This window comes from Anopheles ziemanni, chromosome 2, assembly GCF_943734765.1.
Source record: "Anopheles ziemanni chromosome 2, idAnoZiCoDA_A2_x.2, whole genome shotgun sequence".
NCBI classification, from domain to species: domain Eukaryota; kingdom Metazoa; phylum Arthropoda; class Insecta; order Diptera; family Culicidae; genus Anopheles; species Anopheles ziemanni.
This window is the reverse complement of record NC_080705.1, coordinates 44790234-44934412: the sequence shown is the minus strand read 5'-3', so window position 1 is coordinate 44934412 and position 144179 is coordinate 44790234. Positions and strand designations below refer to the sequence as shown.

At 41.7% G+C, this 144179-nt stretch overlaps 8 protein-coding genes across 11 annotated transcripts; 4 read left to right on the top strand and 4 right to left on the bottom strand.

Moving 5' to 3' along the window:
- Window positions 1–9527: 9527 nt before the first annotated feature.
- LOC131292842 (segmentation protein even-skipped) lies at window positions 9528–12175 on the bottom strand. Its single transcript, XM_058320939.1, has 4 exons — window positions 12043–12175; window positions 11341–11552; window positions 9871–10334; window positions 9528–9804 (listed from the first exon to the last, which is right to left on the bottom strand). The coding sequence occupies exons 1-4, from the start codon at window positions 12173–12175 to the stop codon at window positions 9528–9530; spliced, it is 1086 nt and encodes a 361-aa protein (XP_058176922.1).
- A 15584-nt stretch (window positions 12176–27759) lies between these two features.
- LOC131281690 (protein yellow) lies at window positions 27760–31364 on the bottom strand. Its single transcript, XM_058311038.1, has 4 exons — window positions 31026–31364; window positions 29140–29246; window positions 28821–29074; window positions 27760–28726 (listed from the first exon to the last, which is right to left on the bottom strand). Exons 1-4 carry the CDS (start codon window positions 31253–31255, stop codon window positions 28049–28051), a joined length of 1269 nt encoding a protein of 422 aa, XP_058167021.1. The 5' UTR covers window positions 31256–31364; the 3' UTR covers window positions 27760–28048.
- A 4807-nt stretch (window positions 31365–36171) lies between these two features.
- LOC131293650 (gamma-aminobutyric acid type B receptor subunit 1) lies at window positions 36172–40342 on the bottom strand. The gene is made up of 15 exons (XM_058321725.1): window positions 40286–40342; window positions 39965–40204; window positions 39751–39885; window positions 39502–39672; window positions 39210–39426; window positions 38933–39098; window positions 38607–38856; window positions 38382–38531; window positions 38175–38317; window positions 37985–38108; window positions 37786–37902; window positions 37510–37717; window positions 36771–37027; window positions 36552–36689; window positions 36172–36469 (listed from the first exon to the last, which is right to left on the bottom strand). Exons 1-15 carry the CDS (start codon window positions 40340–40342, stop codon window positions 36323–36325), a joined length of 2520 nt encoding a protein of 839 aa, XP_058177708.1. The 3' UTR covers window positions 36172–36322.
- Window positions 40343–43957: 3615 nt separating this feature from the next.
- LOC131293766 (DNA mismatch repair protein spellchecker 1) lies at window positions 43958–47134 on the top strand. The gene is made up of 6 exons (XM_058321830.1): window positions 43958–44069; window positions 44131–44180; window positions 44252–44782; window positions 44858–45129; window positions 45219–46857; window positions 46927–47134. Exons 1-6 carry the CDS (start codon window positions 44033–44035, stop codon window positions 47107–47109), a joined length of 2712 nt encoding a protein of 903 aa, XP_058177813.1. The 5' UTR covers window positions 43958–44032; the 3' UTR covers window positions 47110–47134.
- A 14653-nt stretch (window positions 47135–61787) lies between these two features.
- Window positions 61788–64964, top strand: LOC131281954 (protein Wnt-2). Its single transcript, XM_058311331.1, has 7 exons — window positions 61788–61840; window positions 62853–63007; window positions 63082–63144; window positions 63874–64013; window positions 64147–64281; window positions 64379–64566; window positions 64646–64964. The coding sequence occupies exons 1-7, from the start codon at window positions 61788–61790 to the stop codon at window positions 64962–64964; spliced, it is 1053 nt and encodes a 350-aa protein (XP_058167314.1).
- An 11131-nt stretch (window positions 64965–76095) lies between these two features.
- On the top strand, window positions 76096–97774 carry LOC131282050 (trichohyalin). Of its 3 annotated transcripts, none has more exons than XM_058311438.1 (21): window positions 76096–76240; window positions 77613–77723; window positions 77815–77967; window positions 78006–78286; window positions 78360–78509; window positions 79357–79453; window positions 79598–79653; window positions 85872–85961; window positions 86027–86104; window positions 86867–87034; window positions 87109–87597; window positions 89120–89236; window positions 91672–91854; window positions 93486–93653; window positions 93744–93902; window positions 94086–95807; window positions 96478–96705; window positions 96794–97156; window positions 97229–97299; window positions 97423–97557; window positions 97644–97774. In XM_058311438.1, the coding sequence occupies exons 1-21, from the start codon at window positions 76096–76098 to the stop codon at window positions 97732–97734; spliced, it is 5055 nt and encodes a 1684-aa protein (XP_058167421.1). In that variant the 3' UTR covers window positions 97735–97774. The 3 variants fall into 3 exon arrangements, with proteins under 3 accessions (XP_058167421.1, XP_058167418.1, XP_058167419.1); XM_058311435.1 differs by adding an exon at window positions 87783–87787 and having other exon boundaries at window positions 87109–87619; window positions 93744–95807; XM_058311436.1 differs by having other exon boundaries at window positions 93744–95807.
- Window positions 97775–119165: 21391 nt separating this feature from the next.
- LOC131288647 (YY1-associated factor 2) lies at window positions 119166–121156 on the top strand. 2 transcript variants are annotated; one of them, XM_058317802.1, is made up of 2 exons: window positions 119166–119627; window positions 119910–121156. In XM_058317802.1, the coding sequence occupies exons 1-2, from the start codon at window positions 119489–119491 to the stop codon at window positions 120239–120241; spliced, it is 471 nt and encodes a 156-aa protein (XP_058173785.1). In that variant the 5' UTR covers window positions 119166–119488; the 3' UTR covers window positions 120242–121156. The 2 variants fall into 2 exon arrangements, with proteins under 2 accessions (XP_058173785.1, XP_058173795.1); XM_058317812.1 differs by having other exon boundaries at window positions 119925–121152.
- Window positions 121157–137283: 16127 nt separating this feature from the next.
- LOC131293383 (F-box/LRR-repeat protein 14) lies at window positions 137284–140091 on the bottom strand. Its single transcript, XM_058321465.1, has one exon. It carries the CDS (start codon window positions 138806–138808, stop codon window positions 137324–137326), a length of 1485 nt encoding a protein of 494 aa, XP_058177448.1. The 5' UTR covers window positions 138809–140091; the 3' UTR covers window positions 137284–137323.
- Window positions 140092–144179: the final 4088 nt, after the last annotated feature.

Genomic DNA, 144179 nt, shown 5'->3' with positions numbered 1-144179 from the left:
ATCCACATATAAATGCATGTAACAGGATGTAATGGCATCTTTTTTGCTCACTTTATAGGAAATACCACACTTTTCTTTCTCGTGCAATTGTTAGATAATCTCGACTCTGGATTCCAGTCTCCGGCAATGTTTTGTCTCCTTTTGAACATATTGTTGAAGTTGCCAAGAGGTGTTAATGCTAGGACAAACGAAAAAAAACTCTCATCAATTGCATCCCTATTTCGTGTGAAGGAGATGATGAAAAAACGGCATAAAAAAGGTTATCGCACCCCATCAACACCATTTCAGGACACGTAATCAGTGCGTTTTCCCGCCGGCATAATCATAGGCCAGAAGTGGGGAAACGGGAACGAGTCAAGTGATCCTAAATTGTAAAATAATAAACAAATCCTATTATAAATGGTTGTTTTTATTTATTCCCAACCTGTTCTGCCCTCCCAGAAGCAACGGCGGACTATCGCTGGTGGACGTTTGTCGAGGGAATCCATCCATAACATAGTCCATCCTTCGCACAGTTGTCGGGATTTGTTGAGCATAGTTACGGATCGACACCGCAGAAGGGACGGAATTGGTGTGCGCACCCTCCTCTAATATGGTATGGGCAGTATGCTCAGAACCACCGAACCGTGCAGAGATCTATGCGAATGTGATGCTCCGTACAGAACGGGCGAATGCCTATTATTTGAGCACCGATTCCGGAAGGGATGATAGTTGTAGATGCCGGTGTGTACGGTGTGTAATTGATTCGTTTTGATGTAGCAGTCATTTATAACTAGTTAAGCCATGAAATTAATTATTTATAAACACGCGGGGTGGTCGCATCCAATTGCAACGACGGGTGCATCGCCGCTGCCTACGGAGTCATGCGTTTTTGGATAGGCATACCATACGCCTATTGGCAACCGCGAGGGTCGCCCGAGCGGAAGTGTAGTGTGAACATGTTGACTCGAAACACGAGCCCAGCAGGACCGCTTGGTAGGAAAATATGTTTTGATTTCGCCGATTACGAACATGATTTGCAGCATTTCCGTTGCGCCGGAGGGACGGAGGAGGCTCGACGCGGCCGGGACTAATGGATGGCGTGTGCGCGGATGCACGCATTTGCCAAGCTCATTGACAGCCATAAAAACATACCTTCGAACATTCGTGTAAACGGCCGATAATGCAGTGCATCCAATGAATGCGAACATACTAGTAGAGCTCCGACTGGTTTTATCGTCTTACATTATCAATGCGAATGAAGCTGCCTGGTGGTAGTCGCGTGGCTTTCTTGTATGATTGTGTATCTGTTGCGAATCGTGGAGGATGTTCCATCGCATCTCAGCTTTATTGCTATTGGAATGTTAAAAATCCGGAAAGATTACTGGCGTGAGCGTGTTTGAATAAACCCCAACCTATAGGAATACTGAGTATTCAAAGATAAAGCGTAACAATACTTACAATACTCAAAAATATAGAGAATCCGGATTACAATCAGGATAAATTTAGTGTCAAAATGAAGGTTATTAGAACTGAATCTAGTAGAAATGTAGTAAAATTTTATTATTATTTAAAAATATAATATAATTTGGGTAAAAAATTTATAGGTTCTACAAAAAGCACCTTCTGTATCAGGGAATTCTACAGAAAGATGCATTTTTTTTTTTGTATTTCAAACCCTAATTAAAGATTTAAAAATGGCTTGGTCTTAAAACAAATATATAACTAAAAAATGTACGTAGTGTTTTAATGTCGTTAACACAGACTAGTCCGTATAATGTAATTTCCTTCTACAGAATACATGACTCCTTCGTGGACCAGTAAGAAACTAATATTAGACAAATTCCAAGAAAACACAACAGGTTTTTTCAGATGTAAAAGAAAGCCTTCTTTAACATAGAATTTTCATAACATACACTAGTCATAAGCGATGAAAAGCACCAAGAATACGATGTTTGATATTGAATAGTTCACCAGATGTTTGCTAAGTTCTATTCGTTACAATTTGTTTATAATATCTTGCTTAATACTAGTGTAAAGATCAACACCATAATTTGACATCATTTTGGTCACTTGAATGTATAATTTTGGATGCCGAAACAACTAATTAAACTACAACTAAATAACTCACAACCCATTTATTTCAAGTTTCCAGGTTTAGCAAAATATTTACCAAAATATGTATTGCAAGCAGAAATTAAATGAGAGATGACCATTACCAATTGTCAGGGAAAATGTGATCGGGCTTGGCTTGGGAGAAGGCTTGGCTTTGAAGTAGACATTTAAGTTATACGAATAATTAGCCTAGTTAGATATAATAACAAAACATCCAATGTGAAAATAGAAAATCATTATGGACGAGGTTGTATAAGAAAAAATCCTGTATAAACTAAACAAAAATTTCTGTCCATTTGATCGACTGTTACTCCACAACTTTTGGGAAATATAACATTCATCAAAAGTATCATTAAAAGATAATACAGTAGAGTGCATGGAATGTTGAAACTTGATTCGTGAGATTTTTTGGAATTTTGGCGGTTTGTGGAAAATTTTGGGGAAATTATTAGTTCTGTTTTTCGTTTTCTTGAAGCGAATTTAGTGTCACCAATGCCACCGACACAACATGGTTCAAATTCGGTTTAGTTTGGCAAGAAAATACATACTCTGATCGTTATAGATTTCATTTGCATACCATTGCTATCGAACCGAGGAGAGATAGAGAAAAAATGGACTATCGGCATCATCCGGTGCTGCCTCAAGATGATCATTCTCATTTGAAAATCGTCCACGTCCGCATCGTGGTTAGGCCGAGCCGAACCATTTTGAATGGCACACGCATCAGCACATCATTACCGAACGGCATCATCTACATGATCAACATAGCAGTAAGATCATTTTCAAGCGACATGATATTTATAAATATGTATACAACGCAACCGAACGAAATGGTGGATTCTTGCACAACTCATGATGAGTTTATAATTCTGGCCGCCAAAACTAATTTCGTTTTATTCCTCTCTGCTTCCCTTTTATTCCTATATTATACTGAAAATGACGAGAATACGTGATTCTCGTAACCCTCCCGTTTTCTCCTGTTCATCTCTCGCTTTTTCGCTCCCATTTTCATTGCGCAATACTGTTGTGAGAGGCTCAAATTAATGTCGTGACGATAAATCTTTGGATACAAGACTTCAGATGCCTCGAAAATAATTATAAAATGCCAACCGATAAAACAAAAGCCTTATATACCCGAGCATGGCGTTCGGTTCGGTTGGGGGGAATGTGTTGAAGAATTGGATTTTCCTACCCGAGGAGAAAGCAGCGCTCAGTATTATCTGGCATGATTTGGTGGAATAAAAACGGCAGGAAGCGAGTGGGAAGTAGTAAATTTGTATTTAAGAGTCCGGAAGTGGGTAAAAGTGAGTGCAACCAATGTGCTAAGCGTCTTGCTATGAAAATGGACCACTTAGTACAACTTTTGCGTGTGGAGGCATGTGTGAACCAATCTATTGCGTTATACGTGTTTTATGGAAGCTGTATGGAAAGATTCTTGTACATTTTTTAAACTAGCCAGCCAATCCCAACATTTTCCAAATATTTTTATGGTTAAAAATAGTCATCGCATGGGCTTTGATATTTTATTCCACGTACAAAGGTAGTTTTTGATCGTGAACATGGTGGAACGCCATGTTCGTATTAACAAAAAAGGTACCAGGCATCACATAGAAAGGGCAACAGAAAAATAACTTCTGGTCCTAAGCCTCCCCCCCTCATCCTTCTCCTAATCCTCCTTCCTTCTCGGCGAGCGAACGAGTCCGCGGCGGGAACGATTTTTCGGCGGAAAAACAGCAACATGGAAAAAGTGTAATAAATTGTGTGTCTGTAATCGAGTCAATAAATTCATCACATGATGCCTGCTTAATATATTCGTTATTTCTAAGTCATGTCAGAAGCGGCAGAATTGCCAAGGATAGGTAAAGGACTGTGATGGTGGGAGTTGGAGGAACGGACGTGATTACCATCTGAGACCGGTGCCCTGATTCTAGCCCATCATAGAAGCCATTTGTGCGGGAGGTGGATGAAAAAGTGCTCACGTTAGAGAAAGAGAGAGAGAGAGAGAGAGAGAGAGATAGAGAGAGAGAGAGAGAGAGAGAGAGAGAGAGAATGCGTGAGTCTGAAAAGGATGGTATCGTCGGGGCGAGAAAGCAGGAGGAGAAAACGATTGAGCAGTGGGCAAGAGAGAGAGTGAGCAGACGGGAAAACACGATAGAGCTCGAGCCGAGGAGAATACTAACTGATATGAACGTTCCACCACATAAGCCCTAAGGGTAGAACGACTTTGTTTTCCGGGGTAAATAATGGCATCGCTGCCGGTTTCTTCTATCGCTTATATACTTAAACGATCGTCCCCACTCCAGCAATCCCCCCTTGGTGCCCCAGCCAATCCGTTTGGCACGGGTGTTTTCCACGGCGGTTGGCATTTTATTACGTTTCATGCTCGTCCCGGCTCGTTCCGGATCCTTCGTGTACTGCGGGGATGGTTTCGTTTTGATTTGACAGTGCCACCATTTTTTGTGGTATTTATTCGAGCGGAACCGGTGATGTTGAATCTGGTGAAACCGTACGTCATCAACATACCATGAGATAGAAACCGAAATGCTACGTTCTCTATATGGCCTGCTGTGTAACAGTGGAGTGATTGAAACGCAATAAAATACGCTGTTTATAATGTGTTGCTTTTGTAAATCATAAACAAGTTGGCAAATTAATTATCTAAGCTGCTTCACCACCATTGAATCTCTGCTTACTCAAAACAGGGAGTAGAATTGAATTAACGTTGAACCCGTTCAATGCAATAATGTTTTCATTTTTTATTCTCATTATTATTTATATTATTTTTAATAGTAAGTTGCCTTTTGATTGACAGCTTTAATATTATTACCTCTTTTACTTTTCACCATTTAATAAAAAAATATTAATATTGATAGGCAATTATAATCCACCTTATACGATAAGTGAACCTAAACTCAAACCCTAGTATAATAAGCAATCAAATTCTATTTAAACTAATGGAAATAACCATTAAGAGCCAATTTTCATTCAAAATTAATTTTATTAATTGTTAATATTAAAAAAAAAAAATTTCTTATTTAGGTAACTTCAAAGCTAACGCAATGGGCAGAATTATTGATATTTTGGGAAATCTGGGTGAACATGTTAAGTGCTGTGATTCAGCTTGGTGATCCCGAACATGCGCACTGTTCTGTAGGCTAGAAATTCATTCAAATATTTAATAAGTAAATAAATCTGTGGAACTTTAATTTTTAATTGAACGGAAAGAACCTTTTGGAATTCCAGTATAAACAAATCCGTCATGGAATTGATTATTTTTCATTGTAGGTAGGCGTGATTATTTTGTCATATCTTAAGTTTTAAAATTAATAATCCCCTGCAAACGGCACTTTTCAATCCACGGAGCATAAATTCAGCAAAGTAAAAGCCAACGCACAAACAAATAAACGAACTCATCGGCGTTCTGCAACATACAAAAAGAGCATCTTCCCCTAACAGGAAGCTAGGAGCCGACATGCTATTAGCTTAGAGTTAACTTAGAGAAAACGAGCCGTCCAACCGGAAGACGTTTAGAGTGCGCATGAGGGCTCTACGGTCTTCCAGCATTACGGCGGGGGGATATTTTTTATTATTTTTTGGTTTTTCTTTGTGCGTGACTTGAGGGACTTTTTTAGAACGGTGTTTAGTACGTATGAGCGAAAATAAGACACGGCTGGGATTTCGAGAGGAGAGGTTCGTGAGCACGGCGCTGAAGGTTTTCATCGTCGCCCTCTGCCGTCATGTCGTATCTTGAGAGTTGAAATACTGTCCAGTGCGGACTTAAGCAAGTATTTCGCTTTCGTTCTTCCGTTTGTGTGGTTCGTTGAAACGAACGCCAGAGATTGACTGGGAAAAATCTGCTCCGAATTAAAACTTTCGACACCCTCTTGAACAATTCTCAAAAAATATATAAAAATAAAAACAAAACAAAGCCAGTACTCACTAAATTTAGCCCACGATATCGTTGTGGGGGTGAAGGAGCGGAACCGAGACGGCCACTTTCCCGCTTGATGCGTGGGTAATTTGGCGGTTTTTAATGTAAAACTATTAACGCGAGTTTTCGAGTGGCGTTAAGTGGCAATCCAGAGCGGTGGCGTGGTCCTTTTCCCATGTCACACCCGCTGGAAACTGGTGTTACGGATGTCCGCGGCCTTTTCACGGAGCACGCCGACAGAGCTGCTGGTTGGGAATCCCGTGGGTGGAATGAAAACCAAATGATTCTTTACTGCGGACGAGATATATTGATATTGATAGATCAATTATGGTGTGAATACAGCAATAAGTCGAATGATGGCAATGTTTGATGGTTTCGTGAGAAGTATTAAAAAAGCGCTGTAATTTATTGGGGTGCTTTGCTATGTCTATCTGCTTTCTGGTATTGCCGAAGGAGTTTCGATTATGTATCGAGTTTAGGGAAAATAATACATAATTTAATGTTTGCTTTAGTGTAGTCCGCGACAGCCGAGCGGTAGCGCCGGTTAGAAAATCGGCCCATGAGCGCCGGGGCTCACCACCTCGACGGCGTGGGTTCGAATCCCAACCGAGACCGGACCCTCCCCTGTACGAGAGGACTGACTATCCACGTACACATAGGGTAAAAAGTCTCGTAAGCCCTTAACGGGCAGGCATGACCAACAAGGTCGTTACGCCAAGAAGAAGAAAGAAGAAGTGTTTGCTATGGTCAAATTTCCATTTTAAAATAAAGACTAAAGTTAATATCGAAAGTAGTGCTCTCTGAAAATTGATTCGTTACACAACACACATAACACAAAATAGTGTAGATTAATAAATAATTAAAACATGAGGCGATCATACACTTCGTGAAGTATCAAAGTATGTTACTTTTTAGAAAAACATTCAACTTAAAAGAGAGTACTACAGTCCTCCTTAATAACGGAGAAGTTCTTTTGAACACACGAAAAAAGTAAAAACTACATTGCCGTTGACACAATTTTAAAATTTTGTTGCAAAAGGGTTTTGGATATTGTAGCACTAAACAAATCCTTTAAGGACACACATGATCGAAAATGGTTGTTAAGTCAAGTAATAAGCGTGTTATATGTATTCGCTCTGCTTTTAAGTCTTTGCGAAAAAATGTGATTAAATTTTAATGCATCCTTTAAGAACATATGAAGCTAATTTAAAAAGGATGTTTTTTTCCCGTTTACCAAGACCGTATACCGTTTCCCCTGTTTAGACCAAGATTTATTTTTGCAATATATGTTTCGGACTAAGACTACATGCTGTAGATGTTAATTAAAACCGTTTTGGTTTTAGTTCTCGAAACTAGGTAGTTTTATAACCAAAGTTTATTTAAAAAATTCCTTTCTCATAACTTTCCGGTATGGCTCGCTAAGGCGAATCTAGATTGTGCTATGTGATACAACCGAAAAATTGTTGCCATAAACTACACAAAACATTCAGGAAAAAAGGATCTAAACCCAAAATGTAACAAAGTTGAATCCTCTTTATCAAAGAACAGTTATGTGCGAAAAACCTATTGAACACATTGGGATTTGTTTTGATGCTGTTTTAACATCGCATGCATGTGAGAGATAATTTCTCTTTTTCCACTCCCACATCCCCTTCCACCCCTTCCCTCGCATTACTACCTTTCTTATTGTGCATGATACAAAACGTGTTTTCAAGCATAAGCCACATTCAAATCCCGCTCTAAGCCAAGCATATGCTCATCCTTCGATAGTTACGACCAAAGCTAGGAAGCAGGGAGAAGGGTGTAAATTGTTCACTTGTTAACAACTGGCAATAAAATCTCCTGCTGGGAGAAACGCCAATGCACCCGGGAGCCCGCCGAATTAGCGGCCCCCTGGTCCAGTAACAGGTTGCCGTGCAGGTCTAAGCAGGAGGATTCCAGCCGGAAAATCGAACAAACGTACTCCGCAGAAGCTAAGTTTCGAGCGAGCCTCCGATTAGCGGATTATGTACCACTGCCGGAACATCATGATCATATTTACATGCGCAATCAACACCGTTATGCAGGGGAAGCCGTCCATGTAGGATCAGTACATATTATGCCCGGGTAAGATTAATCGGTCTGCCACATCCGCTGCATCCGACTCGGGGTACAGTATTATGATTGTTTTCAAATGTAATTCATGCAATCCATGTTATATCCAACCGGAATTATCAGATGATCACAGAGATTTTCGATTGTTTGCATATTTTATAGGTAGTAAGTGCTGGGAAAAGGAGTTAATTTTTATACTTTTTCAACAACATGTGTCCATGAGTTCACGATAGTGGCACATTTTCCATGCGGCATGATACTGTTTTTGTATGATTCTACTTTTCATCAGTGTCTGATAGCGATAACAATTTTCTACAATTATGGGAGGGAAATAAAGGGAGTGAAGTAAATGAAATTACATTTATATTGAAGTTTAAATAAGGACTCTGTAAAACAATACTAGCACAACTTTATGGCTAGTCTCTTGTTAAATTAACTATACCATATGCACTTGATGGGCGTTATTAAGAATAGAGGATTTAAAAAACGCGAAAACATGACTGCTATTGAATGGTGCATACCATTCCATTACGGAAGGAAGTCATGAGGAAAAAGGTGGTGAAATTGTGTCTTACTCGAAGTTTAAGCGCTGTTGTTGGTGATTCGACGATTAAAACCTCTTTTTTGACAATCCTTATAAACATGCAAGTGATAATTCGCTCAAAAAAAATGCACCGTTTCAACCCCTTCTACATAACTCTTCCAACGAACAGTGGACGGTCTCCGGTAAAGCGATTTGTTATGAGAGTTAATCTAATAATGAGCATCCGTCCGCCGGCCAGAACATACAATCTCTCGAGTGGCTCATCTGCCGTTGTCGTCGCAGGTTTTACGATATCGTAAACCCTCCCAGCATGAGTCTGCCGCTTCGTTGCCCTTTTTCCCGATTTTCTCTTTTGTGCTGTTGGTTTGGTTTTGTTTTTTCTTTCTGACCTCTTCCGAACACTTTCGTGGAACATTTTTCGGATACACAACAAACGGAACGGAAACGGTTTGTGCTTTGTTTTTGCCGTATAAAATGATTCGCGTTTATTAGATTTTCGCGTCCTCCTTTCTTTGTGTCTTGTTTGACATGCCTAGGGTTTTGATGGTGTGTGTGTTCGTGTGTGTGTATGTGTGTGTATGTGTTTTGGACTACAATTTAACACTACTTCTCTCCAACTATCCCTCCGCTTCCCCTGTCGAGCCTTATCTTCTAAGAGTATGTACAGTTGAACGTTGCGTTAGCACGCAGTACACGCACTGCTTTAGTGATGATAGAAATAAATAAGGTAATTAACTAAACAGGGCCCCGCCTTTTGCCCAGGATGGGGACGAGATTCGACTAAATCGACGCGAAGTCGAAGGCTTACGAACGCTGGCACGCGTTTGATACAAACGAGCCCGTGTCGTGTCTCCGCCGACGCGGTTATGCCTCCGATTTGTAGGGTTTGAACAGCTTAGGCTTCTCCGGCGTGACCGGCAGCACCGTCGTTTGCGGACTGTGCGGCTGGGAGGGGCTGGTGGAGTGGGTGGCGGCCGCAACTGCCGCCGCAGCCAGCAGCAGCCCCTTGGTGGACCCGTTCAGCGACTTGACCGGGCTGACGCTCGCGTTGCTCGAGTTGGACGTCGACGTGGAGGTGTCGAACTTGGACCGATCGGACACGGGGCTCAGTGAGAGGGCCGAGTGCGGCGAGGCGACGGGACTCCGAGTGGTGGCCTGCTGCTGCAGCTGCAGCTGGTGCTGGTGCTGGTGTTGGTGGTGTTGGTGCTGGTGGTGTTGGTGGTGCTGGTGGTGCTGCGGTTGGCCCTGCTGGTGGTGGTGGCCGGCGTCATGGGGCGGGGTGCTGGCCTTGGTCGGGAGGCCGAGCGGTGCGTAGGGCGGCAGGGAGCCGGCCGTACCCAGCATGGCGCTAGCGGCGGGATAGGAGGCAGGGTTCGGACCGGCTCCGGCGCTGGGCAGGGAGGTGGTCCGCTGCGGGATCGGGTAGGGTGCGTAGCGCGGGTAACCGTACGTTGTGAAGGCGTGGGCACCGGTGGGCACGGTCGGCGGTGGAACGAGCGGCATCTGGGTGAGCATCGGGGCCGGCGGGTAGCCGTACGGCATGCCGACCGAGTTGGCCGCGGCCTGGAGGATGGAGGCGGCGAACGCCGGGTCCGAGTAGACGGCGGCGTACGGCCAGGCGACGGCGATTCGCTGCCGTTTGTCCTTCATCCGTCGGTTCTGGAACCAAACCTAGCGCGCAAAATAGAAGAAGGAAAAATTAGAAACGTTAATACTTTTGACAACGTACTGAAGGAGGAATAATCTTCCTCCCTTAGAGATGATTTAGCGAATCCAAAGTGGCTACTAATTGACTCATTGCCCACCAATGCTGGCAGTGGCGTATGATGGCATGCATGCTAATGTGGCGTGACGCATCGAACGAAGTCAGCACACACATTTGACACACATGGTTACCCACGGTTCACTAGAAACCTCCCTCCGCCCGCTGGGAAAAGAAAATAGCTCCCGAAATGAATCACCGCACACTCGGAGGCTCGAGAAATAAACATAAAAGCCGAAAACAAAAAGGAAAGCATAAACCGCGGCGGTACCAAACAGACACTTAGCACCTCGTCGTCGTCGACGAAACTCAGCAGCTTCTTTGCTTCGGCTTCCGAATCCCGAATGCGGCCGGCGAGGCGGTTGCTTGCACAAAAGGCTCAATTATTTATCTTCGGTAGCCACACATCGGCGTTTGTAGCTGCCATAAACATCTCGCGATCGCTGCTCGACTTCGCCGGCCAACTCCAGGATCGGTAGCGAGCACAAAACAAGTATATTTTCTCGAGGTGCGATCGATCGACGGTAGTGTTTGTGTGTATCGTAAAATCACATCCACACCGAAGTCGCAGATGGGAAGGAATGTGGAATCCAGTGAAATGTGCCATCATGACCATTATGGTGATCGTCAGTGATCATCAAAGGGAACGTTCGCGCATCGATCGTGGCACCTTTTTATTGACCTTTATGTCAAATGGGCCGACAAAGGCAGGAGCGTCTTGGGGCCGTCTTGGGACCGTCGGCATCTCGCACGACCCGCGCACACAAAGGCAGGTGATAATTATATTAATTTTATAATAGTTACGATGCGATAATTGCTCGAAACAACAGATGTATCGCGACCGGCACCAACCCTGTAGGAAGTGGGGGGCGGTTCGGCACGGTGGTTGCGGGGAGTGAAATCGTGAGAACTCACCTTGATGGTCGACTCGGGCAGATTGAGCTGGGCGGCCAGCTCGCACCGGCGCGGCCGGGAGACGTAGTTTTCCTTGTAGAACTCCTTCTCGAGGCGCGCCAGCTGGTCGCGGGTGAAAGCGGTGCGGTAGCGACGGACGGACGGGTCCAGAGGTGGCTGCTGCTGGCCGCTCCCGTTGCCACCGTGATCGGAGGATGGTGGGCTGGTGCAGTCTGCAAGGAAATGAGGAGACGTCGTTTTAGCACTCGCTACTTATGGCGGCGTTGAGATGTCGAGACGAAAGGCAGAAGTTCCGCCCGGAAGACGGAAGGCAGATGGGCGAAAGGGAAGCGGAAAAGCGGATCGGACCCAGCCGCGGATGACCCCACTCGCGCCGGGTTCAAGTGGGTTTTCCTGGGCGCGTCTTGGTCGAGCGGGCGCATGGTTTCTAACACATGCTACGCAACATTACGAGCAGCACTGAGTGTTTCCTGCCAGCCGGCTTTGGCAACGGCCACTTTTACGTTCCGCTCCCGGCCCACTTAGGGCCACTTTAGTTCTGTCGCGGCAAGAACAACGACAACAGTACGGCTCAATTAGTTTACAAATCTAATGACCGTGTGACCGCGCGTTCAAAGGCAGGAAGGAAAGAAGGAAGGAAGGAAGGAAGGAAGGAAGGAAGTAAAGGACTTTCGGCCTTGTGTTATGCCTTCCGCTACCTACCGCTGAGTGGAGATAATGGAGGCGACGCCTTTGTGCTGTACTGATGCGCCGCCAGCAGATCCACCGAGAGGCCGCCGCTGGTGTCACGATGCTGCGCGAGCGCGTCCATGCTGTAGTTCCGGAATCCTTGCATCGTATTCTTCTGATAACTGTGGTTTTCACCAAAGACCTTTCCTGCCAGTACAAACTCCCAACTTAACGACGGGAGTTGGCTTCACTGACTGTAGTGAGTTTTGCACTTTTCGCTCCGTGTGTAAACTCCAACATGCACGAATCGGTATCACCATTTAACTGTAGCTAGTAGCTTCTTATACTGTCTGTTCACTTCTGCCGCTGTGCTCTACTTCGCTTACAAATCTTCAACCACCAAACAGTATCTTGTTGTCAAACGTTTTTCAACTTTCAATAAAGCACTCACGTCGATACTTCTCTCTTTCGCGTACACTACGAGTTCGGTCGGTGTGGAATTTCTTGTCGTCGGCACAAATTAACAAAACGGTGCTCTCACACGGACTCACGGCGGTGAACTGGCTGGTGTCGGAAAAAGGTCATCAGATTTTATATCTCCTGCAAATCCTGCACCGTGCAAAGCGACGAATCAGAGGCGTTTCCTCGAGCAACACCACGGAGGGCGTTGCCGAGCGGTGTGTATGAGCAAGCGAGACGACGGGATCACACAGCAGGGACGCAACAGCGTGAGCGCGAGAGAGCGAGGTCGAAAGGAAAGCAAGATGACGGCGGGTTCGCTCGTGGCCGAGAGGTAAACACGCAGGGAAAATAATTGGAAGAAACGGTGTGGCCTATCTTCACAACGTCGCTGGCTGGACGTGAAAGAAGGAGATCGCATGAGCTGGTGAACAACACTCCATGATGGCGAACGTCCTCGGCTTGGTGCGAGCAGTTTGGGTAGCGACCGGGGTTGCGAGGGGCGATTGGAGCGTTTTGTTTGCCGCAAGGATTATTATCCTTTTGCGATTATTAGTGCATGATATGATATAACGCTCGACATCGGGCTGCGTTGGAAGAAGGTGAAGCTTTACGAGGCGAGCTCGCTCTCGTTCGCCTACTTCTTCGCTCCACCCGGCTGTGTAATTCCACGGCATCCGGTGCCAATGGAAAAGATAAAACATTCTATACATACCGTTCGGGGGTCCACTGGATACTCAGCCCCGTTGCTGGAGCTGATGGTTGTAGTTTGTTGCTGTATATTGTTTGTAGTTTTTTAACCTTCCGTTTGCATTCGCAAGCACGACCGACAGCGGTTTGGTTGTGTTGGTTCGTTTTTATAGGGTATAATCGTTTGAATACTCAAATAATTTGATACGCTTGCAAAATTAATAACAAAGTCCTACCGTCCGAACACCCCCACGCCGGGTGCACCGGTTCGGAACGGCCATGATGGTTTGAGGTTATGTGCACCGTTCCGCTGTAGATAGAGGTTGGATACATAAATCTGCCGGCCGTACATAGAGAGACCGGGGAGGATGGCGAGAGAAGTTAAATACAGATAACGAACGGTGAAACGGTCGTATATAAGCATAATACCAACGACGACAACGACGACGACGACAACGAGGGCGACGACGACAGCATGGATTCTGCTGCGGCGCATGGCCCTCGTCGGGGCCGGGAGTTGGGTCGGATGGGAGGGGACACGGATAATTTCCTCACCAACGATTTTGCAGCTAAACGGAGCAAGTTGGGACCCGATTTCCTTCCAAAACGACCCAACGCCATTGTATAACCTTTGTCCTCAGCCCGGACCGTCTTTTAAGCCGTGGGATGGGAGATGGGAACTTTGGCGAACGTTAGCGTTGGGCTTTTAGGATATCTCTACACGGGTTCGGTGGTGATGGTGGCGTAGCTGCCGGACGCAGACGCTGCTAAAATGCGCTCAAAATTTATGATTTTGGGTAAGTTTTTGAGCGTGGTTGATTATGGCGTTTATGCGCTGTATAATCGAACATTATTACGGGAAGAAAATTGATATAAAAACGGCACCCGGTAGCTGCACACAGAGGAGGTCAAGTAACGGCCCAATTCGCTCGCAACTAGTTCACTGTAATGAGCCATTCGTGTGTTCGTTTGTGTTTGTATGCGCGATAATTCGTTACATCGTTTCATTCTTTCTCCCCGGGGGTAGTGGTCTGCGTTAATGGAACGCCGTAGACTAACGCACTGGGCATCGTGCATCGGCAATCCACTGAACAAATATCATAAAACGGGACTCCGGCAGCCGCGATCGGTTGGGTAAAGGAGCCGGGCAGAGAACATTTATCCGATTACACCCTATGCCGGGGTAAGTGCGAAAACTAAACTAGTTTCCAGCCATCCAAATATCGGAATGCCCAAACGATAAACCTCGGACTCGTAAAAAAAGAAATTAAGAAAAACAAATATGGGACGAACCCGGCCTTCCTCCAGACGAGCACATTTCGAGCACACGGTTGCTTTCGATAATCGGCCAACAATGGCTAAAACAAATATGTCATTTTATTGGTCACAGCCCACCATTATGGTTCGAGCGGATCCTTTAAGGGTGGGTCGGAGAATGTCGAATTTTGGGCCGGCGGGGTAGCAGCCCGGGTAGGCTTCCGGTAGGTAGCAGGGGCTCGGGCTCGAACACGATCGTCATTTGGAGAGTCGTTAGAAGCTTTCCTCGCTGGCCCCGGAGAGCGCTTCCTAGGTACGGCCGCGGAAAAACCGTGACCAATTTGATGGGTCCTAAGCCCGGCCGTGTTTGTAAACCGATCGGTGAGGGCCACGGCGGGGCTGGCAGACAGGTGAGACGTTAAAACTCTTCCACGGGATGAGCAAGAAACAGAGGGCATTTTATGGCATACTCTGCTTATCAACCTGCATTTTCAAATCATGATAGCAAGAATCATGATTTTGCAAATTACCAAACTCAACTCATCGATCGGATATACTCAACTCATCGACTACTCACATAAGCATGACTAGATATCAGAAACACTTTCATGATCAAAAGATTCCTCTTCTTCTTCTTCTTATCTGGCCCGCTCTTAGTTGCGCCTGTCCTGCTGCCAGCTCGTTGTCACAAATCGTTCGCTAGAAAATTCGGTCCATGGCTGTAGCTTTCCATCCCCGTTGTCTCGTAGGTTCTGCTCCACTTGGTCTATCCACCGAGCTATACAATAGATTATTACAATAGTTTTCTTTTATGGTCCAAATCTAGAATACAACTTTTTTTAAATCAGAGAGCTCGAGCCCACGACAGTCGAATAATATACCGGTAATCCTTCAACAAGCTACATGAGTAAACCAATCAGCATTCGATCCGCGATTATTTACCAGCTAATACTAATCAATTGTGTCATTTGAAATATATTCTTAATGTCAGCAATAATAAATTCATAACAATTTACATTTCATGCAAAACAACAAATCTCCACCTTGTTATACAGTTATATTTTTCAACCGAGAAAAGGGCACAAAGCCGAACATGTGTTTCTATATTTCAACCGGTGTAGTCAGTTTTTTAATGAGAAATTGCTATTGTAGCTTGTTTCCAATGAGGAAAAATGTCAAAAAGATTGTCAAATAAAATCAACCCATAAAAAAAGCCATAGACACATGAAATTTGTTCTTTTAAAAAATGCAAGGCGTTGCTTTCCTATATAGCACTTACCATATATTAACCCTGTATTTTAGAACGACTAGTTCGCTACGCCTTCTATAGTTAGAACTTATCATAGGAAATTTTCAAAACAGAAAAATAAAAATTTTTCTTTGTCGCAGTGATTAGAGTTGATAGCCGAACTTCAAACGAATCAATTCAATTTCTTCATTGAGTGCAGAGTAGCGCCTACGATAGCATAGCCAGGGTAAAACTTTACCGAACCATCAGCTCATTAAAGATCTTTTTAGCTCAAACCATCCGTTGCAGGATATTTGTCTGTCCGAGATTGAATTTGGTTTATAAATGGCACATAATAGTTTAAAATCTTACTATTAAAGGTTTGTTTGTGCATTCTGCACTTGGCCAAAAACAACATTGTATATCGATTTTATTTTGTTTTTCAGAAAATGAAAACTCTAATGAGGATTTCTCATGTAAACTGACATCTCCACGAAAGTTTATACTGTACACGTTTATCGACCACTAAGTCGTATTTCTTCGCGGACGTGTTTAACTTTCTTTAAATATTTTCAATTCCGCGTTCATCCTAGATGTCTGATGTTGATGTTAGTTCATTACAAGATAAATTCGAGCTACTCAAGCTCCAAGAGTTGTTTTATTTCGTAGTCTCTTATTTCCCGGTTCCGGTTTCGTCGAACACTTTAGTTTCAGTCAAATTAACGATTTAGTTGATACGTAAATTGACCAGAAGCTTCTGTCATAGAAATCAATGAAAAAAATATAGTTAGAGAGCACAAGAAACTCTTGAACAGTATTTTTAAATGTGATTCGACCAAATTATGTTACCTGCACCAAGTGAAATACATTTGAAAAAATTGAAATCGTTTCACACGCAAGGCTCTTTTATCAAAGTAAAATAGATACAGACAGGCGTTTAATTTGCAATATTAGGCAAGACTCTACATGAGTGCTCAGTAATTTTATGTTTATTTCTTATTTCCAATTTACCGAAACAATACTTGCGCACGATAAGAAACTCATCGAAGACTCCGTTTTTCATTGTTAGGGGCATGGAAAACAATTCAACGCAAAACATCGATGCATCGATGGGCCGATGGGTCTTTGCCGTGGCAGAACCCATTTACAACGGGGGCAAAGGTTTGGCAATTGAGGTATACGAAATCATTAGGCAGTTGTACGTTTCTTTGCGTCCTTCTTCCCTCTCCCCGAGGGCAATTTTCCTCGTGTTTCTCCGGGCTCCATTCAAACCGACCCTGTTTTGCATTCGCATGGAAAAGGGTACAGTAGTAAAAGTGTAATGTGCCCCTTTTACCGCGCCAAACAGAGCAAATTACTGGCAAATGCTTGATATAATTGTCCTTCCTTTTCTCGTAAGAAAGAGCCCCGTAATGAGAGTCAAGCCGGGACCGAGCGGAGACACGGTGGAAGGGTTCGTCCGGTGTAAGGACCAACCAGCAGCCAGGGAAAGCGATGGAAAGCGACCATAACCATCTCCGTGTACGGGCCTTCAATATTCTTTATTTCACCCAAGCCTCGAAAAGGCTCGGCGGAGCTGAAAGGAGCCTTCTTGGGCAACCGGATTTTGCGATGAAAAAAAATCCTAGCATAGGTCGAGCGGGGCAAGCGTTATGGTTATGTAGCAGCGCATAACCGACCCCATCGGTTCGTAAAAAGCGGGAGTGTAGTTAAATTTCAATCGACAACGACGACGACGACCTTGTCGAGTACGGTATTGGGATGATATTTTTATGTTTATACAGCTTAATTAGTTCCAACCACCGCCGTCACCTTCTGCCTCGCCTCTTTGTCCGGGTACCGGGCCCACCGGATTGTTTGCTTATTTTCTCCGGCCCGGGACATCCCCGTATCCTTCTTCGCTGCTTCTCTTTGCCGATCCTTTGAACGCCTTCACGTATCCTTCCAACCCACCCTAGGACAGCCGGGTCGGAGCGGGTGGTGAGCGGTGTTAATAAGATTTCGTTATGCTCAGTAGGTGTTTAGTCCCTTCGGAACCCGCATGAAAATTAAGTTATATGGCTACCGAAAGGTTAAGCAATACATGTCAACCGGAGGCGAAATTGCTCCACAATATGCGAGGCGCGGAGGAAGAAACGAACGGGGACTCGCTGGGAGAGCTATCCCAGGTAGGTGGAAAAGGTGAAGAAAAAAGACAAAAAGACACTGAGAACCGAAGCCCGGAGAGCGGCGCAGCAAGAGTGTATGGAAAAGCGCACAATAAACAACAACAGTGGTTGGTGTAAACACACAAAAACAACCAGCAGCAGCAACAGCATCAGTAGTAGGACGAAAACAGCGGTAGCGTGGTCCATGGAGTCCCGGGCCATGGCGAATCATTGCGCTCCTTGCGCATCCCATCCCTTGTACTGGAACTGGAAGGACTTTCGCGCCGAAGATCCAATATGGCTGTCAAAAGACACATTAGTGCGGTTTCGTGGCCGTGAAAGGCTACTCCGTTCGGTTCGCTTCGGGAAGCGTGAAAGACGTTTCCGTTTTTAGAAATCCCTTTCATCGGACCCGCTGAAGCTGGTGCTCGCCATCTTAAGAAACCGGTCGCTAGCAATGAAGCCGTTAAAATTTGCCTGATTCTCACCGTCACCTTGTTGGTGGTGGAAAAAATAATCTTCCGCGTAAAACACTCCCAGCTTATGATGTATGACAGCCATATTGTGGGTTCGGGTAGGCCATAATTTTCGAGGAAATCATTGGGCATAAAAATAGCACCCCTCCTCCGGAGTTTGTTGGTTGGACGCATATGAAGCACCCTAGAACGTACGTTTTCTTTTCGAGAATCGAGAGCGGTTAAACGCAAAATTAATATCGATGAAATCCGGGCACAGCCGTGCTCTTGGTGGTAGGATATTTCTTAGGAATAAATGACCACTTTTTTGCTGTAGGTAAAACGCATCACCATGATTCTGTAGCCATTTCGTGCAACAATCGAAATAGAATTGGTTCTGGACGACTCGGAATGGCTCGAGGAGCTGTGGAAAACATGGAGCATCATTTGCAATGATATGGTAGGCCTATAAGGAGGCAACTACAGAAAAACGAAGCGTGTCGTAAATATGTGGTTTCTTATCAAATCGGTGTCAGTTGGCACCAACACAACTGCTCCGCTTTGGTAGTGGATTACGACGCATGCGCATGTCTGCTGTTTTTTGGGAACTATGCTCTCAAGCTCTGATGTTCAGCTGTTGCTAGTACATGAGCGTCCCCTTCCTGGAAAGGATAGCAATGGAGCCACGTATAGCTGGAGTATGAAAGAATGTCCTTCATAGCTGATTTGGTGTCCTTTTGTCTTGAACTGTCGCTCACACGTCCACAGATATGACTTTATCTTTTCGTCTCCGAACAAGGGTTTCGTTCTTTCAATCCTACTGTAATGATTGCTTAATCAAGTTCTAATTCAGTTCTTTTTATTTTGCTATCAATTCTAAGAAAGGTGCATTTTTGTTTAACGTCATTTGAATTGTGGCGTATCTTATCAGAGGATATAAAGTATTCCGCAAAATTGAGCATACAACTAAAGGAGAATTGCTTTTTGTATTATAACTCAAGGACTCATTGACAAAATGCAGTCTTCTAAATTAAATATTGTTGCTTATTTATTGAACAAATGAAATGTACAAATTACAGTTTTACTACTAGTTCCTTTTTTCTCTAAAAAAAATATTTGTAAAAACAGGCAGGTTTTAGCAACGCAAAAATGAGCATACACCTTCGTCTTTACTAAGCATAACTTGACTTTGAATGTGTCAAATAACGTCCATCTAGGAGCCTGGACTGTCTATAAATTAATAACTCTGGCATGTTATTTTTGACCTAAATGGCTATCCCAATTTGTACCAAGGATATCGATATGTTTTGCAACACAAAGTTTTTACGGGGACTTGAACTAACGGTCGAATGGTCACGATCTACAATACTGACAGAGGTGAAAAAGTGAAAAATAAAGGAACACACATAAACCTTACCAACAGAAGATGAAATTGATTTTTATAGTCAGTCAACGAACGAGGAATAGCTCGAAGACTAAGAATGAATCCTTACAAAGAATTCCAAAACATGTCTAGAAATTACTTGACACTCTTAGAAGGTACGTCAGTTTCAACATTATCTGGGTAATTGCTCACAGGAACACTTTGCTAGGTTCAATTACTTAAAAAACCTGGCTTTCAAAAGGTGTACATGATGATGGAACTGTGATTTGGATATGAAGTATGTTGAGACGTCAAAATTGTTCAAATAAAACGTTTTCTTCGTCTATTATCCTTAAATCGATCTATTAGAGTCTTTAAATAGGTGGATGATGTGGTAGCAACATGATTCGATGCCAGAGATTCACCAGTTGTCCCTCACATCAAGCCCGCTGAAGACAGCATTGTGCTATAAAGTTCAATGGCAGCTGAAAGAACTATAACTATGTAGTTTAGCGAAGCAATCGAGGACAAAATGGGTTATTTGAACAATATGAAACAAGACCAATAATCTATCGTGAAAAAAATCATCTCACTTTGTGACTACTGTCTCCAGTAGGACATCGATACAAACCTCACTTGGTACGTCTTGGTGTACTGGCATTGTATAATGTGCTTAAGTCACTTAAACCACTTCATGGTACATTTAGGGTGCTGATGAAAACACCAGTCGAAAAACAACGATCGACCAATGCCAACTTTGCGTTGATGAAAAAGACCCTTTTTCCGCTTATTTCCAAACTGTACATATTGGATACAACTAAGGTGGTCGCATTGCAAATACAATGTATCGCCATATGAATGTCTTTCCGTGCTTCGTGCAAAATATCCTTTTGTGAAGACCATAGCTTTTCTTGGTCATAAGAGACTAGTAAATTGTTAATGTGGCAAGTGAAGGTGATGAGCTATATGAGCGATACCTGTGGACTCTTGCTGAACCAGACATCGGATAATGTTGGCCACTAAACGACTTATTATTCATTCGCCTTTGCCAAGCGGTCTCTATCCAAAGTAGTATAGCACAAAGTTTGCGGAACACAAAAGAGCCAATAATCAAGCCGACAATTGGCTGAAATGAAACACAATTTATATGCATCCTTCGTGAATTTATTGTACAGAATATACAATAAAGTTATTCCATTACGATAATGAGGGGAAGTTTGTTTAACCTTGGTCGCAGGATTTCTCTTCCAACTTCTTTGCATATATACCAACGCATACAATATCGATCAGTTGAAAGCACTACTGGTTTGCCTATTGTTCTAAAACACAGCAGAAAGAAGCGAGGTTTGGGAAAGAACCAAATAAATCACTTTGGGTTGCATACTTTATTGAAGAGCAGTAAACAAATAAAGTCTGTTAAAAACTAAATGTCGGGGATAACGATAAGGAAAGGTTGGGAACATTATGATACCGTATAAAAGGTAGAAATCCCTTTCGAGGGAAACATATGCGATGGAACTGTGGAACCGACAATATTGTTTGCTTCACGTTAGAGGATTCATCAACGGCATTAAAACATAGAGTTTTGTTTGTATGTTCATTAGTTAACTTTAATGTAGCGTTTTGCCTTATTACACTGGCCACCAATGGCGAGATGCCGTAGTTATTGTACTGTCGACATTTAGTTTTGGCACGCTGTTTGACATAATAGTGTGATAAGGCAGGTCAACTGGGAGTGGGAATTTATGTAATTCACTTTCAGTTCATGCAGTTTTCGGCAGTTCAGAACTAAAATACCGATTGTTAATAAAGTTAAAAAAGAAACATGAATCAATTACAAATTAAGTTAAACATGCCATAATCAGGAATGGCAATAATCAACAAAAAAAATTCAATAGATTATGCTTCAAAAACATGCCAAAAAATAAGTATTCTAATAGGTACAGACTTTAGTCAAACAAAGATTTTCAATATTATAGGTAGTCTTTGAAGAATTAAAGAAAAATTTATTCAATTAGGCACCTGTTTTTGTATTTTTATGTACTACATAATTACACAGGGATTGCACTTACGTAGAACATGTTTTAGTATAGTTTTCATCGCCTTCCAAACCAAGCAAATCTTTGTTAAAATATTTCAGATTTTTTTATAAAACAAAGTATAGATGCTGTGCTATTTTCCTTCTATCGCGATATGGATATATCTATGTGATGTTTTCTCTGTCATAATTAGTGTTGGGTCAATTAACACTTTTCGATGTGCCGTACTGTGGTACCACATCCAATTTACTGTGCTGTGTATTTGTGGTAGGACAGTAAACAGTCATACAACGTCTCTATTTATTCAGCAACACCTGTTTGATTCATAATGGTCAGTGTGGTCATAATGTTCGATTCAAAAAGTGTGTGCGCGAGAGCAGAGTAACTCTGCGCGTAAAAAAATCACAAAAGGATGCAAAAGTATATTAGAATTGAACAATACAAAATTAGTACACAGTTTCTACGGAACAACACGGATAAAGTGCATAATTTTGCTTGATATTATGCATGCTCGATAAGGGCTGTAGCTTAACCTTAATATATAATTCATAATCAATTAGAACCAGTGTTTAAAATGTGTTCCTTATAAAACATTATTAGTTGTTAAAAGCTGATCTATTCGAAAATCCTGCTTTTGGAATTTTAGATTCTTGTCGTTTTTATTTCAAGTATATTTGTGCTTATCGCGCTTCAATTGTAGCCTTTTTTCGTATGGTGGCAGTTTTTTATACAAATAATAATGTTTGGATTATGTAATAACGATGTTCAAAATTTCAAAGACTGGACAATTTATTTCCTATCCTATGGTAGTTATGGAATTGGTACACCAAGAAACCAAAGAACGGTTCATACAAATTATTGGTATAACGTTATGACTGTATTATTTGTTAAAATTTTACTGTGGTACAACAATTTTTTCTGTGTCGTGTGTGGTGCCACACTTTACTGTGCTGTGTGTGTTAGGTAGTACAGTAGCACACGACCCAACACTAGTCATAATGTCGTAATACCAAATCGAAATGCAATTTGAAATAAAAGAATTATATTAATTAACAATTGGATTGATAACGCATACGAGCAATACATACAAATGATAATGTTTGCAATAATGATGTTATTTCAAAGATTTCGTAGATTAGAGTTTTGTTGACATTGGGACTTCATATAGTCATAAACGATTTATAACAACGAATTATAATTACTGTTTCTAAAAATATTGGTATGAGGTGCACTGCCCATACTCGCATATCAGTCCCATTTGACTTTTCATCACTTTTGAGTTAGCCCCATGACTAATGTTCATTTTCAATATATTTTCCAAAAAACTCTCAAAGTGGCCATTTAGTGCATGCTAATGTGAAAAAAATACCCAATTGACTGCGTCCCATATTGAAAGTACCCGCATAACAGTCCCATATAATATTACTTTGCTTAAATTAAAGAAAAGTCCTAGTTATTGAAACTTCAACAATTTTGTAATATAAAGTAATTAAAATAATCAACAAATGGTTGTAATTCAATTGTTTTTAACGAATTATACACTGATAAAGTGCAAATATCCGTATGGAATGAAAACCCGAACATCGACGTTTTGACGAGCAAGGTAAACAAAGTATGCTATAAGATGGGACTGATATGCGAGTACTTTTGCTTTCGCTTTCGAAAGTACCCACATATCGTGTCCCATCTAGTTTATTTTCACCATTTTAATATTAAAAACGTGTATTTTATATAAAATGTCATTCTCAGCGAAATGTTTATGTTACAATACAATAGTTGTGATCAACCAATCATGTATTTTGTATCACTAATAACAGCATGTTTTGCTAATGTAAAAATGTTCAACCGTTATTTTCTCAAAATGGTGATTTAGCAAATGGGACTCATATGCGAGTACGGGCAGTGCAATTTAATAACGAAAATTGAATAATGTACTTGTAAGTATCAAATAGTCGAAAATGTGCATAATATGCTTTAGCACGTTAACTGCCATGTCACCCAAAAGTGGATGACGGCAGAAATCAGTTATAAAAAGTTTTTGGCCCATAAATAAATGAAAATGCAACATAAAAATTATAGTAATGTTAAATATCAATTCTTTGGGAAGCTAAGTTTTTGCTTAGCCTTCAAAATTTGTTGGTTTAACAAATGTTTTAAGCAAATTTTATAATAAAACATTGTGCTAAAATATTGTGCTAAAAACGCATGGCAGTCAACGTGTTATTTGAATTTTTTATTCGAACGAAGAACGTAACAATCATTTCAAAAACTTCAACTAGGTTAGTTCGACAGGTTCGCGTGTTTTTGCATTTAACCTCACAGTACATATATATTCCCAATTGTTAGATATAGGGTAATATATTTTAATGATAACCTTCTGTCGATCACAGAGCAGAAATGACCCCTGGAAATTCATAACGCGTATGAGCTGAAGCAATGATCTAAAAATAAACATTAAAAAAATATCCATTCCTTTAGGAGATCCCGCCAGTGCGATTGTAAAACTCACTTAGGAAAATGGACAGACTGAATTATGGTTCTAAAGGGACCGCGGGACCTGGGCTGCAAAATGTTGTACTCAATTTGGTATGTCATCACATTAGCATGTGCTGTCCCACGCACAAGAAATAACAATAACAACGATCCCAAATGAACGCCTTCCTGGCCCCGACGAAGCTTACGTAATCCGAATGCTGAGAATAAATCAACGTTCAGGTCCTGTCTGCATTTCGCAGGAAAGCTCTACCTGCTATTTCTCTATACTATTTCGATTCACGGAATACCAGTCAACGATCTGAGGTTATTTTTCGAAAAACCAATAAGATCCTCCTATTTAAACATTTATGTTTCATCTTTGACACAAAATTTGCAAAATGCTCGAAATTTGTCTTGATTTCATTTAAACATTTACAAATTTTAATTCCGCAAGCATTTTAGAACTGTTCAACGGACACATTAAACGGAGGCCTGTGATTGGTCGGCCCGAACCGGTCAAAACCGGTTCTCCGAAACGGTTATCCGAAACGGTTCTTCAAGGTCATAATAAGGTCATAAATCGTAAATCACCGGGGTCTGTTCCAGCGAACCGGTTATGCCGTAAATGCTGCTTCGTTCTAGTGGTGGGTACATCGAATCTCCAAATCCGAATCTCAATCCATCAAACAGTGGCTAAACGATGTAAACCAATCAATGCCGGTCTGGAAATCGTTTTTTTCTAATCTGAATCCCCTTCACATCTTGCCTTATCTGAAAAAAAAGCATGCCACACATTTCCGAAGTGAGCTTCAACGGTGTAATTAGTTCTGTTCATCTTGAAAACCAACTAACGTATGGAAACGTTGTGCTTCGCAAGTATTGAAAATAGCGCACAGTGATTTTTGTATGCAACACTGCCTAAAGAAGATTATCAATTTAGAATGATAGTTTTATACAAAATCCAGTAAAAATCTATATCAAGACCTGATATATCTGAATCATTATCACTCCGTATTCGTATCCGTTCTACTGTATTTCTTTGTTAAAATAGCTTCATGAATGTGTTTTGAACCTAACCCAACGAGAAATTTTGGCGTCATTTTGATGTAAAAGAATTCTCTTGAGACCTGATCGCTCTTCTTTTCAGAAGTGTTTTACACCTTCTTTTGCAGCAGATTTCCTATGCAATTTTGGATGTAAAACACTTCTGAAAAGAAGGGTAAAACAATTCTCTTGATACTTGCGGGACACCGCAAAAGAGAACTGTTTTGACAACGTGACTGTGCAACGTGTTTATAACACCTATTTCTGGCTATACGCGTAAAAAACGTATACCCATTCGTAGTAGATTATATGAGCTGGGTTCAGGATATCTTTTCTTTCCCAAAATAATTATTTTCATGGAGGAACATATTTTTGATTGTTTTATTATTTTGATACAACGATAATATAATATACATATCGTCCGGTTCGGAAGGCAATCAGGGGAAATGTTCAGAAATCGTCCGACGCCTCCTCTGGTTCGTGCTGGCAAACAGCGACCACGGATCGTAGCAGGCTCCTTCGATGTACGATGTGCAGCACCACTCCGTCATGCCCATTGAAAACACGTAGAATGCATTCATGTTTATTTCAAGCCGCTTCTTCCTCCTTGTCGAGACACTGAAATGTGTGAAAAGTGCGGACAAATCATCATCAGTAAGAACTCTCTGCTGTGGGTTCTTACACACGTACTTACTGTCTGGTGCGAGTTAACCACCCCGAGTCGGTCGATCCAAGCGCTGCTATCGGACACGGGCCACCGATGCTATGTTACACCCGGTAACAACCGATGATCGCCGTGATGTCCAACCGACACCGACCAACTATTAACACTGAGTTGCAGTTTCGGCGCCTGTCGCTAAGGGTCATCGTCTCATCCTGTTTCCTTTCCTGCCCTTTTCCTACCATGTTTCATGATGTTGTTTAACACATTGTTTAATAAACTTCACTCCGATTCCGACACCCAAACCCGCGAAAGCGTTATTCTTAACTCGCAGCTAGTTGGCCAGACTTGCACAGTAAACAGTAAACAAACAAAGGTTTGACAGCCAGTACCTCTTTCCACTGCGGTGCCTCCCAAAACAAATTATTGGTAGGTTATGAGGTGTCCATGCCTACCAAAAATACACTTGGCAAGGTTCTTTTAGGTAGGCATGGATACCTTTGGTAGGCAAGTGCAGCAGGGTTCTCCTTGGGAAGTTAAATCGTGCAAAAACCTTTATCAAAAACCTTTATCTAAAACCTTTACCTCGTGTCTGTGGCAGGTAGAATGAAGTGGGTATTGGTGTGGGTGAATATAATTGTGCGTGTGGGGACCCATCGTGGTAGGCGTACGGGAGACGCGAACGGATCGCGATGGAAGCTTACCAAGTTAGTGTGTACCATTGGAAGTAGAGGATATCATAGTATCTAGATCGAGTCACATCAAATTCTAATAGTTTTGGTTCAAGTCAGAACCGAATTATATCGAGTCTTAAGCTGGCCGTAAACGTTGCGAACTTGTTCGTGCGAACAATTTGACAACCAGGCATTGCCTATGTTAAGGAATGGAAAGGAAGATATAAGAGGATATCTTCCTTTCCATTCCTTAACATAGGCAATGCCTGGTTGTCAAATTGTTCGCGCGAACAAGTTCGCAACGTTTACGGCCAGCTTTACAGGGCTATTCCGAGATCCGTTTCGAAACGGTCTCGAATCGAGATTTTTTCGGTATTCTAACATTCGAATCGAGTCGACAAAGTCGACATAGCTGTTCGGCAGTTGTCAAAATCAAATGGTCAACACAGATTTTGGCGTTGAATGTGGAAAAATCGTTTGTTATTAGTAGGGTTTCGTGATAAAATCTATGTAAAATGATATTATCTTCTTTTTAATGGTACGCATGTATCAATCACCGCTCCAAAAATAATAATAACAATCAAATCAAATTATCGAACATCACCAAAGGTTTATTCAAACAATTGAGCGGTAACCCTTTATACACTTTTGCATACACCTTGATAAATCTCGAATTCGAATTTGGTAATGCCGAATATCGAATCTCGAACGTAAATCTCGAACGTTCGGATCTCGGAATAGCTCTTTTAATTTAATCAATTTTTTAGAATCCTGCATATGCAATTCGAATCTTTAGAATCCGTCAAATGGGATTCAAATCTTTTGAATCCGTCTAGGGATCGAATCTTCAAGTCTTCCAAATCCCGATTCTGCCAACACTTATTTCAATTGGTTGATGATGTACGCATAATAACGTGCAATTTCACAAATCAACATAAAATGCTAAATGCCCATAACCACAATAATGGTGGAATAATAAGTATTTTACGACGATATTCCCTAAAAATAATAAGCTTGACAAAAACGCTCAATTGAACTAGCCCTTACGAGCATTTTAGGAGTCAAGTCTACTCTTGATCAATTCGTATGAAACAATCAGTAAAATGTACAGACTCATACTTTTTGTTGAAATTAGTAAGTTTATTTTCATTCTTTCGACAATAATAACATGATGTGTGCCCACGGGACGATAATTTTATTTGTTATTGCCTGCTTCCAATTTAACTGAGTCAATAAATCCTCCTGTCTCTTGAAGTCCTGTGGCTTCGTAAATCCTCTTCACTAAAAAATTCTCCCGCTTTGAATCCTCACGCACTGGAAGACCTTGAGGAGGTATTGAAAAAAATCGATATTGTTTCTCTCATCTTGATGTTGATTCAAATCAATTTCGTTTTGTTGTATGATGTCAATGAAATTGAAGAACTGTTAATGATATACGTCAGTTTAATTAATATTAAGGAGAAAAGATGTTGGTCAAAATTAAATGGAACTGCAAACTGATAGCGATCCATCCATAATCCAAGGAATCTTTGGAATATGATAACAGTTTAACTATCACAAGGTGTTCCCTTGATCATTTCACGGGTCTCACCCACCAAAATTCGATAGTTGTATTGTCCTTCGTCGAGGCTGGTGAAGATGAACATTGGCAATCGATCGGACAGCACCCATAGCATACCCTCGGTGTCAACCTTCAAATCGTTGGGAAACACCAGTGCATCGCTATCGGAATCGACCAGTCCCTGAGTGTCGGTGTTCAACGTCATGCCGGTATTCCAGCATCCAACACCATCCTTGTTAACCTGGGTGTAGAAAATGACACCCGTTTCCGGATCGTAGAATTCAGCTGATGACTGTGAGTTGGGTCCACGATCCCCGAGCAGTTTATAGTCGTAGTACGCCTGAGGACTTTGGGCGTAAGATTCGTTCTTCAGCACTGCATTGGATACCATAAACTCCTTGGTGCTAGAGAAAGCATGGAAATAGACCGGCCTCGTACCATCGTTCAATCGCTTGCCAACTGCCATTCCGAACACTCCGTCCGTCCACTGGAAGTTTACTCCACCAATGTTGTAGTCACCGGCAAGTGGATCAAAATGAAAGAAATTATGCTTAATGCGCCATGATCGGTCTTCGGCAAACGAATAAACGATCACAGCATAGCTTCCAAGGTCCGGTATGTACGCGAAGGCATTGTCACAGTCTCCACGCTCGGTGTCCACTATCTAGAAATGGTGTTATGAAATGATACGAACATTCAAGACAAACAATATACAATATATGATAGAATACTTTTATAGCACCTCGAGACTTACTTACCACATTAGCAAAAAATGAGTCCTCTTTTAACAAAGTACTATTGAAATAATGCCGCCGTATGAGTTTGTCAGTATACAAATCGAACAGCACTAAAGATGGGGGAGCGTACTGGACGGCATCTCCCAAAATATCAGCTAGCCCTGTGTCCATCACCCATAGACGATCGCATTCGTCGGCCCGCACTCGGAACGTCGAAATGATGGAAGCATTATTCTTGAGGTACTTCGAGTCTTCATCTGACATCGTGTGGTGATCTGGAAAGTAGCGAATACAGAACATTAGGAAGTTTGAATCAGCTTCTTTAAACTATTCTTCTTACCAGTCGGAAGTTGATTTTCCTCCCAGCTTGGATATGGCCGTAAATCTGGACTAATTTCGTCGGATACGTTGACATATGTCAGAGAGGCCGCCACTCCTGATTTCCATCTGTAAAGATAAAGTTGTAGGTGGATGTTTAAAAATCAGCTCATGAACGCTGGAACTCACCGGCTTCACGACGAGCGTTCGAATCCCAACCGAAAAATATTCTCCCCTGTACGAAAGGACTGATTATCCAGGTATAGTAATAGAAAAAGTCTAGTAAATCCTTAAAGTTTAGGCATGACCAAGACATTCGTTACTCAAAGAAGAAGTGGATGTTATTAAAATTTCATGATCAATTATATAAATTTTTTTTTGTACAGGTAATTTAATTTAGCTTTTTTTAATTTAGTTGCGTAAAGCGCACTTTTTAAATCTACATGATCAAATCGTTTTTACCATTAAAGACAAAATATAATTTAAACACCATTCGATTCTAATGTCTTTTATTCCCGATAACATGTTGTTCTAGGTTTCTTTGTTGAATAATGTGTTTTAAAAATTGCTTCTTACTTATTTTTTATAATGTGTGAACTAAGCAATGTTATACATTCCATATGCAAAAATTCGTTTCCATTGCTTTTTTAAGACAACCTGATTTGTGTTATACAACCTTAGCCACCGAGCAAAAAAATCTTCTTCCTAGGATTCCCAACTTAAAAACAAAACTACAAAACTGATTTCAATATCTTGTAATCTAGTACGTAATATCTGACAATATTGACTGTTGCTTTAACCGAGTAAAAATGTCTGTTACCGCTATCTGAGCCTTCAAAGGTTAATAATGAAAGTAAACTGAAAAATGAATCTCAATAATAAGGTTCATCATGCTCTTGTGCATGTGCTTGCATGCCTTAACTAAAATACGCGGCAAACAAAAATTTTAAATTTTTTTTCCTATTTGACCTTACTTATACGAGTTCCCACCCAATTAAACAACTTCTTTAAAGTTTGAGGTCCTTTGCGCGTGGAGGTTGAAAGGAGATCGTGACCGTGAATTTATGCAAACCATGAACAGCGCTATGATCCACTTATGCATCATCTCTTGCCACCAACGTGTTGGTTATTGGATTTGTGTATCACTGTCTCGCGCAGGGCTGAATGCAAAATGGAAGACACGAGGGAAATGTTGTAGTACAGGTGAATGTACGCCGCAAGAAGAAGGGGCTCCCAACGTGCAGACATAATAGTTTCAGTTCGTTGCTATTTTTCATCACGCTAACTTCTCTGAGGTGTGTGAGTTGATTCAAGGACAGCTTCTTTCGCTCTTATGCAGGGGAGAGCTTCTAGATTCTTTAAAGCTATTCCTTAAACGAGTAGTTACTAACAGTGATTACTGATTTAACTTTCGTGAAGTAGTTACTTTCTCTTTCGTCACTCCACACTCACTCTTATATTGATAGATGTTAAATTAAGAAACATGGTAAATGTATGTGCTTATTATATTTTTCTGCAACTGGTTGGTTAAGAGTTTGCTTTGAGCTAAACGTGGACCAGCGATTCTCAACTATTGTGTATTGTATTGTGCATAAAAATTACTAGCAATACAGGCATTTTGATTTGACAATGACTTCTTAATTCTATATACTTCATCAGGCAAATATAATAAGTGTGTCATCACATTTTTTCTACTAGTTACCACTTTAAATAATGTAATCATAATTTTAAACTTCAAATAAATGCAGCAAATAGCAAAATAGAATACTTTCATTTTAATATGCTTTAGTTCTCACTACATCGTGAATTATACCTATATTGATAAAAACTTTCAAAAATGTACAGTAATAAGTGAAATTTTGAGCATCGCTGGGTAACGGCTACACACTTCTGTACGATGATGGTTACCTTGGTACAGTAATGAACAACTTGTCCCGCCAGCGTTCCAGTCCCAGCGGTAAATTGTTATGGACGATATAGTTTCCCGATCGTAAGGCCTCCTGTTTGGTTTCCTCCGATGGCCAAGCGTACGACACTTCACGCCATTTGAATTTTTCTTTCAACTTCACAGCTTCGACCACTGTTTGGAACGGCACCGCCAATAGAATGCAGATTAGGCTCTGGATAAAGTACTTCATGTCGAACCACTGCCGCACCTCGTTCTACACTACCCGAAACAACACTTTAGATGTTTAGCAAAACTGTCTCGACGGAACAATCACGACTTCAGCACGTCCGCTTGGTTACGCGCTCGCCTACCAACTGATACTGAAATGATCTGGACGGTCCACTGACCAAACGCACTCTGTACTCTAGGGGAAGGGCTAGCTCGTAACGGTTAAAAAAAAACCCAACAATCTAACACAGGGGTGTCAAACGAGCAACGTGCCTGCAACTACTTTGGGACAATACATGAAGAAAAATTATTCGCATGGTTTTGTTTTCCATTGGGATTGCAAAATTATGACTCTTTGCATGTCTATTCATTGCGCCGCTTCGTGGTGGATTTATCTGCTATATTTTATGCACATACTTCATAGCGATGTGTGCAAATAACAATTAATAAAAAACAACTGATGTCGTTCTGAGTGTTTAAAAACCAATCGAAAACATTAAAAAAATCGCTCGGATTTGTTGTTTCTGAATTTCTACTTATCGGAGGGTACATACACAAGCTAGAACACATAGTATAAGAAGAAGAAGAAGAAGAGAAGAAATCAGGAAACATTTACGGACGAATGCTCAATTTTTTTTTTATTTGTCGAAGAAAACGAAAAAGCATAACAGAGGCGTGCTGAATTCATTATTAAAGTTCGGCACCGCTACGAGATACATCATCAAGCAAATTATGTGAATATGATACGAGAATTACGACAAACGGAAGTGACAAAACTGAAAGGACAGTTAAGGAAGTAGCAGTAAGCATGCAATGATGCTGTTGTTAAAGCGAGCTCAGTTCAGTTAAGCATATCGACCGATGGTATTCCGGCAATGTCTTCCGGCATTCGAAATCTTTTACTTTTTTTTACGAAATATGGTTGATCTCATTCGGGGAAAAGGACTATAAATCACCGCCAGGTTAATAAGTTTTTTCGAGAAAATTATATTCCACATTAACTTCCGTATCAGCATATCATTTGAGTGTGTAGCGCTAAAAATGTATTACCAAATATAGATGCTTTGGTTCAAGAACAGCGCTATCAATATACAGGGTCAATTAAATAGTTGTAAACCCATTCTTCATTTTGGACCGCATACCTGTTTTTGGAAAAAAATGCGACCCGCGTCATCAAACGAGTTTGACATCGCTGACCTACCCGATCGTTAACACCGACGATCGTGAAACCGGCTACAAATGTGGTAGTTACACTAAACAGTTCGCGATCTTGTTCAATGCTATTCGAACCGGTTTTTTTTTTGCGTGATTTTTTCTCTCAAATTTCCGCCACTCTCTTTCGTTTCATCTCGTCATTTCTGTTTATTATTTGGCCACTCTGTCAGATTCAGAGGCCCGATCAGTGATTTTTTATCATGATATGAGATACCTAGAAAATGTTAAAAAAAAACGATAATCCATAAAGAGCTTGAGCGATAGCAATACTATCGTTTTAAGACATAGGAGTGAAAAAATAACCAATTACTAGGAAATAACTCAATCTGAAGATATTCGAATAAAGTGGTTTTTTGACATAGTTCCACTGTACAATTTTGATATGAAACTCAAACTGTTGTGAATGGAATTTAAACACAATAGTCTCTAGATAGATAAAATAGGATAGCGACGAATATGAAGTATGTTTTACTTATTATGTTTTATTAAACTCGTAGCGGATTACAATTGAGCATTAAGAAAAATACAGAGCCTATTATAGTATTTTAATACATTTTCCGTTCAGTTTGATTAAAGTGTTATAGGTAGCACCACAAATAACACGAAATTGAATAAAATGTGTAAAACGGTAATCTTAAAATAGTCAAGATGTACACAAGTAATATCCCACCGATGACGATCGATGAGCAACATTCTAATGAAGTTTTTGTACGAGTTACATAAGATACGCTATTGACTAGGCCACCGATCACGATCTTTTAAATTACAATTTTACATTCTTTCTCTTTCTGGCGTTCAGTTTCTTCTCATGCCTGTCCCGATTAACTTGCACGAAAGGAGAAGAAAAAGGGAAAATCAAACAGACAAGCTGTATTTCTGCTCACCCACTAACGATCACAGTACGCGATCGAACTTCGATCAAAAGATGAACACTTCAAGCCAGATCTTCGTCTACCGATCCTACTTTATGCTCAATTAACGAGGGCAGCATAGCGACTCCCGGCAAATGTAAGTGCTCAATGATCGTCGAATGATTTGCGCGGATTGTTAATCGGTCAGTGGCATCGGCAACAGAAGCAGTCGAAGATCTTTCGATGGAAGATGCAATCGTCCGAGCGAATGGGAGTGTGGAGAGTGTGGGGTAGTACGTAACAATGGGTACATGACCTTTTCTCAACGGTTTTGCTCCTCTTACAATTATGTAAATCCGAGTTCTGTAGGCTCGTTCAACAATCGGTTGAACTGACATTGCAAGTACCGGAATGGTCGGAAAAGAAGATGATCTAACCTCATGATTTCATAACGAAATCAAACCCACGATTTGGAATTAGGTGTTAGAATAAATAGAAGGCTGATTTTTGTTTGTTGACCATTCTATTCTAACGGTGACACAGCTCCGAGAGTTTCTGGTTATACGGTTCACATTTACGTTTGGATGCACACAAACAAACGGAAAAGGGGGTCAATGTGGAAACGCTCAGCTAGCCCAACTGATATTAAATACGTTAAAGAACAGACACAGCGAGCACAACCAGTTTTAAGCATCAACGCTTTCCGCTTGTGGGCACATTTATGGATTGTTCTTTTCAGATTTTCATCGTTACGTAATATAGATCGGACTTTAAATCGTGTGTTTTGGGATAGAGGAAGGGAAAGTATTTTTCAAAATAGAAAATAATGGACAGAGCATCCAACGAATCACGAATAGTGTACCTCCCGATTGTTAGAGATACTACTATATAACGCAAAAAAAGTCAACAATGAAGTTGAATAATACATTTTAAAAAATTGTAACGGACACAATATTTTATTTGTTTTGCTTGTTTCTGTTGGATTTTTAAAATATTAGATTTTGAGTTAAAAAGTGTACATTCTCAAAAACATACGCTAGACACAAACTGCATGACTATGATATCTAGATAATATCATTTTTATAGGCCAAAACTAGGATACGTGTATCCAAATCCCGTCCACAAACTTTTAAATTCTTCAATAATTTTTTGGTGTTTTTGAATTCTTTTATTTACAACCATTTTTTAAATTTTTCATTTGTAAAGGACAATCAGAATGCAAACGTAATTTGTGTTAGAGGTTCGGAAGTCAAGTATTCACTACGCATATGATCCCTTGTTGGATAGTAAATGAAAAATTGAACGGAAAATAAGGTGATATCATGATACAATATATTCTCATTGCCCATAAATGGAGCAGAGAGATTTATTAAACTGTATATATGGACAGTGAACCAGTTGTAGATAGAATTAAACTGTAGCATGTATAAGTTATCGACATTTTTAGCTGGGCATCTTAAAGTATCTATAAGGGTACACTTATCTACAATACGGAAGCGCAGGAACTTTTTAAAAAATCATTTAGGATAATCATGAAGATGTTACTACGCGTGGTTGTGAAGGTTGGCGAGATAATTGTTCTATGCATGCACAAACAAGCTTTCAATTACACGATGTGGTTTCCATCTGACTTCGTGCTTTGATATTGCTGAGGTCAAACAAGAAAGGGGAAAATAAGAAAAAGCATTCCCGGACGTCTTAGCTGACGAACGTTCACTTTTGTGTATCCTCTTGCACAATATCCTGCGATCGACCGTGCATTTAAATAAGCTGGGGACTCCCGTTTACCTTTCCGTGCCAACAACAATCCAACATCCAATAAATCGTAGTCTTTGAATTAGCAATTAAACAATTATATCATTCAATTTTGCAAAATAAACATTGTTTTATCAATCTTTTTTTAATGTTTGATGGGTGAAATTATTCTGATTTCGTTTAGTAAGGGTTTAGCAAGGTTTGGACACCTCTTCCTCAAAAGGTTCGCAAATCTTGATTCCAAACACGTTTCCATGAACACTCGTGTAGACGGATTGAAACTCATACGTGTGAATGCTAAAACAAAAGATAGAACAAAACGATAATAAAACTTGTCTTGCCAATGGATGCTAACTACCTAATTTGCTTATTGGAAGTCCCTTCTAACCGGTTTTTGGTAAGGGGTTTTGCATAGTATTTATCGTTTGTTCGACGGCTCGGTCAAAAAATCCCGGTCTAGTGAATATTCTCGTTGAATAAACAACCAGATGGACCAACAACAAACTTAAATGCTTCCTTGAGAAGCAGACTTGAAGTATTATACTATTCCATCGTCATCTATTAAGATAATGAATGTTTCGTAAGAAGTCTGCAATGTGAGATTTCTTTTATTTATTGGTCCTGTCATTACAAGTCTCATACAAAAGCTATGTTTAGATTCAAATAACCATATCTTCATCAAATCATATAATTATAGTCCTGGGTCACGATAGATATCATAAGCGTTTTAATTTTTATCGACCGTTCTGGTAAGCGGCTGAACGCAGAAGAATCTTGAGAGGCTAATCTAAAGATGCAAAAGAAAATTACTTACCCACAACTTATTTTAAGTTCTCCTCACGTAATCCGTGCTTTTTGTCACCGGCATCAGTATTCTCAGGAGTGGAGGTTAGCATGGTGTCTGGATTTATTCGTCTGCTCAAAGACCTTACCAAGTGTCTTTCTAATTAGAATCGGAGTCATGTACATACAGTACTTTTGCTCGGTCAAATAAACACATCCCCCAGTCTAGCTTATACTTAAAATAATCACTTTATTGATGAATGGAACTGAAAGCTAATGTCAAATATAATTATTTTCCGCTCGTTCTCTGCTATGTTATATCTATAAACTATCGATGCATCTGTTTACCAACCTTTTTACTTCGATTTACTAACATTCAATAGCTAGGTTCAATTGTATATATTGATTTCTATCAATGCTTGTGAGTGTAGCAAGATTGTTATTTGTAGTTTCCGCTCAACCGGACACTCTGGAGCTGCCTCGTTTTACTTTTGAGCTAGGGTGGTTGATGTAGATCGATTAAACTGAACACCGCCGACAGAATTGCCATTCACCGGTTCGTTGAACGGTTGACCGTTCTTCGACTCACGTTCCGTTAATCGTTGTTTGAGCAATCGTATTTTATCTTCTTTCTAAAAACGAGTAAATAACAACGGTTTAATATTGCAATTCATTTCATTGACGCAACATCTTACGAAGTCCCATGTTTCTTACTTGAGCGATCAATTTCTGCAGGTCATCGTTTTCCGATATTAGCTTCTGGTAGCGCTCTTCGTCCTCCTTGGAAATTCCCGTGTCGTTACTGAACTTTGATTCGGCCTTATCTTTCGGATGTCGCAGAACTTCTATCACCTATAGTGAACGACCATGCGGCCAATTAAGACATTTGCTTAGTTAGGCCTGGTTCTGGCTATCTAGCATAAATTATCCTACCTTTGGTACGAAAATCAGAAGCATGCTGAGAAAACAGCAAAATATTACAGCAAGCGCCACGAAAGCGAACGAAGCGTCCTGCTGTGACGCGATCACCATGGCGACCGGAGCGGTGATCAAGCACAGGACTACGACGTTATAAATACTCATGCCCACGTAACGGGAATCGTTGATCTGTTTCACTTTCAAAGAGCGCGTTTCGTATGCCAAAAACAGTCCAAATACAAGAATCAATCCTTTGAATCCATAAATAACGCCTAGCGAGAAGATAGATCGTTATCATTAGTATCAGTTGCATATAAATGTTTTCATCGTTAAACCTATCAAATAATTTTTTGTAAAAAAGTAACAAACTTTGCAAACAACTTTTTAAAAGCATTTAATTAGATAAGCCACGAATTGCGTTGCTTTACTATTAAAAATCGATGGGATCGAATCCCAGCCGAGAACGGACACTCGCATGTTCGAGACGACTGACTATTCTCGTATGGGGATGAGACATACTGACTACAGTTTTATAGATTTTGACCTACCGCTGAGAACTATTAGAAATCAGCACAGGTACAGATCATGTAATAATAAATAAATAAATAAATAAATAAATAAATAAATAAATAAATAAATAAAAAAATAAATAAATAAATAAATAAATAAATAAATAAATAAATAAATAAATAAATAAATAAATAAATAAATAAAAAAATAAATACATAAATAAATGGTATGAAAAGGGACTTACCTAACCAAACCGAATTATTGTGACTTTCACAATGCTCAAGTTCTGGCCGTATCTTCACATCGTCGTTCGATGAAATTGGATCTTCCAAAGGAAATGTTTCAAGGCGACGCTGTAGAGGGTCCTGCATCTGCCACGTCAAAAGTATTATCAAATCCACCGTGAGCAATCCGGAGACCATCGTATAGAGTTTCCACGGTTCGACTTTTTTCTGCAATGCATGCATTATGTAGTACCAATGATTTTGAAGGATTTCTTTTTCAATTATGCTTTAATTACCTTAGGATCCGTTTTTGTTTTCGTTGTAAAACGGTGCACACGCCATACTTTGCTGAACATGGCACCGTAAGCAAGTGTAAAACCAGTTGAAAGAATCCATGCCCTAGCTTGGCATACCTTCATGAAGAAATATAGACAACGAAAAAAGGAAATGTAGCTAAATGCACTACGCTGAGCTATCTTACATTGAGCCCAGTACCTTAGGGTAATTTTCTGCTGTAATAAATTGGCCGTCAATACCAAGTAATATCACGGATACAAGACAAATGATAACTCCAAACAACATGATTGTGTTGCAAACCGGATGGGACGTTTGTATCACTCTGTAATTTTCAATAAGAGAGAAAAAAATAATTTTAAGATGTGCGTGGAATGATCCATTTGCTTACCTCCGATGTCTATGCCAAATATTGAAAATGATGAGTGCAATGGCCACCACTATTCCGAAACATGATATCGTGCTCATGCAGATGAACAACGGTAACGAAACCGTCCTAAGGACACGCCTCACGATGGTTCGATCCTGAGGAACCTGCAAGGGAAAAATGCCATTCAATCACAACCGGCAAAAGTTCCCGGTAATCGGTCAACAGTACCTTCTCGCCATCCCATTTCTCTTTGTTGAACCAGGTGAGATTGTCCGCCTGCGTATCGTAGTATCCCAGCTTGTAGTATTGACCATCGATCATCTGTTCAATCTGGGTCAGCGCGATACGATCACCTTGCGAGCTGAAGGCAACAACACCCTACGATCGAAATGTTTTCAATAAAGATATTAATCATGGCATTAGTTCCCCGGTCGTCACAAATTTCATGCTTACCGATACGCCCAGAAACTGTGTCGAGTTCATCGCAGCGTAGATTGCGTTAGCCGTCTCCTTATCAGTGTAGGTAAAATCCTTCAGATTTTTGCCAGAGTTTTGTTCTGTAAAGCGCTGCATCGTCTTGTTGAAGGCCAATGCAACACTCCACACGGCATCATACGCAAGCGGGGCCTCCTGGTACCCTTCCGGATAACGATTGTGGCTTATGTCGTACCCTTCGACTATTAAGGCGGCATTGAGACGTTTTCTAGAAGAGTGAAGAAAAGGTTACAAAACAAGAATTGAAAGTCAACCTCATTTTGCCAGCCACCTCCCCAACGCACCGAAAATCTTCTGACGACATTCCTGATATGGTTTTCTGATTGTTCTGGTTCCACATCAATGCTTCAGTTGTGAGATGGCCTTCAGCGGCGATCTTCATCTGTTCCTTGGTACAAGAAATATTTTCGTTCTTCAAATTAACTTCATACCAGTTATCCTCGTACCAACCTGTAAGGTAAGGAATGAAATCCACCACATTACAAAATTCATACAAGATAGTTCAAGGAAAGCATGCTATAAATGTTATGCATCGATCTAAGAATAGTCAATTTTACGTACCAATAAAGAACCACACGTACGCCCTCCCGTACAACTGTTGCTTGTACATTTCGCAGAGTACCCGGCGCGCTGCCACTACGTAAAATAATCCGACTATGATTCGTGCATCCTGGCGCCGTAAATTGCGGACGGCATCGGTCGGATCGGAAAGAAACGATTGTCTTGTTACTATTTCAATGCCAGCATCTTTGCAGCGCGTCTCGAGATCTTCCACGGTCTGAAACCAAAATTAGACTGTTAGCATCCTTCAACATTATGGTACGGGAGGAACAGATGTGTAGATGCATAGTACCGATATGAAAACTTCTTCTGCTTGCTGCAATATGGCAACTCTCGACCAACCAAACTTTTGCATGAGTTTGATTCTGGTTGGATTATGCACCGTAGCTGATGGATGCGTTCTGAACAGCGTTGGAAAACGACTTCGATCGGAAAGCGCAGGGCTCGATGCTCCATAGCACAGCTGAAATGTGCAACAAGCGAAAATGGTGACACGGTGTGACTAAAGAGTTAGAAGCGGATTTTCAGTACGGATACGAACCACAACCAAATTCCACATCTTGGCGGCCTCTGCAACAGTTGTACATACGGTACTGCATCCAGCCAGCAGCATTAACTTTTGGGGCGAGTTGTAGAGAAGATTGTACATAACGCTAGCACCCAGCCCGGGTTCACACTTTGGTTGTCGAAACAAAAAAGAATTAGAGGTCTTTGTAAATTCAACAGTTCATCATAAACTTAAAGCCGTTAATCACCTCGCTATCGTTGCTGTGAAGTGTGAGGTTGAATCCAGGCAACAGGTCAGGATTCTCGTTCACGTCTTGCAGGGCCAGCTTGGCTGCCGGCATGCATGCTTGCCCACCCTGCCAGCCCCCTTTGCCTGCTATCGGGAAAATTCCACCAATGTGCAACTGGTTTGCCCCATTCACGCTACCGACAAACAGCACAACAATCAACAGATAGCAAGCGGTTCGATATCTCCGGCCATCTGGCAGCTAGTGTCCATAGTACATAGTACAAAAGACAAACATTTAAAGTTTACTTTCCACGGTACATGCTTTCAACGTTCTACTCACTCGTTCACTGATAACACCTAAAACTCCTGAATGATTCTCCTGCTCTCCCAGCTTCATTTTGCTTTTCGATACCTCCAGGTTTCTTGTAAAATGGTAATCGATTTTTGTTGCTTGCTTTTTCGTCACGAATGTATGGTACTACATCAATCTTCCATCGTTTTTGTTCATGGAAGCCTTCAAAATCGGCTTGTACATCTAAGAAATTATAAAATACACAAACAGAGAACATAAAATAATTTATGGCATTTAATTTTCATTTTCTTCATTTCTGTATTTAGATACAAGATTGCGGAAAAGAATAAATAAGAAAAATTAAAAGTGAATAAATCCATTCCAAAAACCACTTTACTTGTTGCTGAAGAGATCCTGCCCTATTATTTCACTGAAACATCATTCATTCATTAATATTGAAGATGGGCAATGTTCACACGCTAATGCTCTCTGAAAATCAGTGCCAATTCTTGAACAGCAAGACACGCGAGATAAATGTATACTTGAAGTGAAGTTTCGTAACGAGAATTCACCTACGCATGGCATTATGTTACGCGGGAGTAAAACCTTGAAACCGCCTGTGTTTCCTAGTGGTCATTGGTATTTTAGCTGTCCTGAAATTCGTCAATCATCTCAACGATCAGACCGAGAAAAGGTGGAACCTTTTACATAATCTCTCAAGAAAATATCACTTCCCTGTTCACCTGGCAGGATATGGGGATACTTCTATCTCATTAGCACTTCTTCATAGTATCTGTCAGCAGAGATTTTCACTTTGATCTCATTGACTATAGGCGTAACTTTTCCCAAATTTATCGCATCTGGCACGGCGCACTAAACCAAATAAAATATCCAGCGTTTACCTCCGATCTAGGTTTACGGATTTGTATCAAGGGAAGATAAAATACTTGGCAAATTTAGCACCGAATCAAAAACATGGGGCAATCCTATCGAGTTCGATTTTCATGCCTCATACTGGTAAGAGCAACTAATCATACTGTTGGTGAAAGGATTCTTATTATCCTTGTAAAATACCTTCTTGCCTATGAGCAGTTCTGTCTCGTTCCTACAAGTAAAGAATTTTGTGCGCATGTGCTACAATCGTTCCTTTGAAATGGTTTTACTATTGCGTCCAAACCTGTGATTGTGCGGGTTTCACAGTCGTACGGTTATCTTTTCTTATCCATTCAACAATTTTCCAATTTATTATGTTTTACGTACAAATTTATTATGTACGTTGAAGTAATCGCTAAATATTATAATTCACTATTATATAACCGATTTTTTTTAAATAAAAACGAAAAAAAATCCGACGAAATTTTAAAAATCAAGGTAAGATCAAAAGTTGATCATCACCCAAGGTTAGTTCTAACAGCGGTGAGATCAATAGCTTCGGGTCATTTGATATGATACAGTTGGTCCCCGCAGTACGCTATACTCGATATACAGTAGATATCCGACATACGCGGATTCGGAGATACGCCCCAGCGAACGGTTTTGCTCGAATCAGTTCATTTTACAGGCGAGGGGTAGGGAGAATCCCATCTCCACGACCCTCTACTGTGGACAAGATCGAGATAGCTGCTATTGATGCTATGCCCTGACTCTTTCTTCCTCATTGGGTCATGCATTTGCTGTTAACGCGGAATAAAAACCGGTTGATGGTGTTCGTGAAGTGGAAGGCATATGCATTGTATGCGTGTTTAGGATTCTCTTTCAATGCTTTCTGCTGTGTGCAAAAAGAGCATGCCTCAAATGTGCTATCTCTTTCACTCTTATAGGACCTGTGTTTGTTTGTATGTGTTATGATTTTTATTCTATGTTATTGGCACAGCTGATTGCTGAGCAATGTAGCGGTCTCCAGATTTACAAGCGTTCGAAATTGGTAGCAATCGCTGCACGGTTCAGTTTGTTTCAATAATGTGAATGGCCATTATTAACCAAAGGCTTTGGCTCACTTCTTTGAACCGAAATCCGATGGACCTTTACTCATGCTGACACGTGCATAGAGCGCTTAACGACATGATTGCGGTTGATGCGTTAATGTGATGACACATTGCTATCATATTTCAATCCATTGCGATTCATTAATTTTCAATCGTTATTTTAATAATGTTCTTTCATTTATTCAATTCCATAGTAAAACGTACGAAAAAAAAGTAGAAGAAGATGTAAAAGGACAAATAAGGAAATTACTTAGTTTCATGCATGCAATTTCATTCCATTACCTAGACGGAATTTCATTCCGCAATCAAAACAATCCCCATGCATGCTTCGAACACATACACCATTCATATCTGATATATCTGTCACCTCTGACTCAACGTTGTGTGCGTGTAATCTGACCCGCCGTTAAGCGGATATCGGGGGGTCCGAAAGAAAACGGCAATAAACTGCTCGATATTCAGTGTACCGCCGTTCGCTGGGAGCCTATACTAGGAGTTAAGAGATTGAGTTATTGTGTACATGTATCATAGGCTATTCAAACTTTTACTTTGTCCATTAATATGAATGCAATGCAAGCGTATTCAAACAACATAAATTGGAACAAACGAAATAAAAAGCGTAAGTTATGCAAATGTGTAATTCACATATTTATTCGTGTGGTTGTACATCTCAAGAATTTAAATCGATGTAATAAACTAGAGTTGTGTAAATCGGATTCAGATTCATGAATCTGAATGAATCTCTGCCTTATAAGGGATTCATGAATCTTTCGCCGCGAGATTCATGAATCCCAAAGACACACCAAATGATGTAAAGTCACCAACCAAAAGTCGGTTGAGGGACCACCTTTTTTTTTTTTTTTTTTTGGTCTCATTGTCCACGCCTATGACAGAATCGGGGAGATTCATGACAGAACCATGAAAGATTCATGAAGATTCATTAAGGTTTCGAAAAATTCATTAAGCTTTGAATATTCGAATCCGCAAAGATTCATGAATCCATCTGAATGAATCTTAGGTAAAAGATTCATATGAATGAATCTCGCCAAAAGATTCATTAAGCACAACACTATAATAAACCCAATCTACTGTCAAATTTTGAAAACTGCCCCAGCGAACGGCGGTACACTGAATATCAAGCAGTTTCTGCCTTTTTCTTTCGGACCCCCCGATATCCGCTTAACGGGGGGTCGGATTACACGCACACAACGTTGAGTCAGAGGTGACACGCACACCAAGCGTGCCAGAAAAAAATAAATAATGAATTGCTATGGGCTGAAATACGGTAGTAATGCGTCTTCACATTCACATTCATTCAATGCATTCTACGTGAAACAAACCCCGCTAAGCGATTTCGAGCAATCGTCTCAAAAACGTCCTAAAATGAAATAAACATCGAGCAGTTTTGTATGGTAAGTATTACGAGGTAGTACAACTGTTCGTAAACGTACTACATTTGTTTCACCCTTATACAAACAAGAAGGATGTTTGTTCGCGCGCAGGACGTTTTCAGAACGATATTTCGAGCTGACTTGCGGTTTACACACCGTTTTTGCTTAACCTGTTAGCAAAACGACAGAGCCGAAAATAATATAGACCCAAAGTGGTTATTATCCAGGTGGGTGCATCCCGAGAACCCACCATGCATAGACCTACATCTTCCATGGGCCTTGACGTCTAAAAGAATTGACAGCAAACTGCCATTGATTTCGGCGCCATTCTGAATGTTTACGTACTTCAGCTAGCTGGCGGCACCAAGTGTACCATCGTCGAATAGTTGCGTTAATTTCAAGTTATTTTTTCGTTCACAATGTCTAGCTTAAAACCACTACAATGCCTAAATCTGGGTACACATTATGAGATGCTATTGTTGTTGAATCATTAATCAATTCATCTTTTTTATTGCAGACAAACCACAGCAAAAAGCGTTCATTGAATTCTACAAATCACTTGGAGAAGTAAGTACAACATCCGCAACATAGCTGAAAGTCACGAACAATCTTGTATCTTTTTCGGTTGTTTTTTGCAGAAACCCGCGACAACTATTAGGTTGTTTGATCGTATAGACTACTACAGCTGCCACGGTGAAGATGCAGCTTTCGTCGCAAAGCTGCTTTTCAAGTCCACCAATTTTGTTAAAATAATGGAATCGGACGGCCAACAATTGGCATATGTTTCGTTGAGCAAGAACAATTTTGAGGCTCTGATTCGGGAACTACTGCTGGTTCGGAACTACCGCGTCGATGTTTACACAAAATCTTCGCAGAAAAAGTTGGGCAATGAGTGGACGGTCGAATTTAAGGGCTCGCCGGGTAATCTGGCCCATTTCGAAGACGTTCTGTTCAACAGCAACAATGATATGATTAGCGGATCGGCCCTGATTGCGCTGCAAGTTCGGCAAGAGTCAAAGAACCGTACGATCGGATTGGGCTTCATCGACGTAAACGAGCGTCGAATGGCAGTGGTGGAGTTTGTCGATGACGACTTCTACACCGAGCTTGAGGCTTTGATCGTCATACTGGGACCAAAAGAATGCCTTCTTCCTAGTGTATCGGCAGAGGTAGGTTGCATTCAATGGTAAATATTCGCTACAACTTATTAAATTAACTTATATCTTTTCTTGTTCTGCTTAAAGTACGAGCGTATTCAACAGCTAATGAACAGAAACAATGTAATCGTAACACTTCGTAAAAAGAAGGAATTCGCTCTCAGCAAAGAGGATATAATAGACGGTCTCAACAAATTGCTACGCTTTCGCAAAGGTCAGCAGCAAAACGCAAATACCATTCCTGAAACGTCAAAAACTATCGCTCTACAAGGACTAGGGGCAACGATAAATTATCTCGAACTTGTCCAGGAACCCGGTAACCACGGACATTACCAATTGAGTTTGCTGAATGCCAAACGGTAGGTGTTGTAGATGATTAGTCTAAGGAAGCTTCCGATCCCGTAACATTTTAAATCAAAGTTAACACATTTTAAACCATATTCCATAGATACGTTCACTTGGACGCAGCTGCCGTTTCCGCTTTGAATCTGTTTCCCAAACCCGGTACTCCGATTTCTTCAAACGCTTTCCGTTGGCATAGCGTTTTGGGGGTTCTGGATCGGTGTCGCACTCCGCAGGGTCATCGCTTGATGGCTCAATGGATAAAGCAACCATTGCGTGATTACGAAATAATCAAGGACCGACACGATATCGTCGAATGTTTTGTGAATGATTCGTCGGTCCGTGCCGAGCTGTACAATAACCACTTGAACAAACTGCCCGACATATTGCTAGCTCTAAAGCGGCTACTTCGCCGTAAGGCGTCATTACAGGATATTTTTCGCCTGTATCAGGTGGTCCTGCGGATGCCGAAGATATTATCGTTGCTCGATTCACTTTCCAGTAATGTGGCCGTGCGTAATATTCTATACGATCCCATCAAAGACATTTTGGGCGATCTAAAGCTTTTTAAATCCATGGTTGAGCAAATTATCGACCTAGAGGCTGTTGAGCGTGGCGAATATATGGTAAAAGCTACGTTCGACAGCCAGTTGGAGGAGCGAAAGGAGGAAATGGACGCAGTCGAGGGTAAAATGAAACGTCATCTGTCGTCCGTGGCAAGCGATATCGGATTAGAGGCGGGTTCCTCCATAAAGCTAGAATTTGTCAGTCACCATGGGTTCCATTTTCGGATTACGGTCAAGGATGAAACATTGATACGCAAAAACAATCGCTACCGAATTCTTGATGCCGTGAAAGGAGGCGTACGTTTCACGACGGACAGTTTGAGTGATATGAGTGAAAACTTTTCGGAACTTAAGGAAGCTTACGAAGAGCAACAGCAAACAATCGTAGCGGAAGTAGTCCGCGTGGCTGCCGGATACGTCGAGCCATGGACGATGCTGAACAATCAAATTGCACAGTTGGATTGCTTGGTTAGCTTTGCCGTCAGCGCCGTATCCGCTCCGATTCCGTACGTTCGACCCACAATGCACCGGGATGGCCGGAGTGTGCTGAAACTATCTCAGATTCGGCATCCATGCCTGGAGCTGCAGGAAGATGTCAACTTTATAGCTAACGATGTCATGTTCGATGAGCAGGATTCAACCATGTATATCATAACTGGTCCGAACATGGGCGGCAAAAGCACGTACATTCGTTCGGTTGGCGTGGCAGTGTTGATGGCTCACGTAGGCGCCTTTGTAGCATGCGACAAAGCGGAGATTTCCATCATGGACTCCATTCTCGGTCGGGTCGGAGCGGACGATAATCTCAGCAAAGGACTCAGTACGTTCATGGTGGAAATGGTTGAAACTGCCGGAATAGTCCGGGGTGCTACCAACAAATCTCTTGTCATCATCGACGAGCTGGGCAGGGGAACGTCGACCTACGAAGGCTGTGGCATAGCATGGTCAATCGCAGAATGGCTGGCAAAGGAAAGTAAATGTTTTACCCTGTTCGCCACACACTTCCAGGAGATAACAGATCTGGCAACGTACGTTCCCAATGCGAAGAATTCTCACATGGAAGCAATAGTTGATGGCGAGCGTTTGACGCTTTTATATCAGGTCAAACCGGGCATCATGGAAAAAAGCTTCGGTATACAGGTGGCCAAACTGGCCAACTTCCCACCGGCGGTTGTAGAGGTAAAGAATTGAACCAATACTTTCAAATGATAATGCTCACTGAGTGTATTAATGGTCTTGTATTTACAGCTCGCCCAGAAATTTTACAACGAATGTGAGGATCATCAGAGTAATTTAAAGCAAAAGAACGACTGCGAAGGATTGTCCACACTAAAGAAATGCTTCGATGAAATCGATCAGTTTGACGCTGAAAAAGACTCTTATTCTCTGTCTCCTGAGATACTGGAAAGCGTAAGAGCGCTGCTCGCATAAAAATCACATGAAATCGAACATTTTAGTAAATACAGTTTTTTTCGGGATTTTCCAAATCGAACTGCTCAAATTCGTCAATCTATGTTTAATTGAAGTCCCTTAACCGTACTCTGACCGCCATAACAACAGAGAGAGGAGAGGTGGGATTTCAAACAATTTAGTTTGTAAAACTTTTGTTTAAACTTAATGCTAAGCTAAGGAATACGATGGACTTTTTTCGCATCAAATAAATCGCAGTTTTGCAAATTCAATTTTTCTTAAATAGGCTTTTTCTATTTATTTATTTATTTCCTAATTGCATGGCACACGCAGGGGCCTATTGATGTGGGTTTGCTTCACATTGGGATATAACACCCTGCAACACACTGCTGTTGTGAGTGTTGATCCTTTAAATTGATTCCATTACCGACCATTTGTCCTGGTGAATATATTAGATACCATTGGTGAATATATTATATGATTGTTGAACATTGATAAGTTTGAACTTTTAACAGAATTTAGTCAATCAAGCATTTTGTTTTGTCCTGAGCCCATTTGTATTATTTTTGTCACTTGTTTTGATTCTAGCGAATTTAAGTCAGTAAAACATCTCATCGAAGTTGTAACGGTTATATTCTATTGTATTATTTTTTATGAAACAAAACGCATCTGGTCCGTCAGGTTAATGAGAAGTGTACGTATTATAACGTATGTCAACGGTCTTTGTTTTCTGAACTTCGTATACGAAAGGTAATGTAGCTTGTAACTCGTAGCTGATGTACTAAAAAAGAAAACTTGACTAGGAATCTAAGACTTGAGAAAGAAAACTTCAAGAAAAAATATTTCCTGAAAGAGTCTCACTATGTTCAAAATTACTGGCTGCAGGCCAATCAGGTGCCGGAATATTCCAGATAACGATAGAAAACATCGACGACTGCAAAGCATCCCTCCATCATGATTGAGTCGGTTTTTTGGAAGCATTTTTTTTAACTAAAAGGGCAATGTCTTTTATTATCATGGGTGTTTTTTTTAGCAAAATTTAACCTCTTTAGGCCCAGTTTAATGCCAAAATCCTTCATTTTTTGATGAAATGAATATATTTTGATCCATACAATACTAGCTGATTAACCCGATTTTATCCGGGTAGAAATAAATTCCCAACTGAAGAGTGTTTGCATTCAGTATCAGTTTTCCAGTTGGACCAAAAAAATTCTTCACTCAAACTGTGACCATTCGATTTAGTTACCCCAAATTGTTCGAAAATGATACCCATATTGCATTGAAACCATTGTTTAGCAAAGAGATAGGATGGGGGCTACCTTACCCCTTCGGCCAAATGGATGAAATATTCTCACTTGTTGGCTATATGTTAAAATAGTATGTGGTCCAATTTTTGTAAGAACCCATTTCATAATTAACGAATTATTATTATTTTTCATAATTGTAATCGATAGGTGTTCGAAAGGGGGATAGGGAAGGAGGGCATTAGAAAGAATAAAAAATTAGCTTTATTCCAGCCAAGTTTGGTTCAGATAGACTTAGTAGATTTTGCATAGCATACATGTGATAAGAATTAACGCTTTTCATTTTGAGGATTGCTATAATTTTGCTGAAGAGGAGGAGGGTAGAGGGAGTCTGAGGTAAGATTGAACATTAAGAGTAAGACCATTCGATTTAGAGACCAAAAATAATTCGAAATTAATACCCATATTGCATTTATACCATTTTCGGGGTATGGAGTAGTATGAGAGCCCCCCTTTCTCCTTCCCTTAGAAAGATGAAATTTTATATCATGCTATGTTCCTGTGTGAGCAGTATGTGTACCAATTTTTGTGAAAATCCATTCAATAATCGTTGAGTTATAATTGTTTTTCATTAATTTTAGAGGGTAGGTGTTCGGGAGGGGTAGGGAGGTATGGGGATATCAACAAACGAAGTTCAGATCATTCAACCATGGAAAATTAGCTACCTTCCTGGCAAGTTTGGTGGAAATCGGCCCGGTAGATTTGGTGTGATGCGATCACATACATACATCTTCTTCTTCTTCTTGGCGTAACGACCATCTTGGTCATGCCTGCCCGTTAAGGGCTTACGAGACTTGTTTCCCTGTTGTACGTGGATAGTCAGTCCTCTCGTACCGGGGAGGGTCCGGTCTCGCTTGGGATTCGCACCCACGCCGTCGAGGTGTTGAGCCCCGGCGCTCATGGGCCGATTTTCTAACCGGCTCTACCGCTCGGCTGTCGCGGACCCCGCACATACATACATATATATACATATATATACAGACAACGGTGACTTTTATATATTAGACTAGCTGATTAACCCGATTTCATCCGGGTAGAAAGCCAATTCCAAACGAAAGAGTGTGTCCATTCAGTATCTTGAGTTTTACAATGTTAAGAATGTTGGACGTTTCACACTTGAAAATTGGCTTTCTGCATGTTTGGTGTAAATTGATTATATCGATTTTGTGTGATCGAGAATATTGTAGGAGAAGAAAGAAGAAATCTGAGATGAGATTGAGCACTCAAACTGTGACCATTCGATTTAGTGATCCCAAAAACTACGAAAATGATACCCATATTGCATTTTAACCCTTGTTGGGCTAAGGGGTAGGATGGAAGGAATTTAAATCGATGTAATAAACCCAATCTACTGTCAAATTTTGAAAACCGCGTATGTCGGATATCTACTGTATATACAGACAACGGTGACTTTTATATATTAGATTACCTTTCGAAAAAAAAACATTCATGGGGCATAAAGCATAAACGAAGTTAGATTTTACATTCGAACTCCGTGTGAATATATTTCAAGTGAACTGAAAAACAGGACTGATCCGTTTCGGAAGTAGCAAGGAAGGAAGGAACTTTCCTAACTGAAAGACGTCCACCAGCAGGAGCATAAAAAAGTAAGTAAATAAAGATCCACTTGCTAACGAATGGCATTTCCGAACATTCGATCATCATGGTGCAAATTAAAAACTAAACTAAACAAATTGCATTAAATTTGCCTCACATTGGAAGATTCACATTCTATTAATTTTATGTAAGTAAATAGTACCCCTTCTTCATTTTAGTACCCCTACTTTCATTCTAGCCCCGCTACACGAGCCGCAAACTCAAAAAGTTTGCGGCGCAAAGAGGGGAACAACCGAAAAGTTTACTGTAGAGAATAGAATAGATAAGAAACTTGGAGAGTAACGAAAAATGAGAATGTATTATGAAAGGATTAGCTATCAACACAAGAGAGGCACAACAGAGAAAAATGAGAATGTAGAGAATAGAATAGATAAGAAACTTGGAGAGTAACGAAAAATGAGAATGAGGATTGAGCCACGATCAGCAAGAGAAAGCGAAAGGACAGGCAGTTTTTGGACGGACGTGTAAGACAGCGGTCTGAACATTTGGATTTGTAATCAAATATATAAAAAAAAAGAAAAGAAATCTGCTTCTAAACTGCTTCTAATCGGAATGGCGGGTGTACGCAGGAAACCGGGCAAAAGTCACGACATTTACGTCAAAAACTTTTCAGCTCCGTGAGCTGAAAACTGCACCCGCAAAGTTTTTGGCAGCTACCGCAAACTCAAATGCGCGAGAAGAAGATGATGAAGAATAAATAAATGTAAACATAACAAATCTCAAAAACAAAATAAACGAACATACGGTGATAAATTTACGTGCTACGGTAATAATTTGTCATTGGCTGGCGGAGATCATGACTGGCGACAGCATTGGTACCGCAGAACGCGGCTACACGAACCGCAAAGATTTTGACGTAAACTTATATGCTTAGTCTACACGAAGCGCAAAGCAACCTTTGCAAACGGTCAAATGCTGTGAGTTAGCGGTAAAATGCTGTCAGATGGGCAGTCAACTGTCAGAATGTGCGCAAATCTGTTTTTCGGTCGGCGAGTGAAAAATAGATTTGCAAAAATTTGCGCACCTGGTATAGAGTGCTGGTGGATGGAAAATAGTTGTTTGTGATGATGTACAGTGGTTGTTGATAAGATTTCAGTGTACACAATACCTCTGTGCTGTTTTTTACAGTTAAACAATCAAATCAACACTGAACGCGCTTACATCTGCATCGGCTCACAAATAGTAGCGTCTACACGAAGCGAAAAAAAAGTGACAGAAAAAATGACATTTTCGCCTGTATTTTCAGAGTTTTGCGCCTCGTGTAAACTAAGCAATACGGTTTTTGAGTTTGCGCTTGGAGTTTGCGGCTCGTGTAGCGGGGTAGTAAGACAAAAATTTGGATCAATGTTTTACAATTTGCTTTACTAACTCAACAACGATGGTCTATGCTGCCGTGTGTGTTGCTTTCATATCAGCTCTGAACATGGTTTGAATTCGCACATAGTTGTATATGTTGTATGACCGTTTCTCGCATGGGTAAAATAAAATGGAAAGCAAGGTGTATTTTAATATAAACATAATTTATTTACATTTACACTTAGTTTCGATTACTTGATAACGTTCTTGGCTTTGCCGTTAACATAAGAAATAAGCGTTAACAACATGATTACGATATGGGCCGCTTTTCGCTTCACTCTGGTGATTTTTTTCATTGGCGTATATGCATTCAGTTATCGTCAGAAAACACCAAAACATAATCAACATGATTGCAACCGACAAACTCCAGATAAGCTCAGTGGCGGATTCAACGGTATACGAACTAAGAGCGGCCGCAGGGGGGGAGGGGCTATCAAGGGCCCAAGAACCTTCAAGGGACAAGCTCGTAAAATTTATACTTAAACAAATATTGTTTAATCTCTATATCTATAAAAATGGATGTTTGTATGTTCGTGATGCTAAAACTCAAAATCGGCTGGACCAATCTTGATGACGTCTTCGTATGATTTGTTCCTTTTTACCCAAGGAAGTTTTAGGAAAAAAGAGAATTTGAAAATTCCGAAGGAAAAGCCGGAAAATGGGAAAATTCGGTAAAAACGGCTTTTTTCCATATAAAAAATAAAAAACTACAATCTTTAACAAAAATACAAAACGGCTGAACTTATTTTAACGAATACTTTTGCCAATTTCTTCCTTTTGGTCATTTAAAGGTTTTAGAAAAATGAAAAGTTAGAAAATTTAAAAGAACAAGCAAAAAAAATCAGAAAACTCGAAAAAAGGCTTTTTTTCATAAAAGTAGTATTCAAATTAACAATTTTGAAATACGAATCTTATCTTACGTACATTACCTACATCTTGAGGGAGATTAGATCAGCAAGTACCAAATGGGACGATACGTTAACTGCAATGAAGCGCTATGGAGAATATTTTCTTTTGCAATTCATGAGCGATTTCCTACTGTTGTGCATCTCGCAGTTCATTTGGAGAATGGTCAAAGAGTGTATTTCAACCTAGAAAATGCAGTACAACTAGCCGAAACACAACCAGCAACAACTTTGACGAGTTTTTTTTACCTGCGCCAGCGATCCTTTTGCAAGAACATTGGTGTATTCGGAAATGCCTCGATATTACACATGGAATGCATCGTCAAAGAAAGGGTTACGTAGAAAGCGAGGCCAACCAGTAGACGGACATCCAGATGTGTTTTCAACTAATGCATTAGGACGAATATACACAATCCACCCAAAAAACGATGATTGCTGCTATCTTCGGTTGTTGTTGGTTAATGTACGTGGTCCAACATCGTTTGAGTCATTACGTACCGGGAATCGTATGGTGTGTTCAACTTTTCGAGAAGCATGCCAGCAGTTAGAATAATTGGAACATGATAATCAGTGGAATCAAACAATGGACGATGCCATAGCTGCTTCACATGCCACTGAAGTTCGTACACTTTTCGCGATGATCATTTCGACATGTCAGCCTTCAAATCCACGCCAACTATGGGAAACGTACAGAAATGACATCGCCGAAGACATTTTACATCGCATTCGAATAACAACAGGAGATTTCGAGTTACAAATGAACGATAAGATCTACAATGAGGCATTGGCGTTGATTGAAGATTTGTGTTTGCCTATGAGTGGCAAATTATTGACAGAAATTCATATGCCAGCGCCAAATCGCCAAATCCAAGATGACGACATAAAGACGTTGGAACAACAAGTTCAAAGAAATGTCCCACTTTTGAACAAGCAGCAAAAGAGTGCGTATGATCGATTGATGAAGGTTATCAATGATGGAAACGGTAGACTATACTTCCTGGATCCGGCGGAACTGGAAAAACGTTCTTAATATCCTTGATTCTGGCGGCAATACGATCTCAAAATCGTATTGCGAGGTGGAAGAACGGCACACTCCGCACTAAAATTACCGTTAAACATGCAAGTCCATGAAACTCCTGTTTGCAACATTTCAAAGCAATCAGCTATGGCCCAAGTATTGAAAAATTGTAAACTAACTGTGTGGGATGTGCACAATGGCTCACAAACGGTCTGCGGAACAATAACGGGCGTTTTGGTGGCGCAACGGTACTGTTAGCAGGCGATTTTAGACAAACACTTCCCGTTATTCCAAAATCAACACCGGCAGATGAAGTAAATGCATGTCTCAAATCATCGTATTTGTGGCAATACGTTAAAAACCATACGATTGACTATAAATATGCGAGTGCACTTGCAACAAGATAGAAGCGCAAGAGTTTTCTACAAAGAGCTTCTAATGCTTAGTTTACACGAGGCGCAAAACTCTGAAAATACACGCGCAAATGTCAATTTTGCTACCACTTTTTTTCGCTTCGTGTAGACGTTCCTATTCGTGAGCCGATGTAGATGTAAGCGCATTCAATGTTGATTTGATTGTTTAACTGTAAAAAAAGCAGCACAGAGGTATTGTACACACCGAAATCTTATCAACAACCACTGTACATCATCACAAACAACTATTTTCCATCCACCGGCACTCTATACCAGGTGCGCAAATTTTTGCAAAGCTATTTTTCACTCGCCGACCGAAAAACACATTTGCGCACATTCTGACAGTTGACTGCCCATCTGACAGCATTTTACCGCTAACTCACAGCATTTGACCGTTTGCAAAGGTTGCTTTGCGCTTCGTGTAGACTAAGCATAAGAATTGGAACCGGTCAGATTCCGGTTAATATATCCAGTGGATTAATATCAATTCCGACTACCATTTGCCAATTCACTTCAACTAAAGAGGATCTCATAACTAATGTGTATGTGCAATATATAGAAATAAAAATATAGATGTTAATGACCTCAACTGGAAAATTCTAAACCAAATTCCGGGAGATTTGCGATCATACAAATCAATCGACCGTGTTGAAAATGAAGACGAAGCCGTGAATTATCCAGTGGAATTTTCGAAAAACCTTCATGCGCCGAAACTTTGTAAAGGAACACGATTGATTGTGACGCAGCTTATGAACAATATCATAGAGGCAAGAATTTTAAAAGGGGCTTATAAGCGGACCGAATGTTTAATTCCTAGAATTCCCTTGAAATCGAACGATATGCTATTTCAGTTCAAGCGAATTCAATTTCCACGGAATCTTGCATTTGCGATGACAATCAACAAGTCACAAGGGCAGTCGCTGGAAGTGTGTGGCTTAAATCTAGAAATGCTTTGGTTTTCTCATGGCCAGCTATATGTTGCATGTTCACGCGTTGGAAAACCGGCATCATTGCACATTTACGCAAACCAACAAAAGACTAAAAATGCAGTCTATCAAGGTGCGTTACAAGCAATAATAAAATCACAATAAAATGATTTCCAACATAATGAATTCAAATTTCTTCTCTATACAGTTTTAAAAACAAAATTTAACATCACAGGTAGTCAATTTCAAATTTTAGAGTATTACAAACTGCATAATTATTTGACGGGGCGAAGTTCGTCGGGTCAGCTTGTTTTAGTTATATAAATAAAATTGTTTAATTGTTTAATTGTTTATTAGTATATCACATTGCTTGCCTCTAGCAATGCAAACTTAACTACATAGACGTAGGCAGATTGAAGATGGCCAGAATGGAGCTATATTTGATATAGTGAATCAGCCAAAACTCTCGCAGACACTCAAGCAAGGGATCATCTCTACCATAGCTAGTACGACGAGTAAAGTGCCTGTGGGGGACGAGTTTCTAAGGATCGGGATGGGACATAGACAGGAATTTGTTGGAGTAAGGAGGGTGCATCAGTGGTACCCAATAGTAAGCCAGCAATCAACAAAGCCCGCCTGGACTCCGACGAAGGAAGACCCAGAATTTGACCTTACCTTACCTTACCTTACGCTGGGCGGAAGAGGCGTGTCAGAGTTCCCAGAGTAAAGTTTTTGCACCCTTTCAATCGTAACGTCATTCGGACTCCACACTACGCTTACATACTCTAGTATTGGGCGAACTAGGACACAATATAACTTTTTCAAACATTGGGGATCCGTCAGCTCGTGGGCAAGACGGCGGACAAACCCCAAAGTTCTCAGTGCCGAGCTGATAACCTGCTCGTGTTGTTAGTGTAAGAAGAGTCTCGAGTCCAAGATGACGCCTAGATTCCGAACTTTAGATACCCGTTAAACAGCATGGCCATTTAGAGTATAATGTCCCATGTGTGGTAGTTTAGAGCGAGAGAAAGAAATAATAGAGCACTTATTAGTGCACAGAGAAAGAAGATTAGATTAGAAGATTGTTTTAGTTGTGTAAAGTCAGTATAAAGTAAATTCTGATATGGCATCCACTTGACCACCTCGATCAATTTTCGCCAATAAACCTGACACAAACGTTATTAAGTTCGTGACAGTATAGCGGCCTGGCATGAATCTATGTTGCTCATGGCTAATATACGCTTTGCTATCATGCATAAGTGATGGAAAGATTACGGTTTCGACAGTTGTATTGGACACTACAGTAGGCGAACCTTTTTTAAAACGTGCATCATCCAGCTAGTTTTCCAAACTGCAGGAAAAAATGACCCGAAACAAACTGCTAAGAAGTCAAAATCTTCTTCCTCACAGCCTAGATCTAAACTCCATTGAGAATTTGTAGTCAACTCACGATGGCAGGGTGGACAAAGCTGATATATCGAATAAAAATGATTATTTTGAAGATGTAATGCGTGCTTAGGAAGAATTGGATCCCCAATAACTAAAAAACCTAGTGGAGAGCATGCCAAAGCGCTTTCAGCAGGCTCCAAAAGCTAAACCAGGACACATAACATATTGAATTGATGAAAAAATATTGAGCAAAAATCGAGCGAAAAAAATTTCGAGGTGGACACTTTTCCGTGCCGGTCACTGTATAAATTAATGCTAAGAACCATAACGAACTAATGGCAGGATAGTCTAATACATGATCAGAGTCGAAGAGTAACAAAAGAAACATATTTTATAGTATATCAATTGGAACCAAGCATGTAGTTGCTTGGTTACTGTAAAAACTTGTAGATTTTTGTCTTGTTTATATGCTTTTCAACAAAGTCCATGTTAGCTATTATTTTTATCCTACAATCAATATGTTTTCTGGCTGACTCATCTAATTTTGATTTTATCTATTTTGTTTAACAAGTCTTATGCAATAGCTAGAGTGAGAAAATTAAATAATTTTATTCGCACATTAATATTCGTTTAAATACGTACCTCGTTTCACAGGGACTAATGATTTTTATTTAAACTTATATGCAGAAAAAATGCATTGCCTACATTGAAACTGTTTAAGATTTTCAACGCTTTGTTTTATTACTCTGCTTGATATATTCCAGTATCTTGTTGTTTTGTTGCAAATACATGTTTCCAATTGATAAACTGTAAAACATTTATCTTCTGTTGCTCTTCAACTCTGACCACACTTTCATTATTTTATTTGGGTTTTGAGCATTCATTTTTGTAGGATGCAGTAAAATTATCCATTACTAGCTGATTAACCCGATTTCATACGGGTAGAAATCAATTCCAAACTGAAGAGTGTTTGCATTCAGTATCAGTTTTCAGTTTAACAATCTTAAATTTTGCTATGTGCAAAAATCGAGTATTACCTTTATTCGATGAAACCATGTAAATATACATTTTGCATTCATTACCTAACTATGCTTCCAGCTTGGTTAGTGCAAGCATTTAAAATTAATCTATTAAAGAAAGTATGAGAAAAACTGTTCCTAAACCACAGTTGGACCAGGACAACAGATAACCGACGATTATTTAAGAGCACTTCTACCATCGCCCGCTATATTTACGGTGTTAAATAGTGTCTTTTTTAAATCCGTTGCATCTGTCGTAAGGTGGATGTCATCATACATTTTTAGATATTTTGTATCGTTCAGGTGATAGAAAGTTATGACAGGAAGGAAGCATAAGAATGTTGGACATTTCACACTTGGCTTTCTTATAATTATGTTTGATCGAATTGATTAGACCGATTTTGTGTGATTGAGAATATTTGCTACGTAGAAGAGATGAGATTGAGCACACAAACTGTGACCATTCGATTTAGTGACCCCAAATTGTTCGAAAATGATACCCATATTGCATTGTAACCATTTTTAAGGTTATTATTAACAAAATGGAATTAGAATTGGAAAGAAAAATTAGAATTAGAAAAATTAAATTTTAACCCATGCTATGTCCCTACGTAAGGAGCATGTGTACTAATTTTTGTGAAAATCCGTTCAGTAATCGTTGAGCTAAAATTATTTTTCATTAATTTTAGAGAGTAGGTGTTGGGGAGGGTCCGCGACAGCCGAGCGGTAGCGCCGGTTAGAACATCGGCCCATGAGCGCCGGGGCTCACCACCTCGACGGCGTGGGTTCGAATCCCAACCGAGACCGGACCCTCCCCTGTACGAGAGGACTGACTATCCACGTACAACAGGGAAACAAGTCTCGTAAGCCCTTAACGGGCAGGCATGACCAAGAGGTCGTTACGCCAAGAAGAAGAAGAAGAAGAAGTGTTGGGGAGGGATAGGGAGGATCGGGGATATCAACAAGTTATCCGAATTATCAGAAGTTCAGATCATTCAACCTTGGAAAATTAGCTACCTTCCTGCCAAGTTTGGTGCAAATCGGCCCGGTAGCTTTGGCGTGATGCGATCACATACATATATATATATACGAGGGCTGACAATAAAGTAAGGTCTCCAACGCTGCAACTTCGCCGGATCACGCGCTAGGCGAAATCTGGCAACACCGCCGTGTTCCTTGGTTCCCCCACTACCACTTTGCTGCTGGGTGAGGCTTCCCCGACCGCTCAGTCTTGGCTGAGCAGCCGTCAACGATGGAGGTACCCCTTGCGTCAGCGTCCAAGTGCGAATTGCGTTCTATAATACGTTTTTTGAGTGCGAAAAAGGTGACACCTATTGAAATCCATCGTCAACTAGTGGAAGTTTACGGGGAAAAGTGTATGGACATAAAAAACGTGCGTAAGTGGAGCTGCGAGTTCAATTCCGGGCGCACTAATGTTCACGACGAGGAGAGAAGTGGCCGACCGTCGGTCTCGGATGCGATTGTTCAAGCAGTGGAGGCAGAAATGCTCAAAAACCGCCGTGCGACAATTCGGGACTTGGAAGAGAAGCTTGGAGGAGTGTGTAGCAGCGAAACAATCCGTCATATCCTTGTGAACAACTTGCAGTATCACAAAGCTTCTGCCCGATGGGTGCCGAAACAGCTGACCGAAGACCACATGAAGCGGCGCGTGGAATGTGCGACCAAAGTTGTGGCCCGTTTTGAAGAAATTTGGCTGGGACATCATCGATCACCCTCCCTATAGTCCCGACGTGGCCCCAAGTGACTACCACATGTTCCCCGCCCTGAAAAAACATCTCGGAGGGAAGAAGTTTAAAAGTGACGCGGAGGTTCAGAAAGAGGTCAACACCTGGCTGCGCGAGGCGGACGGAGAGTGGTATTCTGCCGGCATAGACAAGTTCATCGTGCGGATGCGCAAGGTGTTGGAAGAAAATGGCGATTATGGAGAAAAGTAGCCAAGACCTTGGCCTTTCCAACGGTGTATCGCTTTTTGTAAATAAATGTCATTTTCTATGAAAAAAAAAATTGAAGACCTTACTTTATTGTCAGCCCTCGTATATATACAGACAACGGTGACTTTTATATTATCCATTATTGAGCTCCTACAAGTTGTTACTTGTCGATCATAAGAGAAAATTGATAAATTCTATAGAATATTTATTTAAGTACAAATTTTACAAACTTTGCCATTGAAGGTTCGGGGCCCCTTGCGAGCTCGGGCCCCCCGCGGCCGCTCAACCCGCGCACCGTTAAATGCGCCACTGCAAACAATAGTTGTATCCAACTAATATCAAGAAATGCGTTTTTGACATATCCTGTTAGATGTTGCCTGATACATTAGAAAACGCTGCATACCATTCTTTAAAAAAAAATCGTTATTCCTTCTAAAACGAGTTACGTGTTTAAACGAATACTTCATGCGGGTTTTAAAGGGGGAAGTAGAACTATTTAATTTTTCTTCTCTATTAATTCAATAACAATTTTTTTTAATTTTGCAGTACGTGCCGTATCGTAGATTGAATAAGAATTGTTGGGCGAAATTGATAAAATGAAGGATAAAAATAATAGCTAATATTGATTTTATTGAAAAGTGCCTAAGCAAGACGCAAATTGATGATTTTTTATTGCATAGGGGCCCGTTCATTTTACCCCATGAGTGTAAATCCCCCACTGGTTAAGATTCTTCTGATAAACGATAGCAAAGCCTGGAGCATTACTAATTTGAAGTTTAAAAGCCTTACTTGAAAATTCCGCATTATGTTGCCCGAAAGACGTGTGGGGATAGCTCCTGGGGGGATTTGAATGTCTGAAAAAAACCATCTCAGCCCTTTCTGAACTGCGCTGCGATGACGGAGTCAATGATGATACTCTGAGACCCCTGCTGCCGTGACCTGCCCTTCTCCTTCCCCGTGCTTTGCCCGACTGTTCCTGGAGCCCAAATTACCTCAGTTCATCTGCTGCCTCTGTGCCATGCCGTACTCTCTCTTCGCGCTCGCGATAAAGATGTTGCGCGAAAAGAACCACAGCACTTCACTGGAATCGTCCGAATCGTCTCGCATAAGGAACGAGTTTTGTCTGTACGATACCTTCGAACATCCTACAAGCGCGCAAGATACATATTTTCCTTGAGCGATCGCGCTTCGCGCGGCGTTTTCGTCGCCGATCGTCGCTTGTAGTGGTCGTCGTCTCCGTCGCCGTGCGCTATTCAGTCGTCCACCGTCCGCGAAACTGATCAGAACGGCCTGTTTCGAGATGGAACTTAAGCTCCTTGGTGATGTGTTTGGTGCAGTGTAAAGGAAGAGCGATAACCGTACGAAACAAGACGTTGGATGAATAAGGCATAAGGCAGTCTGTTGGTGAAACTGGCAAACGAGCCTACGAGATCGTCTGGGCGGTCGAAACGCGAACGAACAAGGCAAAACATAAAAAAATAATCTCAAACAACCTCCGGGCTCCGGGTCGATCGCATGCAAGGAGAGACGGCCGGATCAACAGCAGCCTGTTCGTCCGCTTGGTCTGGTTGCCATCAGCAACCGTGAGAGCTCCATAGATGCTGCAGAAACGTGCAGTACGTCTCTTACCGGCAGGGCAATTATTTCCTTCCTCATCGGCGACGCTAACAGCACGAACGGCGCAGAAATCGCAACAAAGGTTCACCATGTGTGTTGGTCTGTTGTGGACCGTAAACCTCCGTAATAAGGAATGCTGCGGAATTCAGCCTATGTGATAGATGTATTGCTCCCTCCCGACGTTACTGGTACCCTGAAGTTACTGTACAGCACTTAGCATAGCGCCCCATTTTTGCAATAGTCGGGAGAACACGAGCTACGACGCTAAACCACCCTTGGTATTTGAGAACCAAATTTCTCCAGCAACCTTTGCCCCGCCAACGCAATTATCATCCTCTCGTGCCGCTTGATTTGGTGGCAGCAGCGTGATTCATTCTGAAACTAGTTTGCTTCTTCGTCTCTCGTAATCTTCTTTCAGCCTACTATGAGCATAAAACTAAATGAAAAAAGCCAGTTTTCGTCCGGTGATCGGTAGCGATCGGGCGTTTTCCAAAATTGTACATCCAACAGTGAAACTGTGCCAAGCGTTTAGATCAATACGCCTTTGCTTCTGCCACGGAATTTTAGCCAACACCAGATAAAAGCGTAAAGAGTAAAAATCACCTCAGTTTCAACGCTCCGCTTCCCGATCCCGAAGAAGGGTTCGTCGCTTGTGTCGCATCGGACTCGCGCTGACGCCGCAGTGTGTTTGTGCGCAAATCGTTCGTGTTGTTACTAACTAGCTCGTTATTTGGCTTTTATCAACGGCAGCGGGCGGGCGAGCTAGGTGGACTCTGAAGCGATATCGCTGAGTTGAAGATTATGTGCAATGAATACATAAATACAGTTTCAAGTTAGTTGGTGCCAATGATTGTGCGATACCAGTATGGTTTTTGTGTGCTCGGCTGTTCACTGTGCGCGCCGTTGTATAAATGTTCATGAAATTTCGCGTCAAGAAGTGTTAATATACACCGAGTGCATGTGCACCGATAGGGTCGTGTAAGAAATGTTTATATTTTTTCTTTGACTATCTAGTGCTACAGATCTAGTGCTACCTTCTTTCAAGGCACAAATGCAAACTCCCTGTAGTAATGCATCGTAGTTTATATCGAAGTGAACATTGATTAACATTGAAAGAGATCACAATTTGATCGGTTTTCTTTATGCGATGCCTTAAAAATGTCCTTCAATACAACGGCGTAAGATGAGAAACATTGCAGCGGCACTGTTTGTCTTACTGGTAATCTTCAAGTTAAGGTAAGAATGGAGTTGGATGTTTTACCAACATAAAAAAAATTGTGAAAGAACAACCAAACTTCTAACGCCTGCCAAACACAAACGATCTTATTATGAGAGGAGCTATGCGGGGTTTACTTGCTTTGGTTTTCGATAACGCTTTTATCAGTAACATTAGAAACGGTCATCGTGAAGATGTTACATTTGGTTTCGACACCTCAACCTACACACATCTGAACCGGAATCAAGCACCACCTTTTTCAGAGGGAAAGTTCGATTGTATCTAAACGGGCTTTTCCCACTCGCCTGATATCAAAAAGCACTGTCAAAAACTTCGGGAATATGGTTTATTATGCTTCAGTTTTTTTTTAAAGACAAAAGCACATGATTTAGCACAAGCAAACTTTGGTACTGTTGTACGTGAAACTCAACACGTTCTCATACGATACACCTCGATGCAAGTACGGTTGTATCGTACTAATTAACAGTACAAGCATATTCATCCGACATTGGCAAATATTTTCCACACCTTCTTCTCCATTACCACGAAACATACATGCAATTTCACACATTTAGCTCGCCAAATGCCATTATTCCTCTTAACGGTGGTCAGCAAAAACAAAGCTGTTGGCACAATTCGACACGCTTAAAGAATGCGTTTTTTTTTAATGTGGGTGGCTCCTATTCATGCTATTTCGGGTGTCGCTCTTAGGTGAAACTCCCAAAGACGTAACAGTAAAATCAACAGACTAAAAGTAATGAAGCAATCTAAAAATTGTTCCAAACACATCTGCTCGAGTTTAATATTAACCGCAAAAACCAATTGTCAAGAAGATGCACGATTTTCGCTTTGTATTGCATACATTTAGGAGTCAATAATCACAAAGCACAGTTTGGAGCAAAACGGCAACGACTGTCATAATTATTTAAGACTAGAGAAAACAAATCACAAACCTTTGCTAGCAATATACGCTGTGTAGAAACTCATTACATAACTATCAAATAAAAAAATGTATCTTTTCTATTTTCCAAGGGCTGCCAAATGTTTTGTTTCGTCAGTGCTGTGCTCTCGCATTCCCGGTCTCACACAAACCCAGCGGCAGATATGTACGGAGTCGCCGGATGCAGTAATATCGCTAGCATCTGGCCAGCTGCTTGGAGCAAGTGAATGCCAAAAACAATTTCACGGTAAGACGACGTATGGGCCATTTGTTTGATAATATCTACACATCCGGTAACATTTTATAATCTTTCCCACCTAGGTCACCGTTGGAACTGTTCTCACGTGTGGAATAAAGAGATGTTTGGGCAGATAATGGTTATAGGTATGGTATTCCAATTGGAAACAGTAAAGATGAGTTTAAAAGTATTTGATACATTTCGCTAAGCAAATTATTTCTTGAGGAAGTATATCTGCATAGTGCTTTGAGCTCATTACTTCAGTAAATTATTAAGTAGTAAAAATGAAGTCAACAGTTTATGAACAGAAATACTACAATTCATTCATATTTCTAATAATTTTGAAATATGTTCGCAAAACAGAATAATAATGTGGCATATTTTTCCGTGTAAAAGATTCAACAATAATTTTCTATCAATAGCATATGGCTATCTGACCACATATTTATGAAAGCATAAATTTTAAATTTCTTTTCCCTGGTAAACATTTTTGTTTTGAATACGTTATTTTTAAAATTCTTGGATGTATCATTGATACCTCGAGTGTTTGTTTCCGTACTGTGAACTCGCTTATTCATTTTACTGTAATTAGATAATGCAAAGGAACTATACTATTCTTCTCTCAATTAAGCTTATTTCTACTCCCTCCTCTAATTATTAACATGTGGTTTCCGAAAAACTAAATTTGTGTTGTTTTTATCGCTTCGCTCTAAATAACTTCCTGCTCTCAGAAAAAGCTATAGAAACATTAAAATCGAATCAATCAAACGAATCGCAAAAAATCAGACAAAATTGACTACTGTATTATTAGTTTGTTTAATTGCTCGAAAAGTATATTGAAAGGAAGCTATATCAATTCAATCCTAATTCTACAGGTTCGAAAGAGGCTGCATATACATATGGCATTACCAGCGCCGGTGCCGTATATTCGATAACTGCTGCGTGCGCAAAAGGAAACATTACGTCCTGCGGTTGTGATACCCAGCAAAAAGCATTCACATCCAGTGACTCTGAAGTAAGTTTAATTATTGGATATAAATTATTTTTTATTTTTTGTTTTGTTCCGCATTTCACTCACATTTGGTTTTGTTTTATTTATTTCTTTTAATGTTTCTTTTGCCATCCTTATTCAATCATTGTGTTAGTAGAGCTGGAAATGGGGCGGTTGTTCCGTGGACATCGGCTACGGTATGCGATTTGCAAAAAAGTTTCTCGATGCTCGTGAAATCGAAAACGACAGTCGCAGTTTAATGAACCTGCACAACAACCGCGTCGGTAGGAAGGTGAGCAAAAAGAACTATAAATAAGCTTGCGATAAATAAGGAAAGCTGGCAGGGTATTCAAGTAATTCAAATGACAATTTCGGAATTGTCATTTCAGCTCGTCAAGATGCTCCTACGGACGGAGTGTAAATGCCATGGTGTCAGTGGATCTTGTGCCATGAAAACCTGCTGGAAAAGCTTGCCATCATTTCACGTCATTGGCAACACCATGATGAAGAAATATCGCAAAGCCAAGCTAGTGCACGTGCCAGCCACTTCTTCCAATGGTCAGTTGGTTTTGAAACGGTAAGCTGTGAAAATTGGCCAAAACCGAAACAGTATTGATTCGAATGTATCGTAATAAGCATGCACTTTCTCGCCGCAGGAAAGGAAATAAACCGCCGCCAAAAGACGGTAAAGCCAAGAGTGATAGTCAAAATCCAAAGAGATCGGAGTTGGTCTATCTGCAGCCTTCACCAAACTATTGCGAGCGCAACATCAGCATTGGAATACTCGGCACCGTCGGTCGGAGCTGTAATCGTACCTCTACCGCCATCGATCGGTGCGATCTACTATGCTGTGGACGAGGCTACAACACGCACCAGACCGTCCGGAGCTGGCAGTGCAACTGCAAGTTCAAATGGTGCTGTACGGTAACGTGTGATATCTGCACCGAGCGCAAGGAAGAATACACCTGTAAATAAATGATCGTAAGGATAATGAATTACCGCTTCGTTGTAACCCTAATTATTTTTCATCAAGATTTTCAATTTCGATGGATTTCAGCAATGAAAGAACATAACATTTTAGTAAATATGATAACTCCTTCACGCTAGGAGAGTGTAGGTCTTATTTTCACCTGCGTTGGGAAATTTGCTTCATTCTATATTTCAAATCTTCATTGGAGCCTGCGCAAAATTTATATTTCATCGAAAATATCTGTGTCTTCTTGACCATACTTCACAGTTGACCTAGTCCTAGTTAAACGAAAAGTTGATGTCGAAAAAGGTGAAGATTTATGAGAAACAGTTGAAATATTCAGAGTCCCAAAATGAGAATCGACGTTATGCTATTAGCATCTGATAATAACTAGGGAAGTAAATGAATGTATTTTATAGTTACGTTTAGAAGCCGTGTGAATTTTCGGATGGTCTTCGTGCTGTGCAACTAAAACCTTACACTTTGAGCTCCAGTTTGCTTCTGTTTATTAATCTGTCAAATATAGTTCATTCGCGTTACTTTATAATTCATTTGACTTAGTTCCTAATTCCCCTTTCGTTAATCCTTTTCTCTATTCTAATGATATCCGCCAGAATGTAGGCAACATACCTAACTTTAATTTCCCACATTCCGGCCACCAAAAAAGGGTATCCTTTTTTAACTGTTGTGTGAGTGCTTGATTTTTTTTTTTAATCCTACGCCTATGGGTTTTACACTTGGGGATTGGGAATGAGAGCGAGTCTCGCTGCTGCTCGTACAATTTCCTTCCCTGATGCAGTTCGAATTGTAACAACTCTAACTATGCTATCCTTCCCTGGATGCACTGCTGTTATTCGCCCCATGGGCCACATAGTTGGAGGTACGTTATCTTCTTTGATCAAGACGAGTTGTCCTTTTTCTAGCTCTACAGGGTTATTTGAACAGTTTTTAGCACGCGCTTGTAATTGTAGAAGGTACTCCGGATACCAGCGCGTCCAGATGGCCTGTAAATGTTGCTCAAAATCCTTCAACCTATTTGATGGTTCCTGCGACCTATCAATTTGTGGTAATGTACACATATTGGAGCCTACTAGAAAATGCCCTGGTGTTAGTGGCTCTGTGTCTGTGGGTTCGTTAGACAATGGCACTAGCGGTCAGATGAGTTAATCTCGTACTTCCTACTGTGCGAACAATGTGTTGTTTTACGGAACGTACCGCTGTCTCCCAAAGACCGCCAAAATGCGGGGCACGTGGTGGAATGAATTTCTACTTCATTTCGTTATTTGCACACCAGTTGAAAATCTCGTCCCGCTCTTGTTGAATGCATTTGAGCTTCTTATAGAGGCGATGAAGCTCATGCGCGGCGCCCTTGAATGTCGCTGCATTATCGGAGTGCAGTTCTGAAATATTCCCCCGTGTTGCAACAAAACGCCGAAGTGCTGCTAGAAAGGACGTCGTCGTGAGGTCACACACTAATTCAATGTGTACCGCCCTGGTCGCAAAACACACGAATATAGCTATGTACGCCTTCGTCGGGCTGCGGTTCCGAATCGTTGACTTTAGTAATACTGGTCCGCAGTAGTCAATTCCACTGACAGCAAACGGTCTCGTAGGTGTTACCCGTGAAATTGGGAGGTCCGCGATGGTTTGCTTCACCAATGTGGGCTTCGCCTTGAAACATTGTTGGCAATGATGGTAAACAGATTTAGCGAGACTGCGACCGCCAATTATCCAGAATCTTTGACGTAGTGTGGCTAATAATAGCTGAGGTCCGGCATGCAATAATTTCAAGTGATACGCGACTGTCAATAACTTGGCCAACGAATGATTAGTGGAGAGCAGAATCGGGTGTTTGGTCGCGTCCTGAATCTGCGCATTGTGAAGCCGACCACCGACTCGCAGTAATCCCTTCGAGTCAACAAAAGGCGATAGCCACCTCAGCTTCGACGTTTTCGGAATCTCCTTACCATGCTTTGCGGTGTGCAGTTCCTCTGCAAAGCTATCCTCCTGCGCCAATCGGCACAACTGGATTTCAGCCTGGAGTAGTTCGTCCCGTGTTAATGGTGGCACTTTCTCAACCAGTGAGAGCTGTTCCGTTGGATTTCCGTCTTCCGTGGTTCTGAATGCGCCGCGTCCTGTCAGAAATGAATAAAACGCAGACAAAACGCCATAGATCTTCCGAAAATATGGTATGCCGAAAATGATGCAAATAGTTTGTTGCTGAAATCTGCCGTCGTTGATACGGCAGCCACACGTGGCGTCACTGCTCTTTCCTCCTATACACAATCACCTTCCTCTGTAGATGGGTTGTGCACAGGCCAGCTTTCTTCGTTGCAAGACAACCAGTGCGGGCCATGAAATCACCGATCGCATTCCAATAGCTTATCTGCATGAAGACCGCGCGAGATGTCATCTGCAGGATTATCTATGCCCGGAACATGCCTCCAGCACGAAATGCTGGACTCCTTATGTATGAGGGCCACCCTGTTTGCCACATATAGTTTCCAACGTCGAGGTGAGGAATTCAACCAATGTATCACGGTCATGGAATCGGTCCATTATACCGTGGATTGTATCGCAATGTTTAAGGATTGGCTGACCTTCCGGTATAATTGGGTTGCCAGTCGAGCCGCACATAGTTCCAATCTAGCGATAGTATCCTCCTTTTGCTGCTGAAGCCTCTCCAATGCACCTGGAAGCTGATCCACTACATCCTTGGAGATCGTGGTCACAAATCTTTTGAGCGTTTGATATTCTCCAATGCAACCTTCTTTTTATGCTGAGCTTTGAGCTTTGAGCTTTTTCTCCATTTCTCTTAAAAGTTTTTGTTTTCACTGTGGGTTTTTTTCGCTGTTCCTCCAAGGGTTAACCGATGACGCGCTGGAAGATCAAATGCGCGCGAATTATCTCAAATTGCGATGACGCGCAAAACGTGATGGCGGTTGGGAGATGCGTAGGCGCCTTTCACTAGCTTCGTATCATGAGCACTCTTTCTCACTGCACTATTGCTTGCGTTGCACCCGTTGTGCAAATCCTTTGCGTTGCACTCGTTGTGCAAATCAGTGTTCACAATTGACGAGGAACCCGTCGAATTTTCTCCTAACACTTGCTTCGCGGTCTTGACGTCGTGAACGTCGAAGAAAACAATTGTCCGTAAGGCAATGCGTACGATCGTAGACGTAAACCGAGATAATTGTTCGTAAAACAATTATCGAGTAAAACTTTTACTCAAGCACGAACAATGTAGGCAACATGTAGGCAACATTTATTTATTTTTTTTTTATGTGGCACGACATCCCCTAGTTGGACAAGGCCTCTCTCCGAAGAGAGTTTGTGTGACCGAAAGACGGTAATATTATAGATCGGTGGTCAGCCGTTCGTAATACCGGAGAGTGCCAGACTCGAGATTCGATCCCACACACCTGTGTTGTGGTGTTTCCTCGCGCTACCGCTGCGCCATGGGCACCCCCCGCTGCGCCATGGGTTAAGTAGGCAACATACTTAACTTTAATTTCCCACAGAAGCTTTAACCAGCAAAGGATTACTTTTTTGCAAAAACTGCAAACATAATCAAATCGAAGATAAACAAATAAAATGAGAATTCAATATACTTTACATCCTCTCTTTCTATACTGGACAATGAATCAAATCAAGAGGAATATTTTGTTGCCTTCAAATCTAATAGAATTTTCAAAATGTATTTTAAATGATAAGAAAAATCCTGCATCTACTGTATATCCATCTACAGTCTAGTTCCTTATGTGACTTTTTTGAGATGATAAACGACGAAGCAACGCAATTTTAACACAAGAATCCAAATCGGGGTCATTTTGACCCCAACTCAATTTTCGACTTTAATATCTCGAAAACGGCTAAATAGTTTTCAAAAAAAAAAATAAGGCTTTTCTTAAAATACAGAGCTACATCTAAAACAAAATTTCAGGTTTTTCTGTTCAACCAGTTCCGAGAACCAACTTGACTATCCCCAGAATGCTTTTTAGGGGTCGATTTGACCCCTATTTGTAAAACGTTATAACTTCACTATTTTTGAAGATTTTTCAAATCCGTAAACTGTTTCTTCGTAGTATATTTGTTGACTATATTTTGATGTTTTTGGTTTTTCGATGCATTTCTTCATCACTCCGCTAGCTCGGTGTAGAGCAAAAACGGTCGAAATTGAGTTTTTCAGTTTTTACCTATTCAAAATCGGTAATGTAAATGCAGAAAAAAAGTGTGAGCTAGAAAGAAAGTATGTTGAGGAATATTTCAAAAATAAAATCATATTTCTGCAATTACAAATGACGCCATAAATTGGACTGGAAGGTCGAAAATAAAGTCCCAAAGTAACGTATCCCGCATAACGCTTCGAAACGCACGGATACGGAATAACGGAACAAAGCACAGAACGGAAAAACATATGGAAAATTTTAAAATCCACATCTTCAAGGTAAATTTGTAGCGTAATATGCTATCTTAAAAATATGAAACTTTGTTTTAAAGGTGGCCTAATATATAAGCGGGGATCGAATCTCGAGTCTGGCACCCCCCGGCATTACGAACGGCTGACCACCGATCTATAATATACCGTCTTTCGGTCACCGAAAACTCTCCTCGGAGAGAGGCCTTGTCCCACTTGAGGATGTCGTGCCACATAAAAAAACATTAAAGCGCACACTTTTTCTTCTAAATTTACGTGATACATTTAAAAAATAGTTGAAAAGGATTAAAATTCGATTCACATCGATACTTTTTGCTTTACACCGAGCTAGCGGAAGAATGGAGTGGTACATAAACAAATTATAAACGCCAAAAGATAGTCAATAAATATACTAAAGAGTAACAGTTTATGGATTTGAAAAATCTTCAAAAATTATGAAGTTATAGCGTTTTACAAATAGGGGTCAAAATGACCCCTAAAAAGCATTTCGTCAAGATTCCAAAGCAATATATTCTAGTGTTAACCGATTCAAAGTCTTGCCATTTTGCGAAGAAGAACATCTAGAACACTTATATCATAAGTTCTCTAGAACTATTATTGTTGTTTTTCGTACCAATTAGCTGTTTTTCATTGTTTTGCATCGATTGGTATCATATCAACGTACAAACATGTACAAATGTGTTTCAGAATCGGCTGCCCAAACCATCGCCTCGCAGCGGTAACAGACACAAAATGGACAGCGAAAAACTTCCCAAATCACACTAGGGCAAATCAGTACTAAAAAAATGTTTGCCTTCTTTAAACACAAACCTACCTCTTACCAGGCGCCTCCATCACTAAACGAGTATAGAATATCTTATACTCTAAACTGATTAACGTCGTTGGTTTATGCTACACCTTGGGTTATTTTTATATTCGAACCGCCAAATGTTGCTTGTTGTCAGCCAACATGTATGTGCTTTAATGAGTGCAATTGAGTTCGTCGTGTGGTTAATCGACATTTGAGGATTTTTTTGTGAGTAATTGGTTATTTATTCAATGATTATGTTTTTCATCGCTCTTCACCACATTTTCTACATTTCAGGTCTTCGTATTTGATAGTTCTGAATTTATATTACAACTCCACGGTTAATGCCATGTGCTAATGGCATGGTATCAGAAAATGAGGCAAATATGCTAAGAGATAATACTCAACAAAGTGAACCAAGGGTTTGCAATACTAAAAAGGGACACACTTGGGTCTATGAAAAAATTGTCAACCATCTTCAACCTACCTTGAATGGAGGCGCTTGGTTGATTCTAGCCATACGTCCATGCTGTTTCGGCCATCCATTCATGGCACCTGCTTTGGGCTTGCAGAACTGCCAGTACGAAATGAGCAAGCTTTTGCCGACCAGGGGAAGCTTTATGGCGTTTTGCACTAGCGCGCCTTCCCGAACACGATACTAGATGGCCGCGTATATTTTCATTCAAATCCGCGCTGAAATCCACCCACACAGCTGCCCGCCAGGCGCTCGCGCTGCGAACGGATACTTATCGATTGCACCAACACACAAACACACACACACACGGCCAGCGCCAGCCAGCGAAAGGCTGCGTGCCACGGAGCATGCGCCCCCCTGTTGCAACGGGTCGAGCGCTTTTCATTGATTCTACGCTCGCCAGTTTGGTAGCGCCAAGTCGACGGCTGGTTCTGCGTGGCCGAAAAGTGTTGCGTTCGAGCCGTGCGTGTGTGTGCACACACAGTTTTCGCCCTCCATCAAGGCGCCTTCGCAAGGGAGAAAACCAAGGGGGCCTCCTACGGTGAATCGAACGGGAACGCGTCCATCGTCTGCAGTGCCACAGGCAAAATGCTGCGAGCTCCGCTGCGAGGGCCGTCCGTCGAGTGAAAATATCGGTCGATTGTGTCCACCCCTTCCCCTTCCTCCTGCGCCTCCGCGGTATGTGCGAGACGGTCCGACATTACGGTGCTGCGTGTCGTGGAGTCGTGCGGTCGTGGAGCGCCCGCTGAGCCTGGCGTGAAAAGACCGAAGAAATCCTCGAGAAATCGCTCGAGACAGCACCCTCCAAGCCAAGGTGGGTGTATGTGCCTGCGCGCGTGTGCGTGCGTGCGTGCCCGTATATGTGTGTGTATGTGTGCGTGTGCGGTGGATTGTGTGCCTCAGCAAATACCTCGCATTTCCCTAAAATCAATGGCCAGCGAGCAACGGATGCGCCATGAAGTAGCGCCCGCTTGAGCGAACCCAGCTCCACAGCAGTCTTCGGAAAACGCTTTCCGCTCGAAAGGAAAATGCTCGGTAAACGTTAGCAAGTATGCCGTGCCTTTTTCGCCTCGAATCGTAGCGCACTGGCTTTTCTTGGGGCGCGCGTGCTAGTGTGTGTTGTGCCTGTTACGGATCCCAGAAATTAGTGCTCGAAAACAAGAAAATAAACGAATGTGTACACAGCCCTTGTCGCCATCGTTGAGGAAGTGCGTGGTGAAGTGTGTTGAATCCGTGCGAGGCACAAAGGCAAGGTGAAGGTGCTACTAATACGTCATACGCTGGTGCATTCCAGCACCCATCGCCTCGTTTTCCACCCGTGTTTCCCCACCTCCTCCAGCTGCCGCTATCGTGGCCCACTTTTACACGCGCGAGCAGGACTTTGCTAGCTAGCCACGGTCTCATCCTCGCAGGTCCCGTTCTCGTTTGTCGTCCTTTCCGTTTTGGTTCCAACGCCCGCCTACATTATTAATGTGGCGGAAGCCTAGCACAGACCACGGGGCAACAGTACCGAACGTTGGAGGCGGTCAAAATCGAGCGAGCTTTCCCAATAAAACATTGCCCAGCCAATAGGATGCCCAACAGCGAAACCTAAGCAGAGAAGCGAGCAGCGAAGACCATACATACTAACAACTCGGCAAGATAAGAACGAGGTCTTTACTTATCTCAAGCCGAATCTTACCATATGTAAGCATATCCAGTCATCCAGCCTCCCTTTCCAATGTGCCTCCAAATATTCTACTTCTAGTAAACGGTGTAGGTGTTATTTTTAGAATACGAGCTCGAATCATTTTATTTCTGTCCACATTTTGCAGCTACATTAGAAAAATCGCAATCCTCTCGCAAGGACTTTCTCTTTTTTTCTATCACACCATCCTTCACCTATACTCTCTTTCTCGTTTTCTCTCTCTTTCGCTGTCTATCTTCCACTCTCCCTCTCATTAGCTCTTTCTCTCTTTGTCTTTCTCATGCACTCTCTCTCTCTCTCTCGCTCTCTCTTTCTTACTCCCTCTTTCGGATTCTCTCAATCGATCCTCCTCTGCTCTATCTGTGCTTTGGTTGTCCTAAAGCTTCCAAGTGTTTTCTTATAGGATTTTCCACTCCATCTTTCCCCTCCAGGTTCTCCAATCCCCTTTTCAACATCTTTTATACTTCGTTGCCAATTTTTTTGCCTTTTCTTCTTTACTTTCCCTTTGTTTTACATTTACATTACATTTCTAAAAATCCATGCTCTCGCGAAGCTACCATAATTTTCATCGCGTCCACTGCTTTCCTCTCGTGATACAAATAGTTTACTCTCCCTGTTGTATGTGCATAAAATATGTACTAATCGAGTAACGGATATGTGTGCACTTTCCACTTACAACCGATTATGGAAACGAAATACTCTATAACGTGGAGTCGTGGAATCCGTTCAGCCTACCTCGAAGGTACGCTCGTCAAGTGTCAAATGGGGCTCCTGTCCACAGTGGGAATAGCCTCGGCTAACGAACGCCCCCCAGCGCAATGGCATTCCCATTCGAGGTGTTCCCATTCATGCAACCTGCTGCGGGCTATTTTGAGTGCGTGTGTTTGTGTGTGTTGAAGTGTATGATTTTATATGCGCGCGTGCGTGCGGGTGTGTTTGTGTGTTATCCTTTTGTGATAAAATATGAACACCGCGAGGCTCGAGAAATGTCTTGCTTATCTTCGTTCTGCTGTTCCGATTGTGGCAGGGATTGCCACTAGAAACCGACAGCAGGCCCTGTATTTTTCGTTGCTGAAGTTTCGCGGTTGGCGTCACGTACGTTTTACCTTGCTCCGCTGCAAATACTTCGCTCCGCCTTTACATTGTTCGCCAGCGTTGGTCAAGTTTTTCTGGTTGGTTGCGTGCGTGCTAGAGCAATGGCCAAGCAGCCGAGCGCCTGCAACTGCAGCATGGGAAAAGTATCGTTATGCTCGAAAACATAGGGAAGGTCACACAGACTCTTTTTCGTTTCTTCAATTTCGCCGCAAACGCTGCTGTTCTGCCTTGCACGGTCTCGGTACGCAATCAAGCCTATGGCATGGAAACGACAAATATAGAACCAATCGTCCAATATACGGATATGTGGAGTGGACCCTCTCAAGGTCTAATGGGGGGCTCATCTTCCGATTCGCCCATTTCGACGTGTTCAATTCTCCCAATTGCCGTACGATTGTGTTGGCAGACGATTGCTACCCAAAAGCAAATCCAATCAGTGGACAGTGGCCGATATGGCAGCGGGTATCCAGCCTCAGATTGGGACCGAATCAATGCTAATAATGTTATTATTACTCATCTGAGGGTAATTGTTGTAGCTTTGGCTGTAGTTGCAGCCGGCCATGGCCCGTAAACGGTCAGAACCCTCGTTTTAAGCACCATTTCAACCCGATCCCAAGTATGTAGAGACCGATTCTAGGTGTGTGAAATTATGATCGAAACGTCAATGGAACTACGTTCATTGTCCGAAACGGGGGAATAATAATGTCACTCCTTGGAGGAGAAATATAGAGTTTGAATGTTTACTATTTATTAAAACTATATTAGCTTCTGTATTTGCTTTGTTAAAAGTCAGTATTATATTTGTTGAAACAGTTGCTTCTAAATTGTTTTACTACATCGAAGCAGTAGTAATATGAGATTGTCTGGAATGTGTTTAATGAATGTTTCCCATACGACCCTCTACTATCAAAGGGGTTTACAACTGTTCCCTCATATTGCAGGCACTCTGTTTATATTGAAACACACGAATGTACATTTGTATTGTACTTTTGACGAGACGAGATTTCATTATTCGGAACATCAGTTTAATCTCGTTTAACTTTAAGCTGTATCGATTTCTTGAATAATCTTTCGTATTCTCCACTCCAGTAAAGACCAGTCCAGTATAATATAGTCCAGTAAGTCCAGTATAATATAAAAATATAAAAAAATATGTGCCCGTTATAACTCAATGTAACGATAACCCCGCGTAGGCAAGATTTTTTGTGTTGTTGAAAATCTTTGAAAGACACGGAAAAATAAATTTCAATTGAATCTTTCTGTTCTTTCTAAATCTTCTAAATGTAGCATCCGGAACGGCGTTTCAGCAGGTAATCCATCGTGATTCGCTTCAATCTGAATCAACACCCATACGGTAAGTTGTGAGTTTTATCCAGAATCCCCTCCCAAACATACTGTACCGGTGTAGATGAATCGATGTTGTTTATACCACTCGTTGAATTTCATCACATGCTGTACCAGCCCATCACTAGAATATCAAGATCACCAGAATTAGCTTTCATTTGCGTTAGTGAATGGTTTCTACTTCAAATTGGATCGCCCAGTTGGCTTACGACTTCGAATTTGCATTAAGCACTAGGCTACAAGAAAAGTTATGATTTTGTCTTCAAGTGCCCTATAAACATCCTAAAATTATGCTGCAGTTGGTCGCTACTTGGTCATTCTATAAATAGCAATTCAGATCCTTGCAGTGACCCGCAGAAAAATTGTCATTTTGATACTTCGTTTTCGCACGTACCTTAATTTACATTTCAGTATGAGTTGCTGAACATCTTTGACTTTGAAGAAGAGGTAAATTTATTTTTCTTTAAAAAAATATATTAAAAATACCTTGCCTGGTCCTTCATATAACAATAGATAATTATTCCCAAGAACAAATATTTTCCCATTCCATTATAAACTTGCTCTTGCGATTCATAGCCTATAACATTTTGGAAGCATATAACAGCTGGATAATGGCCTGATTGTCAAGTACGTAACATATCCGTTTATAGCACAACTATTTATTCAATTAGAATGAGAATGAATGTGGTAAGAGCATTTGAGCAATTTATATATTCTTCATCAAATCAAGAAAGATTAGCTAACAAGCTAACTCTTCTAGATAATTATAGATAATATCGCAGTGACCGATAGCTTCGCATCCTTTTGATGGAACTGTAACCTCAAGCGATAATAAATGTAGCTTGAACAGATATAAACTTGATTGTTAAACCTTGTTAAAACCACCGAATTGAAAATCCTGTAATGTTATGCAGCAATGAAGTGTATATTATGGTTAGGTACTCGCCAAAGTTTAAAGTCGGAATTTTCGGAAAAAATAGTAAAGAAATGCAACTGATTTGGAGGACTTTTTATTTTGTGGGTCTCTGCTTGTCGTCTCTATCCCTGCACTAACATTACACCCTCATCTGTACTCTATTTCTTTATTACTCATCGGTCTATGTTGCTTTTTTCTTTATATGCACCGATTTTCAATGATGTGAAACTACTCCGACGACACAACCACTACCTTCACTACCACCACAGTCACCACAAAAATTCACCATCACGTTAAACAATTCCATACAAAAGAGTAACAAAAACCAAACTAGCACAGCGTCTTGCAAGCCCCAGAATACCACGTGTAGACCGCGGACCGTTCGCGGCATATTATGTCTCGCGAAGTCTACAGCACAGGTCAAACACTACCAAGCACTGGCAATAGAAGCCCCGGTCGACCATCGAGACGCTTAACTGAACTGCCGACCGTTGACAAGTCGCCTTCACGAGACTACGGAACCCGAGGAAGTCCTTTAGGTGAAGACAATAGCGTTATGCCTTACATTGATTGTGATTTCATTTGTATATCTCTCTTTACTCTCTCTCTCTCTCGATATAACGGCAACACCTTTACCTCTATGTTTCACTATGCGTCATATTTCATTCGAAAACTCCCGAGTGTTGAAAACTTGTGTTGCAATAGCTCGTTGCTATGTAAAGTAAATTCTGCTATCTTTAGTAAAGTTCTGCTATTGCTACTCTCGCACAATTATGACAGTACAGTGAACTTCTTTCGTGTCTAATTGGCCATTTGAAAGATACCATATTTTACACCACATTGTCTTTACCAAAGATATTGCTGCCAGCAGTTAAATTTTAAATTATGGAAGTTCATAGTGCCATGCAGAGTTGCTATGGTCTGCTTGTACTCATACAGTTAAATCAAGTCATTTTGCCAGTTCGGGTCTATTTCGTCACGTCAAATTCCAATCGAAATCTAGACCGAGAAAAAAAGTTAAAAAGAAAAATGTCATAATTTAGTAAGAGATGGTTTGTTGTGAAATTTGACTATAACCACTCATCACACACTTAATGACCAAACTCAAATTTGAAATAACGCTGGCGCACACATTTGTCATGGCAACTATGAACTTTCTTGCTTTTGGTGCTATATACGCAAAAAGAGAAGAATGTTTTTGAGCTGTATTTAGCTTCCTTCCGACAACAAAATCAGTTATTCTTTAATCTGAACGCGGAATTTCTAATGCTCAGTTTTTTCCATTACCCTGAAGTGAGTTCCAGTAATTAAAATGATGGTAATTGAATGCATTCGATTTAAGTTTTATAAACATATGGTTTGTTACATTTCTGAACCTTTTTTGTAGTAATGCAAAGCTCGGTTAAATAAATGACTAGATTTGGTGCCCAACCATTCTATTTTCTTAAAATAACAATATTTGCATTTATTACAATATTTGCATTTATTGGTTTATTGTCATGTCAAGACATTTCGAATTTTATTATATCAATTTCTAGAATTGCTCCATATTTTGTATTACGAATCAACATGCCAGACACATTAACGTAGATTTTTTGACGAATTTCAGATTCCGTGTACGACCGCGCCATCAACGGAATGGACAGGTCAAGGCGGAATAGTTATATGATTGTGTCACTTTGTTACTTGTTACACTTTGAGGGCGCTCTTTTTCCGTAACGTTCAAACTACCTTTTTCCTTCTTTTTGTGACATCTTTTTTGGTTTGCGTTACACGGTAGTCTCATCCGTAGCTCACACTCGTCACCTTTCCTCATTTTTATAGGCTACAAAGTACGCCAATCGCGCTCCGGAAATAACTCTCCGTTGACCTACAGTTGGAAGTCTTATCCACATCACAATTCATTTACAGCCATGGGGAGTCCATACTATCGGGACATGGACGAGCCCATAAGCCCTGCTGGCGGCCACCACCGCAGCAGGAGCGCCACCCGAGCTCCGACTCACTCCTTGGAGTATCCTCGCGAACAACTGCGTAAGTAGCCCTGGACTAGTGTGAACGCCTTCGAGCGAATTCGTGTCATACTGTAGCTTTGCGATTTCCCACTCCGCAGGAACTCGCTACCAGTCGCTGGACAGAGGCCTAGTTGATCCGCACGATCGTGAGTTCATCCCCATCCGGGAGCCTCGTGATCGATCCCGGGATCGGTCCTTGGAACGAGGTCTCTATCTCGAGGAAGAGCTGTACGGTCGACCGCCTAGGCAAGGTGAGCATCAGAGCCTCCTTCCATTCCCGCTAGACGAGCAACTCGTGATTTGTTAACAGACTTTCCATCTCACGCTGTAGCCATGCCCGAGCGAGGCTACTTGGGCGATTTGCAGGTGCAGAATGGCGAGCTGCAGCGAGAACTGGGTAATCTAAAGAAGGAACTCGAGCTGACCAATCAAAAGCTAGGCAGCTCCATGCACAGTATCAAGACGTTCTGGTCTCCCGAGCTCAAAAAAGAGCGGGCACTCCGTAAGGAGGAAAGCGCCAAGTACAGCCTGATCAACGACCAACTGAAGTTGCTGAACAGTGAAAACCAGGTACGAACGGCGCTCGATTAGCGTGGCTCTTCCGTGGATTAATTCGTCGAACTGAAATTTCCTTTTCCATCAGAAACAAGCGATGCTGGTCCGCCAACTCGAAGAAGAACTGCGGTTGCGGATGCGAGCGCCGAACATCGAAATGCAGCAACAGATGGAGGCCCTGTATGCAGAAAATGAGCATCTTCAAAGGGAGATCTCGATACTGCGGGACACCATTAAGGTAGGTCACATTATACTAACCAAACAATTTCTGCTGGGCTCTTGAAAACCTATTTTTATTAATCGTTTAGTAACTTGAAAACCCATTACACCATCCTATACTATAACAATTAAAAAGAAAAAGATACTAAAGCTGCAACGTTCACAAAATTTTTCAACATCATCTCATGAAATATACTTTATTCACTCAAAAACTCAATTAAAAATGTAAAATTGTTTAGTAAATGAATGAAAACAATGAAGAAAAGTATGACTTCAGACATAATTTGTCAGTAAAGAACTGACTTCTCATAACAATATTTCGCATCGGTAGAAATGCGTAATTCACCCTGAATTCACAGAGGCTTCATATATTTAATCCCAAATCTAATTGATATAATTTTTCAAGTAAATACTGCAATGGATTCCACTCTGTACATGCACGTAGGAGATGCTCGTATCATCACCATGGTACGTGATATTGGATCCCATGGACAAGGGGTTGAAGCATGGATGGAATATTGGATGGATCCATGAATGTATGGATGGTACATATTTAGTGGTGCAAAAATCACTGGAGCCATATTACATACTCATCTGCTCGCCTGTCTGACTGGAGTCTGATGAAAGGATCGATAGCGTTAACTAAGTATGGGGACATTTTCCAAAAGGCCTGCACATAACAAGAATTTCAAATTCGACCATAGAACTAAGGGGCCTGGAAAAATTAGTCTAAAACACTGGCATTTCGATCCATAATAAATCTTTCCTAGAAAGAACAAACGGAAACAAGGAAGATATTGTTATGAACTTTAGTCACTTTTTAACACCACGCGTCGTACATTTCAATTGTCTTTTATTTTTGCCAGGAACTGGAACTTCGGATAGAAACCCAGAAGCAAACACTACAAGCTCGCGACGAAAGCATAAAAAAGTTGCTAGAAATGCTACAAAGCAAAGGAATGGGTAAGTATCCTACCTTTGAGGGGGAGATGTCACACATACTCATTTTCCGCACATGTTCCATGAAAGCATATGGCTTTATGCGATATTTTAATTTCCCAACGTGTGATGATGCTTTAACTTAGTTTTTTGTTTAATATTTACTAGGCAAAGAGGAGGAGAGACAGATGTTCCAACAGATGCAAGCCTTGGCCCAGAAACAGGTGAGTCAACGTATTGTTTTGCCTTTATCAATCTCACTCAATGTTTCTATGAATTCGGTGTGATATACCGAATTGACGTAACTCTTTGATATAACGATCTATTGAATGTGCGCGTAGTGGACCAACGGTGTGAACGCATAGTGAACTAACGCAGTTTGCAAACGTTGTTGTAAACCAGTTCTATTTTGAAAATGTTGTACCTAGCCATCGAAACATTACCTGAATGCTTGCATCATTTGTTACCAACTGCAAAATAATACATAATAGCCTGTACATATTCTTTTAAGTTGAATTTAAATCTTTTTCTTTTTGTATCAATCTAAATTGTCAAGTGTTACGTTTGTAAATGCATTTCGATACACTACACTTCTATCTCTATTGCTTACGTACCTGTTTGGCGAAAGAATTATGATGACTTATTTTGTAAAACAACCATTCGCACAAGCAACTACGCTAGCGATCATACACCCACACACGTGGGACGGCTAGTTGTATCCGTTTCTCTGCTTCCCTCTTTCTCTTTCTCTCTTTCTCTCTTTCTCTCTCTATCTCTCTTTGTCTCTCGCTTTCTCTTTCTGTTTGTTTTATTAATTATAAATTAAGCCCTTTACCGCGTGTTTAGTAAATTATCGTTTTATGTTGATCTTTTTATGTTAGCCATTCTTATTTCCACTAACATTTTGTCAATGTTTCTTCATGTTTCCAAATCAAACAGCCAAATTCTTCATGTTTCTAAGTCAACACATGTTTTTGCTATGTTATTTTTTTCGTTATGATTACTTATTTTAATTTTCTACATGTTTTTCCTTGGTTAAGTATAGTGTTAGTTTGGTAAACTTTTCCTTATCAAACATTTCTCTTCCAAAGTTCCCTTAATTGCCACTTCTTGTTTAATTTGGGATAACTAATGTTTCCCATAGGAGAGGTTTTTGGGTTAAGGCTTTATTTCAATTTTCTGTTTTTTGTCACTGCAGGATACAAAACATCCTGAAACGGTTGCATTTTAAAACTTCCTGTACTTCTGTCGTTCTGCCTTTGTTGAATTCACAAAACTCATTCGATACTTCTTTCACCTACACAATTCTCATAGTCGCGAGAAAGAGTACGTATGTGCACACCTATAATGTATGTGTGAATGTGGCGTCGAGAGTGTGTATGTATGCATTCGGATGTGTGTTTGAGTTGACGTGGGTGATGCGGGTGTATGCGAGGGTTGTTTTGTGTCAAACAATATGATCGTATGCTGTCGTTCGCTGGCTCTCCTGCTCTGATTCGATTCACTACTAAGACGAAAAGAAGAAGTAAAGTAATATACTAAAATACAAATGCTGTCTGTTTAGTAAGAGCAAACAAAACTATCGGATCAAAACTAGTAGCACACTATACAGAGAGCAAAATCTTAGTGAAATCGAGATAAATTATAGTTTGAACAGAACGACGCAGATTATAATAATGGAATAGTGGATACATGAAAACTAAACAAGTCTGGCATAAACTAAATCTGCAATAAGAAAGAATAAGTAGAAAAGTAAGCAAACAGTTGAGCGGATGATGACGATGATCATAAACAAACAAAAATAATTCTTTCGTCAAAACAAATGCGATTTTTGACGAAGCTGAACGGCAATGATGGCTCCAAAAGTACGAGAAACGCATGGCATAAATAGACAGTATCGATGGAACATAGTCATCATGATACGCCGCCATTTACGCAGACCCTTGTGGTAGTGGAAGAAATTGTACAGAAAATGAGATGATGTGCGAAATAAACAATTTCGAGGGCGGAAAGTAAAATTTAACCTATCGAATCTAATAGAAAACGGTACTTCTGTAAATCCATCCGATACGCAGAGGTTTCAATGGTGTAAAGAATGATATTTCGGGGGCCCATCCGTAAAGTATTCCGAAAAAATATCATGTAAGCAAGGCAAAATGTGTAACAAAAAAAAACTTCAGATCAATTATTTCGAGGCAAGATCATTTAGTTTGCTTATAATTCGTGTTAGTTCCATATTTATCTTAATTAGAATACTGATCCAAACGAAGAAAATGAGAGCTGTTTAAATTATACAAATTATTCATCTAGTAATTAAAACTCGGTTAAAATAATAGTTCATTCGGTTTTTATTCGTTTTTGTTGCGTTGTAGAGCATAAAATTATGATTTCATCGTGTGACATATTCATGCAACTGTTCCCTCCTGGCATTATCCACCATGACGCGGATCTTGCAGGCTGCATAGTATGATGATCAGACATAGAATGTTTCAGCAGCGACCGCTACCGCGTATTTAAAACGCAGTGACAGCAGCCGGCTTTCCTAAAGATAAAAAAATAAAACAATTAAAACACTCAAATTGAACCAAAACCAAACCAACCGCCAACCGCTAAACAGAACCGAACCAACATCCAGTGTTGTCTTCTCTCCTCTCTTTTTCAAATGGCCATTTTCAGATGTTTGATTGCAACAACTGCACCACTACCACACCTGATTTAATGCGTAGCAGTTTTTACCAGGGCCAGCCGCCGCTCTATAGCTCAAGCTACCACACCGCGCCAGTGTCCGCGCTGCTACTGGACGGCCGCTCCGGACGATTGCCAGCCAGGCGCTATAGCATTGGCGGCGGTGTTCCGCTGCCCTCCATGGCTGACTACTGCAATCTGTCCGAGAACGCGGCCAATCTTTATACTCAGTCGGCCAATCTGACCAATTTGCTTAACGAAACCACCAAGTCGTTGTCGCGATCGTCCAATATTTTGAACATGCGTTATCAGCACCCAGCAGCACAGCCGCAGCCGCCGCAACCGCACCAGACGGCCACTAGCTCTTTGTCAACGGCCGCGGTCGCCGGTCTGCCTTCTACTGCCTCTTCGCTCTTTGCACAGTCGGCCGTCGCCAATCAGCCGCCCACATCGTCGCTCTCCATCTCGGGCATAGGCAGCTTGCTCGATCCGTCACCTTCGATGCCAATGGACCGGACGGCAGCTACGGGTTTAGTCTGTTCGTATCCAACCACCGCCAGCAGCCCACACTTAGCCAATCCACTTAGCAATACTTCCACCAATCTCTCCTACTACCAACACCACCTTCAGCAGCCGCCGCTATCGCAGCAGTCGGCGCAACACCATCACCAATACCATCAGCACGCGTCACAGTCATCAACCACCGGATACTACCGACCGTCATCCGACTATCTGCTCTCGAAACCAATCTATAGTAATCACACGGCGGCTGCTGGTACGACGAACCCGTTCTTCTCGGCTCAGCCGCACAGCGTGCTGGCGCAGACGCGGAGCCTGCTCGCCCAGCATTACGCCTCCAATCCGACTATCACTCGCTCCCTGACCAATCTACCTTCCTCCACCACCTCTGCCTACCATTACGACCATCAACATCATCAGCCAGCGGCGGCAGCGGCTCGCTACCCATCGGTCGACTATCCGACCTGCTACACGACGCACGATCAAGCTAGTAGCGCCTTGTTCAAGTACCCTTCGTACCATGCGCCATATTCCAAGTTAGACCTAGAGTACAGTAGAGCCAGCGACATGAAGCGTCAAGTAAGTTTCAAGTTCGATGTCGACACCTTGTCCATTGATTCGTAAGCGTGAACGCCATAGAACGCCGCTTCGTGCGTTAGAGAGTAGTCCGGGTAGCTGTGATACGGTGCTTTGGGTCGCGGGCCAATCGAAAGACACATTTTGGTCGAAAATAACACATCAACCTTACGTATCACTCACCTCAACCGCTTACGGCATTTATGTAGAAACAAATATGTCATATGTGTTTGTTTTTGTTTCATTTCTTTTCCTTTTTTTGGCAATTTAATACGTTCACGTTCAATGCTATCCAGATCTTGGGGATTTGTAGTTTTATTTTCGTTTCCTTGATTATTATTTTACTTCCCTTTTTGCTTTCGTTGTGTCAAACCACTACAGTGTTCGTTCGTGTGCTTCAAAATCGTATGAATAGCCCGTATCGGTGTTTACCATTATGCCTACCTCCTAAGGTTAACCTTTCCCTAGGCACAAACCTTTTACCCATCATACTTACACAACACCCACACAAACATGTACGTCAGGCGACGTGCGGAGGAAAATGCATAGTCGATGAGAAATATTTACTACGTGCTTAATTAGAATACATATTTATCTAAGACTGCCAAACTGCCAGCCAAACTCGCCGTTTTAAGTAAAATGATAAGTGTACTACTCCTTTATGACTCATTGTATGATTAAAGAATTTTAAATCCCTTGCTTTATACTGCACTTTGCTACACAGCAGCTTATTCTGTTACTGCTGTTCTGCTTATTTACTATTTAACATTATGTTATTGAAATAAAGCTTAACCAAAAACGTTATACGAAAGGTTGTCGATGTCCTGGCAAATTCATTCTCACTTTCTATCTTCCATCTAATGGTCAATAATAATAAAATACATAGCGTAGGTAGTTTGTGTCAAACGGTATAGTTGATTAAAATAGTGATACTGAACGCAAGGTACAATATTGGGTCACTGCGTCCTGAAGTACACAAGTTTTTGTTCCAGCATATGAGAGTAAGAAAGGTTATATTAGGAAAATACCTAAGCTATAAAAAAGAATTCCCCTGTTTCCCTCCCCAAGGGGACGAATAAAATTTTTGAAATTATAATAAACCTTTCCTCATAAACCATTAAATCGAGCCAACTTACGTTGTGTACAATACTTTGCAACTATCAGTATCGACATCGCAAATAAAAGATAACGAAAAACCTTATAAAGCACACTCACACATACAGCAATGTGTTTATAACACCAAACAAAATGTAAATACAATCAATTAAATGCATCAACGTCAATTAAGAATGGTGCCCAACAAAAATGTATCCTAAGTAGTGAACTCGAACAAAAGCTAATGCATCGACGCTACAAAGAAAGAACGCGAGTATTGATATAAACGATTCTGTTGACGATTAGATTTTTTATACTGTAAAAATCAGAACAAACAACGAAAAATACTCGAAACAACGGAAGAGATATGTGACATTGTGCTACCGTATCCATAATTGGAAAAAATCTTGTAGGCTATAGAACTCTGACGCGCCAACTATACAATAGAATCGAAGGATATTGAAAACTACAACAAATGTGCTACAAAGTTATGATATGATAATGTATCGACCTGTTAGATAGTAACTCTAGTGAGATGACGAACCTTATAGATTCGATTTTATGCACTTTAACCTTCGTGCACTGTAGTTCGCTGTTGTAAAATTTATCTCCCACCAAGAAGATTTATCGAATTTTAATAATATTTAACCCGTTGTAGTAACAGGTCTTTCACTTTTAGACGATAAAAAAGATAATGTGAAAACGATTTCAACGTTAGGTGATAAAGGCAAGGTATCTAAGATTCTTGTATTATACATTATTTGCGCATCTCCTGTTAGGTTTGCCCTTCCGTATTTTAAGGTACTTATTTGTTATTTATTAAAAGAAAAAGTCATATAAGAACATCGTCAAAGCTGTTGCAAAGAATTAAGAAATTGACCATGTTTGGTATCAATTGATGGTTCGTTCTGTTTATAAAATGTTGCCACGGGTTACAAATTTATATAACTACTTTTAAGAATACGTTTGAAAACAGAGTTCAAAGGAAAAGCAAAAACGATAGTAAACGAACGAAAACGAGAAGCGATATTTAACGAACGACGAGCTAGCCGGTACCAACACCTTTGCAATGTGAAAATGTTTAAAACGAGTTGGTAAACCATAGTTCTACTTGTAAGGTTAATCTTTACCAGTATCAAACGAAACACTGTACTTTGTTACTGCTTGGTTTCGTTCAGTTAGTTTTGTAGTCTAATGTTGTTACTAGAATCAGTACGAAAGTATTATGACAAATAAAGCCGAATTATGTCAAAAGTAAAGAGCGAAACACTAACCTTACCACCAGACTTTAAAAAAAACACTTTAGCAATCATATACTTCGTCTTTATAGCCACGATCGAATGAAGTTTGTTTCTTGCTTGACAGCGTACGGTCATATATATCCGACTTACTCCATAAACGCCACTCCTCACAACAGGCTGGCACATACACAGACATACTCTTTGCAACAACAATACTCTTCAGTACCACGTAATATTCGTTTGGTTTGCGCATTGATAACCATGTGTCATACAAAAAACGGTTGTTGTTTTCTAATGCTCCACTATCATTGTGTTTGTATTTGAAGCTTGATGATTTCCGTTTGGAAATTACCCGCCGTGACCAGGAGATTATGGCCATGGCAGCAAAGATGAAAACCCTCGAGGAACAACATCAGGTACCGGTGATCACATTAAGAAAGCATCTAAAACTTGTTAATCGATTTTTTTATATATATTTCAGGATTATCAACGGCATATTGCCGTTCTTAAAGAGTCACTTTGCGCCAAAGAAGAACACTACAATATGTTGCAGTCGGATGTGAGTATTAAGTACCAATGTCCTAGCGAACTGCTATCACTTGTTGTATTGAAACACCTTTATTTGAGACTAGCTTGACGCCCCGGCGTTGCTCGGTGAAGAAAAGGTTGAGAAAAGATTTATGATTTTACTCTTTACTTGAAAGTTTGAATTAATTTATTAGTTAAAATAACGGCATATTTAAATGTACGAAATTTCATGATTTTCCCCGTGATGTATAAACCTTAGGGTAGCTATGTTGGATACACCTTGACATTTGTTTACATGCTTGTTTTGTTTGTGTTAGTAAAACTGAGTTTAAATTGTAAAAAATAAATAGATAATTTAATCAAAAAATAGTGATCAAACAAACCTTCAACAACATCTGCAGTACTTAATCTTAATGTGTGAAAAGTTTCAGAAGTGACGGTTCAGTATTGGTCGAGTTTTTAGTGTACACCGAACTCCATACATAAAAAAAAGCTAAAATATGTAGTAGATTAATCAAAAAATAGTGATCAAACAAACCTTCAACAACATCTGCAGTACTTAAACTTAATGTGTGAAAAGTTTCAGAAGTGACGGTTCAGTATTGGTCGAGTTTTTAGTGTACACCGAACTCCGTACATAAAAAAAAGCTAAAATATGTAGTAGATGGAAAATATTTTTTTTTATTTTTTAGAGTCTTTCAAACTTAGGAGTTTGACTACTAAGGAGGGTCATGTTTTTTTAAATAACTTTATTACATAAGCTTTAATAGTACCGGATGTCCTATGTTTCTAGGTGGAAGAACTACGGAACAGATTGGAGGAAAAGAATAGAATGATTGAAAAGAAGACCCAAGGCACCATGCACACTGTCCAGGAAAAGAACCGTCTTCACACGGAGCTGGCTGAGCTGAAGGAGCATATGGACATTAAAGACAGAAAAATAAACGTTCTGCAAAGGAAGGTACATCCACAATCCGTTGAACGAAAGATCACCGTCAGAAAACCATACTTAAACTAAATATCACGTGTTTATAGATCGACAATCTGGAGGATCTCCTGAAGGAAAAGGACAACCAAGTTGACATGGCACGGGCGCGGCTTAGCGCTATGCAAGCCCACCATTGCAGTTCTGAGGGTGCCCTGACAAGCCTGGAAGAAGCGATTGGCGATAAGGAGAAACAGATGCAGCAACTGCGTGACCAACGCGACCGAGCAGAAGCGGAGAAGAAGGAAGAGCGAGAGTTGCACGAGCGGGAGCTGGCCGAATTCAAAATGAAGCTGCACTCACTAGATAGCGAAGTGGAGAAACTTACTACCCGCCTACATCGCGCGCTGGCAGAGAAGGACCGCTTGGAAGCTAAGCTGGAAAGCTCCCAGAGTGAGCTTGGCAAATCGAAGGCGGAACTGGATAAGGCTGCAACCGATGTTGGCCGCAGCGGTGCCGACTGGGAGCATGCGAAACAGCGAATATCTAGACTGGAGTTGGAAAACGAGAGACTTCGTAACGAGCTGGAGCGATCACAGGTAGGTGAAATGTGTAATCTTGGTGAGGAAAGATAGCATGGCTGATCTCTTTGTTATATACCATTTTTTTATGGAGGCTACTAAGCTTCCCTGTTCAGTGCGTACATGCCTCTTGTCAGCTTGAGACAGCTCTTGAGTGTGGGGTTATTCCGGGTCATAGCCGCTTTTGTGTTGCCATTCCAAAGATAAAGTCAAGGATCTTCAAATTTTATTATTTCAAATTGATTGGATCATAAATATTAATTGATTTGATTTTGATTAGATATTGATTTGATTTTCTTCTTCTTGGTGTAACGACCTCTTGATCATGCCTGCCCGTTAAGGGCTTACGAGACTTGTTTCCCTGTTGTACGTGGATAGTCAGTCCTCTCGTACAGGAGGGAGGGTCCGGTCTCGGTTGGGATTCGAACCCACGCCGTCGAGGTGGTGAGCCCCGGCGCTCATGGGCCGATTTTCTAACCGGCGCTACCGCTCGGCTGTCGCGGACCCCCAATTTTGATTTGATTGATTTGATTTTATTTATTATTATAACGGCGTGCTTTTGTACTGCAAATAGCCTAATAATTTCATTTCAGTAGATTAAGATGCTTTAGCGCGCGAATAAAACGAAGCTTAAAAGGATTTATGGGTGCGCTTACTGGAGCTGACCAAAAATTTTGCCTTTATTTCCGTACAATTTATTCGCGACTGGCGACTTTTGCCCCGACTTCCCCTATTTATAACATGTCCCGGAGGCGATGGCCGATCTCAGGGGTCATCGATCGGCGATCGGTCAGCTGATCGCTGAAGTTCCCCTTTTTGGTGTTGACGTTATCGGCTCGGGTTATCTGTTCTGAGAAGATTCTGACGACTGGCGTTAGTAACGTAACGCGTTCCTAACACTTCTTCTTATTGGCGTAACGACCTTGTTAGTCATGCCTGCCCTATGAAGGGCTTACAAGACTTTTTCCCTTTGAGTACGTGGATATATCCGTATTTACGTGGACTATTAGTCCTCTCGTACAGGGGAGGGCCCGGTCTCGGTTGGGATTCCCCCACGCTGTTGAGGCGGTGAGCCCCGGCGCTCATGGGGCGATTTTCTAACCAGCCCTACCGCTCGGCTGTCGCGGACCCCTTAAGGTGCTTTATTATTCTTTCTGTATTAGAATCATCACATTTAGAGATTTTAATATCAATGATAGTAGCACTATTGAAATTTTAAGAACTTATCATCTTCTTCTTGGCGTAACGACCTTTTGGTCATGCCTGCCCATTAAGGGCTTACGAGACTTGTTTCCCTGTTGTTCGTTGATAGTCAGTCCTCTCGTACAGGGGAGGGTCCGGTCTCGGTTGGGATTCGAACCCACGCCGTCGAGGTGGTGAGCCCCGGCGCTCATGGGCCGATTTTCTAACCGGCGCTACCGCTCGGCTGTCGAATTCTTTAACTAACACAAAAAACATGCGGTAGATTTAATTAATAAAACTGAGGAATGATCTGTGAATGTACACCGCATGACTCTTTTTCTGTTACCTCTTTTCGCAGACAACATTTGGTAGATCAACACTCACCACGTCCCAGGAACTAGATCGTGCTCAGGAACGGGCGGATAAAACTACCAACGAACTACGGCGTACACAGGCGGAGCTTCGAGTTACGCAAGTAAGACAGAAACACTTTCTGCGCATTTTCGATGCTACGGATAGTTTACTTCTCAGCCATTGGTTTTGGATTATTTACATCGATCTATCAATACATCATATCGTTTTCTATAAGAAAGTTTTCGGCCATAGCTTTGTATCTTTTCTTTTCAAATACTGTATCGTTTTGAGAACTTTCCAAATAGTATGAGTTTATGATTATTTAGTTGAGCAAACAAACCATACGTGTTCACCTTTATTCCTTCTTTATGTCAATAAAACACGATGGAGAATCCCGAAACACATTAATACAATTTGTCCAGCCTAGGAAAAGTCTAAATATTATTTGAGATATAAAAGAACCATCAGTCATGAAATCCAAACTCGTTCGTGTAATTCGTTTAAAGAAATTGATTCACACAACAACAGTACAATGTTTGATGAACACCAAACCTAGAAGAAATTATTTAGTTCTTTTTTATCATGTTTGATACGTGAATTGTTATGTTTATTACAAGCGATTTATTGATCGGTGACGCTCAGCTGCTTGTGTTTGTTATTTGAATTAAATATCATATGAATATATCCATAGCGTCTTCAATTTTTGGACAACTTTCTTATGTTTTCTCGCAATGTCCCTCAGCGTTGTCTGTCCCTCGTGTTCGTGTATCGTCTAAGTGTCACATTTTGTCTCGCTTCTGGTGTATGGATCCTTTGTATTTGACTGGAAAAGGCGTAGTTGCTGTAGTGAACCGTATTGCCTTGTATTCCTTTTTATTTCAGTACATTTGTTTGGGACTGTCCTGTCTCGTCATTGTTTTGCTACATGTTTGTATTGTAAAAAACATGCTTCAGTGTAACTGGGACTTGTGCATGTTATGAATTTAAGACGCTTTGTATGTGGAGCAGGTTGTCAATTTGGTTTGCATAAGATTTCTAATTTCTTTTGCAATCGAAGACGTTCATTACATTTATAACTTTTTTCCATCATTCATTTCCTTTAATAAAATAAAATTTTATAAATATTTTGGAAATTTAATCACACATAAAATTAAAAAAATGACACCTACCAACCCCACTCTGCACTTTTTGTCATAACTAAGAAGGGTACAGCTTAATTGCCCCGACCAGACGTATGTACGGAATGCAATGCGGCAGATTTTGCTTATTAGTCTACGTTATCTTTGATAATTACTGTATTATTGAAATAAGGCCAGCGGAACGTGGTGCATTCTCTACAAACTCAACCCATTTAAATTTATAGAAGCTATCATCATGCCATTGGTCAGACTGTTTTACGTTAAACATCACACATCAGTTAACACAATCACTGATAATCCGTTCACCAACGTTTTATAGGAACATACGGTACACGATTTTGTGAGTAGCAATTTTTTACACAATCTTGCTCTTTTGTCACTTAATAATTGATTTTGATTTAAATTTCAAACAATGCCAACAATATTTAATTCATTTTTAACGTATTTCTAACTCCACGTTCGTTCTTTGAGCTCAACTTCTTCTTATTAGACTTTTACTAATATATTTAACGGTAATTGTTTGATTTGCTGCAACAGTAAACGATAGATTTCAATTATGTATAATTTCAGTCCACTAAAACATTCGTGCACACACTCGTTACATTTTGCTCGCATTTATCGACTTTTCAAACCAAAAGCTCTCCCTTACACCTGCAGCATAGTTTTTGCAACTGACTAACCCAAAACAACCTTGTATTAAGTATTATGCAACACGCATTAGGCAAACTTAAATTTTTACATTGAAAGTGATATTAGAACTAACGCTTGGAAAAAATGTGAAGAATCAGCTTTCTGTTCCATTTTTGAGGAGTATGATGGGTGCTCCTTCACTTCAATATAATTTGTACACATATATTGAGAGAACAAACAAAAGTTTTGCAAATTCGCAACGAGCCACAATCGGTATAAACTCGTAGCAACATAGCCTAATCATTTATCAGCAACAACAGTACCATTCAATTTTTCATTCACAAACGGACACACATATTTTTTGATTGTTAGGAATGTTCTGTTGAGCTTTCGTTTCTTACACCTTCCTTATTCAACTTTGTTCCTACTGGAACTCGATCCTAATGCTACTCTTATACCAGTATCATGCATTAATGATATTTTTAAAGATTTTTCTATGTTTATCTGCGAAGTTTTTTTTATCCTAGATAATTACTACTGCTAAGCCTCTGTATTTTGTATTTGTTTTACCTTTTGATTCAATGAAATATCTTTTCCTAGTATTGCTAGATACATCGCTTGCGTTTCTAAACTTCTTTTCATTTGTTTTAATATGATTTCCCTTCTTTCTTTTTCCATTTCATCATTCTTTCTCTCGTCTCCTTTTCATAAAAAAACTCTGTGACGCAACCATGCCGTCCTTACATCATGTGCCAATCCCGAAACAAATGCCAATTTTATCACATAGACCGACGCCGAACGATCAAGAGCGGAGGCGGCCGCGTTGCAAGAGAAATTAGAGAAGAGCCAAGGCGAAGTCTATAGGCTCAAGGCTAAGCTTGAAAACGCACAAGGGGAACAGGAAAGCTTGAAACAGGAAATGGAAAGAGGCCAGGCTGGCATACAACGAATTGTTAGTGAAAGAGATAAGGTAATTTCCTGTTTCTTTACTTTGATTTTCTACATCCTTCTATCCTATTCACGACACACTGTACACACACGGCTGATAATGTAGCGAACATTAGATGTCGATCAACTTGCCACGTGGCTAATGAAAATAAATGCATATGCTGTGAGTGGAGATTGGGATGAAAATTGTAAATGTAATCTTTCACGAAATATGGACGCAAATAGACCGATAAAACACTGCCAACCATGTATGTTCATTACCAACCTCATCACATACTGGCTAAAGCGACTCGTTGCTGGGTGGATCATATTCTGATTCGTCCTCGAGCGAGCTTTTCCTGTTCCTTCAGGTATCGCAATCGTTTGAAACTGACAAAATCTTAACAAAATACATTATAAACTCATTCTCAACAACACCTTCTTGAACGAAGCAAACCCACTTACACACCCCCACTCTAGTGTTCTCAGGTAGGTAAACGACTGACGCTCGCGATTTATATATCTATGGCACCAGCAAATGTGGAAGATTGCATTGTAGATCACCTTCACCATACCTACTAGCGTAATCATCATGTTGTCCACACTATTGATAAGCCCTCCTACTACCACCCCCGTATTCTTGGTATCTACTCCAATGTGGATCGTATGTGTGTCGTGAGCCAAATATAGAAGAAATAATTCAAATGTGTCCAAGTATAAAGTGAAAGCAAAATCGTAAAATATTGGTAAAATGGACGCACAAGTAGTTAGCTGGTACGCCTTCTTGCATTGCAACATTGCACTGATCAACGTTCTTTAGGGGTATCGGACTAAATACATTGAATCAAGCCTCATGAAGCTAGACTTCTTTCAAAACAATTATGACTAGGGCACAGTGTTATCTATAGTTCGGACTACATTAAGTATCCAAGTAGAAGCAATATTACTAATGCACTGATACCATAGTCATAGCCTACAACTACATTTCCATCCAATGATGTCCAATGAGTCAGGTAAATTATGCACTAGTAAAATGCAAATCGTATTCGTAAACACTTTATCGCTGCATTCCGGCAGATTTTAAATACTCCATCACTTGGCCTAGCTTATTACCGCATGTAAAACGGCTAACTACTTATCAAGTCCACGATGTGAATGTATACACACCTGCATATACATATAAACTTGTAACAAGTGTCTAAATATAAGTATCCTATCATAGTACAACTAATATAAAAAGGCTGTGTGTAAATATTGAATGATTGGTAGCTAACATCTATCGCTCCTACAGTATACTATAACTCTACGCTTTGTAGTGTAAAGTCTATATTCTATATTTCCTACTTCTTTCCACCAAACCAGTCTGTTACTCAAATTCACCCACACACAACACATTGCGCGTGTTTAAACAGCTGTTTTAAAAATATAAAATACACATGCCTATCACACATACAACAGATTTTCTGCAAGCTTACATAACGAACATCTATTGAGCTCCCATTCTCCTCCCGAATACACTTATTTTCATTAATGGCAACCGTTTGAAAGCCATCAAGGAGATCACATTCGGTTTGGTAGAGTGCTACACTATAGACTGTCCAATGCAGTGCAGAGAAAATTAAATCATTGTCATTGATTTGTCTCTTACTGTTGTACATCATCTGACCTATGCAGGCTTATGGCGAACTGGAGAAGATACGTGAGGAGCTCGAGCGGACCCAGGCAACCCTCGGCAAATCTCAGCTGACGCAAGAAAAGTTACAGAACTCACTAGACAAGGCACAAAATGAAATTGATCATCTCCAGGAGAAGCTGGACAAGAGTGCCGGCGAAACGCGTCGGGTAAGTGGATAAACACTTCGATGAAGTTAGCTTTGGTTAGTGTACAATAATTACCCTATCGTTTTGTTTTTTTATTTTCCACCCCGACAGCTACAACTGGAGAAAGAAAAGATCAACTACGAGTTTGAAAACATTCAGTCGCAACTTGACAAATCCTTGGGTCAGTCCTCACGCATCCAGAAGGAGAAGGAAGCAGCCCAAATGGATCTCGATCGCTACCGTGATAAGGCGGACAAACTGCAAAACTCTGTCGCGCGGCTACAGAAGGAGCGCGACGTGCTGTGTGACGAACTCGAGAAGCTGAAGGAGAAGTCGGAATCTGTCCAGAGTGCGGCTCTCAAGTACCAGCGCGAACGAGACGCTATCCAGACGGAGCTTGAGGTAGTCAAAGAACGATGGGAGAAAGCACACCAGATCCATCAAAAGTTGCAGATGGAGCGGGACGATGCGATCACCGAGATTGACATACTGAAGGAAAAGCTGGACAAGGCGCTGTACGCGAGCCAGAAGGTGATCGATGAAAAGGAGACGTCCACAAAGGAATTCGAGAAGATGCTCGAGAAGTACGATCGGGCTCAGAATGAAATATACCGGCTACAGTCCCGTGTCGACACGGCCGAAGCAGACCGGAACCGGCTGGAGGTGGAAGCCGAAAGGTCCGCCCTAGCCGCCTCAAAGGCTCGCGAGGATTTGCGAAAGCTGCAGGAGGAAACGACGCGCCTCCAGGAAGCGTGCGATCGCGCCGCCATGCAGCTCGGACGCTCCAAGGAGCTGGAGGATAAGGCGAAGGAGGACGTTGACATGATCCGCGAGCGGTTAGACAAGTGCCAAACCGATCTGCGACGGGCACAGTCGGAGCGAGAAAACCAGCAGACCGAAATCGAGCGCCTCACCTACGAATTGGACCGCTCACACAACCTCTACACCAAACAAACGGCCTCGCTCGACTCGGCCCAAGAGGAGGTGGCGCGCTACGGTCTCGAGATCGAAAAAATGCGAGAGCGGTACGAAAAAACGGCCGCCGAGTTGCGGCGGCTGCAGGAGAATGAGTCGTTCTCACGTGAGGCGCGGCGCATGAAAGACGAAAACGAGCGACTTCGCGAAAAGTACGACAAAGTGATCGTGGAGCTCGAGAACTTCCGTGGCAAGTCGCAGTATGAGCAGGAAACGTTCGACAAGATGAAGGAGAAGTTTGATGCCCGCGAAAACGATTGTCAGACGATGGAGCTGAAGCTCCACGAGACGAGTCTGCAGCTTGATTTGGCCCGAGCCGAAGTGACCAAGCTGATCGCCAACCAGGAGAAGCAACGGGCGGATGCCGAACGGGCACACATCGAGTACGAGAAGATCCGCGACAAGCACGAGAAGCTCATCAAGGAGGTGGAGCGATTGCGCCAGAACCCGCAATCGGCGATCAGCCCGGGTGCACTGGCCGCCGCCAGCACCTTGAGCATGACGGACAAGAACGAGCTCGAACGACTTCGCGAGCGTCTCGAGAAGGCCTTGCAGAGCCGCGATGCCACCGAAATGGAGGCCGGTCGTCTAGCCAAGGAACTAGAAAAGGCACAGCTGCACCTTACCAAACAACAGGAGGTGTACGAGGCAACGCGCATCGAGTTTGAGCGCATGTCCGCCGAGCTAACGCGAGTGCTGGAGCGGCTGGAAAAATCCGAGGCCGAGAAGGAAACGCTGCGCCAGTCGACCAAAATCTACGAAAAACACCACCAGCAGCACGCTAGCAATCACCACGTCGAGCAGAGCTTAATGAAGCTGGAGGCCGACAACAAACAGCTGATGGCCGAGCGCGACCAGCTCGTTATGCAGCTCGAGAAGAGTCAGGACATGCTGATGAGTTTCCAGCAGGAACTGAACGCCGCCGAGCTAGAGTTGCAGCGACAATGCGAAGAGAACCGGCGCCTCAAGAACTCTCCACAGCAGCCGAATGCCGTGCAAGGATCGGCCCAGCAATCGCAGGCCACAGCTCAGGAGCTACAGAACTACAAGAAGGAGGTGACAAAACTGAAACAGATGCTCCAAGAAACTGGCGCTCGTGGGGATAACGAGCTCGAACAGTGGAGAAAAGTGGTGGAGCAGGAGAAAAATCGCGCAGACCAAGCTGAAAAGGCGGCCATTGAGCTTCAGAAGCGAATGCAGGTAATGTCCTCTGGAATGCCTGTTATTTTATGAAGATCTTACAGGATGCAAATATTGAAATACCAGAGATTAAACTAATATCTACGGTACAATTTTTTTTATACTATATCAACAGTTTGTTTCAATTTTCAAACGACTGTTGTATAGTTCATTTGTTTATTATCTTTAGGCGTTTTTGGTTTTTGGTGTACTACTTCATAACTAGCTATTTATTCTAGTTTATTGAGATTGATGATTTTTAAAGAAATCCCACAATGTGTAGCACTTGAATAATTCCTCAGTTGTCACAATGCCCCACATTGAATTGTAAGCCAACATTCACCAAAACAATTATCATCATCAATGTTAATCTTAGTGACAAAATTAAATTTTGTTTTTGATATTAGTACACCTCCCTTACAACTTTATTTATATCTTATGCTACTTTTTGTTATATTTTTATAATACGTTTAAAGTATCATACATCGCTTTAAAACGTAGTTAATTTTGTAAAATTTAGTTTGACTTACTGCTATTAAAAACGAGAGTAACAAACGACTTAAGCCGAACTGATCTGGTGTCGCACGCCATTTCATCGCGGTTCATTTTTAATTATATTATATTTTATTTACATTTGACATAACATTATTCCAACTGCCGTTATGTTAATGAGATTTCTCCTAAATCATAGGTGATGGAACAACAACTAAAACAACAGCTTCTACAAATGACCAATATGCAGAAACAAATGCAACAACAATCAACACAACAACAGCAACAACAACAACAGCAGCAGCAATCTCCTGCGAACAAAAAGGAGTTGGAAAAACTCCAGGAAGATCTAAAAACGGCAGTAACACAGCGTGACCAATTCCAGAATCAGCTTGAGTTGTTGGTACAAGAACTCGAAAAGAGCCAGGTATCTTCTCGTTATGCTATGCTCTGTGTTCTACTATTTTCATGATGCGTCATTCGGTGTACATTTTCTTCCCTTGGCCACGTTTCAGACCGAAGCTCAAGAATCTACCAAGAAAGCTCAACAGCACCAGCAGCAATTGGGCCAGCTGCAGCAGCAAATTCAGCAATTGCAGCAACAATTACAGCAAGCCACCCAGGCTGCCAACCAGAAGGTGGCTCAGAATGCCGGTGTCAGCGAAGCTGAGCGTAAGCAACTCGAAGCGCAAATGAAACAAATCGAAGATGCGACCCGTCTGCTGGAGAGCGAAAGAAAAACATTCGAGGATCAGCGCAAGGTGATCGAGAACAAGCGCAAAGAGCTGGAGGACAAGGAGAAAAATCTTATCGAGTTCGATAAGCAGCTCAAGAAACGCAAGGAGCAAATGGACCAACTAGAAAAATCACTGCAAAAGGTACGACTCCATCATTACCGAATCAATGTGTCACACGGGGGCTAATGTTTGTGACGGTTGCACTTGTTTCAGGCTGGAGGAACTGCTGCTGCTGCAGGAGAATTGAACAAACAGTTAACAGAAACACAACAGATGCTTGACAAGTATGTTTGGCCAAGTGTTGCTCAAGACATGTGCACGTCCTGAGTTCCGACGGATTTACTCGGAGATTGCACGTACACTATGAGACTCTCGAAAGGCATTACATCTTTTATTTTACATTACAGAGCATCCAAGGAACTGGGCGAGGCCCGTGAAGAAGCCAAGCGTTCTGCAGCGGAAACCGAACGACTGCTGCAGTTGGTACAAATGACGCAGGAGGAGCAGAACCAAAAGGAGAAAACAATCATGGATTTGCAGCAGTATGTACACGCGCCCCAAAATCTGTCCCCTTAGGTCAGTGAACGTTGAGCTTTATCTTTGTTATTCGTCTTCCTTTCCTTTTCAGAGCCTTAAAAAATGCTCAAGCAAAACTAAAAACAGCACAAGCACAGCCACAGGATGCGGGACCTGCTGGGTTCCTGAAGAGCTTCTTCTAAGAAGCCTCAAACATGCAATACACCCCGTACAGCAACAGTACGAAGTCATTTGCATGCGTCCAGCGGAACAGCGGTTGTCTAGTGTTGGCATCAGGTGCTGACACGATGGACAGTGGTGGAATCCAAAGTATTGCAGGCACAGTACAACTTCTAAAGTATAATTAGTCATAGGTCCAGATTGATTCGGCAGGACTTTTTCATTTACAGCTCCTTGAAACGATATACTTACTCACGGCTACTATCTCTCGATGTTATACGAAATGAATACAACCAAACAAAACAAAACAACGGACGTTGCTTGCTACCAAATGCATGGGGAGATATTAAAAAAAACATCACCGATTTTTATGCGGTGTGTTCAACTATATGTAAACCGTATCTCGTTCATCTTATTTATGAAGCCCTTAGCTTTTGTCCCTAAAATGTGGGACCGTTTGGCGGCTAGGGAAGAGTCGAGCAAGGACAGCGAATCATAAACGAGTAGCACAAGCATTCGTTTACATGAAACAAACCTTATCAATAAGCAATAATAATGTCCCTTGTACAGTCGTACAACAAACCCATGGTGGATTTGTTAATCCAAAACACAAATTAAACACAAATGATGGATGGAGGCCGTGAACTTATACTTATACACATATATATATACATATACATATACTAAAAAATACACTCATAAAGAATGAACAATCGCTGCCACAGAAGTACGTGTAAAAAAGATTTACAAAAATTCAGTTAATTGTTTCATGCACCAATGTTTTATCGATAGCTTCGTTATTTCCCTGATGGTTTGCGGTTGTTAGATTGCGTTAAAAAGTGAAATACTCACCCTGGGTCATACACATACCATTAGGATTTACGAATAATTGTAGACGCCTTTCAGACTTATTTAAGATATGCAAATCGGAATGGGTATCGACGATCACTTGTAGCGTTTTGGTCGAGAAACAAAAACAGTATTTTAATCCTAACGGTAATCCAGTTTAAGACACTCGATTTTCTCAGTTTATTATCGTTGCGAAACCGCCACCTTCAGTGATAGGTAGGAAGCTAGCGACTTACACACGCTGATAAAACATTTACAGTACATTAATAAAGTACTACTTTACTTAGGGGGGCGCATGGTTAAATACGCGTAAAAATAAAAAGATAATTGAACATAAGCGCAATAGACAATAATAGAATCGATACCGAGTACAGTACCGCTCTCATGTGCATTGGTATAGCAAGCAAGGAGATAATGTGTATTTGAGGTAGCATCTATATAACAACGCGTTTCCAGAAACCTTACTTACCGAAATGAAACGTTACTTTGACGAGGGAAACTGCAAAAGACAATTCGAACAGTTTGCCCCAAAGTTTGCTCTAAAGTTACCACATTATATTGTTAAGCACATTGCATATTTGTATTGCATTTCGTACACGTACACGCGCACCCAAGGACCAATGGAGTCGTTGCATTCGTGTGGTGCTTAAGTAGAACGCATACCATGGTTTGTCGTTTCATAAAGTCAAACTAACTAAGTTGTGTATGGGCGGAATAGCATGGCGAAAACTATTATTTCGAACATATCGAACACAACATGCAAACGCTGATTAGACACGTTTCGCTGATCACATTTGTTTATTGTATCTTTGTAAAAATTCGCATCGAAGCACTCCGCTCACCTAAATCGTAAGCACATTTTGCGAATGTAAATATTTACACTGGTTTTTCGCGACAAGCAGGGCGTATTTAGTGTCCTGCTCTGGAAAAAATACTGTATTTCCTGCTCGAAATACGCTCATTTGCACAAAAGTCAGGAATAGCATTACTTTCCACCTTAGTCACCGATTGCTAGATACAATATTGCCGGATGCCGATGTGTACCGGACACTTTCGGGTGCAATATCAACAAGATCTTGTCACTGTCCCAATTTCGTTCTTCATCCTTTTCGACAGTCTTCATGGTCGATCTAATACTCCGATTCTACAAAATGCACCAGGGACTACTCCTCTGTCTTCTACCGCACGCTCTTCTCATCAATGTTTTGCGCTACTCTAATTAACAGATATGTACATAATTTATAAAGTAAACTGTGCGTCTCAAATAACCAGAACTGCAGCGTATGGTATTGCTTTGTGATCGCCAGTGCACCAGCTATGAATCAGCACGACGAGACATAGCGATAACATACTTCTGGGAGGTACAAAGTAAGCCGCATACAAATTACCTGCTCCTAACAGAACACGACACTAGACATACATTCCGCTATAGTAAAACAATACGGACAGCAGCATTCGCATTGTGGCTAGTATTTCGTTAGAGCCAAATCGATAACTTGTAACGCTTACTTACTATGACCATGTGCCAGCGAAAATGTATTATATCGTTCCACACAACTATCAACATCGCATTAGACGGTAAGGTGATTAGACGAATATATCCACGAAAATCCACTTTCGACAAGCGGGAAGAAAATCAGCACTCTAACTCTCCTGAATCACTAAGGCAGAGCCTCGAGTCCTCTGCACTTAACAAAGAATAATCAAATGGGTAAAATTATCAAAACCCAAAGCATTTAAATATTAAGTTAATTCAGTACCGAAAGGCATCAAACGTGCAAAGTAACGTTCAACAAGTAAGACGACCGCGAACTTCTACTTATAAAACAGTTTTCGGAAACTGTTCCTATAGCTTCACGTATGTGTATATGTATCATACTAAACTAAAAAGGTTTATTGTTTAATTTTGTGGCAATTTTTTTCCTCTATTGTTTATCTCTAGTTTCATCGGTTCATACACAGTCGTGTACAACCGAACAAAGCTTTCAGTAAGGTATTTTCAAGTGCCTTATAGCTTTTTAGTTGAGCACAAACTTATGTAGGAGTGGCTACAAGAAAAAATCCACTTTCTTTAAGTATTTTGCGCCAGATGGTTTGCTTTTTTCCTTTGCCGATAGCACAGGTCTCAACGACTGTTCGTTCCTTCAACTTACACTTGCATTTAAAGCATTTGCTACCATTAAAGCATTTGTATGTAGTGCCAGCCATACATTTTTCTTCAAAAACATCTAGAAAATCTCTTAATTCTGTTATCGAACGAGTGCAACGACAATCATATCAGTTTTTTTATATCTTTTCGTTCATTAATTGCGTTTGATGAATTTGTCACATGCAATTACAACTCGTTTAGAAGTGCACTGCCAAGATAGCATTTTTGCGAAACGTTCATACAACTAAGTGCACTAACGCACTATGTTTCGACTTGTACTATGCTGCGGAAACTATACTATCCCCTCGAACATCTGATCAGTCTACGATAGTACTCATGATATAGCCTGGTTTAATTACCGGCATAATGTTTTCCTTGCTACACCTCTTAGTTTTTTGTGCGATTTTTTCAAATGTTCATCGTACCAATATCAATTACAAATTTATCGACAAGTCATATTCTAATCAATCCGATTATCCATTTGCACTCGGTTGGAGCTGGACTCCCCTTTAGATCAAACAGGAACTACTCCGACGATGTACATAAGTAATGAGATTTACTTATTAAATAGAAACAAAAACGAGGCCCAAATCAACCATCGTTCCGATTTTCGTCTACTTTTCCTTAAAGTTTTGCTCAATCCTGTCTGTGGTGTCATAATAGAACAGATGTACACTTACAAATCTATGCCATATGTTAACAGTCAATCACTATGAAATAAGTTAAAAAAATCTGTTCAGATGTTTAACGGTTAAAATTATCCGTGTACTTTAGAGTATATTTTCTATTACAAGAAGAAAGACACGTTGTTACAGAACGTAGATAAACTTATTAGAATGAAGGACCATTTTTGCAATTACTCGCAATAACCGATTTTTCTAACCGAGCACTCCATAAGACCATTCATACTACGTATTCTCGAAGACGTTAGAACTTCGACTTTGGCATTGCGACACTTCGGCTACGACTACTTCTACTTCTGCTTGGATACTATTATTACTGCTTCTCTAACTACTACCAACTACAACTTTTATCACTACTATAAATACTACTAATACGGCTTCACACTACTACCAGTAAAATAAATCTTCTACTACCGCAAGCGAGATTCGCAGTATCTAATATCGACAGCCGTAGTTAGGACAACGTCTGATCGGACTTTGGGACGAGAAAAGTCAACTAGGAAACTATCACCGTACACGGCCAGCTGGACACTCCGGCCAGGTGACAGGATTATAACAAACGGACAAACGATGCATAGCATGAACATGGAGTTAGACGATATATGATTGTGTAGAGTTAAAATTAGTGCTATCTCGGATAGGTGTGGTGCTCTCATATGGATTGCAAACGGTACATTCATAAGGCACAAACGGTAAGGCACATGATATACCTGACGGTCATAAAAGATACAAAATAGCTAAACACACCGTAGACTAGACTAATTCGCAGAAAAACGTAGGCCACGTTCAGGTATACAATTCGGCAGTCGGCAAGGTGAGATAATAAGAAGCCATTACGATTTCCAAAGAAAACCCCCTACAATTCATTATACACGAAACTCGACTACCGCAGAACTTCGCGCGAGTGCTTTTCTCGTTTACATATCTTGAAATTGAGCAAAGTTAATAAATAAGCAAAACCGAATCCGCACTGAAGACCGACTTAAAATAAACAAACCAAGAATACAAACAGTACTCGTATCTGTTACATATATATATGTAACAGATTCTGTATTTTTTGCGCAACCATCCAAAAACCGATGCGTTGAGAATGGCAGAAGAATATTGGAGATTATACAAAAACCTAAGCAATTAAGACATAAAGAATATTTAGACGCTGAGACATCCTTAAAACATAGCCATTACAACATTCGTAAATAACGATAATTATCAATATTATAACGAATAGTGGTAATCCAATGTGGACAAACGACATGTATAGGAGAACGATATAGACAAAACTATTATTAAACATACACAACTTACATAATCACGTTAATATGAAATCCATGAACCAGTAATGTATAGCTTAGAAAAATATAACAAATTCGGACAAAGATAAAACTATGGTACAGCATACCAAAAATACACACACACAAACACACACACACCTAGCATAAAAGTAAACCCTTATGGAGAGACAAATGCATGCAAGAAGCCGGGCCAGTCGTAATAATAATTTATGTAACGTAAGTAACCAATAATGGTCGAGATATTTAAAATCCTATAAACGGACGGGCGACAAAATGAAGATCAACGAGCAACAAAACCCGGTTTATATCCACACTCTGTTACATGTTATTGTATGAAATTATCTGAACAAAAACTCGAGGCTAAACTTTATGTGTGCAAACATAGTTAAAAACGGAATAAAAATGTTGGAATGGTAATGTCAACAAAACAACTTCCAATTACTGCATCTACTTCATTCGGTTTCAACGGTTTGATGACAAATCTCTTGTTGGTGATCTTGGAGCCGAAGAAAATAGAGTGCAGTTGAGTACGAATCACGATTGATACTGCAGTATATCAACCTTGTGCATGCATCGTTCTGCATCAACCCAGCACTAATGTCAACGTGTGACAGATGTGACAACGGTATGAGACAGGAACTAAAGCTTGTCAAGTGCGGAGGGCATTCATGTTCCGACAATCGACGGGGAGAAAGACGATATTACAATCTGGCGACGAGGATTTTGGAAAGGTGAGAAAAAAATTGAAGGTTATACGATAATGTGGAAGTAGCCAGAGAAAAACAAATGCTATGGCGTCACGGAAATGACAGAGGTAACACGAAAGATAAATACGATAGGCATTATTCAAGCGCGGTGGAAAGAAGTGGCTGTGAATTGTAAAAAAAAGGTGTGATCCACTGTTCTGTTCAAGAGCTGGAAGCTGCTCAAGCGATTCCCAGAACAGTTGTGAAGGCAAGAATTCAGTCGCGGGAGGGGAGGTGATTGGCGGAAACTTTGGTGTTTCTCCAGAACAATCACGAGAATTGAAGATTGAATTCTCCACGTATTAGTAGATTTCGGCGGAAACGAACGTGTTTCCCCAGAAGAGGAGATCGCGAGAATTCGAAAGTGAGATTCTCCATGTTTGGGTAGTTGATCGGTGGAAACTTAAGTGTTTCTCCAGAATAATCGCGAGAATTGAAGATTGAATTCTCCATGTATTAGTAGATTTTGGCGGAAACGACCGTGTTTCCCCAGAAGAGGAGATCGCGAGAATTCGGAAGTGAGATTCTCCATGTTTGGGTAGTTGATAGTGATGAGAATAACAACTCTTTTTAGAGATTTGAATCAGAGTGTATAATCATAACGATGATTCGAATCTTTAAGTCACTCTTTTGTGATTTAAAACGTGAAAAATGATTTATTAACCTTCGAGGTGATTTGAAATCTTAACTGGGATTCGAATCCCAAAAGAATGAACGAGTGGGTAAAAGAGTCACTAGTCGCCATTGCGATTCGAATCCCAAGTTGTGTTTCGAATCCCAAGTTGTGAAGTTTGGGAATCACTATATGGGATTCGAAACCCAAAAGAATGAACGAGTTGGTAAAAGAGTCGCTAGTCGCCCATGTAGTGATCCCAAACTGGGATTCGAATCACAACTTGGGATTCGAATCTCTATGGCGACTAGCGCCTCTTTTACCAACTCGTTCATTCTTTTGGGATTCGAATCCCAGTTAAGGATTCAAATCAAAGGGAGTCACAAAAACTATCTGTTAGGATTTAAATCGTTCATTCAATATTAAGATTCGAATCACTCATTCATTCTCACTCAGAGCGCACATCACTAGTAGTTGATCGGCGGAAACTTAAGTGTTTCTCCAGAATAATCACGAGAACTGAAGACTGAATTCGCCATGTATTAGTAAATTTGGGCGGAAACGAACGTGTTTCCACGGAAGAGGAGATTGAGAGAATTCGAAGGCGGAACTCTCCATGCTGGAGTAGTCGATTGGCGGAAACTTTAATGTTTCTCCAGAAAGCGTGGAATTGCGAGAAATTGAGGTTAGTACTCGATTCGGCATACGTTCGCAAAACATGCATCATTGTGAGAATCAGAGGTTGGAATTTCCAAGTGGAATGGAAACCGTAGAAAAGAATTCGTGGATTGTTGGTTGGAATTGGTATTGGGGGAAATAGTTGGTCGTATCCGCTAGAGAAAATTAAGTTGTTTTGTTGTGTTGTGTTACAGATGCAAGACGCAAGGCCAGTGCCAGCATTCCGGTGTGACCGGATCGAAACCGGCAAACTTGCCATGGAATGGAAGGAATGGAAGGAAGCATTAGAGTGCTTTTTCGCGACGTATGACATACACGCACTATGGAGCGAAAAGAGCAAATTGCCGGGATAAAATTCGGAATCAAATGTTTTGCAATTTTTTCATTGTAATATCGTGTAATATTATTATATTACACGAAATTATGATATTTCAGGACAATCCCGCCAGGTGGCAAAAACCTCATATTTTTGAACCTTTCTTTGGGCATTATTTTTTCAATCTTTTTTTTTTACATTAACTTAACGATTTTTTAAGTTTGATATAAAACAAACTAAATTTACAAAAAAATGCTAACATTTTACGGACGTGTTCTGTTCTATTCCTTCTGTATATTTTATTTCTACCTTCTGCTGCTTCCTCTCCAAAGCATCCCCACGGACCTGGGGCATTTACAATTATTTTGTTATGTTGGTTACAATCTGTGGTTTTATTCGTTGTACGTGAACGAGCCTAATTGGCCAAGAGCCAAAGAGCCAAAGAGGCCGGAAACCCACCGTATGCGGACTTAAATAATATCCTAACGTGAGTGCCCCGCTCGGGTACTCCCTATCTAACTTAACGAAACTAACTTACCGTGAATTTACACGGGCTTGCGACATTTCTGCGACCGGGTTTTCTGCGACCGATTTGTGCTCACCGGACCGATTTGTGCTCACCGGAAGTGTCAAAATAATCAAAAGTAGCCCAAGTCGGCCATCTTGCATGTCAAAAGTGTCGCAGAAACTCACGCCGGCACCGGGTCGCGGCGTTGGACGATCTGGCCAACGTTTTCGTCGCAACTTTCTGCGACATTACAAAAAGACCGTTATTCGTACGTATAACTGGTCATTGCCGTGGTTTGTTCGACGAGAAGGAGTTTTGATATAGTAAATAAATATACTGGCGTACTAATTCATGTTTTTAATGCGTTTTTTAATTTAACTATTGTGTTAAAATGAAAGAATGTAAATAATAATTATAATGTAAATGCACCCTATAGCATTTTTTATTCTAGAAAGTTTTACTTACTTAATAGTACAATTATATTTTTATAATTAATATTTACTTAATAGTATTAATAATTAAGCGCTTCCAAAATTACGCTTTTAACGTTTACTTGTTTTTACATCAACTAACATAGTAGATCAACTCTTGTCTTGTCACAAGATTGATCCACCTTCGGTACAATAACTAAAGACTTGGAGAGTTTTTGCTCTGCCACTTTAGCCACGTCTTTTTTACCTACTTTGGGTTGATCTTTCTTGGCGCTCTACCGCCTCACACACTTCTTTTTTCATTTCTTCCAGTCCCTTCTTCACAGCACTCTCAATCAGTGCACACACTTTTAAATCTGCTGCTTGTAGGGCTTTGGATTGCTCTCCGCTTGACGGTCGGCTTTCTCCCACCACTATATCCTGCATGCCCGGTATCTTAGTGCAAGCGATACAAGTATCGCACTTAAACAAAACGTTTTTCGACTTTTTAACCGCCTTTGCAACCGACTTAGTCAGATCGGTGCACAGGTGGTGAAAATGACCGCCGCAATCATTGCAGACGATCAGGTTATCGCTAGTTGAAACGACCACGGAGCATTTTTTACACTCCATGGCCGTAAAACAAAATCCGAGCAAAAACGCACGCAAATAAACAAACACCGTATACGTCCACCCGCTCCACACGCTGCCGTCTCACCCACACGAAACACAAATTACTCGTTTGGCCGGTTAGACCACTACAAGCACACCGTTGCGATAACAGGCGATATGGATACCGCTCCAGCTAACGCCACTGATAAGCGACGCCGCCAAGAACAAAACCAATCGCTATCACCGAACGATGCACCATGAACAAAAACAAACTCTACTAAACACTAAACAGACACTTCGGACACATTTGCACAGCGAAAACAAATGTTAAATCGGCCCTCGACTGAGCAAAACTATCCGAAAACGTAGAGCACTTCAAAAACACGCACTGCACTGTCAACAGTCACTCACACCACTCACGCAAAAACGCATTAAAAACATGAATTAGTACGCCAGTATATTTATTTACTATATCAAAACTCCTTCTCGTCGAACAAACCACGACAATGACCATTTTTACATACGAGTAACGATCGGTTTGTAATGTCGCAGAAAGTTGCGACGAACACGTTGGCCAGATTGTCCAACGCCGCGACCCGGTGCCGGCGTGAGTTTCTGCGACACTTTTGACATGCAAGATGGCCGACTTGGGCTACTTTTGATTATTTTGACACTTCCGGTGAGCACAAATCGGTCCGGTGAGCACAAATCGGTCGCAGAAAACCCGGTCGCAGAAATGTCGCAAGTCCGTGTAAACGCACGGTTAGGAACTAATTCAGTGACTTACCGTGTGTCTTACAATTATTACTCCACGACAATTTAATCTACATGCGCAAGAACTTTATGGACAGTAGAAGGCGTTTTATACCAATTGTAATTATGTATGTAGAACATGTATGTGTTAGTGATGAGTCTTACGATTCTTTTCACGGATCGACCCGGAATCGAGTCCGTCCCTAGAAGAATCGATTCCGACCCGTAGGTGCAACGAGTTCGGGTCGACCCGAACCAACGGGTCGAACTCGCATATGGACAGCTGCACCTACTGGTCGACCCGGAGTCGTTGCACCTACGGGTCGACCCGAACTCGTTGCACCTACGGGTCGACCCGAACCAACGGGTCGAACTCGCATATGGGCAGCTGCACCTACCGGTCGACCCGGAGTCGTTGGAATCGAGAGTTCGACCCGGAGAGCTCCGGGTCGGTTACGGATCGCTCCGACCCGATAGGTTCGGGTCGACCCGCTCATCACTAGTATGTGTCTTTGCAATATAGACTAAAGCAAGCCGTAGACGTTACATATTAATCTGCACAGATGTTTGACGTCTACAGCCTTTCCTTAGCTATTTCCAACATCCCTCGAGATATTCGGGATATCTGGAGGGATGTTTGACAGACGATGGGTACGAGAGAACAAAGGAAATCTGTAGACGTCAAAGATCTGCACAGATTAATATGCAACGTTTAAATCCAGCTTAATAGTTTTTGGATTTAAAGGCTGTGAACAGTTGATGGCTATTCAAATATTTCGAAACTTTTCTATAAGTTCTGTTTCTATTTGCAAAATAACGCTCAATTGTTCAATGTTTGAAAAAGCCCGACGACAAACATTTCCCGTCGTACTATTTCCACCCATTTTCCTTGGTTCATCTACTTTAACACCAAATTCCTTGTACATATTTTCCAATCCATTTTTTTTTCGGTCATTGTACATGTTTTTATCATGTTCTGTAAAGGGTTGGATCCGACGCCTCCTGAAGGCTACTATAGGCTCTCCTCCCCAACTCCTACTCAATACGTCCGCGACGTACAGAACGGTAACTTGTCGCCTAAATATCCAAGCTTGGGTACACGGGGAAACCCACCCCCTTGGGCGGATGGGCGGCAAGGCTGAATTGAGAGGGGGAATGGACTGCTACTTGCTAGTAGTTCATCCCCGAGCGTCTGTTCTCCATGTTAGGAGCGGCTCGAACCAGCGTCTGTTCCCCATGTTAGGGGCGGCTGTACACCCTGTCCTGGCATCCTACGGGACGTAAAACAGCTAGGATGCGTTGTTCCACCGACGAGATAGGAGGCGGGGGGAGAGGCCTTGCAAGCCACCCCCTGTACATTTGCAACGAAAAGTTACCAAGAAGAAAAACCGATTTGGACCAATCATGCCCGACCCTCGCAACGGAAAAAGGACTACGATTGGAAACTCGGTACATGGAACTGCAGGTCTCTTACCTCACCCGGGAGTACCAGAATACTCGCAGAAGAAGTGAGAGCCCGCGGCTTTGAAATAGTAGCACTTCAGGAGGTTCGCTGGAAAGGAGTCTCGGAGCGCCCCTACCGTAGCGATTGCATGATCTACCAGAGTGGTGGAGACAAGCACGAGCTCGGTACGGCGTTCCTTGTTATGGGTGCTATGAGGAAGCGTGTGATCGGATGGTGGCCGATCAACGACAGGATGTGCAGGTTGAGGATACGCGGACGCTTTTTTAACCTGAGCATTATTAATGTGCACAGCCCGCACCTTGGGAGCAGCGATGACGACAAAGACGCGTTTTATACGCAGCTCGAGAGGAAGTACGACCGCTGCCCACAACATGATGTGAAGATCGTCATCGGAGATCTAAATGCTCAGGTCGGGCGAGAGGAGGCCTATAAACCTACGATTGGTAGCTTTAGCGTCCACCAGCTAACCAACGACAACGGCCTCCGGCTCATCAACTTCGCATCCTCGAGGCACATGAACATCCGTAGCACCTTCTTCCAGCACAAACCTCGTTTCAGCTACACCTGGAGATCACCACAGCAGACATATTCCCAAATAGACCACGTTCTCATAGACGGAAGGCACTTCTCGGACATCATCGACGTACGTACGTACAGGGGCGCAAACGTCGACTCGGACCACTTCCTGGTTATGGTGAAGCTACGGCAGAAGCTCTGCGCTGTCAATACACTGCGTCACCGGCCTACCCCACGCCTAAACACGGATCGGCTGCGAACACCTGCTGTTGCCGAGGGATACGCGTCAGCGCTTGAGGAAGCGCTACCGCACAACAACGCGACCGCCACGATGTCCCTCGATGACCACTGGCGTATGGTGGAGCGAGTCATCAGCAGCACAGCCGAGCAGACACTGGGCCATAAGCCACGTAACCAGAGGAAAGAGTGGTTCGATGACGAGTGCAGGCGGGCACTATCCGAGAAGAACGCAGCGCGCGCCCGAATGCTGCAGCGCGAAACCCGTCAGAACGTGGAACACTACAAACGACTGAGGACACAGCAAACCCGGCTCTTCGAGAGCAAGAAGCGCCGCTTCGAGGAGTCGGATGAACAACTGATGCAGCAGCTAACTCAGTCGGGGGAAACTCGCCAGTTCTACAGGATGTTGAAGAAGACACGAGGCGGCTACACGCCAAACGTCGCAATGTGTCGTGACGAGGAGGGCAACATTCTTACGGACGAGCGAGAGGTGATCGAAAGGTGGAAGTGCTACTTCAACGGACACCTGAACGGAGCGGAACTAGGGGAGTCCAGCAGCGGCGCAGACAGAATTGAGCAGCACATTAGCCAGGAGGTAGATGACGATGTGCTCCCACCATCTTTGGACGAAGTCACTAGTGCCATCAAGCAGCTGAAACAGAACAAAGCAGCTGGCAGCGATGGGCTGGTGGCAGAACTATTCAAGATGGGTTCGGTAGAGCTTGCCGTCAGTATGCACCAGCTAATTGTGAAAATCTGGGAGCAGGAAAGGATACCGGAGGACTGGAAGCTGGGTGTCATCCACCCAGTGTACAAGAAGGGTGACAGAATGGACTGTGCCAACTTTCGAGCCATCACAGTCCTCAATGCCGCCTACAAAATCCTATCCCAGATACTCTTCTGCAGACTCGCGCCCCTTGCTACAGATTTCGTCGGAAGCTATCAAGCTGGGTTTGTTGGAGGCAAATCCACCACCGACCAGATCTTCACTCTACGGCAGATCCTCCAGAAGTGCCGGGAGCACCAGATCCCGACGCACCACCTCTTCATCGACTTCAAGGCGGCCTACGATACCATAGATAGGAAGGAGCTATGGAAGACCATGCGGCAGTACAGCTTCCCCGAGAAGTTGGTTCGACTGCTAGAGGCCACAATGGAGGGGGTGCTGTGTAAGGTGAGGATTTCGAACATGCTGTCGGATCCGTTCGAATCTCACCGGGGTCTGAGGCAAGGTGATGGACTCTCCTGCCTTCTATTCAACATCGCTCTGGAAGGTGTCATGAGAAGCGCGGGCTTCGACATCCGTGGCACGATTTTCACCCGCTCTCTCCAATTCCTCGGCTTCGCGGATGACATCGACATCATCGGGCGGAACACTAGGACGGTGTGCGAGGCGTACACCCGACTGAAACGCGAGGCCGCAAGGATTGGACTAATGATCAATGCGACGAAAACAAAGTACCTGCTCGTCGGAGGCTCTGACAGTGACAGAACCAGGCTGGGGAGCAGTTATCAGTGGACGGCGACGAACTTGAGGTAGTAGAGGAGTTTTGCTACCTCGGCACTGTCGTAACTCCGGACAACAACGTGAGCTGTGAAATCCGGAGGCGCATTGTTCAGGGGAATCGTGCCTACTATGGACTCCACAAACTCCTGCGGTCCAGATGGCTTCTCCCCCACACGAAATGTGTCATATACCGCACGCTGATAAGACCGGTCGTTCTCTATGGGCATGAATCCTGGACTCTGCTCACGGAGGACGCCAACGCCCTCGCAGTCTTCGAGAGGCGCGTGCTCCGGTCTATCTTTGGCGGTGTGTACGAGCAGGGCGTGTGGAGGAGAAGAATGAACCACGAGTTAGCTGAGCTGTATGGCGAGCCGGACATCCTGACGGTGGCGAAGGCCGGCAGGATTCGTTGGTTGGGGCATGTCATGAGGATGCCGGACTCATGCCCCACCAAGAAGGTGCTCACCAGCGCCCCGCCCGGCACGAGACGACGAGGAGCTCAGCGAGCTCGGTGGATGGACCAAGTGGAGCAGAACCTGCGAGACATCGGATGCGACCGGGGTTGGAGGGCTGCAGCCATGGACCGAGCTACCTGGAGAACGATTGGTGACCAGGCCATGTCAGCACGACGTGCTCAACTGCGAGCGGGCCATTGAAGAAGAAGAAGAAGACATGTTTTTATAATTTTTAGTAACCTTAAGTTTTTTAACTTCAATTCTGTACGAAATGTGAGGCAAGCATTCGAAAAATCTCATCCAACAGTGCAGTGCACTGGTATATAAGTCATAAGATAAATTCGCAGGATTTGGATTAAATCCATTTTATAAGTGCTCTACACTGTTCATTTCTGTTGGTTTTGCACCATATATACATGATCCAGATGATATCTGAATTGTCACTAATGAACGAAAGACGGATGGGAGTTAATGCCGATACTAGTAATTCACTGTCTGATACAGTATTTTCTCCGGAACCATGAAACAGTTGATTGTAAATGCTGTGTCCACTAGATCCGTCAATGCCCAACGAGCATAATAATACGAAGCTTAGTGAATCACACAAAGAAGATGAAAGGTGCCGCAAGATTTCTGCTTTTTGCATTTCAATTATTCTACACGCATTGTGATTCACCAACTCTTGAAGATTAACTTCAACTTTTACAGGTAAGGGTACTAACAGGACAAAATGCTAGTGTAGGGTACATTATTAATAGGAATTTTGGGTATAAAAAGATGGGTTTGTGAGCTGTAGAACAAGAAAAAGCGACCTAATACATTCAAAGCAAACCAAACCAAACTTCATTCTTTGCCATTGACTTTGCTTGTCTTTCCCCTTTTACGTGATGTTCAACCACTATCCTGCTTCAGATTTTTACGATACGATTATCGACCTATATTTCATTGAATGAGAATTTCATATATTTCTTACCACACATGATGCTGAATATGCACGATGGAGCGAAGCCGGGATAAAAATCAAAAATTCATTTTTGGATTTCAGAAAAATGAGGTATGTTTTCTCAAACTACAAGATGAAACAAAGAAATGACCCAAAAACTAGATCCTCTGTTTTTCCAGGTTCTGAGAAACAGCCCGTCAAAGTCAAGATTTGTGAAAATATTGCGTGAAAAATTGAAAAAAATCCATCAACTTTGAAGGTCTGTAACTCCTATAATAATGACCGGAATCGAATTTCAAGCACAGTTTTGGAAAGGTATATTATCATGCTTTAAAATTGTTGACAGTTTAAGTAAATTGAAATTGAATGTCACAAAATATTAAGCATTGTTTCGGAAAACTCCAGGAAAATTTTTCAATTTTCTGTTTTTAACCTTATGCCATCGCTAAGGATTGTGAAAGATTGTAATATGATGCATACCCACTTAAAGTCTAGAATGTTTTGTAACAATAAATGTTGCTGCACCAACGTTGTGCTCGAGTCGCATGTAGATTGCGGCTCATCAAACAAACCGAAATCAGAAGCTTTCGGGACAAAATGTAAACCTTTCGGCATCAGGTGCGATCGTGTGCCCAAATAAACACATAAAACGAAAGGGACACGATGCACCGGAAACGAGACGTTTAGGCATGCGTGGCACGATTGCGGTTCCGCGCATGAAGCGAACGAAGGAAAACAGTTAAGTCAATTGTCAATTGTCACACCAAGAGGACTAGGATAATGAGTCCTATTCCTATTCCAATAAGAACAATGCACGTTCAATGCGTGGGAATATCCGTCCCTATCACAATCTATGGAAACATCACTCCATACCAGAAAGAAATTCGGGTATAAAAGCAGCTACAATTTAGAAATAAATTTAGTGTTAACTCAAACTCTGACTAGAGTAACCTCGTTGGTTTTTATCCGTTCCGACATTAGAATTCTTAGCACATTAGAATTCTATCGAGAACATTCAGTTAAGAGGGACAATAATATTGAATTAACACTACCCGGTTGACAGAAATTGACATTGTTGCTGGTACTATGTAGTTCCAGCAAGAGTCCCAGCAAACTGCCATGGAAAAACTTGACATGACAGCTGCAAAAAATTTGAATTTTTGTCAACCGGGTATACAATATCAAAAGAAGATCCTACATGTAAGTGACGTAGAATTCTGGTCGACCGTTGGTAGATGCCAAAATGTGTATTCTTTTTCTGATACCTATTTCTGATTGAAGATTACCATCGACTAAAACATTCTAAGCCATCTGGAAATTCGGGCTAGGATATTCCCACTTGGCGATTTATAGCAATCGTGCTAAAAAGCGTTCTAACCAAAGCCAATGGAAAATAGGTCGCAGCATACCATGTAACTAGAGAAAAACCGAGGGAAAATTTTTGACAGTTGGTTGAAATTGTGTTTACCTCCCTCGAGCAGCCAGGAATGTGAGGTAAAACTGCAAATGTATGTTTCATCAACAGAACAAGGAATAGAGGCGTTAGAAATATGTTCTAGAGGAAGTCTCCTTGTAAGGCGGACCAACACACTTAATTTCGTCAATCACGGTGAGCAAAAGGATCCATATCCCATGACTTCACACAGAAGAGCAGTTTCTATCCACGAGACCATGGATACTGTGATCTAGAATTACCAATTACCTATTGTAACGAGGCGGTTATCCGACCGGGCGCGAAGGTGAACCCGACCGAGTGCGTCGTCGTCTGTCACGCGAGTATTCCCCAACGAGACACTTGGTTGTCCGATGGTTTCGGAATCAACGGGTTCCGTCCGGGCCGTGACTGGCCGACGCCGGAGAAAACCACGCTTGATGACGAAACCTTCAAGTTAAGGCAAATCGGGAACCCGGTCCGCAGCGCGACACGCCGCTGACGGAGAGGAATTCCAACGGATTTTCCTTAACCCTCTGGACGATGGAAGGGATCGAACTTGTCGAAGTTTCGAAGTTCCGTCCGAGCCGTGACTGGCCGACGTCGGAGAGAAGCCTTCGAGTTTTCTCTAAGTTCGGGAAAGGAATAGAACTTGTCTAATTTTCAAAGTTCCGTCCGAGCCGTGACTGGCCGACGTCGGAGAGAAACCTTCGAAATTTTTCTAAGTTCGATTGGGAAAGGGGACTTGTCAAATTTTGAAGTTCCGTCCGAGCCGTGACTGGCCGACGTCGGAGAGAAGCCTTCGAAAATTTTCTAAGTCTTTGGGAAACTTACGAAGATACCGGTCCGCAGCGCGACATGCCGCTAACGGAGAAGTGATCTAGCGTAAGGAGGTTGGGAGTAAGGAGCCTAGTTTCGTCGAAATAAAATTCCTTCGTCTTAAAGTGTCGGTTGAAAAATAACTGCTTTATTAAAAGTTTCAAGCGCTTATATACTAAAACGCTTCTTATCCTCTAATGATCGTAAGCGAGATGGAGGATCTCGTTCTAACATGCGAGAATTTTGAGCTTAGTTCGTTATCTCGCGAGTCCTGAATTTTACGGTCTTATTCTATCCTCGCTTTCGTTGCGTTCGCGTCGTTGCGCGGGTCCTAATGGGGTGCGTTCCTTGCGCTACGATTACGCAACGCATGCGCACATGCGTCGGTCGTTGCGTAATGTTTATTCATCCCACGCATTGCCTTAGACTCTCGGTACCGACGCGTCGTGTCCTTTCCTTTTTATGTTTATTTAGGACCACGATCGCGGTCGTTACCGAAAGTTTACATGTAAATCTGTTCTTTGCCTTTCTTGGGTGGGCTCATGGGCGCGCAACAGCGGTAATCCCCGTTTTCTTCTATTCTCGCGTGTTTCGCTTCATCCTAAACTAACAAGCGTCGCAAGTACGATCTCGTTCGTACTTGACCCAAATTCTTTTGGCGTGTAAGTTTAAGCTAATCTTTGCTCCTTTCTGGCATCATAAACTATAAAAAATATGCATCCGGTACGAATGTTCCGTTTCGTCCTGACCTTCAAAAACCGTATGGTTTTCCTTTTTCCTATCTTCCTTCGTTCGGTCGAGACGAACAAGCGAAACACATCGTCCGTTCGTTACACCTATTTCGCGAAGATTTTGGCGGATATCTCCCATAAGTTTGCTAGAAATGTTTGTAAACGCTTTTTCAACCAACTGTCACAAACAATGATGGAGCGAAAACTACCCAGCGAACGGTTTTGCTCGAATCAGTTCATTTTACAGGCGAGGGGTAGGAAGAACTCCATCTTAGGGATCCTCTATCGTGGACAAGAACAAGATAGCTGCTATTGAAACTATGCCCTGACGCTTTCTTTCTCATTGAGTCATACATTGCGGCTAATGCGGAGTAAAAACCGGTTGATGGTGTGCGTGAAGCTGAAGGCATATGCATTGTATGCGTGTTGAGGAATCTCTTTCAATGCTTTCTGCTGTGTGCAAAAAGAGCATGCCTCAAATGTGCTATCTCTTTTACTCTTGTTGGACCTATGTTTGTTTGTCATGTGCTCTGAGTTTTCTATGTTATTGACACAGCTGATTGCTGAGCAATGTAGAGGTCTCCAGATTTAAATTTGATTTCAAATATCAAGTTTGAAATTAGTAGCAATCGCTGTACGGTCCTTTACTCATACTGACACGTGCATAGAGCGATTAACGGCATTATTGCGGTGGTTGCGTTAATGTGAAGACGCATTACTACCGTATTTCAGCCCATAGCCATTCATTATTTTTAATCGTTGATTTAATGTTGTTCTTTCATTTATTCAATTCTATAGCGAAAAAGTCGGAAAACAAAGTAGAAGAGGAAGTTAAACGACAAATAAAGAAATTACTTAGTTTCATGTATGCAATTTCATTCCATTAGCTTCACGCAATTTCATTCCGCAATCAAAACAATACCCCATGCATGCATCGAACACATACACCATTCATATCATTAACGTCGAACAGCTATGAGCGAAACCATCGGTGCTTAAACCTGAGCGGAGCAAAGTCGTCCCGGCAAGCAAAGAGAGTGTACTTTCGTAGGCGAGGAGTACGTTGCGGTTGGCTGAAAGGTGGGGAAGCGCGGTGAGGTGAGCAAAAGTTTACCTGCACGAGAGAGAATCGAATGATGAGTTGAATTGTGCGGGAGAAATACAGATGAACAGCGTACTTTTGGCCGAGCGGCGCGAGTAAAAAACTGCCAAAGCAGGCTTTGCCGCGCAGTCTAATTGTCTAACTTGTGCAGTCGGTGAACTTACAGTTCGTCCGCTCGTTTTCAACAGTAAAAACTTGTGATTTTGTGTTGGTGTTTTCAGAAAGAAGGACAAATGGTCATCTCCAGGTTGGCTTACGAAGGCCCAGGACGTTGGATTGAAGATCAGTACTGAAATTTACTCCAGCGGAAGTGGTAGAAGAAAAAACAGAAGTGTTGGTGTTTTAAGCCCGAAAGCTGGTAACAACGCGGTTAAATGTGCATTTCCAAATAAGTTTTGGCTATCCGATTGAATAAACGGATAAGAATTCAAAACAAAATGCATCCTTTTGTTTTTTTTTGTCTACTGGCTACCCAAAATAACGAAAGAAACGACCGCGCAAAGCGCGAACCGGTAGAAAGAGCGTAAGCAAGCGAGAGAGTATTTCCTGAGAGCACGCTGTAAAAGCTCACTCTAGCCCGAAAAAGTAGTACTTTCGTAAGTTGGCACAGAAAGAGCACTTTCTCTCTCGATTTTTTGCAAGCCGGGGTGCGCCGTGATGGGAGAGAGAATTGAACGTCATGGAAACCGATGTCTATTCCTCGTAGGTTAATATTGGATGTTAAACCTCGGGCATCGGCAACTGACAAATAGCCCAGAGCAATTATAGCACTGACTTATCCTATCGAGACAACATGACGACTAAATAGTAGAAAAAGACGCATTGGTGAGAATTGAAGACGAGCTGGGAGAAAGAGTGGGGCCATAGTAGAGAGCGGAATACGAGAGCAACTATGTTTTTGCTCTCTTTTTGTCTGGCGCGCTTGGTGTGCGTGTCACCTCTGACTCAACGTTGTGTGCGTGTAATCCGACCCCCCGCTAAGCGGATATCGGGGGGTCCGAAAGAAAAAAGCAAAAAACTGCTCGATATTCAGTGTACCGCCGTTCGCTGGGTGGTTGCCTTATCGACCGTTAGACCCGCTAGGCATTTTCGAGCAAATCGTCCTTAAAAACGTCCTCCGTGACACAAACATCGAGCAGTTTTGTATGGTGAGTAGGACGAGCAGGGCGATTGCTCGAAAAACGTTCTCCATTTGTTTCATCCCCATACAAAAAAGTAGGACGTTTGTTCGCGTGTCGAACGTTTTGAGGACGATATTTCGAGTTGCCTAGCGGGCGAACCTTCTTCGTTCGCGATAGGCGTCAATGTTCAAAATTCCAAAGAATGGTTTATACACTTTATTCCTATATTATGGTTGATTTGGTATACAATTTTTTTCTGTGTCGTGTGTGTTGCCGCACTTTACTGTGCTGTGTGTGTTGGGTAACACAGTACCACACGACCCAACACTAGATGTGACCAAGGTTTTTGAAGCTTGTTGATGCCCTTCGCAGTCAGCTTCGTTCTAGTGGTGGGTCAATCGAATCCCTACTACGTACTCGAATCCCAATCCATCAAACTGTCAGGAGGCGATGTAAACCAAACCCGGTTGACAAAAATTCAAATTTTTTGCAGCTGTCATGTAGTACCAGCAAGTTTTTCCATGGCAGATTGCTGGGACTCTTGCTGGAACTACATAGTACCAGCAACAATGTCAATTTCTGTCAACCGGGAAGTGATCGCTATCCAGGTGGGTTCATCCCGAACAAATCGCCTTGATTTTTTTAGAAAAATAAAGGAAAAATTTGACAATCGTTCCGGGTTTTGTTTATGTTTACAATTTTCCAGTAGTTGTTTCCAAAGTTCTTTCCAAAAGCGTAAACATGCCGTATTTATCCTGTTCACCTGTGTTTTTTTTGCAAAAATAACTCATGGAGTTTGAAAAAATGCGATATGAAGAAGATACTGTCGTTTTGACAAACACGTTTCGTGTAGCATTATAGCAACAAAGTGTTAACATATGTGCCTTTAGACGACCAAACCGCTTTACCCATCTCGTCCAACCTCATTTACTAGATGACTTTGCAATATATCGTAGATGGAACTGTGTCCTCAGTAAAGTTATAAGTTGGAACCAGCTTGCTAACGCGTCGTAATCGTTTTGCTGGTAAACAATACCAGGAACGATTGTCAATAATTAGTTTCAAAATGGCTGCCACGACCAGGCCTTTGAGCTCACCTCCCTTAGAACCCACCTTGATGTAAACCAGTAGATGCCGGTCTGAGAATCGAATATCGAAATCTAAATCCCCATCAAATCGCAACTGATAACTCGCTTTTTCGGTAATAATTTTTTTTCACATATTTCCGATGTGAGGTTCACTATTTTAACCAGTTCTGTTGATCATGAAAATCTATTAACGTAAGGAAACGATGTTCATCGCAGGCATTGAAAACTGTCCAAACAGATTTTCAATAGTCCTAAATCAGGTCTTGGTTGGAATCAGTGTCATTCAGTGGGATGAACACCTCAAATAATCGATGTTCCAATCTAATCCGAATCCGTCCAATGGCGTCCAATCTTTTAGAATCCGCTTAGAGATCGAGTCTTCGAATCTTGCGATTCTCCCATCACCATACCGATTTCTAATTTCGATTGTGTAAAATAGTGAGAAAAACAAAAATTGTTGTTTTAACCACAAGAAAAACTGCAGCCGTTGATCGTGTTTGTTTCTCAATCTGAGGCAGCAACATGTCGACGTACAGAAACAAAAAGTGTTTGAGAGCATCTTAAAAGCTGACAATAGCTACGCAACTGCCAACACCTTTTATCAGACTGTGGAAAATAGGTCCGGTATGAGGTTCCTTTCGACTGAACAAGAAGCACAAACAATTAACATAGCTTGAAGGCAACGACTCCAGCAAAGCAACTGATTACCGTACAACCGGGGTGATGTACTGAAACGGTGCATAAGAGCAATGGATAAAAGCAAATCTCCAGTACGCCGCGCAAAACGTCAATCGAAAGTAGTGGAAGAAAATTTCTGGGACTGCAGCGTTTGTACGTACCGAAACACAGCTGAAGCCTTCAAGTGCTTGATGTGTGACGTGCGAAAAGGTACTCTTGCATCGAAAGGAAAAGTATTATTCACAAATGATTGTTGCGGTGGGCATTTGCTAATGATTTTCAAATCGGACATATCTAGAACCTTGCATCCTTAAAATTAAGGACATCCACAAAGCCAGCAAATGTAATAGAGAAATTTTCTGCATGGGCTGTGGACGATTCTGCGCGGAAAGATACAATAGCGCAAAACTAAATAAAACCCATTCCTTCAACCATTTGTGTTAACCTTAGGAGCCGCGTATTTAGAGAAGGATGCATTATAATTAATTTCAGTCTACTCCGTTCCAGGTACTTCCACACGTAAGCCGCGGCTTAATTCGGCGCTTGCTGCACAGCAAGCAGCTACACAAGCATTCCCTGGTGCGTCCGGGCAGACGGCCGGCACAAACGTCAAGTCGCCGGGGAGCACGAAAGCATCAAAGAGCAAGAACAAACGCTCGAAACATCCCGCCCGGCTTAAAAACATCGATCGTTCCAGCGGCCAGACTCGTGAGGTTACCGTCAACTCGGTCACTGTCGTCATTACCGAATATAAACCAAAGCCCCCCGTCAGTCGGCACGATTCCAGTGAAAGTTTTAGCGAAAGCAACGATTCTAGAAGTTAAGCAAATTTCCACACCACTGGCAGCTATAGTGTAGATCACAAATGGAGAAAGAATATTATAAAACTCATAAAACATAACAAGGCGCAGTTCCAGCTCAACTGCTTTGCGATAAACTATAGATTATATGTTAGACGTTTGATGATTCGTTCAATTCAAAGCCACTGGTTTTACCACAACAAATATTTGAGATTCTCGAAGCATTCTTCTTGGCTAGTGGAAACGGTTCTTTATAAGCAATATTTTGAATCCGTTCCTATTTTTATTTATTTCTTTATTAGTTTTCTTCGTGTCCTGTACATTACATGCAAGAAAGGTAATCCCGGACGACAAAAGAGAAGTTTGTTTTAACTAAACATATCCTCACAGGTACTCTGCAGAAGAAGAGAGTAGCTTGTTGATACATACATTTATTTTGAGGTTTCAAAGGCACTAGGAAACGTGTAATGTTGTTTATGAAGGCCTTGCTACACAAATGAAAAAAACCCAAATTATTCGGTAGGTAATTGGCATTGTGTTAGCAGATAACGAACGTTTGCATCTTTCCGTAGCTTAGTACCATTTAATCAAATAGTGTGATTTTACAACCCTGCACATGTGTTGTGCAGAAAGAGAAACTTTTTGTAAAGTTACGATTGGTTTAGCTTCTGTTTAGAAATCTTCAGATTGTTGGAAGGATTTCGTTCGATTCTCCTTCGATCGTATATAGGTAAACAGGAAGCTTCAAAACTGCCATGTTTCCATTAGAAAGCAGAGAACGAGTGACAACTGATGGATTGTAAATGAATAAACGGATGATTTAATTCTTACAGAATGTTTTTGAATGAACTAATCAATTTGTTTTGATTTTCAGAGAAAATTATACCATTGCAAGGAATTTCCAATAATTTGATCACAGCTCAAACGATGGAATGCTTAATAGCAAGTGCATATGTAATATTTGTTGTGAAGGACTTTATAGTGATAATGAAATTGATGAAATTTGAATTAATCACCATTAATACAAGATTTTTTTATAAGATCACATGCAACTGAGTAAAACTATAAATGCCATATTTTATATCCATAACTGGAAGCGTAAAGCTATGACTAGCTCAGACAGTACATTTTTCTTTACTTTACTGCATTTGATTTACCACTGCCTGTTCTGATATTCAAAATCAATATTAAATATATTTGAAAGAATGAGAAAATTGTAAATTAAAGTTTTTTTTAGAAATAAAACATAAGCAGGATTAAAAAGGTACGGGATCTAAAAATGATAATAAATTCTTTTCAAAACCAAACAAACCCACGTGCTACAATGAAAAGATGAAAAGTGACTTGTAGAACAGTATTCTAATATCAAAATTCTTATAATAAATTAGAGATGTGTTGGTCTGAAGGGATATCAATTTTCTTTTGGTGTTGGAAAAAAATTACCTTTTTTTTAAATGGTCCGCATTGTTTCAGAATATAGATAGTCTAATACAGGGGTCTCCAAACTTTTCTTAACGCGGGCCGCATTGGGTGGAATAACCGTAGCGTTATGCCACATTTCCCCAAGGGGGAGAGGGTCTCTCCCGCCTGCGGCCCGCGGGCCGTAGTTTGGAAACCCCTCATATATCAAATACCGATTAATAAATCTAATTCAATAATTATATACATAGCGCGTTCTGTCCCACAGTTCGGACCATTTTGTCCAACAAATTCATACGGCGCATTGAAATTTTTTTCTTAAAACCATTGATTTGAGAAGCAATTCCAGAGTGTTTGTGTGGTTTTGGTAGTTTTTGTTAATAGAAGAGATGATCTTTGATGAACTACGAAAATTAAAGTTTTTCACTAAAGGAGTGCATATCGCTTAACTTTCTTTGCTTTTCCATACCTTTCTCAGCTCTAAATTGTATGCGATGTTAAGCGATGAAAAGAATAATAAAAAAAACTATAGCCACGGTGTAAAATTTTAATAGAAAAATGAATTCCAGTTTTTCGATATGAAGGATGGAGAAAACATATCAAAATGGAAAAAAACAAACCCATTCGCGAAAACATTAAGACTGCGACTCTATCACTGCCTTGTTATACCACCTTTTTTAGTCATGATCCATATTTTAGAAATATATATTATAAACTTCTGGCAAGGAATATCAGCTTAGAACATACAACTTATAAACATTGGAACACATTGCGGAAGAATGGTCGGTGTAGTTTTGAAGTTAAAAAAAAGTTTATTGATTTCAAGTAACGCTTCAATTGAATCCTTTGAGTTTCTATTCATTGTTTTCTAAGCATACGCTTAACATCAATAGCTTTAATCCAGAATGTTAACCTTATCTATGAAATGGAAAATTGCCTTTTTCTCAAAAGAGTGGAATAATTTACCGCAGAATAATATGCACCGAGGCGATCCCTAAATCAATCTGCCAGTATTAGACCAAATACTGATGTCTGATATAAAATTGTCTGCTGAAACAACCTTTTTTTTATGTGGCACGACATCCCTGTAGGGAATGTGCCGAGTTAGTTAGAATAACAATAAATGAACGAATTGACCGAAATTAATAATGAGTGATGACATGAATGCGATGCAACGAAACGTCGAATTCTAACGTATTGTGAAATCATTCGCAAAATAGTTACCACAACGAAAATTGGAGGAGCTATGGCCTACTACTGAACCGAGATTGATCTGCGTATTGAAAAGTATGGAAAACTAGAAATTGAAATTAGAACGATTGAACGAACAGTCTTTTGATTGATCTTGACCAGAGGGGATGGCAATGGAAGATGGAGAAAACGAAGCAAACAGAGGAATACTTTTAATTTGGAAATCTAGATATTTATAACACGTTAAGCGCTATGCCCAAGTTGCACTGCTTTCCGTTCTGCCAGCGTGCCAGCAAATATGAAACTGCGCGAGACAGTGGTAGGCAAACTGCTCGGCGTAAATAGCAAACAACATTTGGGACATACCGGGGGTGCTGACGACGTGTGCGCGTTCTTCGGGCCCGAAGAACAAGCAGACGAAGTGCGCGGGTTAGCGAAACTCCTCCCCGAAAGAAACTCCTGCAGCGAAAGTGAGCAGCTCTATACTACTTTCCTTTGCAACCGTACGGGAAGCAACGTAAAATCTGAGTTGCACTCCGGATTTTAGAATGTTTACGCACATCTTAATCTTAAAAACGCCTTACATCCCTAGATGCGCAGCTTTGGGTTTTCTCTAGTTAGTTGGCCATGGAGGAATTTTAATTATGTTGGTAGCTGTTATCTCTTGTACAGCCAACAGAACATTTTATGAAACAACAAACATTTTATGAAAAGGGCATTTGAAGGCGTTATCGAAAATTATAAGCGCTGTCATGAGTTCATTGCAATAAAATAAAAATCATTGGGCTCATGACATTATGGTTGGAGGACAATACATCACGTGGTAACCGAGAGGTTGAGACCTTCAGACAATCGTGCAACCAATCTTCTCAAATGCCCTGTTTTCATATCACTTTCAGAGGACTTTTGTATAAGCCCGGTACGGCTGACCTACATTACTCGAACTACAGGCTGGATCGCCACAGCTTTTCATGTATATTACTTAGATGCTAGTGGGTAATGAATAAATTTTGAAGTTGATATAGATACACAGATAAAAGTATTCATTAAAATTCCAATCAAACAGGTTTTCCGATATAGGAATCGTATGGTCGGTAACTGTTGATCAATATAAATGTGTTTTATTCCCTGGTTCTATTGTTTTTTCGTTGAAGAACGGAATTTAAACGTTTATTACGAATGTTTGTTTTGGTTATATTAACACTCTGACGGCCGGCTACATCTATAGATGTAATGGATCCGTTTCAGTTTGCATCCGATCACATCATTTTGGTGTGCTGTCAACGCTGTCACCAGACAAGCACCACAGACTACTGAATGTAAACAAATATCAAATGGAAAGTAAACAAATTCCACAGGGCGCGTTGCTGTTCGTTCGTAAATTCTAATAAAGATTGAAAAAGAATTATCAAACAGGGCGGCCAGATACGGAGGAACTAGTGCAAACGCGCCGGTCGGAAAGCGTTGTGACACCGTGAATTGTGCGGCCGTCAAAGTGTTAAATTGCAAGATAGCGTTATTTTTACCAGTTATATTGTTCCGTATGACCTTGCGGCTGATACAAAATTGAGGCATTTTGCTCTAGCGTTAGTCTAGTTTGGTGTGAGCCATTTCGTACTCATACAAAAAATCCTCTGAAGGTCATATCAAAATAGGGCAGACTTGCAACTTGAGACCCACGGGAGTACGAGAGGCCATTCAAAAGTTTGCATACACCATCAGATTAGAACAGCAACCAGCAACCTTAGCGCCCATCTTGGGGCTCTAGTATTTGGTGACAAATTAAAAGAAACAATTGCAATACTAATTCCTTTCTGGGTCCTCCAACAGTAACAGAAAATCCTACCTGCAGCGGAAGTGAGAGTTCAGAAAACCCGAACATTTTCTTATCCTGTCACTCTACTGGTAGGCAATGGGAAACACGAAGGTTGCCGAAACTGACCCGAAAGGTCCCGAACCCTTTTTTTCACTACCACTGCTTTGATTTGTGTACGTACACGGGGGGTCCGCGACAGCCGAGCGGTAGCGCCGGTTAGAAAATCGGCCCATGAGCGCCGGGGCTCTCCACCTCGACGGCGTGGGTGCGAATCCCAACCGAGGCCGGACCGTCCCCTGTACGAGAGGACTGACTATCCACGTACAATAGGGAAACAATTCTCGTAAGCCCTTAACGGGCAGGCATGACCAAGAGGTCGTTACGCCAAGAACAAGAAGAAGTATGTCCCTTCCTTAGAAAGTTCCTTAGAAAGATACCGTAGTCGACCTTTTGTACACCAAGGGGTCTTAATTCGAAGTGCAGTTGGCACGTGGTGTATTAGAACCGTTGTGTTATAGCACCGCGGCTATTATTTTGCTGCTATGAGTTTACAAGAGCGCCTGTTTTCGTTGGCTCTTTAAAATGTCCTATCCACAAAACGTCTGTTCTTAGGTCTGCAATAGTTTTGGACAAAAGATTTACATGACATAAAATTTACATTTCTTGATCCCCAACGCAGTGTCGCTTATAATACTCAGAAGACAGCATTGATCATAGAACGGAACCACTCGGCTGCGCGAGTCATAATGGAACTGCAGTTGTCCGTCACTGAGAACATCGGTCAGAGGTTGCCGGATCAAGCAGGTTCCTTCTACCAACAGTCGAAGCTGCTTCACGGGTTACACGCTTTCCAGACTGCACCGTCGCGTAACGCGACGTCGCCTGACAGGCGCTGAACTCCATGCAAAAAAAATCTAGCTCGGGGTCCACACTACAGCGCGACGTCGCCTGACAGGAGCTGAACTCCATATAAAAAAACCTTGCGCGATGTCGCGCGAATCGCGCTAGGTTTTTTTTTGCATGGAGTTCAGCGCCTGTCAGGCGATGTCGCGTTACGCGACGGTGCAGTCTGAAAAGCGTTTAGCGCGATTCGCGCGACATCGCGCAAGGTTTTTTTGTATGGAGTTCAGCTCCTGTCAGGCGACGTCGCGCTGTAGTGTGGACCCCGAGTTAGGGTGTAGGACCTTTACCTTTAGCTAAGCGGCTTTGACGCAATTTGATGAGATATGCACGATAAGCCGTGCAAAGGGAAATTCAGATGCTCAAAAATGAGCAATGGATGTCGTGTACAACTTGTGTCCGACATTGTAGTTCTTCATGAGAAAACAGCAACCAAAATGATTAAATTTCCTTCATGGTAAAACAATTAAAGAAAAGTCAAAGATGCGCATCTAGGGATGTACGTTACTTATAAGGTAGTATGCGTAAACATCCCTAATTTACCTTGCTTCCTGTACGGTTGCAAAGGAAAGCAGTATATTGCTGCTCACTCTCGCTGCAGGACTTTTTTTCGGATTTTGCCGAAGCTAATCCGGACACTTCTTCTGCGCGTTAGCCTTGCCCGAAGAACGCGCAGACGACGTGTGCACACCCCTGTAGACGTAAACATCCCACATTTACCTTGCTTCCTGCACGGTTGCAAAGGGCAGCACTATATAGCTGCTCACTCTCGCTGCAGGAGTTTTTTTCGGATTTTGCCGAGGCTAATCCGCACACTTCGTCTGCGCGTTAGCCGCGCCCGAAGAACGCGCAGACGACGTGTGCACACCCCTATATATGATGTGTTTGTTGTTCTAACAGTCAAGCTGTATCTAATGAAATGTTACTTGACCAATTTAATTCAGAAAAAATATATTAGTGAATAAATCTATTTTTTTATTGTTCTCATCCCTTATCTTATGAGTGTTTGATACAATCCCATCCAAATTTTATGTTGGTAATTTGTTAATTTCTTATATTGCAATATTATTTTCTAAATTTCAAATGATTGTAAGACTAACACTTTTTTAGTTTAGCTTTAGCTATTGTATGAGTAATATGACCAATTCGTATATCACATTACTTTTAACTATGAGTAGGCTATAATCTGAAATTTCCTTTCATACTGTATACTTTAGTGAAAAAGTTTTACTAAGTTTTTATGCCATTTAATAATTTCTATCCAATAAGTGAGTAAAAATGTAATTTGTCAAAATGTCTTTATCACTTGAAAAAGACTACCGCAATTGTGTTGCAGCGTTTTTAAGTACTCTGTCCCAAATTTATATTTTACCATTGAAAACGGATGTCCCTTTAGGGGGTTAGCCATCCAGTTGTGCAGGCAGCCAAAATAGAGTAGAGCAGTAACACTTGTCTCAATCAGCAATAATGAACACGAAGAAAAAGGGATCGACAATTATCGAATTGGTTTTATTTTTGCAAAAAATGTTTTGTACTGTTGTGTAAATTTGATAAAACTTTAGCAGCCTCTAATGCTTGTAACGATATGACCCATATCAAAGCTACCTCTAGATGATCGAAGCCTAGCCTGTACGGTGTAAAGGTATTTCGAGTGCATGGGCAGGAGCATCCGGAGAGAAAACCGGTACACGCATTTACATCCAGGATGCAGCATTCCTTGCCAGTAGGGATAGGACCCCGTGTCCGGACAACCGGATTTAGTAAGCGACAACAGCAACTTTAAAGGGAAACATTCATCCACCAAGGCTTGAAACGCCAAAATTTCCAGCAAAACTTTGCTCTCCCCCTCTCACTTCCTCTGGTGCGAGCTATCCCGCTTTCGCTCGTGTTTATCTTGCCCTTTTTACTTTCTTATCAACCCGCACCGGAGGCTTTTGCTATCCTGTTTCCACTTTATCATCATCCCCCACAACCCAACACACATACACACATATACACACATTCTCATACACATGATCTGCACTGGACACTCCGGGAAAAGGAAGAATCGCTTTTGCCGCCTAGACCACTCCACCTACCCACCTTCACATGCCAAACCCGCCTAACAACACTTCCTTCCATTCGTTCCATTCGTTTGTTCGTACGAACATTTGTTCCGAGAAGAAGCAGTGGAAGCAGGATAGCAGAAAGGTTGCGTGGAAAAGAGCGGAGCATTCGTTGTCGCAGTCACACACACACACATACACCACTGCCACCGTCGCCTCTTTACGTTGTCCACCTCCTTCGCTTCTCGTCCTCGCCAACACACCGCTTCCTCCTCCATCTCCGCTACCAACCTCTGATACAAACTCACGTCAACGGGATGATGGCTCGGGCTTCGTCGGGTTCGCTTCGCTACGAAGCGCGTTTCGTGCTCTCTTCTCATCCAGAACTTTAATGTAGATTCCTTTAAAAATTGACGTTATTTTCAAAGCAGCACCATAGATGCAGTACAAGTAATGTACACTCGCACCGCTCATCGATGCTGGCCCACCGGACGAATCCCGTAAGATCGCGTGCTAGCCACGGTGAGCGCAGTGACTGTACCTCGCACGAACCAGAAAGAAGCGAATTCTCTTCCACGCTGCACGATGCGCAATGATTGCCACACATTATGGTGCCGTACTCGGCGCAGAAAGTATCTGGTTGCCGTAGCAGGCTCGAGATACGGCGCTCATCTCACTTCCTGCAGGGGCCGCCGGCCAAGCAAGTACTTTATTTCCGCTCCTAGCCCGGTCGGCAATCCTCAATCCGGTGCATGCTGGGCCGGGCGCGTCTGGTAAAGTATCGAATTTTTCCCTCCATACCGGCATACAGCGTCGATTCTTGCTACTTTCTGCGCACCGTTCGCTCCAACAAGTACCGTCTGCGACCAACGCACACAGCGGGCGTTCGAAACGCCATACTTTCTGAGTAGCTCCGCGACACGGCTCCGCGCGCTCCGTACCGCCATCTCTATTGCACTCGATGTCCGCTAACATCCACCCGTCCCGGTCTCGCGCGCTCTCGCTCCGTCTCGCTGCCCATTGTCGTTCTTTTGCTCCTACTCTTGCGCCAGCAGGCTGCGGCAGCTAAAATTTCTAAAGCAAAACTTGTCATTTATGAAATTCTGTGTTGTGTGCTCTTGCTTTCTGCCCAACCGCGCACGTGCATGGATGTGTGTGCGTAGGTGCTCTGTGTACACGGCCGCAGCGAGTATCCATGTGTGTGAGCGTTGTATGTGCTCAGCCAGCGGTAGTGTGTGGTGCACGGTGGTTTGTTGTATTCAAATTTGAAACCTTCCAGCAAAGGGCTGCTGCATTGCGGAGCACGTTGCTTCGAACGGATCCCCCATGGATGGAGCCCCTCGGCACGCTGCTGGCCAGCTTGTCGAGCGCACTTTCGTTCAGTCTTGCATCCGTTTCCTTCCACCCTATCGTCTACCTACAGACCGGTGGTAGAACCGATCCAACCGTACAAACCATCCAAACCGGCCACTAGCAGCCAGCGCAGTAGTCCATCTAACCTGCCAGCCAAAGCCCGCTTTGATCCGCTCGCATAGCTTTCTAGCCATACACCCAGCTTAGTCCTCCGGGTGCTGCTTTCTTCCGCCTTTCCAGCCACTAACGGGCCAGGGCTACCGGATCTCTTTTCGATACCGGACTTCTTGCCTGGGATGGCCGATGCCGGTGTGTTTTCAACCCCTTCGTTCGCCTGGTGTTGCGTTTTTCGTGGGCTATTTCATGCCACTGAGAATATCCTGGCCACTACTACTTATCGTCTTCACTTTTCAAACTCTGAGTTTTTCCTCCCATACTACCGCTTTACTACAACCGATCGACGCACACGGACAAAACCGATGGACCAGCTCACGCAGTCGGAAAGTAACCTTAGAACACGCAGGATTGGATTCTGGTGTCCGTTCATCCATCGCAACGCACCAGAAAGACGCTTGCACATGCATATTTCTTTGCATTGTATGATGTTTGTAAGTTCTTTCTCATTTTTACTTTTCTTCGGACTCACTCCATCCACCAGTATTTGATGACTTTTGATCACACCTTTGTCGCGGATAGCGGCCTGGTCTAATCAAGATGGCCGGAAGAGACGGTTTTCCTGAGACGGTCCATCCCTATGGTGTAAGAATCAGTTTCAGTCGATTTTTCCTACGAGAAACCTATATCATTTCTAAGAAATGAAAACAATTATAGGAATGTTTCTTCAAGCTTTCAGGAAAACGTAAATTAACAGAGATTTATTGGTTTTAGATATGTACTAAACTTTTAAACTACATCTCAATTGGGAGGGAAAACAAAGTGGGAGTGTAAACAATTAGTTTCTCAAATACTATTGGTTAAAATGATACAACTTCTTCTCTTCTTCTTGGCGAAACGACTTCTTGGTCATGCCTGCCCCGTTAAGGGCTTACGAGACTTTTTACCCTATGTGTACGTGGAAAGTCAGTTCTCTCGTACAGGGGAGGGTCTGGTCTCGGATGGGATTCGAACCCACGCCGTCAAGGTGGTGAGCCCCGAGCGCTCGTGGGCCCATTTTTCTATCCCCCATTGAACTTATGATTCGCTATATAGCTCCCCGGTAGCAGAATCATCATGCTTTCTCATTCTGTCTAATCGGCAATTGTTACCAACAGACCACTTATTGTAGCCACTGGGGCTTATCCTTTTGAAGCCACAAAGCGATCCCTTCGAAATATTAAAGATACTCATCATTTAAAATTGGAAATGCCAAGTTGGTACAAACATATTACGAACACAACAAACCTATAAGCAGATTGGTCATTAGTTGTTCGATCATGACAAATTTCCATTTCATTTTTGTGGTAGTTGGTTTTAGACCATGTGTTGAACGCCGTAAAAAAGTCTTCGTGTACAAGTATAATACAATTTCCATTGAAAAAACCTGGTTTTTATTTTCGCTATACTGATGAAAACATGTTAATTATGCAAATTCAATGGGAAAATCGGGAATAGTTATCCTACCAAATAAAAATACATTTGTTAGTTTTGTACTTGAATTCACGCCAGAATTTTAGTAAATGCATATTTCAGTGCTGTCGGAAAATTTGGGCGAACTTCATGGAACGTAAATCAGAGGTTTTGAAGAAAAATTGAAGAACCACAAGCTCATTAGTAAATAAAACATCGATGAAAGGACTAAGTAATTCCTATATTTTCTAAAATAAAGAGGACATGATCGCATGCTTACGATTGATTTCTGGGCAATAGGTATCGATGAAAGGCGTGATAAACGTGATATTTAGTCTAATCATGAAACCAATAAGATGCTACCAAAGATAATTCCAACCTAAGTAATATATTTCTGTAAATTAAAATAATAAAATTACTATTTTTGTAGTTCTGTGTTTGAACATTATACATACACATTTTTTTATCCACACCAGCTTAAAAAATCATGTACACCGCATAAATTCTACAGATCAAGCCAATGCAAAGTTCTCTACGAGAGCCTTTCGGGACCTTTACCAAATATCCTTCTCGGTACATCACCTTTTCCTGGTAAATCAAGAAATTTCCATCGCTTTTTTTCTCTGTTGTTCCTTTCTGTTCACTTTTTTGTTTTCTTCCCATCCGCTTGCTTTTTTTCAAGTTGGTTTTTCGATACTGAATTTCGGCGTTCCTTTTTGTAGGACTTTTATCGTCATCCTTTCATTCCACTTGTGCATGCGGCCACCAACCGAAAGGAAACACGCTGCAGCAAGTGTTAGTGTTTGTGCATCGGTGTGCATTTCGATTTTATTTTTCTTCTTTCTTCGATTTTCCAGACATTCTTCTTGTTTTTCATGCGGCATCCGCTTCGGCGTCGGCATCACGTTGCATTTTGATTGTTTTCGGACTCTTTCGGATGACGAGTTCTTCTTTTAGCCGTTCTTTGTGCACTCTAGTTCCCAAAGGCGTTTCATTTCAGCCTCTCCGTTGGTATCGGCGTATTCGAGTCAATTGTACTTCATATTTCTTACTGTATTTTTCAGGGTTTTCAGGATTTTTCTTGGAAAATGTTGCATGTGTTAATAGTACCATTAAAAAAAGAAACACATTAACAGATCTCAGATGAAAGAGATGGAAGAAAGAACTATAAAGAACTTCACTACATAGTTATACAACATTTATATTGCTTGTAGGTATTTTACGCAGAGGAAAGCTTTCTTTCAATAGCACTTTCTTATTTGATGTGTCATATGTTCGTATGCTCGTTTTCAAAGTATACCGTATCGCTAGTAAGTTTTATGGGCAGCCTTATAGGCTAGTGATCTGTAGAGTGCGACCGAAAATGTAATAAAGGTATGTTTTGGTTGTTTTATAATTTATTTTCAAGTCATCAATTTCACGATAACATAAAACTACTTATAGAACATGTACAGAAACAGGAGTTACGAAGTTGGAAATAGACTCTGTTTAATTTAAAAAATAAAAACGGTGCACTAGTTAAAAAGTCTTTATTTTATGGCAATCATGGTCAAACTATGATTTTTTTACAACAAGGAAAATATCATGGATTATGCTCGCAACATTTTAATATCCTGTCATGATCAAATAGTAATAATTTCAATTGGTATTGCAAAACTGTTATTTTTAAATTTTTGTTCATGGTTATCGAAATTATTTTTATAACCCCAACAGGTTTTGTTTTCTTGTAATGGAAAGCAGAAGATGCTGCCCTTATCGTGTATGGCTTTATTTTAGAGTTTTGGGTTCGAATTTTGGACCATGAGAATGACGGGGCACGAAAGGAAACAAAACGCACGAGGGAATTCGAAACCTTTTCAAAGTGCTTCCCATCAGCCAATGCCCGAGTCGGAGCGAGTCTTTGCCGACCTATTCCTTTTGCCACAGGACTACAGGTAGTCAAACACATATACACATACGGTAGAGAGCGAGATCCAGTCTGGTTTTGTGCCTCGGGCTGCTAGTTCTGGCCGCGGAGAGCAAGACGAAAGGCCGAAAAACGAGATCTAAATAATAAAAATCCTTCGCGTTGGTCTCCTGTTTCACCGACTAGACCTTTTAGGACCTACGGAGCCGCCTCTGCAAAGGGACGCACAATGGATTGGCCGTGAATTTGAGCCCAACCAAACCGGGGTCCGTCCGGTCGTCACTACCTCCGGGAAGGTACATTTTTTCAAATTCAAGCCAAGTGTGCAGCACCAAAGAATGCAGGAGCTGGAGAAAAAACGCCAAGAAAACCGATCGTCGTGGTGTTCCTTTTCGTTCATTCATTCCACAAGAATAGAGGCAAAAAAGCAGCAAACAGAATGACAGGCAACGGAAACACGAACCAGAATCCAGTTTGGCTCCGGCCGCGGTTGGCCATGCAGTGCGAGCAAAAGAGAAATATTGTCGTCGAGGGAGGCTGCCGGGTGAAGGAGACAGCGGATGGATATGAGGCTGTGTAGGTTATTTGATCCCAGCAACCTCGTCTATACCCCGCAGCGAGCTGAAAGTAAAACTCGCCATTGCCGAATTTCCAAATGGGAAAGATACTTTGAAGAAACATCCAAAGAAATACACGGTATAACATACGATACCGGCCAGCGGCAACCCGCTGTATGGAATATCCAAAAGAAACTGAACTGGACTGACATGCGAAGAAAATTTTAAAAAGGAATAAGCAGGTAAATATTTTTCATGTGGCAAGATGTGCCTGAGAAGACTTGTTGGAAACAATTTTCAAACCGATGCATCAGGATTAACACAATTTTGTATATTTTTGGACTTTTCAACATTGACAAGGCGCAAGCCACCGTCGTCGACCACTTCCATCCAGGACAGAATGTATGTTTGCCTACGTTAGTAGTGTAAAAAAATGTACAGTAAACCCTTGAAAGGTTGTTCCTCATCAACATTTTTGTCGTTGTAATAACAACGCATTGAGGCCTTTTTTTTGCTGTCCTAAAAAGCGACACTAAGTTGCATGTGTCCAAGATATGTTTACACATCCAAATATATGTCAGCAGATCGAAAACAAACCCAAAGGAAATAAATAAATTGCAACAAATGATAATCAAACATTCCAGCAAAAAGAGGCGCCTACACAGAGTCGGCCGATTCCGGGTAGGGAGAACTTGCACTTGCTGTTTTGTTGCCAAAAATAAAGTTATGTGACGCGATGTCTTACAGCGGCGTTCTCTATGTCATTTTTTTTGTTCGAGCAACAAGAATTTGAACCTGCAGTAAGTTTGCTGAAAAGCCACGAGCACCAAAAGCACAAAAAAACACATGTTTGAAGCATCCACTAGAACGCGATTGTTTTCAATTTTTCGGACGTTAACGAGGTTGAGGAATTTTTTTTTGTGGATTAACGAGGCCGTGTTTGGTGTGCAACATACAGCACGCTGCCGTGGGTTCAAAACACTTCCTTTAGTATTTAAAAATATATCAAGTACAACAACTCACGCTCAAGCCATTGTGTTGTTTTCATAGATTGTGTTGAGTAAAGAAGATAAACCAACGTTAACCGATGTGCCAAGCAATAAGAAAAATTCGATTCTTACGTACATGCGGACCTTAAATGAAGGAGTTTCAACATCCAACATTTTCTATTGGATTGCTTTGCTGAAGTTGAAATAATCTATGAATGGTACAAAATATACACAATTGTGTCTCTTAACTATAAGAAAGTTAACAAGTGTTGGGTTGATTTGGTTACAACACTTTTGATTTGCAAACAAAATGCTATAGGTCTATTCTAGTTCAATGAAGTGAATACAATTTGAAGTATAAAAACTTCAGAAGAAGATAGGAATGCTGCGAAAATACTTTTTTCATCATGAATCATTTCATATTTTCCGTTTGAGATATTTGCATGCTAGGGACTTATTTGAACCTTGTTTTTAAATGTATGATATATTCCCAACAGAAGGATTTTAGATTCCGTGTCTATGGTAATATATTACTAATAAAGGACTATAACAACAGTAGGAAATGTTTTCAATCGTTGCTGTTTGCACAGCAATTTTTTTTTATTCTCACAGCAAGTAGGAATGAAATCTGAGCTAAACATTGGATACAAATTTTAAAATAGTTATAAGCATAGCAATTTGTTAAACACAATTCATCGTAGGGTTTTCTTCATCTTCTTCTTCTTCTTGGCGTAACGACCTCTTATTCTCTTGGTCATGCCTGCCCGTTAAGGGCTTACGAGACTTGTTTCCCTGTTGTACGTGGATAGTCAGTCCTCTCGTACCGGGGAGGGTCCGGTCTCGCTTGGGATTCGCACCCACGCCGTCGAGGTGTTGAGCCCCGGCGCTCATGGGCCGATTTTCTAACCGGCGCTACCGCTCGGCTGTCGCGGACCCCCCGCGACCTTCATGTGAAGTATAAAATATAAACTCGTTCTTCAGTAATACATTTTTGGAAACAATCATCCCCGTTCACACACACCACGTTTGAACTATACCCAACTTATTGATTTATAGGTGAAAGTAAGATTATATGCACCGGTGTGGTGGAAAACACCTACATTTTTAAAGCTGTTGAATTTGCAATTTTGTTTTATGGTATGTTTAAAAGGGCTTCATATAATGTAAATAAAATGCAATTTAAAATGTAAACCAAATATTTTCCTATATTTCAATTATAAAACACAGTTCAAATTTTAGCAGATTCATTCTGTAACATCTCTTCTATTATCATACTGCTGAATACTTATAAAACACTGTCAAAAGTGATCTTGACAAGAATTTTAAGACAAAGCTTTAGTTAAAAATAGTTATTTTCAATGTTTTATAAGTCTTCTTCTTGGCGTAACGACCTGTTGGTCATGCCTGCCCGTTAAGGGCTTACGAGACTTGTTTCCCTGTTGTAACGTGGATAGTCAGTCCTCTCGTACAGGGGAGGTTCCGGTCTCTGTTGGGATTCCCCAAATTCTTGTCAAAATCACTCTTTTCTACGCTGCAATGTACCGTAATATTGTAAATATTGTACCGTACTGTACATTTGATGTAGAGTAGAAAAATTTACGTTGGGGACTAACAACCTAATTTTCAATATAGCATGGTCTCAACAAAATCAATTCAACACAATATATTGTATATATTTTGAAAATACTGTGAAAAGCGAAAGTACAATTCTTTCACTTTAGTTTTTTACAATTTTAGAAGCGATGACAACAATGGCTTTAAATCAAAGTAGTATTTAACATTTGTGGGTTAAAACTTGATAAATTTTGACAATTGTTGTGTTGTTCTTATCTGTTTTGTTCATTGAAAAGATACAAAACCGAACTTTTCAACTATGGTAGATCTATCACGACTGCAAGATTCGATTTCCCATTGTAAGGTACATATTGCCTCATCTCCTCGTATATATATGTACAATCCCCAAAAACTTACCTTTCTTCAAGAACCTAGGGTATTTGTTTTCATTTTTGCAATAAAAGTCAAGACAAACTAAAAATCTGTTTGATTTCAGTATTTGGTTTTAATAATTCCAGTATTTCCTTGTCTTTTCGATGCAAATCTGATCAAAAACACATCGCAAATGAGTCTTTTCGGTATTACGTAATCATAAAACATACTTTATCTACAAACTATGAGATAACGCTTTGGAGAAGAAATCGCTGGATGTCGGATTAATTTTCCCGTCTTACTGCATTGTATGTTGCTACTGCTGTTGCTCTTGCCCTAATTTTTCTTATGCTGTTTAGAAACTCCGCGTTGCTACAACCTGTGTGTATTTACAATTTCATCTCGTTTATTTTTCTCTTTCGCTATAGCCAATTCTTACACACTACTTTCCGTTCTATACTGTTGCTTAATAACTTTTTTCCTTAATACACAAACTAAAACCAGCAACGTCTGTTGACTGGTTTAGTGCAATTTACGATATCTCTTTAGCTGACTTACATTAAGCTCCTTATCACGATGCCGATTGAAGGTGAGCTTTCTTTAGCCGGTCATACATAGCTGCGATGGTTAACATGTTAAACTAACCTGTTAGTCGTATTTTGCGTATGGCGTTTGGTAGTTTACTACATCTCTACATCACCACCGAGCCACCCACGACAATAGCCTATAAGAGTTTTTTCCACATTGCCTCACCGTAAGATGGCGTTTAGTAAATACTTCTTGGCTGCGTTGCTGTTACATGGTTATAGCAGAACCATTTCATTATTTGAGTTAGCGTCAAGCTACGGGCAGGTGGAAGGGGTAGCCGCGACAGGAGGAACATTTGACTGCATACCACCAACGGTCCTTCCTATTGTTCCTACTGTACGAACACAGTAGTCCTTTGGTACTGCTCGTGTGTTTTATCTGTACTAGGGGTTTTATTTTACATTTAAAGCCTTCAACGTAACAAATATTCCTTCAAACTTATGGCCCTTATCGCAACACACATGACGTGCTGTCTCTCCTCTGAAGTGTACCGCATATTCTTGTACACAAAGTAGAGAGCTAGCGGCTGGCTTCAACGGTTGGTTTGTTTTGATAAAATGACAAAAATAACTCCAACAAAACAACATTAGGTCACATAAAACAATCATACAGAATAAAGGGAACGAAAAACGAACGCACGATCGTAACATTTTAATTAACCTAAGGCTGCGTTTTAAATGCTTTACTAATATGATTGCTAGTATTTCTCCGAATGGTACTGACGCGAATTTATGTCATCCTTTGATTTGCTCTATCGTTGTCCTCCCTTTGGTCGCTAACTACTCCCCTATTCGCGATAGCCACGGGCCTTTGGGGCTCCTGGTTGAAGCATTTAGTGCGCTACAGCGCATCACCGGACATGCCACAAGCCAAGGTTCACTTTGGACAGTCTCGGTAGTTTGTTGATCCTTTCCAGCGCGCCCGACGTTAGCCTCGTGCAGCCGTAGAGATCGATGGCACGTAAGTTCTGCAGCTCCTCGGCAACCGTCTCAAGCCCGCGGTCGGTGATGCGGCTGCACTGGCCAATGTTGAGCGTTTCCAGATCGTGCAGCGACTTAGCGATGCGCGAGAGACCCTCGTCCGTGATCTGGCAAGCGCTCAGACTGAGGGATCGAAGTTGAAAGAGCCCTTGGGAAATGTGCACCATGGCCTGGTCAGCCACCTTATCACAGAAGCTAACGTCCAACGTTGAGATCGAGCTGCAGCCATCGGTCAGGTATGCCATACCAATGTCGGAGATATTATCACAGGCGCGCAGATTCAGCTCCTCGAGGCGCGACATGCGCGCCAAGTGCTTCAGACCACTGTCAGTGACGGATACACAGAAGCTCAGATTGATGGACCGCAACGACGTGAGCCCCTGGGCAATGTGTCGTAGGGCCTCGTCAGACAGTCGTTGACAGTCCTGTAGGCCGAGGTGTTCGAGGGCCGGCGTACCATCGGCCGTTTCCTTGCTAAGCCCGGCCAGATGCCCAATGCCGTGGTCCGAGATGTGCCAGCAGGAACGCAGATTCAGACGGCGCAGCTTCTTCAGTCCCCAGGAGATAAGCAGCAGGCCCGTATTAGTGATGTTACTGCAGCCGCCGAGTTCCAGCACCTCAATGTTCTTCAGGTGCTGCGTTATTCGGCCCAGGCTAGAATCCGTCACCTGCTTGCAGAGGGAAAGATTCAGCTCTCGAAGGTTGGGCAGATCGACGGCAAACGCGTGCCCAATGGCCACATCCGTAATGTTGTAGCATCCGCTCAGATTCAGCGACTCCAGGTTCGGCACGCCAGTAACGATGTCCTTCAGAGCACGCCGTACCGATAGAACCTGCACGTGTTTGATGCCTCGCTTAACCAACGAGCCGAAGAGGGTTGGTGATGGTCGTCGCAGGTGCAGACTAGCTTCGACCCCTCGCCAGCAGCTCTTGGCATACGCTGCGTCACGCCACACAGTGCAAACCTGCGCCGCACGTCCACGATCCCTCACGCTGAGCTTGGCGAAGATTATCGCCAATATTTCCGGATACAGGTGGCCAATGGTGGTTCCCTCCTCGACGGGCTGAGTTGGCGGTGTGGCCGGACTTTTGGGCCGGTTAGCCGAGCGTACCGCGTGCGCATGGTGCGCTCCGTGGTGACCGGCGTGCGCGTGATGCGGGTGAACATGGTGCGACAGATGGTGTGCTGGAATGGAGTAAATCGCTGGCGTTGCGGAGGTCTGTTGCAGGTGCGGCTGGTGCAGCACCACCGGGTAGGGTGCAAAACGGTGGTGGGGACCTCCGCCGATTGTGTGCGGTCGATGCGATATGAAACCGCCCGGTATTTCCGTCAGCATGAAACTTGCCTCCTCCATTGGCGCACTTTGGACCTGCACTGTGTCCTTCGTCGTTATGAGTCACAATTTGTTGCAATACTCTTATTTCCAATGCACAATGGGCGATGGCTGCATATATTGTCTATGGAAACAATTCTCACTGTTTTCGCAGCCAGTTACACTACTGTGTGTGCGTGTTCTTGTAGCCCTTTTCCTACCCTTCTATCGGCCGTACAGAAAAACAATTTTAAATGCCTGTTTCTGATGGGAGTGAACGTATTCTGTTGTTGGTTTTTAATAGGCTTGGACTATGATGCAAGTGCAACACGATAATGACCGAACAATGGCAGCTTAACGGGTGATGGAGCTGGTGGTGGTGGTGTTTGTTACAGACCAATCGGTTGGGAACTCAATGTAACGCATGGACGTAAAGGCGAAAAAAAACCACAAACACAACATAAAATAATCCTAATAATTCACGGCACACAGGCGAGCGTTGGGGGAAGCCAGTCGATTATTTGAGCCTCCAATCGCGGACACCGGATTGGGCCAGTGTAGTCGAAGCAGTTGTTTTCAGTCATTAAAGGGTGGCTTGCAATAATAACAATAGCACGGTACGCAATCGCACACCGCACAACGGGTCTTCCCGGTTACCGATGCAGTCTAGTTCGTTCGCTCCAATCACGTTGTTTAGCACCAGCACAGTGGATTGCTATTGGTAATTTGTCGTCGCATCCTTGCTTGGTATAATATCCTGTACGATTTATGGCTCGGTTGAGCAGCTGTAGATCCTACAATAAGCTTTCGTAGAGAACAGGTACCACTCTAAACATGCACCCCACTGTAATGGTTCATCGACAAACTGTCGCCACAGGATATGCGCCGACTGCTTAGAACGTTAGTAACTGCTCTGTTTCGATTCGATTCCTGTCCATTCACACAGCACTGCAGCACTCCGATTCGCATACAAGTTTTATAGACAATCAGTAACACCGCCTGAAATTACGGTGCACGATACCACCTTCTCGCGTTTGTCTTCGCACAGCAAATCCAAACCGGGTTCCGCACGACAGCCAACCATCGACATCATCTAGTTTTGCCACTGGCAAACGTTGCACGAACGGCTCGACGTTAAACAATTGCAAATATGGACGCTCTTTATCGTACCTTGTGCACACTATCGAATCCGCACAATGCACTGACGAGGAGTCAGGTACTTTTGTACCGCCGTTGTCGTCTTCGTCGTAGTCGCTTTAAGTTTCAAGATAAGGTTCAAAATTGTTGTTGCCCGTTGTTGACACACACGTTACGGTTCGCACAAACAACGTCGAAGGGAACACGATTGCCACGAATGTACGACGAGTCGCTACCACCAGAGGCGTCTTGTTCGCTCGCGGGTCGACGGCAGACTGACGTTTAGTTGGCAGAATCGGGATTTGGAAGACTTGACAAAAGTCAAGGACTTGACTTGCAAATAACAAATTTGTTAATAACTATTGATTCTTTCAACCGATTTTCACAATTGACCCCTTAAATGAAAGGTATTTTCAAGACGCGCAACTTTGTTGTAGGTAGATTTTACCATAGTTTCTTGATTTTACTAAAAACCGCAGGTGGGAACGTTTTCGCCCAAGGGGGCGAAAAGGTAAATCAGGTTGATTTCCAATTTAGGTTACAAAAGCCAATTCTCTCATAACTTTTTAGTTCCTCAACCGATTCCCACAAATGACCCCTCAAACGAAAGGTCTTTTCAAGACACGTAATTTTGTCTCAAGTAACATTTTACATTTTGACCGTATTTCTAGTTTTTCAACCAGCTTTCGTCGAGCGAAGAGAAGACAATTTTCTCTCGTGGAGAACGAACCGGATCACGAACACATTTGCATTCTGCGCATCAACACATGCGCATCCGTGTACAGACACATTGCCGGCCCGGTTCGGTTTACCGGTTCGTAGAACAGACCCGAATCGAAGCGAACACGTCCGGGAAAGAGCATATTTCGCCCGTATTTTGGGAGAGAATTCACCTTGTCGCGCCAAAAACGAGCGGCGAAAAGGGTGAGCTAGTGGTGGTCAAGCAAACCTGAACCTGTGATTAAAACAGCTCTCATGGGGTCATGGTTCAGCGGCTTTAGGACTTGAATGTCTCAAATACGTTAGATTTATTGTAATTTCCTTCAAAATGAAAGTAAATGACCTGTTTCTTTACCTGTCGCTGCAATCTAGCTTCAAATACATTACATTAGCCATCATAGCCCGAGGTGGTTTTTGTAAAATTGTTTTCATAGCATCAAACATGTTCATGTCGCGATAAAGCGATCCTGGCGGAGAAGTGCGAAAAAACAGCTAAAGGATTTGCTTCACTGTTTCAGTGACCCACGACGGATACAATTTGAATAATAACGCTGTCATATTTGATCTTGAAACTAACTAAATGCCTTATTCTGTAAAATTTTCAAAAAGCGCTGGAGTGTTCGTGTTGTTTGAATATAATTAGAAGAATAATGTCAAATACAGGCAGGCCTCGGTTTTGAAAAATCGTTCGAAGCTGGTTTATAGCAGCGTGCTTTGTTCTTTACTCATATGATTCAATACATTAAAGCAATGCAAAGCCCCGCTACACGAGCCGCAAACTCCAAGCGCAAACTCAAAAACCGTATAAGTTTACGTCAAAATCTTTGCGGTTCGTGTAGCCACGTTTTGTGGTACCAATGCTGTCGCCAGTCAATGCAAGCGCAAAGTTTCTGACATTCTATGCACGCGTCAGTCTCTGCTGTTTTGGTTTTTGTTATTTCAGTTAACTCAAAAAGCTTCCTTCAAAGCAAACAAGATCTTATTTCAGTTTCCACAAAAAGTAAAAGATGGATAATCTGTTTATAAGTGAAGTGTGGCTAACTACCCTATCACGTGTCATCGAGTTGAGTACCCAAAACAACAAACAAACTTAACAACCCATGTTTCGTGAAGAATATTGCTCGTTTTGTTCGCGTTTGTGATTCGGTTTGTTTACGTTTTGTCCAGCTGTCGGTTTGTTTACGTTTCGAATTGACATTTGACAAGAGCTAGCGCGACGTCGCGTTTTTCGCTGTTTCTACACTAGCGTGATTTGTGCGACATTTTTTTTTGTATGGAGTTCGGCCGCCTGTCAGGCGATGTCGCGTTTCGTGACGGGACGTCGCGCTGTAGTGTGGACCCCGAGTAAGATAATGGGAGCACACTTTGCGTGTTGGCCGCACCTATTACTCGAGGTCCACACTACAGCGCGACGTCCCGTTTCAAAAGTAGCCCAGTTTCGGCAGAACAATCGCGCAAGCCAAGCGCGACAGAGGTACGAGAGTATGTGGAAATATGTATCACATTGGGGCGCAAACTCGGCTAAAATTTTTTATTGAATTTTTAGGTAGTAATGCATGATATTTGTTTAGCTACGTATTTTATGCACCCTGAGTGAGTTTGGCGCTTCCACAATTGAAATTCACTGAGAAAACAAACTTAAACAAACAACGACGATATTTTGGCCCGCCGTAGGAAGTATATATTTCTCCGTCATCTCCTACTTGTTGAAGAGCAGTTTGTTTACGTTTCGGCACCCGAAAAAACTTTGGTAAAAATATCAATTAAAACGTAGTTTGATAACTGGATTACATTTGTGAAGCCTAAAAATAAGTAGTGCAACGAAAAATCCGATGTTTCGTGAAGAATATTGCTCGTTTTGCTCGCGTTTGTGATTCGGTTTGTTTACGTTTTGTCCAGCTGTCGGTTTGTTTACGTTTCGAATTGACATTTGACAAGAGCTAGCACGATGTCGCGTTTTTCGCTGTTTCTACACTAGCGCGATTTGTGCGACAGATTTTTTGTATGGAGTTCGGCCCCCTGTCAGGCGACGTCGCGATTCGTGACGGGACGTCGCGCAGTAGTGTGGACCCCGAGTTAAGCAAGTCGTAGACGTTACATATTAATCTGCACAGATGTTTGACGTCTACAGCCTTTCCTTAGCTATTTCCAACATCCCCGAGATATTCGGGATATCTCGAGGGATGTTTGACAGACGATGGGTACGAGAGAACAAAGGAAATCTGTAGACGTCAAAGATCTGCACAGATTAATATGTAACGTTTAAATCCAGCTTTAGACCGTTCGCCGTACCTTTTAGCGGCAGTCATTTTTGCGAGTCTTTTGTGAGCGCTTTTGTTCAAAGAGTCGATTGTAGAGGTGGATGCTTCATTTCGTGATTTGAATTTTCCGTTCCGTATTCAAGGTGTATAAATTAGAAGGTGAAGTCGTCCAGTGTAAAATGACATTTCATGACTTGACATAACACTTCTGGGGTATTCATATGGGTTTTGAGGGGGGGTATCGGAAAAGGATTGGGCTTTTGACATAACTCTTCTCAAATATGGCACCCCTTCCAAAGCGACATAAATTCACCTTCCATATTTATACACCTTGTTCCGTATTAATGTTTTGGACGGTGTCACTAAAGGCCTTGGCCATCGCGCTAAACAGTGGTAAAAGGTGTATGACAGATTGGGATTCGGAGATCCGCCCAGCCAACCATTTTGACAGCGTCCGGAACAACATGGTGTGCGAGAGTGAGTTCAACGCGACTGAATCACAACCTTTCCTTTTCACACTGCCCTCGTTCAGGAACTATGACGATCGGTATGCCGGACGGTGAGAATGTCAAACGAATGATTGTGAGATTGTGTTGGTTAACAACATTTTTTTTCTATCAAACAAAACAGACCAGTCTATTTTTGTGAGCTGGAAAAATATTAAGTGTCCAAATTGTTCAATAATATCTTGCAGAACTTTTTCCAACCGGCATCGACGAAGTCTGTGTAAGTGGCATGCCAAAAGGATGAACCGACTGAGCAACATTTGTGAATCTTCTAGTAAGTATAAATTAGTAGTGCGATATGCGATACGAACGTGAATACATTTGTATAGTGACGCGGATAATGTGCCTGTTTATCTGTTTCGATAGTTTTCTGTATGCTTACATAGAACGTCTCATTTTATTTAAGATAATCTATATGATAAGTACTCGTGCTGAATGGTAGCAATTTCTGGATACGGGAACCGGTAAGTTTGCCAACCGGCGCCGTCATCGATGGAAGGGACCAACAGCCAGTGCATATGGTACGATCCTTGTTGGCTTTTGTTGTAATGCGTATTAATATATTATTCCTCGTTGCTTGCTTTCAGTTAACGGACATTGTCACGGGAAGGTACGTTTTCAAGCTGACGGTCTACGATGGGCAAAGACTATCGGCAAGCGATACGGTTAGTATCATTGTCCGTCCTGATCCCTTGTTGATGAACCTGGGCGAAGTAACACAACCGAAGCAACCGTGTTGACCGCGATAGAGCTTGACCCGATTGAACAAAAGCTAATCCTGCTGATCGG

What these genes read in the sequence shown, in the direction of transcription:
- LOC131293650 (XM_058321725.1), bottom strand. Translation starts at nt 40,342, where the DNA reads ATGAAGCTGGGAGAGCAGGAGAATCATTCAGGAGTTTTAGGTGTTATC. An exon ending in TAGGTGTTATCAGTGAACGA is followed by an intron (nt 40,205 to 40,285) that starts GTGAGTAGAACG and finishes TATGGACACTAG; the next exon opens with CTGCCAGATGGCCGGAGATA. An exon ending in CAATAATTCGGTTTGGTTAG is followed by an intron (nt 37,028 to 37,509) that starts GTAAGTCCCTTT and finishes TCTTCTCGCTAG; the next exon opens with GCGTTATTTATGGATTCAAA.
- LOC131293383 (XM_058321465.1), bottom strand. Translation starts at nt 138,808, where the DNA reads ATGGAGGAGGCAAGTTTCATGCTGACGGAAATACCGGGCGGTTTCATA.
- LOC131288647 (XM_058317802.1), top strand. Translation starts at nt 119,489, where the DNA reads ATGGATAAAAGCAAATCTCCAGTACGCCGCGCAAAACGTCAATCGAAA. An exon ending in GATGTGTGACGTGCGAAAAG is followed by an intron (nt 119,628 to 119,909) that starts GTACTCTTGCAT and finishes AATTAATTTCAG; the next exon opens with TCTACTCCGTTCCAGGTACT.
- LOC131292842 (XM_058320939.1), bottom strand. Translation starts at nt 12,175, where the DNA reads ATGCAAGGATTCCGGAACTACAGCATGGACGCGCTCGCGCAGCATCGT. An exon ending in TGCCCGAGTCGACCATCAAG is followed by an intron (nt 10,335 to 11,340) that starts GTGAGTTCTCAC and finishes TTTGCGCGCTAG; the next exon opens with GTTTGGTTCCAGAACCGACG. An exon ending in CAGCACCACCAACACCACCA is followed by an intron (nt 9,805 to 9,870) that starts GCACCAACACCA and finishes CACCACTCGGAG; the next exon opens with TCCCGTCGCCTCGCCGCACT.
- LOC131281690 (XM_058311038.1), bottom strand. Translation starts at nt 31,255, where the DNA reads ATGAAGTACTTTATCCAGAGCCTAATCTGCATTCTATTGGCGGTGCCG. An exon ending in TTGTTCATTACTGTACCAAG is followed by an intron (nt 29,247 to 31,025) that starts GTAACCATCATC and finishes TTATCTTTACAG; the next exon opens with ATGGAAATCAGGAGTGGCGG. An exon ending in ACTCATTTTTTGCTAATGTG is followed by an intron (nt 28,727 to 28,820) that starts GTAAGTAAGTCT and finishes CACCATTTCTAG; the next exon opens with ATAGTGGACACCGAGCGTGG.
- LOC131293766 (XM_058321830.1), top strand. Translation starts at nt 44,033, where the DNA reads ATGTCTAGCTTAAAACCACTACAATGCCTAAATCTGG. An exon ending in ACTACAATGCCTAAATCTGG is followed by an intron (nt 44,070 to 44,130) that starts GTACACATTATG and finishes TTTTTATTGCAG; the next exon opens with ACAAACCACAGCAAAAAGCG. An exon ending in AGTTTGCTGAATGCCAAACG is followed by an intron (nt 45,130 to 45,218) that starts GTAGGTGTTGTA and finishes CATATTCCATAG; the next exon opens with ATACGTTCACTTGGACGCAG.
- LOC131281954 (XM_058311331.1), top strand. Translation starts at nt 61,788, where the DNA reads ATGAGAAACATTGCAGCGGCACTGTTTGTCTTACTGGTAATCTTCAAG. An exon ending in TGGGCAGATAATGGTTATAG is followed by an intron (nt 63,145 to 63,873) that starts GTATGGTATTCC and finishes CTAATTCTACAG; the next exon opens with GTTCGAAAGAGGCTGCATAT. An exon ending in ACAACCGCGTCGGTAGGAAG is followed by an intron (nt 64,282 to 64,378) that starts GTGAGCAAAAAG and finishes TTGTCATTTCAG; the next exon opens with CTCGTCAAGATGCTCCTACG.
- LOC131282050 (XM_058311435.1), top strand. Translation starts at nt 76,096, where the DNA reads ATGTCTCGCGAAGTCTACAGCACAGGTCAAACACTACCAAGCACTGGC. An exon ending in AACCCGAGGAAGTCCTTTAG is followed by an intron (nt 76,241 to 77,612) that starts GTGAAGACAATA and finishes ATTCATTTACAG; the next exon opens with CCATGGGGAGTCCATACTAT. An exon ending in GTGCCGGCGAAACGCGTCGG is followed by an intron (nt 93,654 to 93,743) that starts GTAAGTGGATAA and finishes CCACCCCGACAG; the next exon opens with CTACAACTGGAGAAAGAAAA.